At 44.3% G+C, this 115,370-nt stretch overlaps 1 protein-coding gene across 4 annotated transcripts; it reads right to left on the bottom strand.

Annotated features, from left to right (window-relative positions):
* Positions 1–7,480: 7,480 nt before the first annotated feature.
* On the bottom strand, positions 7,481–104,607 carry KLHL5 (kelch like family member 5). 4 transcript variants are annotated; one of them, XM_077279890.1, is made up of 11 exons: positions 103,769–104,104; positions 46,379–46,561; positions 41,931–42,067; positions 26,415–26,611; positions 23,719–23,931; positions 18,007–18,193; positions 15,074–15,298; positions 14,740–14,902; positions 14,233–14,445; positions 12,842–13,013; positions 7,481–9,245 (listed from the first exon to the last, which is right to left on the bottom strand). In XM_077279890.1, the coding sequence occupies exons 2-11, from the start codon at positions 46,519–46,521 to the stop codon at positions 9,189–9,191; spliced, it is 1,707 nt and encodes a 568-aa protein (XP_077136005.1). In that variant the 5' UTR covers positions 46,522–46,561; positions 103,769–104,104; the 3' UTR covers positions 7,481–9,188. The 4 variants fall into 4 exon arrangements, with proteins under 4 accessions (XP_077136005.1, XP_077136004.1, XP_077136003.1 ...); XM_077279889.1 differs by having other exon boundaries at positions 7,973–9,245; positions 103,765–104,065; XM_077279888.1 differs by lacking the exon at positions 103,769–104,104 and adding an exon at positions 104,477–104,607 and having other exon boundaries at positions 8,515–9,245.
* Positions 104,608–115,370: the final 10,763 nt, after the last annotated feature.

Raw genomic sequence — 115,370 nt, 5'->3', positions numbered from 1 at the left:
ACTTTTTTTGCAATTTCACCGCACTTGGAATTTTTTTCCCATTTTCTAGTACACAACAAGGTAAAACCAATGATGTCGTTCAAAAGTACAACTCGTCCCGCAAAAAATAAGTCCTCACATGGCCAAATTGACAGAAAAATAAAAAAGTTATGGCTCTGGGAAGGAGGGGAGTGAAAAACGAACACGGAAAAACGAAAAATCCTAAGGTCATGAAGGGGTTAAAGGGAACCTGTCACCTGAATTTGGCAGGACCAGTTTTGGGTCATATGGGCGGGGTTTTCGGGTGTTTGATTCACCCTTTCCTTACCCGCTGGCTGCATGCTGGCCGCAATATTGGATTGAAGTTCATTCTCTGTCCTCCGTAGTACACGCCTGCGGCACACATATGGACTAGCGGTGGACTCCGCGTCTATCTCCGGACACATGTAAGCTCTAAGCTGATTTCAGGAGCAGGGCACTGGCGTAGAAGTGACTCCAATAGGATTGTTCTTTCAAAAAGACCTATCTCTACATACCTATGATATCCCTTCGTAACTTGTAACTGAGGAAGGTCAGACTTGGACCGAAACGTTTTTGTTGGTACTACAAAATAAATTTTCCAGCTATCCACATTGAAGTTGAGTGCCGGGTTTAGTTATACTTATAGTTCCTTGGATAATATTGTTATAGTGAGAGCTACAACGTTGTTCCAAAAGACATACTGATAGGGAATTTAGATTGTGAGCCCCATAGGGGACAGCGATGATAATGTGTACAAACTGTAAAGCGCTGCGTAATATGTTAGCGCTATATAAAAATAAAGATTATTATTTATTATTTATTATTGTTTCAAATTCCTTCTTCCTTGTGAAGTATATGGTTGTACCGTCCATTTTTTTTTATTTCTTCTTTTTTTCCTTTCCCGTTTCTGATTGCGGATGATTATTATTGTAAAAATAATTTTTATTAACTTTCGTTGTGAAGTAGAGGTCTCATTCAGTTGAAGAGAAATTGACTTTTCGTTGTTTATCTTCCCCTTGTCTTTTAACCCCTTCACCCCCGGGCCATTTTCCGTTTGTCTTTTGCTCCCCTTCTTCCCAGAGCCATAACTTTTTTTATTTTTCCTTCGATATAGCCATGTGAGGATTTTTTTTTTTTGAGGGACAAGTTGTACTTATGAACGACATAATTGGTTTTACCATATAGTATACTGGAAAACGGGAAAAAAATTCCAAGTATGTTGAAATTGCAAAGATAGTGCAATTCCACAATTATTGTTTTGGTTTTAATTATTATTTCTACTATGTTCACCAAATGCTAAAACTGGCCTGTCGTTTGGGATCTGCAGACTCGTAGTGACTTGGAGAATCAAAACATGTATAGTTTTTTTTTTATTTAAGTGGTTAAAGTAAATACAAAGCTTGTTTAAAAAAAATAAAAAAAAGTCTCTCCCCCCCCCCCCGCCGAGACTCGTTGTGGCGACCAAACAAACATAATTCTGGTATTGTGCTTTTTATTTCTCTTCTTACGCTCTTTACCAATCGGATTAATTATTTGATTGGGAGATTCTGAACGCGGAGATACCAAATAAGTGTATTTTTAATCTTTTTTTTTTGTGAATGGGGCGAATGAGGGGCGATTGAAACTTTTATATATTTTTTATATTTTAAACTTTTTTTTTTACTTTACACTTGCTTCAACAGTCTACATGGGAAACTAGAAGCTGCGATTATCTGAGCGCTTGTGCTACAGAGCAGCGCTATCTGGCAATAATCACAGGGGTCTCCTGCAGACCCAGGGTTGTCATGCCAACCCATCGGCAACCTGCGGTCATGTGACATGGGCACCGATGGGCGGGATTAGTGACACTTCTGGAGCGATCATGTTAAATGCTGTGGTCAGAGATTGACAGCGGCATTTAACAGGTTAACAGCTGCGGTTGGATCACGATTCCACCCACGGCTGTTAGGGGTGAATATTGTTTTTGCAATATTCGGCGAACACAGCCAAATGTCATTGGAGTTAATGGGAGTAGAAATTACCGAATATGTTAGGAACCAATCATCAAAAATTTAGTATGAATATGGCACGAATATGGCAAATTTAGATTCGGCGACCTATTCCGAACATATTCGCTCAACTCTAATTTTGAGCAACTTGAGAAGTGCAGTTTTTAGAATGGTGTCACTTTTGGGTACTTTCGGTCATATAGACAAAGTCACTTCAAATGTGATGTGGTCCATAAAGAATGGTTTTATAATTTTTGTTTGATTGACTGCTATTAAACAAGCTTCAAATAGACATGCTTGTCTTTTGAAACCTAATTCCATATTGTCGCTGACTGTTTAGTGAGCTCTCTGACGTAGCTTTCAGAAGCATTTTTCAGGCATACGTAATTCCTCGATTCTGGTATAGGTCTTAGGTCTAGCATCAATATATGGATCCTTTGACATTTACTGGTCAGGTCTTGGTTTATTCTTATGAGGAGTTGGGTTTGGAGATGAATCCCTTGATCATAGAATCGAAGAATATTACAGTTGGAAGGGGCCTCAAGGGTCATCGTGTCCAACCCCCTGCTCAATGCAGAATTCATTAACCATCTCAGACAGATGTCTGTCCAGCCTCTGTTTGAAGGCTTCCATTGAGGGAGAACTCACCACCTCTCATGGCAGACTGTTCCACTCATTGATCACCCTGTCAAAAAGTTTTTTTCTAATATCTCATCGGTATCTTCTCTCTTTCAGTTTCATTCAATTGCTTCTGGCTTTTTCATATGCAAGTGAGAATAAGGGTGATCCCTCTACACTGTGACAGCCCTTCAGATATAGGTGCTTCTCATAAAATTAGAATATCATCGAAAAGTTAATTTATTTCAGTTCTTCAATACAAAAAGTGAAACTCGTATATTATATAGAGTAATTACAAACAGAGCGATCTATTTCAAGTGTTTATTTCTGTTAATGTTGATGATTATGGCTTACAGCCAATGAAAACCCAAAAGTCAGTATCTCAATTATCTCAGTAAATTAGAATACTTTATAACACCAGCTTGAAAAATGATTTTAAAATCCAAAATGTTGGCCTACTGAAACATATGTTTAGTAAATACACTCAATACTTGGTCTGGGTTCCTTTTGCATCAGTTACTGCAAAAGGAGCCCTGGAGCCGGGCATGGAGGCGATCAGCCTGTGGCACTGCTGAGGTGTTATGGAAGCCCAGGTTGCTTTGATAGCAGCCTTCAGCTCGTCTGCATTGTTGGGTCTGGTGTCTCTCATCTTCCTCTTGACAATACCCCATAGATTCTACATGGGGTTAAGGTCAGGCAAGTTTGCTGGCCAACAAAGCACAGTGATACTGTTTTTAAACCAGGTATTGGTACTTTTCGCTTAAACCAAGTAGTGAACTATACTCTATGCTTCTCTTAATACATCCTAGAACTGCGTGTGCCTTTTTTGCTGCTGCATCCCACTGTTGGCTCATGTGCAGTCTGTGATCTATTAGTATACCCAAGTCTTTTTCAACACAAGTCTGTTGCCTAGTTCTATTCATCCCATTTTAGTTTTTCTTGCCTAGATTACAGAACATAATTTTAACCCACTTATTTTTTGGGTAATCAACTCTTTATCATGTACTAATTATACCTGTATTTATACATTCAATAGGCCCCAATTCATCCAACACTGACCAAAAGAGTGTGCTTATGAATAGAAAAGAGCAGTCTGCTGTGGCCATTTCATTCAGATGTAGTGAAAAAAAAAAATGTCAACCCGCTTTTGTTCTTTTTGGCATCCATCAAGCACATGTCAAAAAAACCTTTTGACACCTATCAGTGGCAATATTACTTGCATATGGTTTTGCACTTCATGTTTTTCACTGAGTTTGGTAAATTTCAAACCTCTATTTAAAATGTAAAAAATTACATTCAGGTGCTCAAGGGTTAAGGAAACACCGTAACTAACAACGGAATATCAAATTATTTATAAAGAACAGAAAAATCAAAGTGCATAAAAGGTTTTATTTCCATATATCATTTCCTAATACAAATGTGTGAAAATGCACAGTTTTATAAAAAGAAGTAGCACAGAACATCAGAGGATATTGCACATAAGGAAAAAAAAAAGCGTGAAACATAACACTGTCAAAAATGCAAAAAGAACCAGTGCACAAATTAAACAAAAGGAATAGTATTTAGGATGTTGTATTGAATTTGCAAGAGAAAGTCATTATAATAAGGCCAAAGCTGTGTGTAATGACAGAGGAAGGCACACAGTGGAATACAAGATTACCATACAAAAGCGCTGATAAAGTACTATAAAATGCACATCTTTTACCCACTCCAAAAAGTTTCATGTTGAACAGTTGCGTAATAACAAAAAAAAAAAATACAATAGAAGAGAAATGTGAAAATGCTGGAGGGATAGTGACCAAAATGTAATTTAAGCAATACCACAATAAAAAAAAAAAAAAACTATAAATATATTTTAATAGAAGTGGGGTGAAGATGGTAGCTTTTCTATAGAAAGTTATCTTTTCGAAGGCACCCTCATTTACCATGTTCCATTCGCAAACCCGTGACCTTTTTATGTGGCATTTGCAGGCACAAGGCTACTTAGCACCCCCTTTAAGCTATGCCCTATTCTGCTCCGGCAGAGGAGCCGCAACAGAAGCAAGGAGGACGACGTCATCGCATGAAGATGGGAGGCGCCGGACCCGGACCTGCGAAGCCCATCGGACCCGGACCGCACCGGGACCGCCCCGGGTGAGTATAATCTAACTTGTTTTTCTCATCTTTCAGGTTACATCGGGGGCTTAGCTACAGCATTACAGAATGCTGTAGATAAGCCCCTGATGCCGGTGGCCGCAGTTTATGGGGCCAAAATGAGGTGACAGATTCCCTTTAAAGAGTAGAGTTTGCAATACACAAGAAATTGCTGTTCTCTGAGCAGAGAGCTAAATCTCCCGAATGCCCCATACACATGAGTGCATGTCATGGCCAAGCGCTCAGGTGTTTTGAATTGGGAGAGAAGAGAAAGTGGCTACCTTTAACCAAGACCTCTGTTAGCGGCTTATCTCCACTGAAAACAAAAGGATTAGTCAATGAAATTCCAATTGTCCATTTCTATAACCTGACATTATATGTAAGGGGAAGAGTAGAGAGGCCCCCGGGCCCCATTCCAATCAAAAGGTCAACAGATTCCACTGACTTTCATCCTATGTGTACAGGGGAGGTCTTCAGTGCATATAGACAGGAGTTTTGAAAGGTGGAGGTCCAGGTGCTGAGATCCCAACACATTGCTAAAATAAAGGAGCATAGCCCTCTTATCCTCCAAGACTAAAGACCGACAGATTATTAAGACAGTCTTTAGTCTCGGAGAAAGGGTATTCTCAGCTGAGCTCTTCGGCGTCTTCATTTCGATGATTGATGGGCCTCTCATCAGCCAGACTTCCACAGATACGTCTGGCATTTCTCAATTGAATGGCAGACATTTTCAAAAAGTGCAGAGAACGACATTTCCACATACCATATTTTTTGGATAATAAGACGCACTTTTTTTCCCCAAAATTTTTTGGGGAAAATGGGGGTGCGTCTTATAGTCGGAATATACTTACAAGTAGTGTAGCGGCAACAGGAGTCGGGCGATTCTACGGCGGTCCAGCGCTGCAGTGCGACGATCATACTCCCTTCCCAGGCTGGTGCGGCAGGTTCGGCGGTGCTCTGTGAAAGCCCGGAGCCCCCCGCACATCCATTACTGCGATGCGGTGGCCTCCGGGAAAATGGCCGTCAGGGGCGACAAATGCTCAGATTGAGATCTCGGAAACAAGATCTCCTCCTAAGATCTCGGGAGACGAGATCTCTGCACCTGAGATCTCGTTGCTGAGATCTCAATCTGAGCATGCACCGCCCAGAGCGGCCATTTTCCCGGAGGCCACCACATCGCAGTAATGGATGTGCAGGGGGCTTTCACAAAATGCCGGCGGAGCCCCTGCACCACAGAGCACTGCCGAACCTGCCGCACCAGCCTGGGATGGGATTTCCCAGAGACCACCGCATCACAGCAATGGATGTCCGGGGGGCTCCGGGCTTTCAGAAAATTTCAGTGGAACCCCAGCACCACCGAACCTGCCACACAACCAGTCTGGGATGGGAGTCACACCCCCTGTGACCACACTCCACCATTGCTGCCGATTCCCCCCCCCCCCCACACCCAGTAAGCTGAATTTGTACTGTAAGATGGACCCCCATTTGACAATTTTTTTCCCCTATTTTCCTTATGAAAATTTGGGATGCGTCTTATGGTCCGATGCATCTTCTAGTCCGAAAAATGAGGTATATTGCAAGACTTTGTGTCAGATATATTTATTTTGTTGGCCACTATTTTGCATTAACAATGGAGAGGCTAGGGAAGAGAAATTAAAGGAAAATTCTATAAGTGCTATACAAAACAGAGAAGGAGGAAGGTGGTTTTATAGAGATCCAGTAAAGAAAGCTCATCTGACGTCATAGGCCAGTGGATGGAACCGCTTACAAGAGGTGCGCTGAAGGTTGAGATCACCCAGCGTACGTTATCTGCCATACGTTGGAATTGGGCCTTATACAACTTGGTGCTTCTACTTCCATTAATCTTCTTCATACAGATACATGAGGACTCATCTAATCTTATTAAATATTAGACATCACGTTCCGCTGTAGCAATTCCCAATCATTACATGATAAACCTTCTGCTCTATCCCATGCTACCTAATCTTTACCCATGCATACTATATATCTTAAACATGAAAATTGCCCCATAATTATCTGCATTTTATTTCTCAATTAAAGTGCCATGAGTAAGCCACTTCATGATCTCTAAAGGATCACGGACATAATGTGAAAACTGTAAAATCCTCATGCTTTTCCTACTTACGATTAGCCGGACAAAATCAACAATGTCTTTCCACATACATAGTAACTATATCGGAATATTCCCTGAAAAATATTACGTTTAGCAAATTTTAGAACAACTTTGGTATTTAATTTTGGAATGTGTAGAGCTAGGCAAATACCCAATATTAAAGAGAATCCATCACCAGGTTTTTGCTACCCTATCTGAGAGCAGCAGCATGTATGGCTAGAGCCTCATTCTAGCGATGTGTCACTTACTGTAGTGCTGCAGTTTTGATGAAAACAAAAAACAAAACTGTTTAGCCGCTACAGATCTAGTAGTTCTCTAAATGCGGAGAGCTGTATAACTCCGCCCACATCCCTGATTGGCAGCTTTCTGCCTATGCACAGTGTATGCAGAAAGCAGCCAATCAGTGGGGAAGGCGTAGTTTGACTACTTGGCGGCAATTTTAATAGTCCTCTAGTGATAATCTCCTGCAGATAAAACAGTAATTATATAAAAACTATAACAAGCAACCCAGTAAGTGATACATTGCTGAAATCAGGGGGTCTGCCCCTGCATTATGCTGATCTCCAATTAGGTAGCAAAATCCTGGTGACAGATTTTTTTTTTTGTTCAACATTAAAGGAGTTCTACTAAATCAACAAGAAATCCCTTCTCATCAGCCACTTGTCTGGAATTTTTGGATAGAGGAAGGGGAGTATTAGTGGGTGCGCTACTATTCAATAGTATAACTGTTTTAGAGTATCATACTGGCATGCTTACCTTTTCACACACTATACATACACAAAATATATCCTTAAATATCCCCATATACAGAAATGTGATCTGTGAGACTATATCATATTTGTACATTGATATCTGTCTTTAGAAATATCCACTATAGTGCATGATCCAAAGGTTTAATCCACGAGACCTAGTCAGGAGCTCAGCCTATTTTACAGAAGATCCTAACCCTTTGGTGTCGGATCTTCATCTTTATTTGGCTTATTGGGGTTATATTAGATTGAATAGACTTGGCATACCAACCATACTTTACCAACATTTTGCTGGCTTCATTCACCATATGGTGGGTTTCATTCACACATATATTACACTTTTTTTTTTTAATGAACTCACTACACCCACTGGCTGTCTTGACTAGGAATAACTTCACTGCCCTAGACCCAAAAACAAAGGCCACAACTAACCAGTACTCTAAGGGGCTTGAACCCTTTCTGCAGATGGGCGTCTCTTTTTTTTAAGGATATTGGTTTGGTTTATATTCTTAGTCATATTTCAATGGTCGTGAAAGAGTCAGACAGTGACTATAGGCAGATAATTGTTGGCTGAATAATCGCTATCTCTCCAGACTCTCCTATATGGAACGCGAGGCTCGGCCAACCACTCGTGTGTTCTCTAAGAGAGCGCGGCTGTCGGAGGTGTCTGACTTCCAGGGAGAACAAAAAGATCGGCCATTGAAATTCAACAGACCAGATCCTTCTCTCCTGAACATCATATGTCTGGAAAAAGACAGGAAGCCCCCCAATACATATTATGACTTGAACCCACTGATATCGCAGGATCACCCAACATTAGTCTAATGTTTATGGGGGCCCCTATAGAGTAACTGACGTCAATAGGTGGCACATTAAAGACATTATTTTTTTTCTCTTCTGGAGGAGAGTTGATTTACATACCATATATCTTATAAAACACTGTTCTGAAAAAATCACATATTAAGAATGTAAAAAAACAAAACAAACTTTGGTCAAATAAAGGCGAACAAACATTTATCATCACCAGGCCACAAGTCTGGACACAAATAACAAAGAAAACTTTTTGCTTCAGTTTTCATTCTTCACTCTTCATCTTTTTGTCTCTTTTAAAAATGGACTCCATATAACATCCGGTTTTGTGACCCTTAATAAGGGCCCCAAGAAACCTCCAGGAGCCCTGATTGCACTTGCTTTGATTCGGCAATAAGCGATGGCTTCGCATGTGATTGTATAGATAAGAGACAACATAATCCTTCAATGTCCTACGTCTGATGGACGAATACCTGACCGGTTACAGAGTTTGCCCTGCAAATGCACCCGTAACATTAGTAAATAAACGTATTTCTGCTTCTTACATATTGGTCCAATATAATGAGTTAAATACCCTCTCATAGATAAATGATCAACATCTATCAGGTTTGCAGGTGGAGCGATATAGCACGTGATAAATAATAGTAGTAGCCTTTAACCCTTCACAATAAAGCCGAGTGTCCTTCACATAAGTCATGGCTGTGTTACTCTTTGGGAATGTGAACGTCTGTGCAGATGACATAGAAAGCTTGTAGGCTATAGTCTCACTGTGACGACACAAGCCCCGGCTCTGCCAAGACACAAAGGGGCAACCTGAAAGAGCAAAGAGAAATTCATGTTAATCTGCCGATTAGGAGACAAAACTACTCGTAAAATAAGGCACGAGTCGCCCTCTGCATAAAAAGAAAAGTAGTGGACAACCCCTTTAATTGGTCTCTGTATGATGGGTAAATAAACCACTGTTACTATTTTTAATAATCTTTTCTCCAATTCGCATTAAGGGTATGTGCACACGTTGCAGATTTGCTGCGGATCCGCAGCGTTTTTTCCGCGCAGATTCGCTGCAGATCTGCAAGTGATTTACAGTACAATGTAAATCAATGGGAAAAACAAAATGCTGTTCCTATGGTGTGGAATTTTCCGCATGGAATCCGCAGCGGATTATTTTAAGTACCATGTCAATTCTTTCTGCAGATCTGCGTTTCTGCACCCATTCCATTATAGAAATAAGTAGGGTTAAAAATGGATGAAATCTACACAGAATCTGCAAAAAAAAAAAAAAAAACATGCAGATTTTGACCTGCAGATTCTGCCAAGAGATGCAGATTCCGGGCAGAAAATTCTGCAGGCAAATCTGCAACGTGTGCACATACCATTACTACTAATCATGTTTAGGGGTATCTATAACATTGCACAATTTAACTTAAAAATTAACCCTTTGGCAATGACCATCGTACATGTAGGCCGAGCACACTCCACACAACACAGTTGCCAGCTGGCTTACAGCGGCTTTTGAAAGTATTCGCCCCCTTGGCTTTTTACCTATTTTGTTACATCACAACCTGTGTTTAAATATTTTTGTAATCCGATTTGTGTGTGATGCATCAGCACTAAATAGTCTAAGTTGGTGAAGTGAAGTGAGAAAAATATAGACATGAAATTAATTTATGGGATCAAATAACTAAAAATTGCCATGTGCATATGTATTCACCGCTTTTGCTATAAAAACCCTAAGCATTTCTGGTGCAAGCAATTACCTTTATAAGTCACATGCTTACTGAGAGGATGTCCCCCTGTGTGGAATCTAAAGTATCTGTATATATATAAAACCAAAAACCCTGAAGACCAAGTAGATCTCCAAACAAGTCACAAAGTCGTTGTGAACAAGTCAGGGATTGGGTTATAAAAAAATATCCCAATCTCTTTTTATCCCCTGGAGCAGCATCAAATCCAATTATCATCAAATGTATACAACATAGTACCACAACAAACCTGCCAAGAGAGGGCCGCCCACCAAAACTTAGCCCGGGCAAGGAGGGCATTAATCAGAGAGGCACCGCAGAGACCAAAGGTAACCCTGAAGGAGCTGCAGAATTCCCAAGCACAGACTGGAGTGTCTGTCCATACGACCACAATAAGCTGTACACTTCATAGTGGTGGCCTTTATGGAAGAGTGGCAAGAAAAAGGCCTTTACTTACACACAAAAATTGTAAGGCTCATTTTGAGTTTGCCAAAAGACAAGTCGGAGACTCTGCAAATGTATGAAGGAAGGTGCTGTGGTCAGCTGAGACCAAAATTTAACTTTTTGGCCGTCAAACGTAAATGTTATGACTAGCGCCAAACCAACACAGCTCATCATCCAAACAACACCATCCCCAAAGTGATACATGGTGGTGGCAGCATCATGTCGTGAGGATGTTTTTCGGCTGCAGGGACAGGGAAAAATGTCGAGAGAAAGACGGCTGGTGCGAATTACAGGGATATTCTTGAGAAAAACCTGTTTCAGTCTGTCAGTGATTTGAGACTGTGACGGAGGTTCACCTTCCAACAAGAATCTGTGGTCAGACTTAAAGACTGCTGCTCACCAGAGGAAACAATCTAACTTGAAGGAGCTGGAGCAGTTGTCTTGAGGAATGGCCAAAAATCCCAGTGGCAAGGTGTGGAAAGCTCATAGAGACTTATCCAAAGCGCCTTGCAGCTGTAATTGCTGCAAAGGGAGGCTCTACAAAGTACTGACTTTCGGGGGGTGACTAGTTATGCACACAGAAGTTTTCTGATATTTTGTCATATCTGTTTGCTTAACAAAAGAAAGAAAACAAAATGTTCACAGTTGTAGGCATGTGTTGTTTTTTGTTGTTGTTTTTTTAACATGAACTGATGCAAATACTCAAAAAAAAATCACCAGTGAAATTCCAGGTTTTAAAGATCGCAAAACATGAAAAATGCTAAGGGTGATGAATACTTTCGCAAATCACTGTATACAGATGACACATAAAAGTCACTGCTGCTGTCACAGTCAGCCCTGATTGCAACAGATCAGCCTTATAGATGCTAAAAGGCTCAAGTCCCCTATGAGGACTAATAAAAATAAAAAATATATATATAAAAAAAGTTTTAATTGCCTCCCTTTTCCTGTAATACAAAAATCAAATCTAAATAATAAAAAATATATTTGGCATTGTCATGTGTGTAAAAGTCTGAACTAATAAAATATACAAACCTATACAGTGAGCACTAAAGGAGTGATGAAGATTAAAAATGGCAGAATCGCTGTTTTGGCTACATCACCTCTCAAATAAAAGACTAAAAAAAATGATGGATCAAAAACATGAAGCCAAGAATAAATACATCCTGCGCCACAAAAAAAAAAAAAAAATTCTTCCTTTCAGAATATGGAGGCTTAAGTCAATTTTTTTTTTTATAAAAAGGTGGTAAAAAAACAATTCAGAACACTGTCCATACAAAGAAAGTACAGGCTGGAGAAAGGAAAGTACATACATTTAATGTCATCTACAACAGTCTCAATTCATGACACCGATGCTTGAGAAACTTGGCTTTACTGGTTATAGAAAAAAGCTAAAAAAAAAAATCAGATCAGTTCACATAAATTAAGTCCTCATAAATACTCCAGTTTCAGCACCATGCCTCACAATAGCTCAATAGAACAAACAGGCCCAGTGCGAACATATAGTGAAAGATTCCATGAACATTGGGGCAATCAGGCTTAGAGCTCCTTCTCACAGAGTTCGGCCATTTCTTTGAACCTGTAGAAGCGTTACATGGGATGCGAAACGTCCGTAGTGCCGACTCTGAGCTCCAAGTGCGATTGCCCCAATGTTTATGGAATCTTTCCATATGGAATAAAAGCAATATGAAAATTATCTGGTGAATCGCCTATAAAATTTCTGTACATAAATATAATAAATTAAAAGTGAACCTGACAGCTGATCCATGCTGCCCGATCCACAGGAAGCATGTATCTGACAGTGGCTACACCATTCCAGCCAGGTATGTTTAACTCTGAAACCTCGACGTTTCAGAGAAAAACATAGTTTAATAGCAGCCGATGACCGTGCCGCACAGGAGACCTGTCGGTCAGGTGGTTCCCTGGAAGCTTCTCCCCTCCTGCTGCCCTGGAGTGACAGGTTTCCGCCTACGTGTGTATAAAGAAAGACCTGTCGCTCAAGGGCAGTGGATGGGGAGAAGCTGCCGGGGTCTGACTAGTCTACAGACTGGCTCGGCAGCTATTAAAATAGTTTTTCCATGAAAATACTGCAGCGTTTCAGAAATAAACATATATGGCTTGAATCATGCACGCACTGTCTGATACAAGCTGTCCATCGATTGGGCAGCATGTATCAGCTGTCAGGTTCCCTTTTAAGTACTTACTAAAAGTAGTTTTACTGACCTGTGTCCATTCATTTGTTTGAGGGTCATAAGCCTCCACATTATTAAGATAACTCTGTCCATCATATCCACCAACAGCATACAGCCTGTCGCCCAACAGACAGACACCCACTGCATCCCGGCTAATACTCATGGAGGCTACTGAAGTCCACATGTCTGTCTTGGGATCATACCTATAATAGAAGCATATGTAGTTAACATGTCTATACTCAGAGCCATAACTGAAACGTACGGTCCAGGTCTACAGCCCTCAGTATACAGTAAGATGAGGTCTTTTATAGACACATCCTTGAGAGCCATCGTTCTGGTGGCACTAGTCTTCAATAGTCCATGGTTATCTTATAGGAGTTGTTTCATGAGGACAACCACACTATATATCTGTACACACTTCTTTGAAACGCTGAGGTGTAAAGATATTTGAGAAGCTGGCTGAGGATCATGTGTCTACTCTGACTAGTCCGATGTGGTAACTGGCCTGCTTCTCCCCACCCTGCTCCACCTGACTGACAGGACTCTCCCCATGTGTCTCCATAGAAGGCATCTACGCCGAAACGTACGTAGGGACTCCAGGCGCCACGGTATACTTCTGGTAAACATCTACCTAATACTATTTACCCCTTTCATTTGTTTATCTCTGTTCTGTGACACACCACATGGTTCATGGTCACGGTACCTTATTTTGCACTTTGCATCACTGTTTATTATTTAACATTCCTTTTTTCTGTGTCACCCTTCATGTGCGGGTTTCAGTTATAATTTATTGCATTTATTTACTATGCCTGTAATATTACTGGTGGCACCATCTTTTGGCTATCATGGATTTTACTTACGCTAATTACACCGTCTTTGAGTTGTTAGTAAAAATTACTTTTTTAGTTTACTACTTTTTGTATTTTGGTTATTCACACCTTTTCTCTATATGATTTCTATCTTGTGCTGTAGAACCATAACTTTTTGTCTTATGTTTTTCACAATTGTTTAGTTTTGCATTTCACATGATGCAATCCAGTCATCTCAAGGAGATACACATAGTCCTGGGCTGGTTTCTCATATATGTGTTTACACCGCAGGGTTTCCATGAAAGACGTTCCTGCCTGTAATCAAACCGACAGTGTCCAATTCACACTATCCATCGTTTGGGCAGCGGGAAGGTAATGACAGTTCCCTTTAAAGTATTAAAGAGAATAGCTAATATGTAATGCTACATTTACCTTTGCACTGGCCACAAATGTATGGCCTGATGCTAAATTCCCTGGAGAACAGGTGATCATCTGGAATTAGAGAAGATGGACCTGAGGCGATGAGTTGCCTTCTTTTTAACAAGTGAGTGCCTCGCTAAGAGAGGACACGAGCAGATATGTGGAGAGTAGATCTACGAATGGAGATAGTTACCTTTCCACACAGTCTGAAAGCCGAGAAGCTAAATTCGTAGCTGGTGTATCATGTCCCCCAATGGCATAGAGGAAACCATTCCATGTGGCTACCCCAACTCCCCCTCTTCTTTTAGACATCTGGGAGCATAAAGTCCACTTATTGGTGTGAGGATCAAAGCATTCTACAGACTTGAGGCAAGAACTTCCATCCCGACCACCCACTGCATAAAGTCTGGAAAACAAGGAAACCAAGATGTGATATTTCTTGAAAGAATCACAAATGTTCTAAAAATAAAAATAAAAACCCCTCATTTAAATAAACATGAAATATGCTTTTAAACTTTCATTACAAGAATAACGTAACTGGTTGCTCAAAGATTTTTTACTTCTATTTTATTCAGGTATTTGGCGTAAATTAAATGATGAATTCCCCCTTTATATTTGTGATCAGACACAAATTACATAAACCAGGCAGATTTTGACTTGAGATTTTGAAATCTTACATTGAACCTGATGATTTACTCACTTTCCGCCCAGGACCGCTACCCCAACGGTGCTCCGTGGATTTGATATACTTGCAACAAAGTTCCATTGCCTAGCCTGAGGATCCCACCGCTCTACTGTATTAAGGTAGCTCCAACCGTCATGGCCTCCAACAGCATACATAGGACCTTCTAAAACTGCAACACCTAATAAAACAGACATAAGCAGGTGCCTATTTATTAAATGAATATATTATACAGATATATACAGATCTTGAACCTGGACTGTAACCCATGAGGACAAGGCATCATAAAAGGCAGAGTCCACTATTCAACACCAAATTTTGGTCAGTATAATATCTGGATATCTGTGCTTACCAAGACCGTGCCGATGTGTAGACATTGGTGGCATGACACTCCATGTTTTGGTTTTAGGATTATAACACTCAACACTATTCAATGTCTTCAGTCCGTCCCTTCCACCAACAACATACAGTTTGTCATCTAACACTGCAACTCCGAACTGCAGCCTGCGTCCATTCATGGTTGCTACTGGTGTCCACAAGTTGGTCCGCAGATCATACTTTTCAATACTAGTAGCTCCTAGATATCAAAAGTTATATTTGTTATGACAATGCATGTGTCTTTATCATATACTATACTACTAAGCGAGTAAGACCGTAAACAGAAGTATTAAAGACTGTGAAAAGCCGAGAAAAAGAAGGGTATTGGGGAGACATGTACTCTGGGTGCTGTGTGCCGAGAATCCAAAGTACTTGTATACATGGTTAAGGTACAGGTAGTGAAGGATGGCATGAGTACAGTGCCAATGCCAGCATCAGACATGGCAGTCAGGTAAAAATGTCAACATTTGAGAAGAGAGTTCCAAAAAATATTATTATTAAAATGGTGAAATTATATGTTAAAAACTTAAATAGCACTATAGAGTCTGTACAAGATTAGAAAAACAAGGCGACTTCCTTCCAGAAACAGCACTAGTTTTGTCCATGGGTCTTGAATGATATTGAAGCTCAGCTCCATCACTGTAAATGGAATTGGCCTAAAATACTATATCCACCAAAGAAAAAAAGCCTCTAGATCGGCACCACTCATTCAGTCCATATACAATGTTAACGTGTACATGCAATCACCAGAATATTGTAAAGTGCTGTTCTGCTTGGTAAATAGCCGACTTGGCGAGTCTGGCTATTATCTCTATACTTCAACATTAACATACACAACATGTGAATAGCAGTGGTGGGTATCGTTTTTGGCATAAAACAGTAGTGGTGGAATTTTGTCTTTATTTGCAATCTTGAATACCACATTAAAAGCAAACTGGAGGAAGGAATAAAAGGAAAAAAGGAGGGAGAAAAGAAAGGAAGGATGGAAAAGAGGAAGAAGCAAAAGTGAAGAAGGAAGGATGTCAAGAAAAGATGCATGGGAGGAAGAAAGGATGAAAACAAGGAAGAAAGGAAAAGATGAAAGGAAGGAAGAAAAGGATGGAAGGGAAGAAGAAATATGGATGGGATAGAGTAACAAGGGAAAAGATGGAGAGGAGGACAACAAGGATGGAAGGGAAGAAGAAATATGAATGGGATAGAGTAACAAGGGAAAAGATGGAGATGAGGACGAAAAGGATGGAAGGGAAGAAGAAATATGAATGGGATAGAGTAACAAGGGAAAAGATTGAGGGGAGGACAACAAGGATGGAAGGGAAGAAGAAATATGAATGGGATAGAGTAACAAGGAAAAATATGGAGATGAGGACGAAAAGGATGGAAGGGAAGAAGAAATATGAATGGGATAGAGTAACAAGGGAAAAGATTGAGGGGAGGACAACAAGGATGGAAGGGAAGAAGAAATATGAATGGGATAGAGTAACAAGGAAAAAGATGGAGATGAGGACGAAAAGGATAGAAGGGAAGAAGAAATATGGATGGGATAGAGTAACAAGGGAAAAGATTGAGGGGAGGAAGGATGGGAGGGAGAAGAAAGGAAAGATCAAAGGAAGGGAAAAGAAAACAAAGATCAAAAGGAGGTATGGAATAAGGGAGGGGATGGAAGGAAAACATAGATGGGAGAAAGTAAGAAATAAAGGAGCAAGGAATAAACAATGGAAGGAATACACAGGAAGGAAGGGTGGGAACAGATATAATGCATTCCTACCAAATGTGCAATGTAGTTGGAACTGGTTTTGCAGCATCACTTGATCACATTAACAGATACAGTACAGACCAAAAGTTTGGACACACCTTCTCATTTAAAGATTTTTCTGTATTTTCATGACTATGAAAATTGTACATTCAGACTGAAGGCATCAAAACTATGAATTAACACATGTGGAATTATATACTTAACAAAAAAGTGTGAAACAACTGAAATTATGTCTTATATTCTAGGTTCTTCAAAGTCGCTACCTTTTGCTTTGATGACTGCTTTGCACACACTTGGCATTCTCTTGGTCTGTACTGTATATACAGAGTCAGTCGATTGTAGCCTGTTCAGTCACAAAATCAGTTTGCGTTTGGGGAATAAAATGTACACCCTACTTCTTATTGGTAAGATCCAAAAAATAATTCATGGGTACTCATATGGTTCTCTTGTAGATTGTAAGCTTGCGAGCAGGGAGCTCACTCCTAATGTCACTGTTTAAATGGTCTTAACTTGTATTGAATTTATTGTCTGTACATGTCCCCGCTAATTGTAAAGTGCTGCGGAATATGTTGGCGCTATATAAATAAAAATTATTATTATTATTATTCCCACTACTCTCTGCTTCCTGGACCCTTCCACTAAACACTGAAATATCCAAAAATGCCTAATCAGCCCATCACTAGATGTATTAGTGACCCGCCTCAGTCGGACATTGGCTGTGAGGGCATTTCAATCCATTTCTGGTGTGTTGAGGATTGAACCAGATATTAGGGACTAGTTTGGGCCAGGTGTCCAGAGAAAAGGGACCTGTGGGGGATCAAGGAATATAATCGCTTTTATTATTCTACATCAGTCTGAACCCTTTTACTGATCCTTTTTATGAAAAGAAAACACACCTATCTACTTTGAGCCATTTTGCCTTTTTCCACAATTACAGAATAATCTTCAGCATGACGTGCAGTGAAGATTTCCTTTCCTTCCAGGACTACACTTGGCATTCATTTCTGAAACATTAGAATGATTGTCAATTGCCAGCTGTCCTACGATTCTGTGCCAACAGTCATAAACTAATGCAGGCTTTCCATTTATGATATATTTCTGGAAATTAAACATTCTACCTCGCAATTACTTCGCTTCTGGAATAAGCATCTTACCTTTTGTGGCATCCATCCCACCTACAGCAAACAGCATCCCCACCGTAGACTTCCTAGGTTTAGTGCGAGGGCTCTGGAGCATGGGTCTCCTCTCCGGCAATAGATGGTATTTCATGGCTTCCATAATTAGTTTCTGGCACTCAATATCATCCCTAAATAGTGCATTATTCTCCATGTCTGCAAGAAACTAACAGCAACATAGACATAGAATTGTAATATTACAAATCCTGTGGACAGTAGATCAATGTTTCTCATAATGGGTTATGCATTAAATAAAAGGGGTTGTCCACCTTTGGGAACCATTTTATTTTCAACCTAAGCGTATGTAAGTGGGGCTAAGTATGCGTTGAGCCCGCATTATTTCAGGCACATAACAGCTGTAGGTGGAATCAGCCGCGGCTGTTAACATGTTAAATGCCACTGTCAATCTCTGACAGCAGCAGTTAACATGCACGGACTGGAAGTGTGTCATAAACCGCGCCCGTCAAATGACCACTATGGGTTGACACGACATCCGGGGGTCTGCAGAAGACCCCCGTGCTCGTCATTGCAGATCTGCTATGAGCGCCACCCAGTGGCCGGCGTTCATAGCAGATGATCATTTCTGCTACAAGCGATCAAAAGATCGTAGCTTCAAGTCTCTTAAGGAGACTATTGAAGCCAGTAAAAAAGGGGAAAAAATGGTTTTAAAAATATAAAAAAAAAAAAAAATTATAAAAAGCTCAAATCACCCCCTTCAACCACATTCAAAATAAAACAAAAATACACATTTGGTATCACTGCGTTTAGAAGCTTGATCAAAATCTAAAAATAATTTTAAAATAAATAATCCCATTTGGTAAATGGCGTAACGAGAAAAAAAATTGATGACGCCAGAATTATGTTTTTTTGGTTGCTGCAACATTGCAAAAAAGGCGATCAAATCATCACATCTACCTTAAAACAGTATCAATAAAAACATCAGCTGGGAGCACAAAAAATAAGCCCTCACCAAGCCCCAGATCCCGAAAAATGGAGACACTACGGGTCTCGGAAAATGGCGCATTTTTTTTGTTTGTTTTTTTATTAACTTTGGATTTTTTTTCCACTGCTTAAATAAAAAAAGAACCTGTACATGTTTGGTGTCTGCAACCTCATACTGACCTGGAGAATCATGATGGCAGGTCAGTTTGACCATATAATGAACATGGTAAGGAAAAAAAAAAAAAAAAAACAACAACAATTGTGGAATTGCATTTTTTTTTTTTTTTTTTTGCAAATTCACCACACTTGGAATTTCTTTTCTGTTTTCCGGTGCACGATATGAAAAAAAAAAATCAATGGTGTTGTTCAAAAGTACAGCTCGTCCTGCAAAAAACAAGCTCTCTGGGAAAAAGGGCAAAAAATAAAAACGTGAAAATGGAAAATCCCAAAGCCGTGAAGGGGTCAAAAATTTAGCATAGTTTGTCTTCTAGAGCCTCTGTTACATTGTTTATTGCTCCCTGCAGAATACTGACAATCCATCAGTCAGCCCACTATAATGATCTGACAGGGAGACTCTGAAACACTTATTTGTCTTTCTGAGCTCCTCTCAGGTGATTTATGACCACAGACCACATCAAAGTGCAGGAAAAAAAAATCCTGTAAAAGTCAAACTGTGCATACATTTTTAAGAAACCCATGATTTTTATCCACAAATATATGCTTTTAATAGAGTAGTGGACAACCTTGAGCCCCTGACCATCTAATGTGTAGGACCCTCCTGTCTCTAGCTTGACTGTTAAGATCTGTTGAATTTGTGTTATGAATCTGATAAAAGAATGCTGTGGTGCTCTTCTTTCATGAACCTTTGCTTATATTTTAATGAACTATATTAATATTGAATTAAATACATATTAGCTTAATTGTTTATTCATCTAATATATAAAGCTGAATGTGTGTGTGTGTATGTCCAGGATTGGCTTCTGAATCGTCGCAGCTACAGCCACAAAATTTTGCACAGTCACACATCTGGACCCCGAGAGCGTCATAGGCTATGTTGTGAGGTGAAATTTTAACCCCGCGCTTTCCAATTCACCAAACAATTTTGCCCCTATCTACATAATGGGGAAAAAATGAAAGGAAAAGTGTTGGAGGCAAATTAACAGCTGCCAGATGTGAACAATGGGGACTTAAAGAATGAGAGCGATGGCGCCAAAGAGTATATACTGTACAGTTGCTAAGGTGGGGCCCCGACATGGGATAATCACCACACCACCACGGGGATATGAACACACACACAAAATGCGCCACACACTACCACGTGCTCGAACACATATACCACCCTCAGCGCACATTTCACCACACATACACCAACCTCGCCACATAAAAGTCGAAACACAAAAGTCGCCGCTCAAAACTCGCCACGCGCAAAACTCTCCACATGCAAAACTCGCCACACATGCAAAACTCACCTCATGGAAAACTCGCCACACGCAAAACTTGCACACGCGGAAAAATTGCCACATGCACAAAAGTTGCAACACATGCAAAAGTTGCCTCACACAAAACTTGCACATACTCAAAACACACCACACATAAAACTCGCCACGCGCAAAACTCGCCATGCGCAAAACTTGCTGCACACAACTTGCTACACTAACCTGTTACATGCAACTCGACACACAAAAAGTTGCTACACGCATGTCGCCACACAAAACTCATCTCACAAAAGTCGCTACATGCATGTCGCCACACGCAACTCAACACACACAACTTGACACACGAAACTCGCCCTAAAACACACACAAGTCTGGTATTATCCTTCAAAAATAAAAATCTGATTAATAAGCAGACAAACTACAAGAGCAACAAATGTACCATATAGGAATCCGGCAGCTGTCAGTCACCTGACCAGTCTATTATGTGTATGTGTGAGCTAATATATACTGCCAGGGGGGAGGGCTTACTGTTGGCTGGGGATTTATCAGGCTACCAATTTAGCTTACAAATACTGAGGTAAAAATACTGAGCAAATAACGTGTGAACGAGGGCTAATACAGGAGGAGATGACATACAGATATATACTATATACAGGAGGAGATGACACACAGGTATATACTATATACAGGAGAAGATGACACAGGTATATAATATATACAGGAGGAGATGACATACAGGTATATACTATATACAGGAGCAGATTACCTACAGGTATATAGTATATACAGGAGGAGATGACATACAGGTATATGCTATGTATAGGAGGAGATGACATACAGGTATATACTATATATACGAGGAGATGACATACAGGTATATACTATATACAGGGGAGATGACACAGCAGGTATATACTATATACAGGGGAGATGACATACAGGTATATACTATATACAGGAGATGACATACAGGTGTATAGTATATATAAGGGAGATGACAAACATGTATATACTGAGGTGAAAATGAGAGGTGTGAGGTGAAAATGAAAAGGTGTGAGTGCAAAATGAGAGGAGTGAGGGAAAATAGTGGAGTGATCGGAAAATGACAGATGTGAGGTCGAAATGACAAGTGTTAGGGGGGAATGAGAGGAGTGAGGGGGAAAATAAGAGGAGTGAGGGGGAAAATGAGAGATGTGAGGGGGAAAATGAAAGATGTGATGGGGAAAATGAGAGGCGTGATGGGAAAATAAGAGAAGTGAGGTGCTATAACTAACCACAGATATTTACTATGCCCAGGCAACGCCGTGCTCTTCAGCTAGTCTCTTATAAATGACTTCTTAGACATTTTTTATTCAGACTCACAGGGTTTGAACGTTCATTTATTTCACTGAGAAGTGGAGTGATAATAGCTAGTTGTCAATGCATAAGTAGATGGAATAAAGAGGAAAAGCACAATGCAAATCTCTAAAAATATAAGTGCAGCGGATATAAAAAGTCTACACACATCTGTTAAAATGTCAGGTTTTCATTATGTAAAAAAAAACAAAGCATAACCAGAAGAATTAATTCTGAACGTCTCCACCTTTAATGCCACCAATAATTTGTACAAATCCAATAAGAAACAAACTGTAATTGTTTTGAGAGGGGAAAATAAAAACAAATCTAAAAGAATGTGGTTGCATAAGTGTGAACAACCTCTTATAATCAGGATGTGGTTATGCTCAGAATTAGCCAATCACATTTTATCCCCATGTTAAATAGTAGTCAGTACACAGGTGTTATCATTTACAGTGATTCTGATTAACTCCATATAAAGTTTAGCTGTTCCAGTGAGATTTTCCTGACATTTCTGTGAAGAAAGTTTCAAGAAGTAGCTTATATTTGACATAACAATGACAACGTCCTGTCCCTGCAGCTGAAAAACACCCTCATAGCATGATGCTGCCACCACCATGTTTCACTGTTGGGATTGTATTGGGCAGGTGATGAGCAGTGCCTGGTTTTCTCCACACATACCGCTTAGAATTATCACCAAAAAGGTCTATCTTCGTCTCATCAGACCAGAGAATCTTATTTCTCAGTCTGGGAGTCCTTCATGTGTTTTTTAGCAAACTCTATGTGAGCTTTCATATGTCTTGTACTGAGGAGAGGCTTCCGTCAGGCCACTCAGCCATAAAGGCCCGACTGGTGGAGGGCTGCAGTGATAGTTGACTTTGTGGAACTTTCTCCCATCTCCCTACTGCATCTCTGGAGCTCGGTCACAGTGATCTTGCGGTTCTTCTTTACCTCTCTCACCAAGGTTCTTCTCCCACGATTGCTCAGTTTGACTGGACGGCCAGGTCTAGGAAGACTTCTGGTGGTCCCCAACTTATTCCATTTAAGGATTATGGAGGCCACTGTGCTCTTAGGAACCTTGAGTACTGCAGCAATTCTGTTGTAACTTTGGCCAGATCTGTGCCTTGCCACAATTCTGTCTCTGAGCTCCTTGGCCAGTTTCTTTGACCTCATGATTCTCATTTGGTCTGACATGCACTGTGAGCTGTGAGGTCTTATACAAACAGGTGTGTGCCTTTCCAAATCAAGTCCTATCAGTTTAGCTAAACACAGCTGGACTCCAATGAAGGAGTAGAAACATCTCAAGGAGGATCACAAGGAAATGGACAGCATGTGACTTAAATATGAGTGTCTGAGCAAAAGGGTCTGAATACTTATGACCATGTGATATTTTAGCCTCCACCAGTGAAGTATGGTGGAGGCTGCAGTTTGCTTTGAGGCTGTTTTTCGAGAGCTGGAACTGGAGCTTTAGTTGAAATTGCCTAACAGAGCAGACCTGAATCCAATTGAAAATCTGTGGGTACCTGAAAAAGGGGCTGTATGCAGGAGAAGCCCTCACAATCTGACAGATTTTTGAGAGCTACTGCATGTAAAAGTGGGCAAAGCTTGCCAATTCTACATGCGCCGTACTGATAGACTCCTACCCAAAGACTGAATGCTGTCATAAATTCAAAGGGTGCTTCAACAATGTATTAGTTTAAGTCTGTTCATATTTATGCATTGTTGGCATGATTTCTTTTATAAGACAAAAACCTGGAATTTTAACTGGGGTGTGTAGACTTTTTATATCCACTGCATATACTAAAACATAGATACTTGGAGAAGAGACAGATTCAGAAATTAGATTCTGCTTGTTAATTGATCAGTGATTCAATAATCATCATTAGATAAAAGTTTTCTTATTCTATTGGTCACAAGTTTATATCAGTAAGGTTGTTGATCACTATATTTATTTAGCATGTTATCATCAAATTTTTACCTGTGGTGCCAGCAGGGGCAAGCGGATATACGCCAGCAGTCTACTAAGTTCTTTTCTCCTTTCTTCCACATCATGCCGGACCCAGGTAAGCAAAGCATTCAGAATGGTTTCTTCATTAGGAATATTCATATCATCACTTGCTAGTAGTTTAGAAATTTCTGCCCCTGGCAACAGTAGAAACTCCTGATTTCTTATTACTTCCATGAAATGTTCCTGTAAATAAAAGTAAAGGTGAAAACATCATATATATCTAACAGATGCACAGTTCACAGAATGAGCAGTTAAAATTATGCTATCGTTGAAGGGAATGTGTTACCAACAAATAGCCGACTAATTTTGTGTGTTTAACCTCTTAACGACCAATGACGGATCTATCCCATCCCTTCGGCGATGAGCCTGCACCTTTTCCGGCACATGACAGCTGATCTGATCAGCTGACATGTGCCGCTAACAGCAGCAGGAGGAATCGCAATCCTCCCGCGGCTGTTAACCCGTTAAATGCCGCTGTCAAACCCCACTTGCCACCGCTACAGAGCAAGTGGCAAGAGCGAGGCTAAGCACCAGATTTGACTCATCTTATAGATGCGTCTTTTCTGGGGCGCTGAGAACTGATTCTTTTAGTTTGGGAGGGGCCAATATCCATGGCCCCTTCCTAGGATATTAATATCAGCCCACAGCTGTCTGCCTAGCCTTTGCTGGTTATATTTTATAGGGGAACTCTATGTCAATTTTTTATGGGGTCCCCCTGTAAACTAGCCAGTAAAGGCTAAGCAAACAACTGTGAGCTGATATTAATAGCCTGGGAACATTTATGGCTATTGGCTCCTTCCCAGAATATTAACATCAGCCCTCAGCCGTCGGCTTTTCCTCTTGTTTATTAAAATTACGCAGGATACCACGCATTTTTTTTTCTTTAAAATTAACAGATGCTCTCTGGTTACAGCCTATGTATGTTCGTTCTGTTAGCGCTCCTACATAGGCTGGTGACAATGTGTGTGTTTGTGTGTGTGTATTTGTGTGTGTGTGTGTGTGTTTGTGTTTACTTATTGGCTTAGTGATGAGGGTGTCAGGCTGAGATAGAATGAGAGGTAGAGGTATACGCCAGGAGCGCTGTGTTCTATAGGGACATGCCAGTTATATATTTCCATGCCGATTTCCGGAACAATTTGCCATTTCCGAAGTTCTGGCTCTAGAGCATTTAATTCATATTGTTCAGTCAGAGCTGTCAGAAGCCTGAACTGGCTGTACCAGCTGTAATTACAACTAAGCAGGTGGCCGATCATTGCATACATGAATATCAGCCATTATTCTATCCTTCTGTCATTAAAATAATCAAAAACACAGCAGAACGAGGACTGAGCTGATATACAAATCTAAGAACAAGGCACCAATGAAAAGTAATACGAAATTAGAATATTTTATCAACATTTCTTAACCGCTTTACATATTACACAACTGCTCCAGAAATAGGTAGGATTCTATAACTTTCTCTTGTACTGTACGGTTTCTATAGAAACACGAGATGCAATGCAGAAAATATATTTTAAATGGAATCTGTCACCAGCTTTCACAATAAACATTCTTTATATTATTAAATTGATTTCTTAATCCTGATCAGGCTGGTGCACTTATTTTGGAAATCCTTGTCAGACTGGTAAGGCAAGAATTGGGTCTCCTAACCCTATAATAATGCCCCTGAGTGCCCCTTTAAAAAGTATTAATGCTTGCTTATTGAACCCTTACAAGTAATCATGCCTTCTGAGTGCCCCTTCTAAAAGTAATAATGCTGCCTTTGTGAGGCATTGTGAGGGGGCTCTGTATACAGGGGGCTGAAAATCATTGAAAATCTGTGGCTAGACCTCAAAATAGGAGTGCATGCAAGATGACCCAGGAATCTCACAGAAATGGAAAATGTTATAAGGAAGAATGGATGAAAATCCTTTGCTCTTTTCAAAATTATTTCATCTTCAACTTGTTTATCGGCTCACAATAACAGTAATTTTGACCAGGGGTGCCCAAACTTTTACATGCCACTGTACAGAGGTTGTTATGAATTGAGCGGTGTTTGACAACTAATGCTGAGAGATCAGTGGTGTGAAACTGCAAATGCTGCTCTACTGATGCATACAGGAGAAGATAATCCTCTGCCATACACATTAATCGAGCGGCATTTGCAGTTTCATAAAACTGTTTAGTCAGATGCCTCAACATAAAGCTCTGGACTTCCATTATGAAGAAGTGCAGAATAGTTGAGCTCTGCTACATATCAGCTAATGATGTAAAACCACACTTTGCTATACCGATGTAGATGGCAGAAGATAAAATCAGGCGAGGGTACTAAACAGGAGCAGAGTGCACAGAAGAATAAGGTGAACTCTATACTTAGGTTGGATGAAAAGTCAGAGGTAAGGATAGGCAGGAGGAAACTGGATGTATCAAAGGGCAAATAAAGATGAAAAAAACAACACAAAGGTACAAGAAAAAAAAAACTATGTTTATGTTTCTGTATGCTAACAGTAAGAATGCATTTACTAGGAATAACTCAAAGTTTCAGGCAAGAAAACCACATGCAGACAGAAGTCTCAGTTATCTGACCACAAATAATGCTACAAGCTCTCAGCTAAATTCTAGGATGCTTTGTATGTTTTGGCTCGTGATCTATTTTTTTTTTTTTCATTTTTGTACCGGACACTCACCATTGTATAATTATGAGCCACTTTATGTAAATCAGCACATCCTTGAGCGTCAGCAAAAGAACGAATACCCAGACAGTTGGACGGGTGAAGCTGTTTCATCAAGAACTTACAGCAAGCCTCCACGACCTGAGACAGCTGCAGAAGACAGGCCGTGGACAGGAGGCTCTCAATGTTGTCTTCTTTTAGTTCCAGGCGACCTGCAGGGAGGAGATCACCAGTATAAAGAACTCAATACATTGAAAACTTCTGTAAGAAAAAATATTTGGGCCCCATTATAAGTTAATAAGATCTGTCAGGTGAGGGTGGTTTCCATTTTAGGTTTCTGTTATTAATTTGAAAAAAATTGTGGAGCATTTTTTCTGTTTCTGAAAAGTGCCGTTCCATCTTTATTCCTCCTGAAAATGTATACAACTTAAACAGATGTCGGCTAAGCATTTCCGCTAAATTTCATGATAATCTGTCCGTCTGAACAGGCTGTCCATCACCCGATGAATGACTGAAACACACATTTCTCAGATAAAATGCCCTTTTGATTTGCCCAAAAGATCACTGTTCTCGGCATAGCATCCTGTGTAAACAGGACCTCGACTGCAGCACATCATCCTCTGTAAACAGGACCTCGACTGCAGCGCATTGTCCCATGTAAACAGGACCTGGACTGCAGCGCATTGTCCCATGTAAACAGGACCTGGACTGCAGCGCATCGTCCCGTGTAAACAGGACCTCGACTGCAGCACATCATTTTGAGTAAACAGGACCTGGACCGCAGCGCATCATCCTGTGTAAACAGGACCAGGACTGCAGCGCATCATCCTGTGTAAACAGGACCTCGAGTGCTGAGAACAATGGCAGTCAATGCGCACTGAACACTATTACTGATACTGGCCATGCGTGCACACATAGTGGGTGGGTGCATTCTACCTGGCTCTCGGCATGTGTCGTCAGCTACACTTTCTGGTTCACAAGCTGCATCAGCGAAGAAGAACCAGGCAGTATCAGCGCACATGTGCACACACGCTGCATTTGCTCTAAGAGCGAGTGCTATCCACTACAAGCTAAGTAGTCCATGAGCCAAGAACCAAATTTGACGATATCGGTACCAAGCGGAGTGACTAATTCTCTTTGGTATTTTTAGGTAGATGCATGTCTGTAGTTTATTTTTTGATATGATAGCCCTTACATATACGTAGCTTATTAACCCCTTCAGCCCTAGGCCTATTTGTACCCAAGTGCCTAAGCCAATCTGACCTGTGCCACTTCATGGGCTAATAACTTTGGAACGCTTTCACCTATCCAAGCCATTCTGAGATTGTTTTCTCGTGACATATTGTACTTCACGTCAGTGCTAAATGGGAGTCAATATATTTTACCTTTCTATATAAAAAAATGCTAAATATTCGGAAATTTTGGAAAAATCGGCAATTTTTTAACTTTGAAATTCTCTGCTTTTTACAAAAATACTGATACCCCCCATAATAGTTATTAATTTACACTCCCCACATGTTTACTTCATATTGGCATCATTTTGAAAATGAAACCTTATTGTTTTACGACGTAATAGGGCTTATAGTTTTATGCGCAATTTTTCACATTTACAGCAAAACCCACTTTTCAAAGGACCAAGTCACTTCTGAAGTCACTTTAAGGGGCTTACATAACAGAAACCACCCATAAATTACCCCATTTTGCAAACTACACCCCTCAAGCTGTTCAAAACTCATTTTTAAAAACTGTTAACCCTTTAGGTGTTCCACAGGAATTTTAGCATGAGCCAAGAACCAAATATGACGATATCGGTACCACCCGGAGTGACTAGATGTAGTATTTGTAACAAAATTTAATCCAAGTTATGTAAATACACACTGAACATGTCATGTGCATATATATATATATATATATATATATATATATATGTTACTCCATAATATCTTCAACATCGGACTCTGAATCTGACTGTTGTTCTACTGGCTCGTCTTCAGTACCCTTGTTCTGGCATGTCTGTAATCTGCACATGTCTGTGCACTTCAGGCCATTGCTGAGGCAAGTACACTGAGGAAGTTCACATGACCGCACACACTTGCAGGACAGTAGCTGTATAATAGCTTCTGGTGCTGGTGCCCCTTGCATCCACTTGACAACAAGCTTTCCGTCGTTATCTATCATCCAACCGCAGTCTGTTGGGTTTGCAACCCATGGCTGGCTCTGCAGACTTCTCCTCCAGATCGCAGCCTGGTAGTTTGCACGCAGTGCATGCATGAAAAGGCAGTCCTGGCAAGGAGGGAGTTGACTTGACTCTACCACTCCACGTCTGGCACAGAACAGCTGATAACGGAGCCTGTTTACCTCAGTTGTTTGGGTAGTTGGCAGGTACATGTGGCAGGTGATTTCCTGTAACTTCTCAAAAAGTTCGGTAGACACTTCCCATGAACGACCAACTTCCTGAAAGGCATCCTGGTATGTCTTGTTCATCTTCAACTGCTTGAGTGTCGTCATCTTCCCACGGCCAGCGAATGCACTGACGGTGTCACAGCCTGTAAATGCATGCATACCAATCAATGAATCACATACGCTGCCTCCCAATGTTCGGCTCAGAGTGGTGATATCCAGGAATCTTGTCCGGTTCTGTGTACCGCATTTCTGGAACAGGTGGGATGGGATTTTGTGGCACATGCCCAGACACAGGACCATGACATCAGTATCCTCCGAAGTGATGATGACCGACTTGTAACCAGATTCTGCTGCATGAAGAGCATGGAGAAGGAGGCGTGTGTCTGCTTCTTCTTGATTTGACTTAAGGTCAGCAGCCTCTTCCCACTGTTCTTTGGTGATCTTAAAGCAGAGCTGCTCACATGTGACATACAGCTCCTTCTCCTCAAGCTTCTCCCTGTGGTGTTTCGCCTTCCATTCTTCTACCAGAAACTTTATGAGACTTGCCTTGTTGGAGGAACTACTTAGAAGCTTTTTCCACTGCTGGATGTTGTGCCCATGTTGAATGTTCTTGAAATGGATCCCTGTGCCTTCATATCTGTTGACTCTTTCTGTATCTTTGATGGATGTCTCCTTGTAGACGTCAAAGACAATATCAATGCGCTTGCTCTTAGCACCCTCATGGATAGCGCGACTCATTGCTGTGCCTGCTAGCTGGCCAAATGTTGCATTGTTTCCCTTCAGTTTCTGAACCAGGCTCATCCCATCAATGATGGTTGCAGAGGGCTCGGGGATCACTTCTGCAGGACGAGCATTCCTCTCCAACTCCCTTGCGAGGGCAGCCTTGTTGGTCTTGCGGATAGACCCATCACCATTGGCAAGTGCCCATGGCAATGGACCCAGGGGATGAGTCAAGACATCACTCATTTGTAGCTTTCTGTTCTCAGCTACAAGTATCATCTGGCCAAATAGGTTTCTGTCAGCCTTCAAAATTACCTCCTTGCCAAGACCTTGTCTGCGTGTCTTCATTTGGATGTTAGAGAACGTTTTAAGTTTGTTCTTCGTCATCTTGTCATGAAACAATGTAGTTGGCTTATCGGTACCCAAACGCTCATCCTTGAATGTTTGATATGCATCCTCTCCTATACTGTATGCCCCTTGAAGGTCTTTGGCTACATCTGGTGGTGCTACAGTCGCTGTTGACAAACTGATAAGTTCACCATTATGCTCTTTGTTGAAGGGGTTCACCCAACCTGTCTCCAGCAGTTGAACGAAAGATTGGACATCGGCTTCATCTCTTCTAATCCTAGACACCTGTAGGTCTGAATGGCTGAAGTCAGTATATTGTTGGCCTACCAGGGCCCTCAGCTGCCTCAAGTACATACTGCGGTACTCTGATGTCAGGTAGAACCTGGAAACAGCTCCAACTTTGAGGCTGAAGCCTTTTGTGCCCCCTGGTGTCTGGGTGTCTTTGTTGATTGTCTCTTCAATGGTCTGGTCCACAGGAATTCGTCCAAAAGGATTCTTGCTACCGATCTGGACCGAAAAGCCACCTTGCATGAAGTATTCATGGACCTCTGGGTGTTCTATGGGCAGCCGAGACATTGTGGCATAGTAATAGGTTAGGTATCGGGCATAGTTGACCTTGTCATAGGCAAAACACCATGGTATCATCTGTCGGATTGCTCCTAGGTGAAGCATCCAGTTGCCTTCTCTTGAAGCTCGAACCAGGGCCAGCATGGTCTCGACCATGTCCAAGTATGACATCCAGAATGCTGAGAGTTGTTCATTTCTGAGGGTCTCAAGATAAACTTGAAAGAGCTTCAGGGTAAGTGTGCAAGATTCATTATCCAAGAGCTTTTCGAAGGATCCCTGCGACACACTGATGCGAAAGTTTGTGATGTTCTTCAGTGTTTCATCCAGATGGTGAAGGTCCCTTGCATGGTTTTCTTCTAGCCATGGAAGGAAGTTTTTCCATGCAAGCAGAGGGAGATAGGAGCTCTGCAGAGAAGACCGGAGAGTCCTGTTCAGCACAGAACGTGTATGTGTCAGTGTGTGTGCGTGTGTTGGGGCACCTCAGGGTGTCTTCAAATGTGACATAGCCCCCTAGATTTCTTCCAGTAAAATTTGCACTCCAAAAGTCATTTGGCGCTCCTTCCCTTCCGAGGCCTGCCGTTCCCCAATACTGCAGTGTACGACAACATATCGGGTGTTGTTGTGTTCGGGAGAGATTGGTGAACAAATAGTGGGGTGCATTTTTTGCTGGTACACCTCTTAAAAATAAAAAAATGAGCCTAAAATGACACCTTCATGTAAAAAATGCACTTTTTCCATTTTCTCAACCAAGTGTTTCCAACTACTGTGAAACACTGGTTGGGTCAAAGTGGTCACTATACCCCCTAAAAGATTCCTTGGGGGTGTAGTTTCCAAAATAGGGTCACTTTTTGGGGTTTCCACTGTGGGTGTACCTCAGGCAGCCTTCAAATGTGACATGGCCCCCTAGATTTCTTCCAGTGAATCCGCCACCCAAAAACCACATAGCGCTCCTTCCGTGTTGAGCTGTGCTGTGTGCCCATACTTTAGTTTACGAGTACATGTGGGGTGTTTCTATAAACTGCAGAATTAGGGTAACCAAGTTTGGGTTTGCCGTTAACCCTTGCTAGGTTGCAGGTAAAATTGGATTACAATGTAATATCTGGAAAAAAAATGAAATTTTGAAATTTCGCCTTCATTCTGCTAAAATTCCTGTGGAACACCTAAAGGGTTAACAGTTTTTAAAAATGAGTTTTGAACAGCTTGAGGGGTGTAGTTTGCAAAATGGGGTAATTTATGGGTGGTTTCTGTTATGTAAGCCCCTTAAAGTGACTTCAGAAGTGACTTGGTCCTTTGAAAAGTGGGTTTTGCTGTAAATGTGAAAAATTGCGCATAAAACTATAAGCCCTATTACGTCGTAAAACAATAAGGTTTCATTTTCAAAATGATGCCAATATGAAGTAAACATGTGGGGAGTGTAAATTAATAACTATTATGGGGGGTATCAGTATTTTTGTAAAAAGCAGAGAATTTCAAAGTTAAAAAATTGCCGATTTTTCCAAAATTTCCGAATATTTAGCATTTTTTTATATAGAAAGGTAAAATATATTGACTCCCATTTAGCACTGACGTGAAGTACAATATGTCACGAGAAAACAATCTCAGAATGGCTTGGATAGGTGAAAGCGTTCCAAAGTTATTAGCCCATGAAGTGGCACAGGTCAGATTGGCTTAGGCACTTGGGTACAAATAGGCCTAGGGCTGAAGGGGTTAATAAGCTACGTATATGTAAGGGCTATCATATCAAAAAATAAACTACAGACATGCATCTACCTAAAAATACCAAAGAAAATTAGTCACTCCGGGTGGTACCGATATCTGGCCCGGCTCATGGACTAAAGGCAGTTCCCAAGACACAGACTGAAGGGGCGTAACAGTGCACCCTACTCGCAGCCAAGCCATGGGTGCACTGCAGCCCTCTTATTTGCATATGGATTAAAAATTATTTTCACTAGCACTGTACCAGTAACAGCACTGTGCGAATAGGATTTCCATAGGGATGAAGTCCCCTATATCACTGTATAGTTAGTCTAAAAGGCATTTTAGGGGTTACAGACTACCATTAGCTTCATCTCATCCATATGCCACTTTTGTTGCACAATACATGCAGACATTTTTCGGTAGCTGTTTATTTCAATCCGCAGCATTTTGGTTCTTTGTGCAATATCTGCTCAGATTTCACCTTTTGAAATGGAAAGGGCTGAATCTGCAGCAAAAAAAAACCCAGCAAAATCTGCACCAAAAATGCAACCTGTGAACCTAGCCTTATACTGGAAGGGACGTCTGCCTGACTAATAGGAGTCTTGCCGTAATGTTGGATAACTATGAACAGTGCTCCTTGAGGTTTCTTTGATCTTGTATTTTACATATATTCTCATCCAATAAAAATTCTGCTGGACTAAAAAATAAATAAAAAAAAAAAAATTTTGCGTCTCGGACACATTTACTTATTTATTTATTTTAAAGCAGTTGTTCAGAATTTGAGTAAATAAAAAAAAAAGGATCTACTTTATCTGTTGTAAGAAAAACAGAGCACCAAGTATCCATGGAACAGGACGATTTTATTAAGGGGAAATTAAAAATATATTTTTTTTTTCTTAGCTAGCTGATTTTTCTTTTTTTTTTTAAAGCACAAGATCTGACAATATTCGATGCCTGATTTACATTCGTTGAATATTATTCAGATTTATGCATCAAAGCACAGGAGAATAAATTAGCTGGATCGCTGCGCAGCAACTCCAGCTCTGATTTAATGGACATGGATTAAAAGCAGGAGGGTGTAAAGCAGGTCACACCAGGAAAAGATGGAGTGACAGGTGCGCTAAAATAACAAAGACAATAATAACGACAAATCATTTACCTTAATAAAGCAAGAAAATATCAGGAAAAGATACACACAGCAATAATGTGCAAGTGGCACACAATGCATCCCGCAGGGGAAATCAGGTGCGTTCAAAGCCAAGGTTTGTGCTATGCGAGGCTGCGTGACCTATTTTTGTCTTTGAGTCTGATCCGGGTGTTTTGTACGCTCCACCGTGGGCAATGACTCTTTCTAGCTTGAAACCATTCTTACAGGGGCGGACACAGACAGCTTAGGGCCCCTGTGCAAGAAATGTATCTGGGCCCCCCTCCTTTCATCGCGACCAAGCTACAGATATACATATTTTTTTTACAGTCTCCTCTCATATATATTGCAACCCTTATTACACAGTGCTCTTTCTTTATGTATAACACCGTCCCGTATCATATAGTTCCCTCTTGTTATGTACAGCACTGTCCCTTACATATCAGATTCTCATTATTTTTGTTATTTATACCTCCCTGTTCTTTATTACATATCATCCACTCCTGTTAGATATAAACTGAAATGATGGCTGATGGAGCATGGGAAAGCTTCTTTTGTGATGGATGCGGCTGATGGACTGGTCTTCTGGTCAGATGCTGCTCCCTCAGCAGTCATTTTACATTTTACAGGAGAGGACACCATGCAATAAAGAGAAGACGCTGTGAAGAACAAAAATAATGAGAATACTCAATGTAAGGGACGGTGCTGTAGATGGCAAGAGATGATACTGGGTAATAATGGACGGCGCTCCACATTACAGGACGCTGTTAGTGATGAGCTAATATACTCGTTACTTGAGATTTCTCGAGCATGCTTGGAGGTCCTCCAAGTATTTTTTAGTGCTCGGAGATTTACTTTTTCTTGCCGCAGCTGAATGATTTACATCTGTTAGCCAGCATAAGTACATGTGGAGATTCCCTAGCAACCAGGCAACACCGCTGTGATCTGCTTTCACTTTACGGCCGGGAGTCAGTCAGTGCGTGAAGCAGACGGCAAGGGACCTGACGGACACCGGAATGTGAGTATGTACTGGTTTTTTTTTTTTTACATTTACGACGGTAACCAGGGTAAACATCGGGTTACTAAGCGCGGCCCTGCGCTTAGTAACCCGATGTTTACCCTGGTTACCCGGGGACCTCGGCATCGTTGGTCGCTGGAGAGCTGTCTGTGTGACAGCTCCCCAGCGATCACACAACGACTTACCAACGATCACGGCCAGGTCGTATTGCTGGTCGTGATCGTTGGTAAATCGTTTTGTGAGATGGTACCCTTACAGCGGCCAAAACTGCTGACATGTTCCCTTTAAGAGAAATTTACCTTTACACTTACTACCTACTGTGTCTCAGATACTAATATATATATATATATATATATTGTACATACATGCATAGATAACCAAAGTACACATCGATACATGAAAACACTTTTGGCCATGACTGTGTGTATGTGTGTGCATTATATGTAGCATATACAGTATACTGTATATATATATAATTATAGACACACAGATACCGTATTTTTCGGACTACAAGACGCACTTTTTCCCCCCAAAAAAGGGGGGGAAAATGGGGGGTGCGTCTAATAGTCGCAATGCAGGCTTACCGTGGTGGCAGAGGTGCGGTGGCAGAGGTGTGGCGGCAGACGTGCGGGGATGAGGAGGCGCAGTGAGCGGGGTCCCTTTCCCCGGTGAGGTGATGCAGCAGCCCGGTAAGCAGCAGAGCCGGGTGAATCCTGTTGTGAGCGGTGGTGGCGGACATCTTCCGGAGGCCGCACGCGCAGATGGAGCGCTCTGCTTCCCGGGGCTTCAGGAAAATGGCCTCGGGAAGATGGCCGCCACCACCGCTAACAACAGGATTCACCCGGCTCTGCTGCTTACCGGGCTGCTGCATCACCTCACCGGGGAAAGGGACCCCTCTGACGCCATACCGCTCACTGCGCCTCCTCATCCCAGCACCTCCTCATCCCAGCACTTTCTCATCCCAGCACCTCCTCATTCCAGCACCTCCTCATCCCAGCACCTCTGCCGGTAACCACTGCTGCAACCCTACCATGGACACCAGGCCGTGGCGTCGCCCACCTAAGCAGGAAGGGACCCTGCTCAGGTGCATGCCATACCGCATCACCCCACCTCTGCCGACACCATGCCTCCTGTGACCCTGCTCTGCCACCGCCAGCCCTCAGGTAAGATACTGTAAATTCGGACAATAAGACGGACCCCCATCTTATAAAAAATCTTTTTTTTCTGCAATTTTCACCCCAAATTTGGGGTGCGCCTTATGGTCCGGTGCGTCTTATAGTCCGAAAAATACGGTAACTACTGTACACTCAGGTTCTAATACACACACATACATATACAGTATATATATACATATATATATAGTGTACTGTGATTATATTTGTGTCCCACAGATACATATGAGCACTGTGCATAGGTACATATACATACACTAGATGATGGCCCGATTCTAACGCATCGGGTATTCTAGAATATGCATGTAGTGCGACGTAGTATATAACACAGGCCACGTAGTATATTGCCCAGCGACGTAGTATATTGCCCAGCCACGTAGTATATTGCCCAGCCACGTAGTATATTGCCCAGCCACGTAGTATATTGCACAGCCACGTAGTATATTGCCCAGCCACGTAGTATACAGCACAGAGCCACGTAGTATATTGCCCAGCCACGTAGTATATTGCCCAGCCACGTAGTATATTGCCCAGTGACGTAGTATATTGCCCAGCCACGTAGTACACAGCACAGAGCCACGTAGTATATTGCACAGCGACGTAGTATAAAGCACGGAGCCACGTAGTCTATTGCCCAGCCACGTAGTATATTGCCCAGTCACGTAGTATATTGCCCAGTGACGTAGTATATTGCCCAGCCACGTAGTACACAGCACAGAGCCACGTAGTATATTGCACAGCGACGTAGTATAAAGCACGGAGCCACGTAGTCTATTGCCCAGCCACGTAGTATATTGCCCAGCCACGTAGTATATTGCCCAGTGACGTAGTATATTGCCCAGCCACGTAGTACACAGCACAGAGCCACGTAGTATATTGCACAGCGACGTAGTATAAAGCACGGAGCCACGTAGTCTATTGCCCAGCCACGTAGTATATTGCCCAGTCACGTAGTATATTGCACAGCCCTGTAGTATATTGCCCAGCCACGTAGTATATTGGCCAGCCACGTAGTATATTGCCCAGTGACGTAGTATATTGCCCAGCCACGTAGTATACAGCACAGAGCCACGTAGTATATTGCACAGCGACGTAGTATAAAGCACGGAGCCACGTAGTATATTGCCCAGCTACATAGTATATTGCCCAGCCACGTATGTCACAGGTTAAAAAATAAAAAATAAACATACTCACCTTCGGATCTGAGGGCCCCTTGTAGTTCTAACATACTCACCATTCACGTCGCTGCTCCTCAGCCTCCCGTCTCTCCGCCTCCTGGGATCCAACGGCGCTGTGCCAATGGGTGCGAAATCTTCCGTTCCTAGCAAGACCGCTAGGTCTTCTGGGTAATTTCGCAAAGCATCGCTGGGAAAGGAAGATGGCGGCAGGAGCGAGCGGACAACGGAGGGTGAGTATAGCAGGGTTTTTTTTGTTTTAACATTACTTTTTTTACTATTGATGCCGCATAGGCAGCATCAATAGTAAAAGGTTGGGGACACACAGGGTTAATAGCGGCGGTAACGGAGTGCGTTACCCGCGGCATAACGTGGTCCGCTACCGCCGGCATTAACCCTGTGTTAGCGTTGACCGGAGGGGAGTATGGAGCGGGCGCCGGGGACAGTGACTGCGGGAAGCATGGAGCGGGCGCCGGGGTCAGTGACTGCGGGAAGCATGGAGCGGAGCGCCGGGGACACTGCGGGGAGCATGGACCGGAGCGCCGGGGACACGGCGGGGAATATGGAGCGGAGCGCCGTGGACACTGACTGCGGGGAGCGGAGATAATGGAGCGGATCGCCGGGGACACTGCGGGGAGTAAGGAGCGGCCATTTTCTTCCAGACTGTGCCTGTAGCTGATTGGTCGCGGCAGCCATGACAGGCAGCTGGCGAGACCAATCAGCAAATGAATAACCGTGACAGAAGGACAGACAGACAGAAGTGACCCTTAGACAATTATATATACATATATATAGATACTTATATATAGACTTTTACAAACAGGTGCACTGAAGTATGGTAATACACATAGGTGATAGTAAGTCTGTACACATTTTGTTACTTACACGTGCCGTCCCTCTGGCAGGTGCATTCTTCCATCTCCAGCAGCTCCATCCTGGGGGTCTTCAGTCCTCCATCAGCACTTACTGGCCAGATCTCCAGCTCTCGCCAGTCCTCCTGCCTCTTCACTACCTCTGATAGCTGCAGAGTGTTCTCCCTGTTGTCAGTGGATCTGAGACTTCTTCCTCCTGAGAATTTCTGTCAGGTGCCTGACCCATGTGAACATCGGCCATCACATCAACCTCCCCTCCCCCCGTAGCCACTTACCAACCCTGTACTGAGGGGTCTTTACTGGGCTGCACTGGCCACTCTTCAGCATTCACACTGCAGCTCCTGCATCTGAATGGGCCAGTGCAGCGGTTTTCCAATAAAGCCCCCTCGGTATAGGAGGTGGAGGTAGCTACAGGGGGATTGATGTGATCTCTCATGTGAACATTGATCAGGCAGTTCAGTTGTCAGAACTGCTCAGGAGGCAGCAGAGGTGTCAGATGTACTGACTGCTCAGAGGCTGTTCCCAGCAGCAGTCAGAGGCAGTGAGGAGGAGGCAGGAGACAGGACTGGCTGAGATCAGCCATACTTACCAGGCCTGTTCCTGCCTGCCCTGCACGCACCAGGAAGAGAAACTGGGGGCGTGTCCAAGGATTCTGTGGGGGCGTGTCCAGTGATCCCGGGCTCCTTCATCATATCAAAGAGCCAGCGGCAGCATCAACTCAGAGGAGAGGAAGAGGCCCCTCTCTGACAGCAGAATACTCGGTACGGCCCCTTCCTCTCCTCTTAGTGTAGATGCAGCCGCTGGGTCTATGAGAGAGTAAGATATTTGAGCAGCTGATCGGGCCCCCTGTCCTCCTGGGCCCCTGTGCAGCTGCACAGGCTGAACATGCGGTGTGTCCGCCCATGCATTCTTACATGATTATTTAGAGCCGACGACTGTATTATTAGGACGAGTGCTGTCCGTTGTTATTCTACAGGGCCATGCACATGTCAGATTTTTCCTCGGGCAAAGCCGGTCAGAGGAAAAAAAAATAAAATTCTGCATGCTCGAGTTTGATCCAATGTTCATATCACACTTGGCCATACATGTCTATGAGACCGTGGAAACTATTGGACTGCAGCTGGATGACATCGGAGTGCAGTCCCATTTCCACGGACTGACAGAATGGGGAAGATGGAGAATCTTATTTTTCCATCTTAACCTCATCCAAGAGAATCGGATCACACTGTGATGAAACTTTCAAACTCTTATCAGACTTTGATCAGGGTGTGATTTGCGTAACCAACCCCATTCTCTTGGATGAGAGAATACTCAGTCATCTGCACCTGACCCTAGGCTTATGAAAAATTGTTTTTTTGGGTGGTGGTGGTAAGGTGCGTGTGGATCTATGGTTGATCACATCCCTTGCACTTCCAAGGAACTATACAATAGGTCATGATCATGATCTTGATATCTCTTTAAAACTACAGCTTTAAAGGGGTTGTCCTGTGAAAATAAGTTAAACCTATCCACAAGTTAAATCTATGCTGGGACCTAGAATGGGGTGGCAGTGCGCGTGCATGAGCACTTTATTCCCCAAGAGGCTGCAGATTGCTGTGCTCAGCTTTATCCACCAGCCCCACAGAGAATGGAGCGGTGTTTGGGCATTTGCTACTCCATATTGTAACAGGGATGAAAGTGACTCACTCTGCAGGTCAGCACGGGTGCTTACGGACGGACACCCACCAATCAGCAAGATACCACCTATTTACTGGTCACTGAACAACCTCTAAGTCCCAAATTCACATTAAAAATAACATGAGCCAAACTGGCCAATATAGTAGACATCAGTTGACAGTCTGATGTGGATGGGGGCTTCCCGACTCTGCCCCGACAGATAATGTCATGGGGAAAGAAAGGTTCCAACATCCAATTCCAAACTACCAGAGGAGTCTGGCAGCGACTATCATAACAAAAAAAAAAAATCTGTGTACAGGGGGAGTCTGGAAAGAAAGCTTTTCAGAAGAATGATTATTCAGCCAATGTGTCTATCTAGGGTCTATGAGGGCATTAGCTTAGCTTTAAAGCTATAGGTGCAATATTCAGGGCAAAGTTCTCATTTCATGTCAGGGAGCATAAAGAAAACGTAACGCTTGGTTCTGTATCTGTGTAGCGCCAGGGGTACCTGTAAGCTGCTGAGAGAACTTAATAGCATAAAGGCCATTACTTCTGGGATTCCCCTCTGGGCCTAATTAGGCTATTGCTTGCCTTTTTGTCACTCCATGTCTGGGGATAATGTGATCACTTGTGCATGAAGACATGTGCAGGTTCCATGTCTGAACTGTGCAGATCTTCAATGATTATTTTTTAAAGTGTCACCTACCTAAAGAATAAGCGATAATTTGTTGATTGTTGGGGGCGCGCCCACTGATCCCAAGAATAAGGATCTACAGAGCCCCGTGTGAATGAGCAGTGGCCGTCATGCCCTCATCACTCCATTTAGTCTTCTATGAGACCACCAGAAAAAGCCACATACAGTCCTCCGCTTTTTTTTTATGGCAGCTCCACCCCACAGAGAAAGAATAGAGAGGTGATGCGCATGCCCGGCATTCCTTTAAAGGGAACCTGTCACCCCCAAAATCGAAGGTGAGCTAAGCCCACCGGCATCAGGGGCTTATCTACAGCATTCTGGAATGTTGTAGATAAGCCCTTGATGTATCCTGAAAGATGAGAAAAAGGAGGTTAGATTATACTCACCTGGGCGGGCGGTCCGAACCCATGGGCATCACGGTCCGGGGCCTCCCATCTTCTTACGATGACGTCCTCTTCTTGTCTTCTCGCTGAGGCTCCGGACCGGACCGGACCGCGACGCCCATCGGATCGGACTGCCTGCCCAGGTGAGTATAATCTGATGTCTTTTTCTCATCTTTCAGGATACATCGGGGGCTTATCTACAGCATTCCAGAATGCTGTGGATAAGCCCCTGATGCTGGTGGGCTTAGCTCACCTTCGATTTTGGGGGTGACAGGTTCCCTTTAAGGCCCCCATGAACATGGTAACACAAAACCCATAAATTTAAACATATAAAAACACAGACACCAAATATGGATAAATAATGGCCGTGGTGTTTTATTCAGGGTAACCATAAAATTCTTTGCAATAAATAAATAATTCCAATAACCGTTTACCAATAAATTGACCATACCAAACCAATCCACCCAATTAAATTGGGCGATTTTCCCTCGAATATAACACACAACATAAAATTAAGGGGGGGGGCTCGATCTTCTTTCTTCAAAAGTGACTGAGGTAAACTGGGCAACCTTAAGCTATTTATAGAAATAATTTTCCCGGTCATTTTATGAATAGACCAATCAGGTGAAGCCAAAAAAGCGCCATAAAAACTGGTAATAACCAGTCAAAACCAGCTCGTGTCCTCACAGCTTTACTCAAAAGTATAATAAGACCATATATGGTCAAGATAGGAAATAAAAATAAACTAAAGGCAAATAGGACCAAAACAATAAGAGCAAGATTAATTACCATAAAATCAGGGTCTGTGTTCCCATGAGACCCCCCCACATTAGATTCGGGGGGGGGGGGCTACCATTAGACTGAAGTCTGCCTTATCTACAGATATCGTCAGCCGAACAAGCGTTACTCGTCTCTGCTACCGCCTGGGCCACAGTTCCTGAGCAGACATAGATCTGTAAGCATTTCTCCTAGAAAACCTTATGAGGTTATGCGAAATTTACAGGAAGATGCCGTGATTGTAAGTTGCTGAGTGGCAATTTCTATAGACCAAAGCAAAAACAGTCCTAAAAATTCGCTTTTATTATTTACCACTACAAAGCTCAAAAATATAAAAACACACACATTGGTGAGTGGATCAGACAGAGGTATTAAATATTCATAAACCAGGTTAAAATTATTAATTTGAGAAAAAAGTCTAGAGGAACAGGTAGCGGATACTCCGTTTCAGCTGTGTATATGAGGGGTCTATTAAAACTCCTAACATATGTTTAATCATTTGGTCTATATACTGCATACCTCAATGTATTCTTCATTTGTTTGTTTTTTTGCCTGGGTGGCATTTTCACAATGCACAAGGTATCGGAAATGTAATTTGTGGTTTAAGGAACTTGATCGGTCCACTTTTAACATCCATAAAGCAGGGCACTCGCTATTTGTAATAATAAATGGCTCATCATTTACCTGCATAGTTTTCTAAAACGAATAGATGTGATTTTGCTGGCATTCGTAGAAATCTCACACCGCCCAGGATTATATACCGTGATCAGCATTGTCCGTTGGGCTCGGCAGCAGTTTTCAGTCTGGAGCCCAAATATTCCCTCATCTAATCACTTGGGATTCCCTTGTGTAAATGTGATTCATTTGCACTGCAATACATTTGTAAGATGTGAGAAAGTATTACCTGTGTAAGAATACTGAACGAGGGCCCAAAGAGCGTTGGGTTCGACACCTTCCATTTTAATTTCCTCCTGCTTGGCTTCTCTGACATCACTGGTGAACATGGCTGCAAAGTAATCCGACACGGAGGACAGTACCAGCCTGAGAGGATATCATAAGGATTAATAAAATATACATACATACATACACATACATATACATACACACACACACACACACACACTTATACATATACACACACATTGTCATAATCCCACTGTAGAGAAGAGTAATATTGCCATAATCTCATTACTGCTCAATTAGTGCCTGTAGCAAAGCCAGGTAGCCTAGGGTTAAAGCCTAGCTCTCCAGGTTCAGAGTAGATCACTTGGCTAGCTCTGCTTATAACCAGGCTACCTGCTGTTCTTAGTCATTCAGCTCAGGGAAGCTGACCAGAGTGGATGTGTCTTGGCTTAAGAGAGCGACAGGCCAGAAACCCTCTCTGAGAGGAGACTGTACAGGCCATGTACAGAGAACCGCAAGAATCAGCAGCTTTTTTGACCGACCCAGGGCTAGCTGGGACTACCTCAGAGGTGTATGAGTAGCCAGGGTCTGTGCTGTTTAGTTAGCACCTGGACAAGGCCGGGGATTTATGTTTATGAGCTTGTTTTGGTGCTGTGTGGAAAGCAATAAAAGCTGCACGCGTTTGGAGCAAAACTGCATTGCCAGTGTGAACGCTACCAGAGAGCAAATACCTACATGGCTTACATAAGAAACACAAAAGATAATGGCAGTTAACCACGTCATGACCTATAATGTATATGGAATGCCCACCAAGGCCGTGGGGTACTCGGTACCGGGTCGGGTACTTGGTACCGGGTCTGGTACTTAAAGGGATGTGTCACAGGGGTGGCGACTCGGTCCGTGGCCCTGGGCGCCCATGTAAAAGGGATGGTCTTTAAAGGGGTTTGAAATAAAAAGTTTGTGTTCGTGACGCCACCTGTAGTATTCTACCTGCTAAAAGGGGTCAGCTGGGGTGATGGTATGAGAGCCAAGATGGTATAAATTCCCACAGGTGAAGTTGGGTCCCCAGGGTTCCCGGGTTTGCAGTCTCTTTACCAGGTTTACTGAAAACCTCAGGCAGCCACAGTCCAGGGCATCAGATCACAGGTACAGGCAGGGTCCGGCCGGCTTGGAAGCGAGTTCAGAGTCCCCTTTACCAGGTGGAGTTAAAAGCCTTCCTACTAGCGTGGTGGTGTAGTCCCTTGCTGCCTTTGGCTTCTGTCAAGGTCCTCACAGTTCTCTCTGTCCTCATTAAAGGGTAGGACAGTAACCTGTATGACAGGTGGCTCGAACCTTTTTAAAGGGTCTCTATCACGAACCGGTGTCTGCGCTCTGCAGGGAGGTAGCTCAGTAGTAGCTATTCTCCCAAGTTCTTAGGCCACGTTCACACGCTGCGGGTTCCTCTGCGGGTTAATCCCGCAGCAGAATTGAAAATCTGCAGGGCAAAACCGCTGCGGTTATCCCTGCAGATTTATCGCGGTTTGTTCCGCGGTTTCCGCTGTGGGATTACTGCTGTACTATTGATGCTGTATATGCAGCAATATGCAGCATCAATAGTAATGTAAAAAATAATAAAAATTGGCTATACTCACCCTCTGACGTCGCGATCTCCCCGGCGCTGCAAGCGGCTGTGCCGACAAGGACCTTCGTGACGTCACGGTCATGTGACCGCGGCGTCATCACGGTCATGTGACCGCGACGTCACCACAGGTCCTGTTCGGCACAGCAACTGAGACCGGACGCCGCGGGCAGCGCAGAGAGGTGAGTATAGCATTATTTTTTATTTTAATTCTTTTTTTTACACCCAAATATGGTTCCCAGGGCCTGGAGGAGAGTCTCCTCTCCTGCACCCCGGGTACCATCGGCACATTATCCGCTTAACTTCCTGCAACGTGGGCACAGCCCCATGCGGGAAGTTAGCGGTTCAATGCATTTCTATGGGTGCAGAATCGCTGCGATTCTGCACCAAGAAGTGACATGGTCCTTCTTTTTTTCTGCAGAAAATCCGCGCGGATTTTCCACAGAAAAAAAGGATCATCGGCACAGCGGGTTTTGTTTTCCATTAGGTTACATTGTACTGTAACCTACATGGAAAAAGGATGCAAAACCCGCAGCGTGTGAACATAGCCTTACTCTCCTGTGCTCCGCTCTCCTGCACGCTCTCTACAATGTGTTCTTCTTCTGTATTATCTCTGTCCAGGAGCAGCAGCACACTCTTGGCTGCACGGCCCCTTTAGTCCTTCCGACTCTCTCTCTCTCCTCTCTATCTCTGTGACAGGAACTGACCGACTTTCCCTCCAGAAGATCAGAGCTCCCCCTTCTGGCTGGAGAGTGAACATGTTGTATGTTTGTGATTACCTGATAGAGAAGATCTTCCATCGCTTCCAAAGCTGACATCAATCTCACCGTGAGGAAAGCAACGTCACTGACAACCAGGACCCTGCGGTGTCACATATAGGTACGTCATAAATCATGTATCCCCCTTTGATGCTGTCTCCGGCACATCTTTTCCAGCATGTGACCGCTGATTTGATCAGTCGGTCATGTGTCTGTAAACTATGGCCCAGGGTGGGCTCCCCAGGATACAGCGAGGCCGTGGACATGGAAAGCAGTAAACACTAAACTTGTCAAATTAACTTTTACTGTTAAACTCAGATGCTTCCACAAACCAACAAAATTTAACAGGTTAATTCACACACACCCAGTCAGAACTGACTGGGACCACTGTGATGCGTCACCCAGTAGGCACGGAAATGTCGACTACGTTACTATAATTTGCCGAGTTGTGCAGCCGCCCAGTGCGGTTACCGAGCATTTACCTGGAAAACTGGAACAATCAAATGAATGCCAGGAATGGACTATTGGTGATGCAGCACAGCAGCTTACAAACTTAACAAGATGACTAAACCCCCTAAGTAGATCCCAGTTATTGAATTATACACCGTCGTGTTCACTTTAAGGACCATGTAAGTGCAATGAGTCGCTCCTCGGATCACCTCTGTATACTTCGGTAGATCCCCTTTAATGGTGTAGTTTCTGTAATAGACTGCAGGAGACCCTCGTACTTTGCAGATCTACTCTGAGCGCCGCCCTGTGGCCGGCCTTCATAGCAGATGATGATTTTTGTTACACATAAAAGGGCCAAAGCCCTGCTATGTGTAACACAAGCGATCAGAATATCGCAGTTTCAAGTCTCCTAAGGCTATTGAAGCAAGTAAAAAAAAAAAAATGTATGAATGTATGTATGTATGTATGTATGTATGTATGTATGAATGAATGAATGAATGAATGAATGAATGAATGTATGTATGTATGTATGTATGTATGTATGTGTATAAATATATTTATTATAGTATATATACTAGATGGTGGCCCGATTCTAACGCATCGGGTATTCTAGAATATGTATGTAGTTTATTTATGAAGATTTCCACGTAGTATGTCGCACAGCCACGTAGTATATAGCACAGCCCACGCAGTATATAACACAGCCCACGCAGTATATAACACAGCCCACGCAGTGTATAACACAGCCCACGCAGTATATAACACAGCCCACGCAGTATATAACACAGCCCACGCAGTATATAACACAGCCCACGCAGTATATAACACAGCCCACGCAGTATATAACACAGCCCACGCAGTATATAACACAGCCCACGCAGTATATAACACAGCCCACGCAGTATATAACACAGCCCACGCAGTATATAACACAGCCCACGCAGTATATAACACAGCCCACGCAGTATATAACACAGCCCACGCAGTATATAACACAGCCCACGCAGTATATAACACAGCCCACGCAGTATATAACACAGCCCACGCAGTATATAACACAGCCCACGCAGTATATAACACAGCCCACGCAGTATATAACACAGCCCACGCAGTATATAACACAGCCCACGCAGTATATAACACAGCCCACGCAGTATATAACACAGCCCACGCAGTATATAACACAGCCCACGCAGTATATAACACAGCCCACGCAGTATATAACACAGCCCACGCAGTATATAACACAGCCCACGCAGTATATAAACAGGCCCACGCAGTATATAAACAGGCCCACGCAGTATATAACACAGCCCACGCAGTATATAACACAGCCCACGCAGTATATAGCAATGTGGGCACCATATCCCTGTTAAAAAAAACATTAAAATAAAAGATGGTGATATACTCACCTTCCGTCGGCCCCTGGATCCAGCCCAGGCGTTTAGCGATGCTCCTGGCGACGCTCCGTTTCCAGTAATGCTTTGCGGCAATAACAAGTGATGATGTAGCGGTCTCGGTCTACGTCATCTCCGGTCATTGCTGCAATGCATTCTTGGGACCAGAACGTTGCGAGGAGTGGGACAGGTGGGACATTAATTTTCCCCCAGTATTGGCACTTACCTGTGTGCGGGAATTCTCCGATCGCCTGCGATCAGGACAACATCACAAAGTTGCTTGTGCTGCAAGTAGTTTTCCATCCTCTTAATCGTCTGCTCAGCATGGTTGAGAGACTGGAAGAACTCATCTGGGGCACAGGACTCCATCGTGTGGACGGAAGATAACGTCTGGCTGCTGTTTGAGGTCCTGTTGGCAGCAAAAGGAAGATCATTACTGGACTGGCAATACAGCTATATTTAGTAGGATGGTTGTTTAACGAAAATTCACAATAAAAAAAGATGAAAAGTCAGATTTTATGCATTATTGTGGAATTTGTACTGATCTTCGCTGGCAAGAAAAGATAGATAAGGATCTGCATGGAAGATAAATCTGGGAGAATGGGGCTAAAGCTGGAATACATACATTAGATAAATGTCTATAGCACTGAGCAGATCAGTGGTTAGCACTATGACCTTGCAGTGCTGGGGTCCTGGGATCAAATCCCACCAAGGACAACACGTACAAGGAGTTAGTATGTTCTCCCCGTGTTTGTGTGGGTTTCCCCCGGGTTCTCCGGTTTCCTCCCCTGTTCCAAAGACATACTGACAGGGAATGTAGAATGCGAGCCCCAATGGGGACAGTGAGGATGATGTCTGTAAAGTGCTGTGCAATTTAATGCTGCTATATAAGTGAGAGCAATAAATGTCACCAAAGTATCTACATAGCCATCAGTGAATATGCATGGGGCAGCCTGAAGTCCTTTGCAAAGAAAAACATGTAAAACTCGGCAAGATTGTGGCTCAGTGGCGGGAACCTGGTCTTGTATCCCATTCAGCATAACATGGGAATTGCATGTTCTTCCTGTGTTTGTGTGGGTGTTCTACACTTTCCTCCCATACGCCAAAGACATACTGAAATGTTTATCGACTTCCCATGAAAATGGTCCTTGAGTGTTAAGAGATACAGAATTTAGACAGATTCCTAATGGCGACTGAGAGTGATGTCAATTTCTGTAGAACGCTGTTGGATATGTTGATGCTCTCCAAGAAATACTAATATTGAAACGGTTGTCCTATCTGGACCATCACTGCAGATGACAGTAGTTATAAAAAATCGATATTCACTTGGATGACATCCGATTTACAAGGATAGACAGAAAGAAAAAGATGGAGTTTTTTTTCCTTCACCACATCAGAAAATCAGATCGATTTTTTTTGGGATGAGAGAAAAAGGGTCCTTACACACGAGATCATGTGAGCTCACAGCGAGGAGGATCACAACTTTGTGTTATCTTGTTCTACATGCTGGGGTCCAACAGCCCGAAAGTTTGGATTGGACTTTTGCTAGAATGTTGGACCCTTTATGGGGGGAGATTAGGGACACTTCTGGCCATTTTTGATAAATCATCAGGCAGCCCGCTTTAATGGCGACTCCATATAGATAAGCGCAAAGGGAACCGATCTGCATATGACTTGCCTGTGCCCCCTCCTCCCCATGCTATCTACACTACATTACAACCATGTAAGGGGGCTGACAGAGAAGCATTGATAGCCGCAGAAGCCTCCCTCCAATGCTGCGGGAACATGTTTGGACTTTTTTGCGCTGTTGAGCACACACATTTCCCTTCTCGGCGACACATGCGGCTGTCTACAGAAGGTGAGTTTAGAAGATGTGCAGCTTAGAGGGAACGCCAGTTGGCTAGAAGTTCTAGGGGCCCAAAGGAAATGTTTCAACCATGACCCACCATTACCAGCATATGGCTCAGGTGAACATCCGCTAGTGACAACGCTAGGGAGTACAACAATGATCTGTTCTCCATCTTAAAATATTTATATAAATGACAATATAGCTATAAAATTAATTTTGTGTTTATACCATATCTCTAAATACCACAGAAACCAAATAATACGATTATGTAAGGATCATAAAAGTACCACCATATTGTTAATTAACAGATCCTGGCATACCAGAACCAAAAGTTTCCACCATATGAGGACCAAATAATACTGGCAATGGCCACATATTACTGAATAATAATACAAATATTACTAATAACACCACGATATAAGGGACAAATAATGCAAGACCATTTCCACATATAACGACCACATAGTAAGAAAATAATACCAGCACTGACCATTAACAAAAACCACTGTACCAAGATCAATATTACCACCATTCAGTGCCCACAAACCTACAGCGGCATACATGGCAAATTCATAAAACAATTCTGAAGTTTATTAAATACACCAATAATTGATCCATAAAATACGAAGAGATCGTGTCTCATGGTCACGAGAGAGTAGTAGATGATGGAGTCTAAACCAGACTCAAAAGCACAGTACAGGAACCATTAGCCCTAAAAAATAATAAATTATACCAATGGTGAATATCATGTACCTGAATAGTAACCAGATATAATAGTCTAAACATCAATGTGAACAGTAATCTATGACATAACAGATACATTGCAACAGAATAAGCACATAGGGGTGTAATGGACCCCCAATATATTTACTGCACACACACAATTATAGCACTATGGATCCAAGATATAAATCAAAAGAACATGTATATGAAAGCATAGCAATCTTCAGTATTTCCTAAGTAGGGGCATTAACACACCGTCATAGATAAAGTATACATATGTAAATACATGGCTAGCACGTATTCCTATTAATAGCAATTACCTGTGACGGATGTATGAATGGGCGACAGGCAGAGGTTAAGATCGGGCCGGTGAGGATGAGGGTCTCGACGACGCCAGCACAAACTTCAACTGGATGTACGTCCTCAGCCGCACATTCAGCTGAAATGTATTGCAGGACAGAGATACGTCAGGTCCGTGAGCTTCAGAAGAGGATGCTGCGTGGTGTGGGAGTGAAGGGAAGGGGAGTAGAATCATTTTTTTTCTATACATTAAAGAACAGCGCTAAAATGGGAGACATACTGTATACCCCAGTATGGGGAACATACAAACCAGGATAAGGGCCATATATAACAGGATGGGGCCCAGAATAAGGGCCATATATAGCAGGATGGGGCCTAGGATAAGGGACATATATTATATACTAGCTATTGAACCCGTTCTACGCCCGGGTGGCGAGCATTTATATTGGTATATGGTCTCCATCCTGGTATGTGCTGCTCCCATCTTGCTCTCCCATCCTGTCATGTGCTGCTCCATCCTGCGCCCCCATCCTGTCATGTGCTGCTCCATCCTGCGTCCCCATCCTGTCATGTGCTGTTCCATCCTGCGCCCCCATCCTATCATGTGCTGCTCCATCCTGCGTCCCCATCCTGTCATGCGCTCCCATCCTGTGCCCCCATTCTGTTGTAATGTGCTGCACCCATTCTGCCTGTTCCTGTTTCCATTCTGCCATATGTTGCTCCCATCTTTCTCTCTCCGTCTCTACTGCCCGAGGGCGGCTGTGCCGAGTGCGGGCGGCTGTGCCGAGTGCGGGCGGCTGTGCCGAGTGCGGGCGGCTGTGCCGAGTGCGGGCGGCTGTGAGTGGCTGTGCTGAGTGCGGGCGGCTGTGAGTGGCTGTGCTGAGTGCGGGCGGCTGTGCGTGGCTGTGCTGAGTGCGGGCGGCTGTGCTGAGTGCGGGCGGCTGTGCTGAGTGCGGGCGGCTGTGCTGAGTGCGGGCGGCTGTGCTGAGTGCGGGCGGCTGTGCTGAGTGCGGGCGGCTGTGCTGAGTGCGGGCGGCTGTGCTGAGTGCGGGCGGCTGTGAGTGGCTGTGCTGAGTGCGGGCGGCTGTGCTGAGTGCGGGCGGCTGTGCTGAGTGCGGGCGGCTGTGAGGAGTGCGGGCGGCTGTGAGGAGTGCGGGCGGCTGTGAGGAGTGCGGGCGGCTGTGAGGAGTGCGGGCGGCTGTGAGGAGTGCGGGCGGCTGTGAGGAGTGCGGGCGGCTGTGAGGAGTGCGGGCGGCTGTGAGGAGTGCGGGCGGCTGTGAGGAGTGCGGGCGGCTGTGAGGAGTGCGGGCGGCTGTGAGGAGTGCGGGCGGCTGTGAGGAGTGCGGGCGGCTGTGAGGAGTGCGGGCGGCTGTGAGGAGTGCGGGCGGCTGTGAGGAGTGCGGGCGGCTGTGAGTGGCTGTGCCGAGTGCGGGCGGCTGTGAGTGGCTGTGCCGAGTGCGGGCGGCTGTGAGTGGCTGTGCCGAGTGCGGGCGGCTGTGAGTGGCTGTGCCGAGTGCGGGCGGCTGTGAGTGGCTGTGCCGAGTGCGGGCGGCTGTGAGTGGCTGTGCCGAGTGCGGGCGGCTGTGAGTGGCTGTGCCGAGTGCGGGCGGCTGTGAGTGGCTGTGCCGAGTGCGGGCGGCTGTGAGTGGCTGTGCCGAGTGCGGGCGGCTGTGAGTGGCTGTGCCGAGTGCGGGCGGCTGTGAGTGGCTGTGCCGAGTGCGGGCGGCTGTGAGTGGCTGTGCCGAGTGCGGGCGGCTGTGAGTGGCTGTGCCGAGTGCGGGCGGCTGTGAGTGGCTGTGCCGAGTGCGGGCGGCTGTGAGTGGCTGTGCCGAGTGCGGGCGGCTGTGAGTGGCTGTGCCGAGTGCGGGCGGCTGTGAGTGGCTGTGCCGAGTGCGGGCGGCTGTGAGTGGCTGTGCCGAGTGCGGGCGGCTGTGAGTGGCTGTGCCGAGTGCGGGCGGCTGTGAGTGGCTGTGCCGAGTGCGGGCGGCTGTGAGTGGCTGTGCCGAGTGCGGGCGGCTGTGCCGAGTGCGGGCGGCTGTGCCGAGTGCGGGCGGCTGTGCCGAGTGCGGGCGGCTGTGCCGAGTGCGGGCGGCTGTGCCGAGTGCGGGCGGCTGTGCCGAGTGCGGGCGGCTGTGCCGAGTGCGGGCGGCTGTGCCGAGTGCGGGCGGCTGTGCCGAGTGCGGGCGGCTGTGCCGAGTGCGGGCGGCTGTGCCGAGTGCGGGCGGCTGTGCCGAGTGCGGGCGGCTGTGCCGAGTGCGGGCGGCTGTGCGGGAGGCTGTGCCGAGTGCGGGCGGCTGTGCCGAGTGCGGGCGGCTGTGCCGAGTGCGGGCGGCTGTGCCGAGTGCGGGCGGCTGTGAGTGGCTGTGCCGAGTGCGGGCGGCTGTGAGTGGCTGTGCCGAGTGCGGGCGGCTGTGCCAAGTGCGGGCGGCTGTGCCGAGTGCGGGCGGCTGTGAGTGGCTGTGCCGAGTGCGGGCGGCTGTGAGTGGCTGTGCCGAGTGCGGGCGGCTGTGCTGAGTGCGGGCGGCTGTGCCGAGTGCGGGCGGCTGTGCCGAGTGCGGGCGGCTGTGCCGAGTGCGGGCGGCTGTGCTGAGTGCGGGCGGCTGTGCCGAGTGCGGGCGGCTGTGCCGAGTGCGGGAGGCTGTGCCGAGTGCGGGCAGCTGTGCCGAGTGCGGGCGGCTGTACCGAGTGCGGGCGGCTGTGAGTGGCTGTGCCGAGTGCGGGCGGCTGTGCTGAGTGCGGGCGGCTGTGCTGAGTGCGGGCGGCTGTGCTGAGTGCGGGCGGCTGTGCTGAGTGCGGGCGGCTGTGCTGAGTGCGGGCGGCTGTGAGTGGCTGTGCCGAGTGCGGGCGGCTGTGAGTGGCTGTGCCGAGTGCGGGCGGCTGTGAGTGGCTGTGCCGAGTGCGGGCGGCTGTGAGTGGCTGTGCCGAGTGCGGGCGGCTGTGAGTGGCTGTGCCGAGTGCGGGCGGCTGTGAGTGGCTGTGCCGAGTGCGGGCGGCTGTGAGTGGCTGTGCCGAGTGCGGGCGGCTGTGAGTGGCTGTGCTGAGTGCGGGCGGCTGTGCGTGGCTGTGCTGAGTGCGGGCGGCTGTGCGTGGCTGTGCTGAGTGCGGGCGGCTGTGCGTGGCTGTGCTGAGTGCGGGCGGCTGTGCGTGGCTGTGCTGAGTGCGGGCGGCTGTGAGTGGCTGTGCTGAGTGCGGGCGGCTGTGCGTGGCTGTGCTGAGTGCGGGCGGCTGTGAGTGGCTGTGCTGAGTGCGGGCGGCTGTGCGTGGCTGTGCTGAGTGCGGGCGGCTGTGCGTGGCTGTGCTGAGTGCGGGCGGCTGTGCGTGGCTGTGCTGAGTGCGGGCGGCTGTGAGTGGCTGTGCTGAGTGCGGGCGGCTGTGAGTGGCTGTGCTGAGTGCGGGCGGCTGTGCGTGGCTGTGCTGAGTGCGGGCGGCTGTGCGTGGCTGTGCTGAGTGCGGGCGGCTGTGCGTGGCTGTGCTGAGTGCGGGCTGCTGTGCTGAGTGCGGGCGGCTGTGCTGAGTGCGGGCGGCTGTGCTGAATGCGGGCGGCTGTGCTGAATGCGGGCGGCTGTGCTGAATGCGGGCGGCTGTGCTGAGTGCGGGCGGCTGTGCTGAGTGCGGGCAGCTGTGCGTGGCTGTGCTGAGTGCGGGCGGCTGTGCGTGGCTGTGCTGAGTGCGGGCGGCTGTGCGTGGCTGTGCTGCGTGCGGGCGGCTGTGCGTGGCTGTGCTGAGTGCGGGCGGCTGTGCGTGGCTGTGCTGAGTGCGGGCGGCTGTGCTGAGTGCGGGCGGCTGTGCTGAGTGCGGGCGGCTGTGCTGAGTGCGGGCGGCTGTGCTGAGTGCGGGCGGCTGTGCTGAGTGCGGGCGGCTGTGGGTGGCTGTGCTGGGGGCCTCAGCAGGCGGGGACACCGGCGCGCTGTGGGTGTCAGGTGCCGGAGTCGCCGATAGCTCAGGCCCCCGGCACTTGCTATAGTCACCTGTCCCCCGTTCCACCGATGCGCGCCACTCCGTCTTCCGGGTCCTCTGGCTGTGACTGTTCAGTCAGAGGGCGGCGCGCATTAAGCGCGTCATCGCGCCCTCTGAACTGAGCGTCACAGGCAGAGGATGTGGAGGACGGAGCAGCGGGCATCGGTGGAACGGGACAGGTAAATATTGCATACTCACCCTCCTGGCACGTCCCTGCTTCTCCGTTGGAGATCGCGGTGTGCGTTCAGTGCTTACGCATACCGCGATCTCCTGGGAGCGTCACACTGTGGGGTCCAGACTGCGCCGGCGCTTGCGCAGTCTATAAAGGCTTCGGACAGAGTGACGCTCCCAGCGTTATATTATAGATATTATACACACACACACCCCTGGATGGAGAACTTATACGGTGGGGAAAATAAGTATTTGATACACTGCTGATTTTGCACCTACTAAAAAACGGAGAAGTCTGTAATTTCTATCACAGGTAAACTTCAACTGTGAGAGACAAAATCTTAAAAAACAAACAAAACAAACAGTCACTTTGTATGATTTTTAAATAATAAATTGCATTTTATTGCACGAAATAAGTATTTGATCACCTCCCAACCAGCAAGAATTCTGGCTCTCACAGACCTGTTAGTTTATCTTTAAGAAGCCTCCTACTCTGCTCTCATTACCTGTATTAATTGGACCTGTTTGAACTTATTACCTGTATAAATGACACCTGTCCACACATTCAATCACACGCCAACCTCTCCACCATGGCCAAGACCAAAGAGCTGTCTAAGGACAGCAGCGACAAAATTGTAGACCTGCACAAGGCTTGGGTGGGCTACAAGAAAATAGGCAAGCAGCTTGGTGAGTAGGCAACAACAGTTGGCACAATTATTAGTGAATGGACGAAACACAAGATGACTGTCAATCTTCCTCGGTCTGGGGCTCCATGTAAGCTCTCGCCTTGTGGGCTAAGGATGATTTTGAGAAAGGTCAGGAATCGTCCCAGATCTATACAGGAGGACCGGGTCAATGACCTGAAGAGAACTGAGACCAGTCACAAACATTACTGTTAGTAACACACTACGCTGTCATGGATTAAAATCCTGCAGGGCACACAAGGTCCCCCTGCTCACACCAGCACATGACCAGGCCCATTTGAAGTTCGCCAGTGACCATCTGGATGAGCCAGAGGAGACAGGGGAGAAGGTCATGTGGTCAGAAGAGACCAAAATACAACTTTTTGGTATTAACTCCACTCGCCGTGTTTGTAGGAAGAAAAAGGATGAGTACAACCCCAAGAACACTATCTCAACCGTGAAGCATCATACTTTGGGGGTGATTTTCTGCAAAGGGGACAGGACGACTGCACAGTATTGAAGGGAGCATACATGGGTCATGTTTCGCAAGATTTTAGCCAACAACCGCCTTCCCTCAGTAAGAGCATTGACAATGGGTCATGGCTGGATGTTAGCTGTGATTGTTGAAAGGAAGCATCAGCCTACTGTGAGGCTCAGTTGGAGGAGTGAAAACTTGATGATTTCAGGATTTTATTGCACAGACAAGGCTTTTATTAAACGTTTGACTTGTCATAAAATAAGACATTTTAAATTAGAGGCATCCGGGTGCCGAGACCTCCGCATAACGCTGAAGCCCTCATCCAAGAATCAAGAAATATTCTATACACTTTCTATTGGGCATTTCTTCAGCCTCTCAAGAAAGCAGAACTTGGTTAGGCACTTCTTTTTAGCTTTCAATGGAGGTCTTAACACCCACCCAGACCTCCATGGTTCAGAACTTCTGAAATGTCAAGGGCAGCATGGTGGCTCAGTGGTTAGCACTGCAGCCTTGCAGTGCTGGCGTCCTGGGTTCAAATCCAACCAAGGACATCATCTGTAAGGAGTTTGTATGTTCTCCCCGTGTTTGGGTGGGTTTCCTCCGGGTTCTCCGGTTTCCTTCCACACTCCAAAGACATACTGATAGCAAATTTAGATTGTGAGCCCCATCAATAAGTTAGCGCTATATAAAAATAAAGATTATTATTATTATTACTACAGCATAGACACCCAAGAAAAGCATGAAATCAATGACCGCATTGTGCAAACTATCAAATATCAAACTGATCCCATCCAAAACACAATACAATAGATTTATAAATAGATGTCCTCAAATCACAGACAAACCAAATTTGGCAATATCCAAAAATACCTCCGCAAACAAGGAACACGTCCCACTGTGCTTTTATGGAGTCATTGTTAGTAAAAACAGAACTATTATAAGTTTTCTGCAGTTCAGGTTTTATACTCGGAATGCCAGTATCATAAAATGGGGACTGGCTATTTTTTTTTTGCACTACTTTCTGGGGTAAAAAATTGGCCATGTCCACAGCCCCATAGAATAACATGGGTACGAGTGCTATCTGTCAAAACAATGGATAGCACTTGTTCGATTTAAAAGGTGGAGTGCACGAGCCCTGAGAGACAAACTCACGTTAAAATCCACTTTGTTTAACCCCTTCATGACCTTGGGATTTTCCGTTTTTCCATGTTCGTTTTTCGCTCCCCTCCTTCCCAGAGCCATAACTTTTTTATTATTTATCAATTTGGCCATGTGAGGGCTTATTTTTTGCGGGGCGAGTTGTACTTTTGAACGACATCATTGGTTTTACCATGTCGTGTACTAGAAAACTGGAAAAAAATTCCAAGTGCGGTGAAATTGCAAAAAAAAGTGCAATCCCACACTTGTTTTTTGCTATGTTCTCTAAATGCTAAAACTGACCTGCCATTATGATTCTTCAGGTCAGTACGAGTTCATAGACACCTAACATGACTAGGTTATTTTTTTATCTAAGTGGTGAAAAAAAATTCCAAACTTTGCAAAAAAAAAAAAAAAACACATTGCGCCATTTTACAATACTTGTAGCGTCTCCATTTTTCATGATCTGGGGTCGGTTGAGGGCTTATTTTTTGCGTGCTGAGCTGGAGTTTTTAATGATAGCATTTTGGTGCAGATACGTTCTTTTGATCGCCCGTTATTGCATTTTAATGCAATGTCGTGGCGACCAAAAAAAACGTAATTCTGGCGTTTCAAATTTTTTTCCCGCTACGCCGTTTAGCGATCAGGTTAATGTTTTTTTTTTATTGATAGATCGGGCGATTCTGAACGCGGCGATACCAAATATGTGTAGGTTTTATTTTATTTTTTTTTATTTTGATTGGGGCGAAAGGGGGGTGATTTAAACTTTTATATTTTTTTTATTTTTTTCACATTTTTTTTTACTTTTGCCATGCTTCAATAGCCTCCATAGGAGGCTAGAAGCAGGCACCACTCGATCGGCTCTGCTACATAGCAGTGATCTGATGTTCGCTGCTATGTAGCAGAATTGCAGGTGTGCTGTGAGCGCCGACCACAGGGTGGCGCTCACAGCTGCCGGGGATCAGTAACCATAGAGGTCTCAAGGACCTCTATGGTTACTATTCTGAAGCATCGCCGACCTCCGATCATGTGACGGGGGTCGGCGATGCGATCATTTCCGGCCGCCCGGCCGGAAGCCGTAGTTAAATGCCGCTGTCTGCGTCTGACAGCGGCATTTAACTAGTTAATAGGCACGGGCAAAACAGCTGACATGTCCCGGCTTTGATGCGGGCTCACCGCCGGAGCCCGCATCAAAGCGGGGCTTCTGACCTCGGACGTCGGACGTACTATCCGAGGTCAGAAAGGGGTTAATGAGGTTTTTAGCTTTGGCATTTTTTTGTTTTTCTCTAGTTTTGTAAAGCTTTTTTTCACATTTTTCCTTGCAGCTTCTTAAGTGACAAGTTTGTTGCTGATCCTACAAGGAATCCACATAAAAGAAGTGACTTTTTTTTCTGTATTGAGGTTTTCAAAACCTTGTCACAAAACAAGACTTGCTTTATGAACAGCAAGATAACACATTTAAAAACTAAGTAGTAGATCCACTTTGCTGTGTGAACATACCCTAATTATTTTGTGAGTCTGCAAAAGAAATAGACATGCTGCGGTCAGGAAAGACAAGCCGCATATCCATCTCCGTGGGTGAGCCACATACGTCTCGATGCACAGTGGACAGGGGATTTCTAGAAATAGCATCCACTTTGCTGTAACATCTGGATGCTGCAGGTTTGACGCTGCATAAGTACGCAACGTCAAACCCGCAGAAACTCTGGATCGAGGGTACATACCCTCAAGAATTGAAATGTGTATATTTCAATGCTTAAAAAAAAAAAAAACCACAACAGGACTTTGTACACAAAAGGCATGTTTAGATTTTTTTCATAATTCAAAGAAGTGGTTTTTTTATGTTGATTTTGGGAGCCGACTCCGTGTCACATTCCATTAAAAAAAAAAAAATCTACTTTGTGTGAACAAAAGAATATACCTACGTGACTTTTAAATTAAATTTCTGTGACAAATCTGTTTCATTCATGTGAAGGAGGTTCCAGTAAGTACAGTGGTGTGAAAAAATATTTGCCCCCTTCCTGATTTCCTATTCTTTTGCATGGTTGTCACATTTAATGGTTTCAGATCACCAAACAAATTTAAATATGCACATTTTAAATGAAGTTCTTTATTGTTAAGGGAAAAAGAAATTCAAACCTACTTTAAAAAAACAAACACATTCTTGGGGTACCTTAAAAGACTGTCATGTACCTGCTGTGATGGGTTACAGTGGTTACACTAAACAACTTACCAACGATCACGACCAGCGATACGACCTGGCCGTGATCGTTGGTAAGTCGTTGTGTGGTCGCTGGGCAGCTGTCACACAGACCGCTCTCTCCAGCGACCAACGATCAGGGGAACGACTTCGGCATCGTTGAAACTGTCTTCAACGATGCCGAAGTCCCTCTGCAGCACCCGGGTAACCAGGGTAAACATCGGGTTACTAAGTGCAGGGCCGCGCTTAGTAACCCGATATTTACCCTGGTTACCATTGTAAAAGTAAAAAAAAAAAAAAACACTACATACTCACATTCTGATGTCTGTCACGTCCCCCGCCGGCGTCCACAGGGTTAAAACTGCTTTCGGCAGGAGCGCTGCTGTAATGCACGCGCTGCTGCCGAGAGCTTCCCTGCACTGAATGTGTCAGCGCCGGCAGTAACAGCGGTGACGTCACCGCTGTGCTCTGCTTTACGGCCGGCGCTGACACAGTCAGTGCAGGGAAGCTCTCGGCCGGAGCGCGTGCAATAGCAGCGCTCCTGCCGAAAGCAGTTTTAACCCTGTGGACGCCGGGGGACGTGACAGACATCAGAATGTGAGTATGTACTGGGTTTTTTTTTTAACTTTTACAATGGTAATCAGGGTAAATATCGGGTTACTAAGCGCGGCCCTGCGCTTAGTAACCCGATATCTACCCTGGTTACAAGTGAACACATCGCTGGATCGGCGTCACACACGCCGATCCAGCGATGACAGCGGGTGATCAGCGACCAAAAAAAGGTCCTGATCATTCCCTACGACCAACGATCTCCCAGCAGGGGCCTGATCGTTGGTCGCTGTCACACATAACGAGATCGTTAGTGGGATTGTTGCTACGTCACCAAAAGCGTGACGTTGCAACGATATTGTTAACGATATCGTTATGTGTGACTCAGCCTTAACACTTAGGCAAGTCACCTGCTGGTTTATTATAAGACAGCATAAACCATGGTAGGGTTTAACCTGGCCTATGCTCTATGTGGTAGCTGAAATCTTGAAGGGCTAAAAACCACCTAGTCACCAGGGTATTCTTTCCGTTCTTTTCCCTTAACCATCTCAAAGGGGCATGGTCTGACACTAGTTTGAACTTTCGGCCTAGTAGGTAACATTTCAGTGTATCCACGGTCCATTTTAAGGCTGAGCACTCCTTCTCAACAATGGCATAATTTTTCTCACAAGCAAGAGAGTTTCCAGCTCAGATACAGGATGGGATGCTCCTTCTCATTTATTTCCTGAGACAGCACGGCTCCCAACCTGACTTCTGAAGCATCTGTCTGGACCACAAATTCTTTGATAAAGTCCAGAGCAACCACAACCAGATGTTTACACAACGCCTGCTTCAGCTCTTGAAGTGTCATCTCTGTCAGCAGTCCATTTAACCATCGTTGACTTAGTGCCCTTAAGGAGCTCAGTTATTGTCACAGCAATTATGGCGAAACTTGGGATAAACCATCGGTAATATCCCACAATTCCAAGAAATATCCTCACTTGCTTCTTGGAAAGCAGTTGTGGCCACATCTGAATCGCATTGATCTTGTTTAACTGTTGCTTGATTTCACCTGTCGCGACAAGGTAGCCCAAGTACTTGGCCTCTTCCTTCCCTATGGCACTTTTTCGGATTTACGGTGAACTCAGCTTTTCTCAACGCATCTAGGACCCCCTGCACCTTTGGTAGATGACTACTCTAGTCAGGGCTGAAGATCAAATGGTCATCAAGGTAGGCTGTGGCATAATTTTTATGTGAAGCCAAGATCCGATCCATAGACCTCTGGAAGGTAGCTGGGGCCCCCTATAGTCCGAAGGGTGTATTGGAAACACCCATCACGCATCGAGAAGGCAGTCTTCTCCTTGGCACTCTGGGACATGGGGATCTGCCAGCAGCCCTTTGTCAGGTCGATGGTTGTAATGTACCTCGCAGGTCCAAGTCTCTCAATGAGTTTGTCCATGCGGGGCATTGGATACACATCATAACTGGACATCTCATTCAGCCTGCGGTAGTCATTACAAAACCGCCACTCACCATCGGGCTTCAGCACAAGGACGACAGGACTTGACCATCCACTGTTTGTTTCCTCTATCAGACCAAGGTCTAAAATTCTCTTTACCTCAATTGATATCACCTCCCAGCATGATTCTATAGGGCTTGAGGTTCACCCTTGCATGCGGCTCTGTCAACATGTCATGTTCCACCACCTGTGTATGCCCTGGCAACTCCAAGAATAGGTCACGGTTCCGCTGCAGCAGTTTCCAACACTGTTGCTTCTGGGCCGGCGATAGAATCTCTGCAATTGTGACCTCCGCCACTTTGGCTTCAGGACGGGTTCCCAGGCAAGGAGCTTCCAGTGATTCCCACTCTCACCATGGCTCGAGCAAGTTCACATGAGACACTTGATGCCGCGTCCTTCAACTGGGCTGGTGTACCTTGTAATTTACCTCACCCAGTTTTCTCACCTCGTACGGGCCTTGCCACTTGGCTAGGAACTCGCTCTCTACTATGATATCCCTATCAGGATAGGGATGAGGGGGCCATGTGGATATAGCGTTATCCGAGCATGCTTGGGTGTTATCTGAGTATTGATTGCGAGGGCTCAAGTAATATGTTCCAGTCCCTGGGGCTGCTAGAAAGCTGCAACACATGCAGGGATTGCCTGTTTGTTAGGCGATCTACACGTGTTGTGGCTGTCTGACAGCCGCAGGGACATGTTTACAAGCTGTGATACCTTCAAAAGGGGGTGCTACTTGGTACTAACCATGCAGGGTGCCGAACATTTTGCATAGGCCCATTCTCCTTTTTGTAATTTTTAAAATATAAAAGATGAGAATTACAGACCAATAGCCCTCCTGAATTCAGACATTAAAATATTTACCAAACTACTTGCAGTACGTATGAACCTTTATCTACCTTCCCTGATTCATAAGGATCAAGTAGGATTTATTCCATTTAGGCAAGGAGGCGACAACTCCAATTGATCTGATAGACATTCAAAGGATTCAAGGAACCTACCCTCCTTTTAAAGTTTAGACGCTGAAAAGGCGTTTGACCACATGAGCTGGCCATTTATGCTTAAATCTCTTGAGGCTTATGTTATAAAAGGCCTCGTCCTAAAGGCTATTGAAGGTTTGTATTCCAAACCCTCAGCAACAATTAGACTTCCCCATAGCTCCCCGAAACCATTCCCAATAAAGAACTGTAGAATAGAGGGCTGCCCATTACCTCCACTACTCTTCGCCCTAAATATTGAGCCATAAAACTATTTTTATTTTTTCCATCAATATGACCGTGTGAGGGCTTGTTGTTTTCAGGACGAATTGTACTTTTCAATGACACCATTGATTTTACCATATAGTGTACAGGAAAATGTGAAAAAAAATTCCAAGTGCAGTGAAACTGCAATAAAAGTGCAATTCCACAACTGTTTATTTTTTTACCATGTTCATTAAATTCTAAAACCAATCTGCCATTATGATTTTACTAGTCATTATGAGTTAGCAGATACCAAACATGTATAGGTTCTTTTTTATTTACCGTAAGTGGTGAAAAAAACCTAAAGTTTATAAAAATAAAAATTTGGTGACATTTTCCGAGATCCATGGTGTCTCAATTTGTCGGGATATGGGGATGGATGAAGGTTTATTTTTTGCACGCCAAGCTGTTGTATTCATCTATACCATTTTGGTGTTGATATGATCTTTTAAATCGCCTGTTATTGCATTTTATTGCAATGTTGCGGTGACAAAAAAAAAAAAAGGAATTCTGGAGTTTCGACTTTTTCTCGTCCTGATTAATTCTTTTCATATTTTGATAAATTGGGCATTTCTGACAGAGGCGATAACAAATGTGTATTTTTTTATTATTATTTTATTTGAATGGGGCAAAAGGGAGGTGAATTCAAATTTATATTTTTTTATTTTTTCACTATTTAATTGTTTCTATAGTCTTTTTAGGAGGCTTGAAGTTGCAATCTTTTGATTGCATGTGGTACACATAGCAGAATTGCTCATCTGCTATGAACGCCGGCCACAGGGCTGCGCTCGTAGCAGATCAGCAATGACAACCACGGGCGCGCCGTGATCCTGTGACACAGGTGTTGATGGGTGCAGCTAGTGACACACTTCCGGTGCGATCATGTTAAATGCCGCTAACAGAGATTGGAGTGGCATTTAACGTATTAACAGCCATGGGCGGATCGTGATTCCATCCGCAGCAGTTAGGGTACATGATCAAATCAGCTCTCATGTGCCGGAAAAGATGCAGGCTCAGAGCCAGAGCCCGCCTTAAAGGAGGAGACACAGTATCTATATATGTCATATGTCGTGAAGGGGTTAAATATCCCACACTCAAATACTTAGGAATTAATATTGCATCTTAATCTTCAACCCTCTATGAGAATAATTTTCCATCATTATAAAAAGAAATTCGGTCCCTTTTGATGAGATGGATGTCTTAACCCCTATCCCTATTTGGTTGTACCTCTGCAATAAAAAAGACTATTCTGACAATTATTATACTTTTTTGAAACAATACCCATACATATTCCACTGAGAGATTTAAGGTCACTAAGGTCACTACAGGCCGCCACTTAAAAATGCATACGGGCAGGAAAATGCCACAAAATCTCAAGGTCCATCCTGCTAAAGGGAAAAATTAGCCCCTCATTTTATCCATTATTACTGAGCTACTCACTTTCACAGAATCCAAGCATGGTCATCTAAACCTGCTTAAACAAAATGGATGGAAATTGAGAGACTTTGGTTGCCCCAGCCCACCCCAATTCTCCAATATGGAATGGGTTTTACAATCCTTCTTCAAACAAGCTTCTGGGTATAATGAATCTCACTAGAGACATCTGGAGGACATGCTCCCAAAAAATTAAGTTATAATCCACAAACGCCCCTTTTTCTTCCTTCCTATTCCAAATTTCCCTGAAAGCGTGACTCCCTCAATAACGGGAACGTGGGATCACACTAGATTGTTTAATTTGGCGGAACCAATTACCAATTATAAAACAAGGACTTGCAGTTTTTAAATGAAGGTCTTTATTATTAAGGGAAAAAGAAATTCACACCTACAGGGCCCCGTGTGAAACAGTGATTGCCCCCTAAACCGAATTACAGGTTGGGCTACCCTTAGCAACAACTGCAATCAAGCGTTTGCGATGACTGGCAATGAGTATTTTAAAACACTGTTGAGAAATTTTGGCCCACTCATCTTTGCAGAATTGTTGTAATTTAGCCACATTGGAGGCTTTCCGAGCATGAACTTTTTTTTTTGTAAATTAGTTTTTATTGAAAATATTAGAACACAACATTAGCACAAATGTGCAACACAGGTCAAAGTAACATAAATGTGTAATTATACAGCCATTGCAGTGTAAACAAAGAGCTCCGGTCTCAACCCTCTCCTCCCCAGTGCTATGAACCGCCTTTTTATGGTCATGCCATAGCATCTCAATTGGACTAATGTCAGGACTTTGACTAGGCCACTTCAAAGTCTTAATTTTGTTGTGCTTCCTAAGCCATTCAAAGGTGGACTTGCTGATGTGCTTTGGATCTTGTCCTGATGTATAACCCAAGTGCACTTCAGCTTAAGGTCATGAACAGATGGCCGGACATTCTCCTTCAAGAATTTTTGGTAGACAGCAGAATTCATGAGTTCATTTACCACAGCAAATCTTCCAGGTCCTGAAGCAGCAAAACTGCCCCAGACCATCACACTAACATCACCATATTTTATTGTTGGTATGATATTCCTTTTCTAAAATGCGGTGTTACTTCTACACCAGATGCAATGGGACATACACCTTCCACAAATTTCAACTTTTGACTTGTCAGTCCAAAGAGTATTCACCCAAAAGTCTTGAGGATCATAAAGATCTTTTCTGGCAAAACTGACACAAGCCTTTATGTTCTTATCGCTCAGCAGTGGTTTTCATCTTAGAACTCTGCCATGCAGGTAATTTTTGCCCAGTCTCTTCCTTATGGTGGAGTCATGAACAGTGACCTTAACTGAGGCAAGTGAAGCCTGAAGTTCATAGGCGGTTGTTCTGTAGTCCTTTGTGACATCTTGGATGAGTAGACTCTGCGTTCTTGGGGTAATTTTGGTCAACCAGCCACTCCTTGGAAAATTCAGCACTGTTTCATCTTTTTGCCATTTGTGGATATTGGAATTCACTTTGGTTCGCTGGAGTCCCAAAGCTTGATAATGGCATTATAACCTTTTGCAGACTGATAGATCTCAATTACTGTGTTTCTCATTTGTTCCAGAATTTCTTTGGATCACGGCATGATGTCTAGCTTTTGAAGGACTTTTGGTCTACTTCACTTTGTCAGGCAGGTCCTATTTAATTGATTTCTTGATTGAAAACAGGTGCAGCAGTAAACAGGCCTGCGTGTGGCTAGGGAATTTGAACTCAGCTTCCCAAAGATGTCATAAACTACGGTTAATTTATGTTTTAAAGGGGAGAGGGGCAATCATATTTTCACACAGGGCACTGTAGGTTTGGATTTCTTTTTCCCTTAACAGTAAAGACCTTCATTTAAAAACTGCATTTTGTGTTTACTTGTGTTATCTTTGGTTGGTGATCTGAAATATTAAAATGTGAAAAACATACAAAAGAATAGGAAATCTGGAAGGGTGCAAGCACTTTTTCACACAACTGTATCTGCTCCTTGGCTTGGAGATGTGCCTTGTTGAAAGGATCTATATTCCATCTATTCTGAGACTTCTCCCTGATAAGATCATTCTGGACAAATGTACAAACTTTGATTAAACAGGTCTTAGATCTATACCTATCATTAGATCCTCAAAGCTTTTTACTTAATATTTTCCAGCATATATCTAAAAAAATAAAAATAAAAAGTTAGACTTCTCCTACACAAATTGACGGCTGCAAGATGTTTTATAGCTTCGCGCTGGAAGCAAACCCAACCCCCTTCTATATAGGACCAGGACCAAAGATATCAGAAATTTTTAATATCGCACTGCTCTGAAGGATGAAACAGTTGAGAAATTCAACCTCATTTGGTCCCCATGGGACACCTTCTGGGTACTTTTGAATATTTAGGAACCTTATTCTTTAGGACATATTTACTTCCACCCCTAACTCCTTTATTCATCCCCTTCCCCTTCTGTCTATTTGTATGTCTTGCATGTATCCGTTTTGATTTTTTTCAGTCTGTCTTAATAATAAATATGCCGGCGGCCATTTTCCCGGAGGCCTGCAGCTCCAGCCTCGGGATGGGATTTCCAGTAGACCATCGCATCGCAGCAATGGATGTGCAGGGGCTCCGGGCTTTCACACAATATCAGTGGAGCCCTGGCACCACCGAACCAGTCTGGGTCATATCATTGCCGGACCACCAAACACCCCCTGTGACTCCGCTCCACCAGCGCTACTGAACCCCCCCCCCCGGGTAAGCTGAACTCAGGACAGCAAGACGGACCCCAATTTGACAAATTATTTTTCCCCCCCATTTTCCTGCTGAAAATGTGGGAATGCGTCTTATGGTATCATGCGTCTTGTAGCCCGAAAAATAAGGTGCTTTGTTTTCATTGTAATCTGCTCATCTTTTTTCCTTTTTCCAAGTCTGTTCTTTGTTGAGTATGAAAATCTTTCAATAAAAATTACAATTATTAAAAAATATAAAAGATTAATTTTTTTTTTGCCTTAAATACAAAGGAAATGTGTATCACTATAGGATAAAAACAAAAGGGTTTATAGGTTATTTGGTGTTGCTATTTCTTTCATGTTATTGTTTTTGTTTTGTTTTTAATGCATATCAAATAAAATGTACATTTTAAGGTTTTTATGAACTACTATTACTTCCTAAACTCACATGGTTCTTCCTCAGTTAGTTCCTCTGCCTTCATTACGACCCAGCATAGGGGCTTCCCTTGTCCCCAATAACGGAACTACAGATCAGTGAAGGAAAGTCCTAATTCTCAACACGAGGTTCCACGTCCTTTTCGCCCTTATTGGAGCTACTTTTGCCACTATGGCTTGTACTTAGCTTCTCTGCTTGCCGATGGCTTGGAACTACCACATGGGGCACTCTCTTCGTCTCGCATTCAATGCTCCGATTCAACCCGTTATCTCTTTGGTTTGCAAACTCAGGATTGTCCCACCAGGCCTTCTGTCCCAGATCCCGTCTTCAGGAATCACTCTTTTCGTAGCCACTACTCTGGATCACGCTATCTGTTGCATCGGTTTCATCTCACTTTGGGGTACACCAACTTCATGCGTCTCTGCTTGCTGGAAAGACCATTGGTCTGATTCTACTGCACTCTGGGCCCTATCTGACTTCTTCACAGGAAACACCCTCTGTCCCTTCACTTTTGGTCATCCCACTCTGGGCTAGTCCTAACTGTCTACAAATATCTGATGGGCTGTCACACTGTAGAGGGATGATCTTCATTCTCATTTGCACATGGAAACACGAGAAGCAACGGAATGAAACTGAAGAGGAGAAGATATAGATTAGAAAAAAACATTTTGACAGTGAAAGTGATCAATGAGTGGAACAGGCTGCCACAAGAGGTGGTGAGTTCTCCTTCAATGGAAGTCTTCAAACAGAGGCTGGACAGACATCTGTCTGAGATGTTTAGTGAATCCTGCATTGAGCAAAGGGTTGGACACAATGACCCTGGAGGTCCCTTCCACCTTTAACATTCTATGATTCTAATAACCCTAACTGTTCCTCTTAACTCCCTGCTGCTGGGGCAGAACACATTCTATCACTAATAACGTACATTGCTTAACACATTACACATCAAAATACACATGTCTTCAAGGGAAAATGTGGGCAGAACTTCCATCTTCTTACAGTGAATATACATATTTCATATCAAGCATTGGAGAATTCTGGTACCAAAGGACATTGTATATAGATATCAGTTTTATTGCAAGTCTAACACTGCACATAACAGAATTTATATTTGCAAGCTTGAGTCAATGAGAATGTGGAGGAAAAAGATAGTCATTTTCCTGTTACACCTGCCAAATCAGTTATAGCCATCCATGATGTCATAACACAATGGAGCGTTATTACAGGACAATGACTGCAGACATCATACAATTATAATCAGCTTGAAAAATCTTAGGGCAGAAAAAAAAAAGATTAATAGAGGAAAACAAGGTCTTGCGGCCCCTATACATTACAACAAGATAAAACTGTTTTCATTGCACATCGGTCTACTAAAATCTAGAAACTGTCCACTCTTTCTCCATCAGTATCCTAACAGCACTAGAGGTACTGAAACTGTCATTCACTCACTTTGAAGCTAACAATGCACATGCTCTGGCCCAATGGCTTGTCTGCTCTGAACTAAAAGCCCATTTCACTTCTCTGTAAAGTTTGTATGAAGTTAGACAGTCAGAAGAGCAGGAGCTCACAATTTCCATAAAACAAAAAAAAACAAAAAAAAATGAAAAGGACTTACTTACACCAGCACTGACCTCTGACACGCGTACTGGTCTCCTTAATACCGGAATTATCTTGGCTAGAAATGGCCTACATTTAAAGGGAATCTGTCAGCAAGTTTTTGCTATGTAATCTGACAGCAGCATGCTGTAGGGAGAGAGACCCTGATTCCAGAGATGTATCACTTAGGCTACGTTCACATTAGCGTTGTGCGGCACAGCGTCGGGCTCAGCCGCGGCGACGCATGCGTCATGCGCCCCTATATTTAGCATGGGGGACGCATGGACATGCGTTGTCTTGCGTTTTGTGACGCATGCGTCATTTTGGCGCAACTGTCAGGGCGCAGAGGACGCTGCATGATGCAGTTTTTTCTGCGCCAAAAATCATGCAAAAAATGAACGCATGTGTCACAAAACGCTGCGTTGTGCATGCGTTTTGCATGCGTTGTGTCGCCGACGCTGCGCCGCACAACGCAAATGTGAACGTAGCCTTAGTTAATCAAGTGAAGCATTTGCTATAAAAAAAACAACTAAGTTTGCTCCAATCCACTCCACAAGAGCACCACTGGAGGTTGCCTCCCCATCCTAATTAGAATACACAAAGAGGTTAAATAGCCCTCTCACCTTCTATCCTCAGTGTTTTTCCTGTCCCAAGGGATGAAGATGTTATGTGTGGGGTGCGGTGACCAGCGAGCACTCGCCTCGGAAGTTTATCTGGGATCAAGCATGTCTGCAGAGGTCGATCTCGTTGCCTTCCTCCTCACCTTCAGGAGCTGGACCTCACCATTGTCCTGAGCCTTTAGGTAATGCTGAGTGGTGTCGGGGCTGGGGTCCTCCTGTAGCTCCCCAGCTGCAGTCTTCTTCTATGTTGGCGTGTAACGCACATGCAGGAAACGCCGGAAATTCCCAGGATCCTTTGCGAATGATGTCACTTCCGGGTGTGTTTCAGTGTAAAAAACACGGCATCGCGAGGGGGAAATTTGAAAATAGACGGCTGGAACTAGAAACCAAGGATCCCTGGGTTGATTTCTCTTACTAAGATGGAGGAATCTTGATTCCCATTGGATGATGGGGCGCTGAATCACGGTCTCTGCCCTATAAGAAGACCCTAATTGGAAGACACCTTAAGGTAGGACAAAGTCTTTGATAATGGAAGGTGTTGACTCCCTAACATTTGCATCTGCAGAGCCCAGTGTGAATTCAGACCCAGTATGTATTGCCGGTATGGGTAAGTTCCCACTCTTTGGGGCACGATCTATATTTAGGTTATCTCCCCTCTTTTATTATAGAGAGACAAAAGATCTTGCAGAGAGATTGAGGGAGAAAACTATGACCTGCAAATGCGCCATCTGTAGCAAAAAGCTGAATTCTGCCCATAAAAAAGTCCCCTGATGGAGAATGAAATTTCCAAAAAGCTTGTCGGCAGAGGGAAGCATGAAGTGCTCAAATTTCCTGGTAGACAACTGTGCTGACTTTGGTCTTGATGAAACACAGTGGACCTACAATAGCAGATGACATGGCTCCCCAAACCATCACTGATTGTGGAAACTTCACACTAGACCTTGGAAATCAAGAACCCAGAGACCGGCGGAAGAGCGGAGAGACAGACAGCCCAAGCCGCTTGAGGTCTAGTGGGAAGTTTCATTCTCCAGCAGGACTTGGCACCTGTCAACACTGCCAAAAGTTCCAATACCTGGTTTAAACACCAAAAGTATCACTGTGCTTCATTGACCAGCAAACTCGCCTGACCTTAACCCCAGAGAAAATCTATGGGGTATTGTAAAGAGGAAGATGAGAGACACCAGACCCAACAATGCAGACGAGCTGAAGGTTGCTATCAAAGCAACCTGGGCTTCCATAACATCTCAGCAGCACCACAGGCTGATTGCCTCCATGCCACGCCGCATTGATGCAGTAATTAATGCTAAAGGAGCCCCGACCAAGTATTGAGTGCATTTACTGAACATACATTTCAGTAGGACAACATTTCGGATTTTAAAATCATTTTTTCAAGCTGGTGTTATAAAGTATTCTAATTTACTGATAATAACTTTAGGGTTTTCTTTGGCTGTAAGCCATAATCATCAACATTAACAGAAATAAACATTTGAAATAGATCACTCTGTGTGTAATGACTCTATATAAAAAAAAGTTTCACTTTTTGGATTGAAGAACTGAAATCAATTAACTTTTTGTTGATATTCTAATTTTGTGAGATGCACCTCTAGGTCAAAAGTTTATTCAGACAACATTACTACAGTGGCCCACCTGAGACATCAGAGGAGCATGAGATATGAAAATCTGCAGACCACTGCAGAGAGAATAATTGCCTGGGCAGAACATCATCTCCTGTCTTTGTCAGCTCTCCACTTAAGTAAAACCATTCTTTTCCCTTGGTTCCAAGGACACTTTAGCGGGACAGATGCATTCGCCCACCTTGGAAAGTCAGGCTTTTTGCATTTCCTCCAATCCCATTGCTGCCAAGAACACTGCAGAAAATCAGAGCAGAAGGTGTCAAGACTATCCTCACAGAGCCAATATGGCCAAAAAGAAAAGGGCTCAGGAAGCTAAACAGCCTGAAGATAGAGGGTTCCCTGGTCCTTTCTGGGTCCACAACCTGCTGCATCAGGGTCCAAGCTTCTCGTGAGTGAGGTGATAGATATGTCTAGCTGCCTGGCGTCTGAAGCCTCAATCCTAAGAGCTAGAGGCCTCTCTGAGGGAGTGATCCATACCCTACAGAATAGCAGGAAGCAACTTACGAATTCCAACTATGCCAAGATTTGGAAAACCTTCAGTTTATGGTATAGGTCCTTTTCCTTGGATTCTTTCCATCTGGACCCTGCATTTCTAGTAGCCTTAATAACAGCTAGAAGGGCGAGTATAATCCAGGCCCTCTCTACCAGGGAACCCCATCTAAAGATCCTTGAGGATAGGATAGCTGTCCAGCTAGACCCTTCATTCTTACATAAAGTCACAATGGACTTTCATAGGTCTCAGCAGATAGTCCTGCCTTCCTTTTATCAGAGTTCAACAAATAGAAGGAGAATTTCATTGTTTGGATGCGAGGAGGACTATTCTCTACTACTCACAACAGAATGAGGCCTGAAGAAAGGATCGGAATCTCTTTGTACAATACTATCTCTCCAACAAAGGGAAGATCTCAAAAAAATGCGTTAGCAAACTGGATTAATAAGGTGATCTGTCAATCATATAAGGGCAAGAATTTATCTCCTTCCGAATCACTGAAAGCTCATTCCATCAGAACCATGTTTGACTCATGCTGCTAATAAAACCATGATACTATTGAAATGGCAAAAAATATAGTTCTTACCGATAACGGTATTTCTCTGAGCCCATGACGGCACCACGGAGAGAGGGGATCCGCCCACCAAGGACAGGAAACCTACAGATAAAAAGGCGGTACCACTCTCCCGCATCAGTTGTTTACTAGAGAACGATGGGAGACTATGGAACAGCTTATTAGTTTCAACATTACTTTATATTAACTTAATTGAGATACCACGTGGCCTATCAAAAAATAAACTATGGCACTATATTAACGTGCACACCCATAAGTGAAGGGAGGGAATGTACGGGTGCCGTCATGGGCTCAGAGAAATACCGTTATCGGTAAGAACTATATTTTTCTCTGTCGCCCATGACGGCACCACGGAGAGATTTCATAGATTGTACATTCAGGGAGGGACCACCGCTTCCAGAACCCTTTTACCGAAAGTAAGGTCCGAAGAGGAAATAAGGTCCAATCTATAGTGTCTATAGAATGTGGAAGGTGATGACCAAGTAGCGGCTCTACATATCTGATCGATAGAGGTTCCGGCCTTCTCCGCCCAAGAAGCCGCCACTGCCCTCGTTGAGTGAGCCTTGACTTCCCCTGGAACAGACACTCCACTTGACGAATATGACAAGCTGATAGCGTCCGTGACCCATCTTGCCAAAGTGGATTTGGAGGCTTTTTTCCCCTTTCGGGGACCCTGAAAGCATACAAAAAGAGAGGCATCCTCCCTACTCTCTCTAGTGGCTTCTAAATATTGTATGAGACATCTCCTTACATCTAGCGTATGTAATGCTTCCTCCTCTTTATTTTTAGGGTTAGGACAGAAGGAGGGAAGAGAGATCTCTTGAGTTCTATGGAACCGGGAAGCCACTTTCGGGAGGTATGCAGGATCTATCTTGAGAATAACTCTATCCTCTAAAACCTGAGTGTATGGAGGGTTAGCAGATAAAGCTTGTATGTCGCTAATCCTACGAGCGGATGTGAGGGCAACCAGCAGGGAAGTCTTGAGGGATAGGATTTTTAACGGGACCTCCTCCAAGGGTTCGAAGGGAGGTTTAGTCAGGGCTCTAAGGACCAAATTTAAATCCCATTGAGGGGAGGTTTTAATTGGAATTGGCCTTGATCTGCTTGCTGCCCTGATAAACCTTGAAACCCACCGATTCCCTGCCAGATCGTAATTAAACAGAGCTCCCAATGCTGCCACATGGACTTTCAGGGTACTCGTGGCTAAACCGATCTCCAACCCCTTTTGTAAAAATTCTAATACAGTTTTAAGGGGAACCTTTTCTCCTACTTTGGAACCTGATGATGATAGGAATTTCTTCCATATCTTCCCGTATTGTTTTGTCGTGACCGGTTTCCTACTTTGTAAGAGAGTGGATACTAATGCTGGTGAAAATCCTCTATCCTCTAGTAGCTTCCTCTCAAATGCCAGGCCGTCAAGTGTAAGTTCATAACTTGTGGATGGTTGATCGGCCCTTGGGAGAGCAAGTCTGGGAGGTCTGGGAGTACCCACGGGTCGGATATCGACATTCTCCTCATCCAAGAGAACCAAGGTCTCTTCGGCCAGAACGGGGCTATCAAGATTACATGAGCCCCGTCCTCCCGAATCTTCCTCAGCACTGCCGGAATCAGGGCGAATGGGGGAAATGCGTAAGCTAGATGATGCCGCCATGGAATCAGAAACGCATCCAGGGCTACCGGGTTCCCTTGAGGATTTATGGAGCAAAAGGAGGTTACTTTTTTGTTTGTGTTGTTGGCAAAGAGATCTATGTTGGGAACCCCCCATTTTCTTGTAATCTGGGTAAATACCGTCTGATTTAGCTCCCATTCTCCTTGCTTTAAACTGGAGCGGCTTAGAAAGTCCGCTTTGAAGTTGTCCACCCCCCTTATGTGTAGACTTGTCAGGGATAAAAGGTTGCTCTCGGCTATCTGAAAAATTTTGTTGGTTACCTCCATCAGTTTTTTGGAGCGAGTCCCCCCCTGGTGATTCAGGTATGCTACTACCACCCTGTTGTCCGACATGACTCTGACGTGGTGGGAGTGAAGGGCCCCCAAGAATTCCTGGAGGGAGAACTTGACCGCAAGGAGCTCTTTCATATTGGAGGATTCCTCCCGCAGGGATGTTGGCCAGGTGTTTTGAGCTACTAGGTCGCCTAAATGAGCCCCCCAGCCACTGGGGCTTGCATCTGTCGTCAGTATCTTTGAGATTGGGATTACCCATGGGACTCCCTGGGAAAGATTCCTTAGTGATGCCCACCAGGTTAGTGACTGAGTTGTTTTTGGAGATAATCTCAACCGACTTTCTAAATGCCCTCCCAGAGAGATCTCTTCTGATAAAATCTGCCATTGAAGGTGTCTCGAATGGAGCTGCGCCCATTGGACCGCCGGTATGCACGAAGTCATGGATCCTAAGAGGGACATAGCCTGGCGTAGTGTTATAGAAGGGAGGGCTTGTATTTTGGCCACTCGTCTTATCATGCTTTGTATTTTTTCCTCTGGAAGACGGCACTCTTCCTTTATAGAGTCCAGTATTAGACCCAGATATTCTTGGACCTGGGAAGGTACCAGTCTGGACTTTTTCAAGTTTATCAGCCAACCCAGATCCTGTAGGGATCTTGTCACTGTATCCAGCTGATTGCTGCAGTGTTGGGGGGAGGAGCCTATTATCAAAAAATCGTCCAGGTATGGTACAATCAAGGTGTCTTGCTCTCTGAGATGAGCCATTACCTCCGAAATTATTTTTGTGAATATTCTCGGGGCTATTGCCAGTCCGAACGGTAGGGCTGAGAATTGAAAGTGGCGTAATGTCCCCCTGACATGAACTGCTATCCTGAGAAACCTCTGGTGATCTATGTGGATGGGGACGTGATAATAGGCATCCTTCAGGTCCAGGACTACCATAAAACACCGAGGAAAAAGCATTTTTATAGAGGATTTTATCGTCTCCATCTTGAATGGTTGAATCTCTAGGTATTTGTTTAGGCTCTTCAGGTTTATGATAGTCCTGTAAGACCCATCTGGTTTTTTTCTCAGGAATAGAGGGGAATAATAACCTTGTTCTCTTTCTTGTGGAGGGACTTCTAGAAGAACCCCCTTGTCCACTAGTCCTAGGACCTCGTTCTCTAATGCCCATTGTTCTTCCGCTGAAGACTTTGGAGAGGTTATTGAAAAGAAGGGACGAGGAGTTCTCAGAAATGTTAGCTTTAGACCTGATTTTATTATGCCCAGGATCCATTGGCTGCATGTAATCTTTTCCCAGGCCGGGAGAAAGAGTGACAATCTCCCCCCCACCCGGGGCCAACCTTCATTGAGAGGGTTTCTTGTTGTCGCCGGGGTTTTTATTAAACAGGTACCCTTTATTTCTGTTTTTCTTATCCTCCCATTTTCCCTGGTTTCTCCCTTGCTTTTTACGGAAAAACCTCTTGCTCCGAAAGGGCCGTTTGTAAGCGGGGAAACCCAGGGCAGGAAAAGATTTCTTTTTATCTCCTGCCTTCTCCAGGATGTCGTCCAGGGTGGGGCCAAACAGAAATTCCCCTTCACAAGGAATAGTGCATAATTTAGACTTCGTCTGTAAGTCCCCTGGCCAGCACTTAAGCCAGAGGGCGCGCCTTGCCGCGTTAGAGAAGACCGCTGACCTGGCAGCCAATCTAATAGAATCAGCAGAAGCATCTGCTAAAAATGCGGCCGCCCCTCTTAGTACCGGCAAGGTGTTCAGTATGGAGTCACGGGACGCCTTCCCCTTTAGCTGGCCCTCCAGTTGGTCTAACCAAATCATTAATGAACGGGACGTGCATGCGGCTGCGACTGCTGGCTTTAGACCTCCTCCAGATGCTTCCCAGGCACTTTTGAGAAAAGCATCCGCTTTTTTGTCCATAGGGTCTTTTAAGACCCCCATGTCTTCAAAAGGAAGGGCAAATTTTTTAGACGCTTTAGCAATAGCTACGTCTAGCTTGGGGGCTTTTTCCCAGAAGGAGCAAGATTCGTCTTCAAAGGGGTACTTCCTTTTTGGCGTCAATAACGCCTTTCTCAAGGGTTTCTTCCACTCCTTTTTGATTAGTGCGGAAATAGTTTCATTGAGTGGAAAAGCCCTCTTTTTCTTTTGCTCAAGACCTCCGAACATGATGTCCTGAACCGACCTTTTGGGGTGAGAGTCTACTAACCCCATAGTGCTCCTCACTGCTTTAATGAGGCCATCGGTGTCTTCTAAGGGGAAACAGCTGTGACCCCCAGAGGAAGAAGACGATGACGAAGAAGAGGAGGAGGTGGTGGAGGAGTCAGATGAATCTGAGTCCGCACTATCCTTGTCTGTATTAGACACCGGGGACGGAGACCTGTGTTTAGTCTTCCTCCGTTTTTTTCCCCTTTTCAGAGACTTAAAGGTGTCTTCTACCTGATTCTTAATCAGGGTTTTGAGGTCAGCTGCAAACCCGGGAAGCCCCTCGGATACTGTTTGCTGTATACATATACTACAAAGTCTTTTCTCCCAGCTATTTGGAAGATCTTCTTTACACAGGGCACAAATCCTATGCTTGGTTTTCCCTAAGCTCTTCTTTCCCTAGAGAAAAAGAGACAAATAATACCCTTACTGTCTCTACTTTCACGAAGATCACTTACCACCTCCAGGACCCATAAATACCGGTTGAGGATGCTCCATGTCCGTCTTTTTCCCCGACGCCGTACTGGACTCCTTGCTATGTTGGGACCTTTGGCGTTCTTTACCGGTGGTGTCCTGGTGTCCTTTTTGCTGTCGCCGTTTTTGCTGCTGCTGCTGCTGCGGCGATGCTGATGGTGGTGGTGGTGACTCAGGTAAGGGTGATGCCATGTCACTCATTCTGATTGCAGGTATGGCCTCACGTAGGCTGCTGTCAATCGACTGATGATGCGGCTGACCGCCGCTCTGCTCTGGCCGCTGATGCTGTGCTCTGCGCCGGTGCCGTGCTCTGCACTAGTGCTGCGCTCTGCGCTGGTGTTGAGGCTCGTGCCGCTGCTTGCGCTGCGGTCTTTCGCCTCCTGATGACTGGAGCCAGGTCCATTTTATATCGCCGCGCTTCCCATGGCGCGCTTGCGCAATAGCTGCGGCCTCGTTCCCGGCGCCTGCGCAGAAGCGCCCATCCGGCGCCTGCGCAGAAGCGCCTATCCGGCGCCTGCGCAGAAGCGCCCATCCGGCGCCTGCGCAGAAGCGCCCGCAGAAGCGCCCATCCGGCGCCTGCGCAGAAGCGCTCAGAAGCGAACGCCGCCGGCGGCTGCGCAGAAGCGCCCACCCGGCACCTGCGCAGAAGCGCCCATCCGGTGACTGCGCAGAAGCGCTCGCAGAACGCCGGCGCCCACGCCATTCGGCGCCGCAGGAGCTCCCGCACACGCGCGGGCGGCCCAAGATGGCGCTGCCCATGGCGCACATGAAACGCTGCCTCTCCGGAGCTCCCGGTTTGCTTGCAGCCTGCATGCGCGGTCCCTGCACGCCTCCTGGCCATGCAGTGTGCAGACTGACGCTTGAAGGGGGGAGAGCCGCGCTACCTCTCCCGCAACCACAGAGGGACCCCCCTGGATGTTGCCGCTGCTGCATCTTACCTAGGGAGGTGACCGCGAACTCCATGTCACCTCCCCCGCACACCCTAGAGGCCCACTAGCCCCAGCGGTGGCGCTTCGGGTCACCACACCAGCCGAGGCAGAGGGACCCCAGCTGCCTGAGTCGGACTGATTGGCCCCGGAATCCCACGATGATCTTCTTCTGGTGAGTCTGTAGGTCTCCCATCAAGGACAGGAAACCAACTGATGCGGGAGAGTGGTACCGCCTTTTTATCTGTAGGTTTCCTGTCCTTGGTGGGCGGATCCCCTCTCTCCGTGGTGCCGTCATGGGCGACAGAGAAATACAGCCTAGTAAGTGACACATTGCTCAAATGAAGGTCTCTGCGACTGCATCATGCTGCTCTCAGATTACATAGCAAAAAACCTGCTGACAGATTCCCTTCGAGAGATAGATTATATATATATATATATATATATAATATATATATTAAGTAGATGGTGGCCCGATTCTAATGCATCGGGTATGCTAGAATATGTATGTAGTTTATTTATGAAAATTTCAGAATAATGCAATGAATACACAGGATTCGGACAGCCGGGCGCGACCAATTAGCTAAGCGTGGTTCAAATCCCACGCCAATTCGCGGCCGGACTGCGCCTGTCGCTGATTGGTCGCAGACGGCTGGCCGCGAACAATCGGTGAAGCCAGGGACAGCTGCAGGTTTTTGAGGGCCCCGGGCGAAAGAGTCTCACAGCCCAAGTAGCATATAACAGCCCACGCAGTATATAACACAGCCCCCGCAGTATATAGCAATGTGGGCACCATATCCCTGTTAAAAAAAAATAATTAAAATAAAAAATAGTTATATACTCACCTTCCGGCGGCCCCTGGATCCAACCCAGGCCTTTAGCGATGCTCCTCACGATGCTCCATTCCCAGTGATGCCTTGCGGCAATAACCCGTGATGATGTGCGGGAAAGGCCGGCGCGGACGACGGAAGGTGAGAATATAATGATTTTTTTTATTATTATTATTATTTTTAACATTATATGTTTTTACTATTGTTGCTGCATAGGCAGCATGAATAGTAAAAAGTTGGTCACACAGGGTTAATTGCAGCATTAACGGACTGTGTTACATCGTGTTATGCCGCGGTGTAACGCAGTCCGTTTAACGGACTGCTAACACGCTATGTGGGCGCTGACTGGAGGGGAGTATGGAGGGGCCAATTCGCGGCTAGACTGTGCCTGTTGCTGATTGGTCGCGGCCGGCTGGGCGCGACCAATCAACGACGCGGGATTTCCGTGACAGACAGACAAAAGTGGACCTTAGACGATTATATAGATTTTTTTTTTTTTTTAAATGATGTAATATGACAAATATTGCCAACATTTAAAAAAAAAAAAAAAAAAAAAAAAGATACATGTAACAAATACCTGATTTAAACAAATTGATAATTTTCTGATGATAAACTCTCTTTAAAGGAGTATTATGCTAGAAGAAAAAGTGTCTCATAGCTTTGTATTGAGAGGGGCTCTAACATACACCCTGCCTACATTCTAATTTTATGCCTCAAAGCTTCCTGAAAAGTATGACAGCTACACAATAGCATATTTTGGAAATCTCGTCCAGTAACTGTATATAATAAATGTGTCATGACTCCAGCAAGGAGGAGAAAACTTCGAGGACCCATTTTCATACTGCAAACCAGTTTCCCCTTACAATCCTCAATGCACCATAAGAAATGCCTTTGGACATCACTTTATAAGCTAGGATCTCAAAGCCGTTTTCCAGTTTCAGAAAAACAAAAAAACCAAAACAACACATTCCTTCCCCCTCTGTGGGTCTAGCGTTGAGTTTCGGCTGTGGTTCCTGCAGCGTTGATATATATATATATATATATATATAATCTATACTCTACGGTCCGCTGCCCAATATGACCCCATAGTCTGCTCACCACTGCAGAAACCAGATAATAACGACCCCAAATACTGAAATACCCCATAAATATTAAGAATAACAATGTTCTGTTCCAAAACGTGCCCCACAGATATTCACATCACAAATTATAGCGAGAAAACCTTTACTGACCCACAGATGGAACACTAAATATTTTATGAAGGCAGATTGTGCACACCTGAAAGACACATATATGGGATCTTTTCAAGACTTAAAGGGAACCCGACAGCTGATACATGCTGCCCAAAACACGGGCATCATGCATCAGATCCTGGCTCTATCATGTGTGTTATTCTGCCAGGTATGTATTACTTACAGGTATGTAAAATGTATAAACCTTTCATGCAGTGGGAGCAGGAGAGGAAGAAGCCGCGGAGGACCGGCCTCCTGGACTAGTCACCTGAGCTGCATGGTCCCTGGCAGGCTTATAAATGAACAGCCACCCACCTGCTAGGATTCCTTGCACCTCATCTGATTTTTAGGCCCCATGTTACATCATTGCAGCTGAGTGATGCCCACATTACAGCACCCAGACCTAGTAATCAGAAGAGGCGCTGGAGATTCTGGCGGCTAGGAGGCGGTTTGTTTAACTCCAGTGTAGTGGCTAGAGACAACTGACCTTGCAGCTGGACCAGAGTAAAGCAAATTAATTTAATTTTCTCATCTCCATTAGCCTAGGGTCACAACAGCATATATTTTCTCAGAATCGGGATGATTATGCAAATCGCACACTGACCAGAGTGTGGCCAGATTGTGCACCAATTCTCTCAGATGAGGAGAAGGTGGAAGAAATTTTTTTTAATCAATCTTCTCCATTGTGTCAGTGATCGGAAATCGGACTGCACTCAGATGTCATCTAAGTGCAGTCCGATGTTTTTTCATGCACTCACTGACTTGCATGGAAGAGTGCAATCCGAATATCAGATCAAACTCAAGCATGCTACAATTTTTCCTTGGAAAAAGATCAGACATGTGCATGGCCCCATAGAATAACATTGGTCAGAGTGCAATCCAATGTTTCATCAATTGAACTCGGACCGAAAATATGGTCATCTGTACGAGCCCTTAGAATCACATTATATAGAATTTAGAAGATGCAACACAAATATACATTTTTGAAATAGAAACAATAGCAGCCCACAGCAAAATATGCATTCCGAGATAATGTTAAGATTTAGGAAAAACCAGAATCACAAATAACAGAAAGCAGCAAAACCCATAGCATTTAATTAATTACTGTATATTAAAAAAAAAAAAAAAAAAAAACCATGAGAAATAGATCTGTCTAAAATGCAGTATGTGAAGACCTGGCTCTCGGAACGTACATTTGTCCTTTTCATGATATTTCTTTATATATATATATATATATATATATATATATATATATATATATAAAAAAGTGTTCAAATATTCCAAAGCTCACCCTCCTGTGAAGATACATTACATATATCCATAACGTTATTCTGACCTGCATGAACTGCTCTCGGAGTCAATGTCTTCCTCGCTGCCTCCATCCTCGGTTTCTGGCTTGTTGGGCGAATGTCCCGCTTCAGATGCGCCTGCGGTGAGTTCGGCTGAGGAGCCATTATGCTCAGGGGCAGATGCCATGGTGCATGGAAGCAAATTTTGGAAGCCCTGATTGCAGGTTCTCCTGGATTCCACTGACTGCAAGGGCAAGGGGAGGTTGCTCGATTGTAAAAACTTTCTGTCCTCGGTCACCGAGCTTTGATCACCACTCAAATAGTCTCCCTGTTGGATGGCACTGACAGGTGCTGTCGGGTGACCAAACCACCTCCATCTGATTTTTAGTATCTGCTTTACATCAAAGTCCTTGCGGGAGCCAGACATTCTCTTAGAGAGCAAATGATTGTCTAGGCAACTAAGGGAAGAAGAAAAAACCCACACCGTACAGCCAAGATCTACACATCCAACCTGATAGAACGAAAGGACCAGGCAAACACAGGGTGGAGGACAATGAGAAGATGACCCTTCCTTGGATGCCAGATATTACTCATTACCACGAGAAGTGATGTAGATGTCCTGCAAGAAGCCGCAGCCTATGTTCCTCCAAGATGAGAAGCGGAAAAGCGCAGCACTTTCCGCTGAATGTCTCCCAGAGTCTGTGACTATTTGCTTTTCAAAGACACTGACAGGGTTCATTAAAGTCTTCCCGATGCTCAACACCTCCCCCTTCTCCATACCCACAGATGACGGCTCCATTCTCATGCTTCATCTTCTGAGGCCACAAGAGCTCATATGCACCAACAATTATGTGATCTCAGCATCATTATTCCTGGCCGACCGGTAAACCCCCCCACACTATAGGAAGTGAAAAGGATGAACCAGGACAAGCGTACGGTCCTCGGAGTCTGCCAGACTTGTTTACATCTAATGGACGGTTAATTAATATTTCAGCATAATGGACCTGATCAATATGTTCCTCATCTCTACAATCGTGAGATGTGCGGAGACTTCAGCTGAGCGAAGGCCATATGCCACCGACATTGTGCAAAATAGTAGCCGGGAAGAGGAGGTAAAAGCCCTCACAAATTTACAGTCTGGACCCAAGACAAAAAAAATAAGTGCCATTCAGTATACACCGCGAAAGCCAAAAACACAAAAGACATTAGATACAACCTTCCCCCCCAAGAAATCATCATTTATAATAGCTATTGATCCAGGGAGGCATTATATATTCTGAGCCAGGAATGTATGCGCCAAAGAGAGGAGAAGGGGCTACCGGGTCATATACTGTGAGCGATGGTGGTAAGAAGGCATTGACAGAAAGGGTTAACGCACCAAATTAAGCCTTTGCCCTGGATGAAAGCCTAGCGACATCTTCATGGTCTCCTGGAACAGATACCCCGACACCCTACTGTAGGCCCGTGCTTCTTGGAGACATTGAAACTGCAGAGACGCAGTACAACATTGGATGTGATGATTTCCTATGAGGTCGCAATGCCACCTGCAACATACTGCAACAGAGTCAAACGTGGTTCCAAAGGGGGCTGGATTTTCTGTTGCGGGTTGTTAGTCGCATGCGGCACACTCCCATAGACTTCAATGGGAGTCACCCACGACATGCAACTTACATGTCGCAGCAGCAAGAGGGATATAGTCACCCATATTATTATTATTATTTATATAGCACCATTAATTCCATGGTGCTGTACATAAGAAGGGGTTACATACAGGGTTATAGATATCATTTACAATAAACAAATTTACAAAGACAGACTGGAACATATTTATCAAAAGATTAAGTTCAACCAAATATTTAGTGGCCTGAACTCTGACACTCCATATTTAGCCAAATTCACACCTTAATATGAACCCCTTAATGACCAAGCCAATTTTGATCCTTATGATCAGGACAAATTTTACAATTCTGACAAGTGATGAGCGAATATACTCATTACTCGAGATTTCTCGAGCACGCTCAGGGGTCCTCCAAGAATTTTTTAGTGCTCGGAGATTTAGTTTTCCTCACCTCAGCTGAATGATTTACATCTCTTATCCAGCTTGATTATGTATTGGGATTCCCTAGCGAACAGGCAACCCCCACATGTACTTATGCTGGCTAACAGATGTAAATCATTCAGCTGCAGCGCTGAAAACTAAATCTCCGAGCACTAAAAAATACTCGGAGGACACCAGAGCGTGCTCGACAAATCTCGAGTAACGAGTATATTCGCTCATCACTAATTCTGACCACTGTCACTTTATGAGGTAATAACTCAACGTATCCCACTGATCCTGAGACTGTTTTTTTTATTTTTTTTTTTAGTGACATATTGTACTTCATTACAGTGGTAACATTTCTTTGATATGACTTCCATTTATTTGTGAAATAAAATTGTGCAGGGGGCTCAGTCGCTGCCCTCCACGTGTAATGTGGGGTCAGTCACTGCCCTCCACGCAGGGCCGCCATCAGGGCATTACAGCCGTGACTGGCGTATGGGGCCCGGTGGGCAGAGGGGGCCCGTATCGGGCCCCGTGTCATCTGCTCACCGGGCCCCTACCAGCAGCCGCAGGCTAAACCGGGCCCTTAGCAGCGCTGCAGCTGTTTAACGCTATTGACGTGCGGGCCCGCGCCCGCACGTCAATAGTTAACAGCCGCCAGCCAATCTGAGGCTGGCAGCTGACGTCAGTCGCAGCGTGCATGTCGCCGGCGTCTGACGTCACTGTCAGTCGCCGGCGAGTGCGCACTTCAGCTGCGTGGAGAGAGCAGGAGCGCGGCAGGTAAGCAGAACTTGTTGTTTTTGTTTTTTTTATTGAGAGCGGCGATCTGGGGGTCCCAGGGCAGAACGCTGGACACGGGGGCAGAACGCTGGACACGGGGGCAGAACGCTGGACACGGGGGCAGAACGCTGGACACGGGGGCAGAACGCTGGACACGGGGGCAGAACGCTGGACACGGGGGCAGAACGGAGAAACGGGGCATGATTGGAGACACAGGGGGCAGGATGACAGACATGGCGGCATGACTGGAGACACTGGGGCATGACTGGAGACACTGGGGCATGACTGGAGACAGATGGGGCAGGATTGGAAACAGATGGGGCAGAATGGAGACATGGGGGCATGATTGGAGACGGGGCAGAATGGTGATACGGGCATGATTGGAGACTGGAGACAGGATTGGAGACAGATCGGGCAGGGTTGGAGACAGATCGTGCAGGATCATGGGGCAGGATGGATACGATGGAGACAGATGGGGCAGGATGGATACTCATTAGGGCAGGATGGGAGAACATATGGCTGACGCCAGGAATGAGACACACGGGGGCTAGGATGGCGAATATTATTATCATAGGGGCTAATTAAGGGATATTATTACTGCAGTGATGTATTTATTTTATTTTTTGAGTATACTGTTTTAAATGGGGGGGCGGTCCTGTTACTGTGTAGAGTGACACTATATCGCCTTTTTTTCTTCATGTGGTTTAATGTAGAAGTTGGGAAAATTAAGTAATGTGTTCTGCAAGTGGAACTCGAGATAACGGTGTTATTTCCTGCAGAGAGGAGCCCTGGCTGGATGAAGTGATGGCGGTCTGTGCTGGATGAAAGATGAAGGACTTCACCTAGATACGTCACTGGTGAGTCAGTGTGTTACCTATACACTGACACTATACACTGTATACTATATACACCGGTCCTGTGTATAATGTCACCAGTGATCACTGTATTACCTATACACTATATACAGAGCTCCTGTGTATAATGTCACCAGCGATCGCTGTATCACCTGTACACAGACACTGCATACTAAGTACAGATCTCCTGTGTATAATGGCACTGATGGTGATAGTATTGTGTTTTGTTTTTTTTTATTATTGATCAGTATTGTAGTATTCAGTCACTATGTGGTGGTAATATGTGGTCTGGTCATGGTGCGGTGGTATTTGTTCCTTGTATTTGATATTATTCAATCACTGTAGTGGTAATATGTCATCTGGTCATGGTGCTGTGGTATTTGTTCCTTGTATGTGGTATTATAGGTCATTTTAAAAATTGAAAAATAAATAAAAATATACCTATATTGTATTGCATATTTTAACAAATATTTAATAGGTTACAGTAGAGTAGGGCCTGGCCAAAAGTCTCTACCTTGTCATTTTGGTGGCTTAAAAAAATCTTTTGGCCAAAACAAAAGCTGCCGGCTATATGTGTGATCTGGTGATGGGAACTGTCAATGTGTGATAGGTGAGAAGTGGAGATTTTCCAAGAGACAGCGGTGGGACTATGGACAGTTTGAGGGGTGGAGCGTGGAGGCAGGGCTGGGGTGGAGCCTGGGCGGAGTCTCAAGGGGGCTCCGAAAATTTTGCCAGTATGGGGCCCCGAAATTTCTAGTGGCAGCCCTGCCTCCACGTGTAATGTGGGGTCAGTCAGTGCCCTCCACGTGTAATGTGGGGTCAGTCAGTGCCCTCCACGTGTAATGTGGGGTCAGTCAGTGCCCTCCACGTGTAATGTGGGGTCAGTCAGTGCCCTCCACGTGTAATGTGGGGTCAGTCAGTGCCCTCCACGTGTAATGTGGGGTCAGTCAGTGCCCTCCACGTGTAATGTGGGGTCAGTCACTGCCCTCCACGTGTAATGTGGGGTCAGTCACTGCCCTCCACGTGTAATGTGGGGTCAGTCACTGCCCTCCACGTGTAATGTGGGGTCAGTCACTGCCCTCCACGTGTAATGTGGGGTCAGTCACTGCCCTCCACGTGTAATGTGGGGTCAGTCACTGCCCTCCACGTGTAATGTGGGGTCAGTCACTGCCCTCCACGTGTAATGTGGGGTTCATCCCTGCCCTTCATGTGTAATGTGGGGTCCATCACTGCCCTCCACATGTAATGTGGGGTCCATCACTGCCCTCCATGTGTAGTGTGGGGTCAGTCACTGCCCTTCCAGGTAGCAAACTGCAAATAAAGGTCTGCGGCAATGAAGGTTCCTCCCTGCACTGTTCCACTTATTTTTTTCAATTATTTTACCTCTGTGACCCCCAAACACAGGAAAATAACTATCTTATAGGCTGACAGTGTGAGGAAGGTGAAATACAGAAAGATACTGGTAAAACAATTTTGTTTTTATAGCAAAGTAGGAAGTTACAACAGGTCATAAAATGTCATCATACTAAAATATAAGAACAACTGAATGACAAAATATTATAAACATATGCAAGTCTCAAGATGGGGTGAGCACAAAGTATAGAAAATAACTGGATCGTTTTGGAAAAATGGAACATGATTTTGGAGCAATTTTGTATATCAATATCCAGATCAGGGGTAGTTACATCTATAAATCCTAAGAAGATGTCAAACAAAGCATTTAGAGATACAAATCTGCATGATCATCACATATGGGAAATGTCAGGCTCCCCTAAATGTTAATCATTTTAATGGCTTTCTATGGCATTATTGAGGTCAGAAGTTTCAGTTAGAATCAATATTTCTTCTAAGGGTTATGTCATACTGGCCATTTCTCAGGAAAAGAGCAAAGACTCTTCATGAAATATTTAGGCGAGAATCTGTGGAAGATGAAAATGAGGATTCATATACAGATATTAAAGCATCAACAAAAAGTCTAATTTTCTATAAGGAAAACGATGGATGAAAAATGTGGCAAACAAGAAATAGATATAACATAAGAAGTGCAATATATACAGAATGCACAGAAGTGCAGTAAAGGAATACACAGTAATAATGCTGCTAGATTTACCCTGCAAAAAAAACAAATGAGAAAAAAAATGAGCTCTATGAATCTCCTTGCCCATATATTTTATGGTTTCACACAAGCTTTAAAAATGTGGCTATTATGTTCGGTATGAAGAATAAAAAACTGAATTCATGCCAGAGACGGATCCATCACATATTGCACACCCTCACCATTACACGTATTTATTTATTTTACTCACTTACATAATGCCATTAATTCCACAGCAATCTAAACTCCCCATCAATATGTATCTACATTAACTCCATCAGGTTTTGGCTATGATGCTTGTCATTCTACCAAAGAAAACAAAGCATCCAGAACGGGGGGGGTGGAGGTTTGGATGGGTGTTGTCTTTTGTTGTATGTTGAAAAATTCAATAAAAAAATTATCTGATTTAAAAAAAAAAAAAAAAAAAGCCAGCATGACTGAATCAGCAATGGAGCCTAGAAACGTGGACTCCAATGCGAATGCGAGCCTTATGATGCATTTAGACTTGCCAATTTTGCCCAATCAACGCTACATTAATAAGTGATTAACTGCAGTGGCTTGTGAAAGTATTCACCCCCCTTGACTTTTTACTTATTTTCTTACATTACAACCTGTTTAAATATTTTTGCAGTCCAATTTGTGTGCGGTGGATCAGCAGTAAACAGTCTAAGTTGGTTGAGTGAGAAAAATACAGGCATAACTTAAATTTATGAGATCAAATAACTAAAAATTGGTATATGTATTCACCCCTTTTGCGGCGAAGCCCCTAAAAATGTCTGGTGCAAGTAATTACCTTCATAAGTCCCATGCTTAGTAAGAGGAAGTCCACCTGTCTGCAATCTAAGTGTCACCTGGTCTGTCATTATATACACTTTACCTTTTCTGAAAGGCCACAGAGGCTGCAACACCACTAACAAGCGGCACCACTAACCAAACAACACCATGAAGATCAAGGAGATCTCCCAACAAGTCAGGGACAGAGTTGATGAGAAGTACAAGGTCATCGTTCGGTTATATTAAAAAAAAAAAAAAAAAATCCCAATCTCTGATGATCCCCCAGAGCACCATCAAATCAATTATCATCAAATGGAAAGAATAAAGTACCACAACAAACCTGCCAAGAGAGGAAAGCCCACCAAAACTCTCAGCCCAGGCAAAAAGTTCATTAATCAGAGAGGCAGACAAAAGGTAACCCTGAAGGAGCTGCAGAGCACCCAAGTAGAGACTGGAGTATCTGGCCAGAAAAATGCTTTTACTTAAGGTACCGTCACACTCAGCGACGCTGCAGCGATATAGACAACGAGCCGATCGCTGCAGCGTCGCTGTTTAGGTCGCTGGGGAGCTGTCACACAGACAGCTCTCTCCAGCGACCAACGATCAGGGGAACGACTTCGGCATTGTTGAAACGGTCTTCAACGATGCCGAAGTCCCCCTGCAGCACCCGGGTAACCAGGGTAATCATCGGGTTACTAAGTGCAGGGCCGCGCTTAGTAACCCGATATTTACCCTGGTTACCCCTGTAAAAGTTAAAAAAAAAAAAAAAAACACTACATACTCACCTTCTGATGTCTGTCACGTCCCCCGCCGGCGGCTTCCCTGCACTGAATGTGTCAGCGCGGCCGGAAAGCAGAGCACAGCGGTGACGTCACCGCTGTGCTCTGCTTTACGGCCGGCGCTGACACATTCAGTGCAGGGAAGCCGCCGGCGGGGGACGTGACAGACATCAGAAGGTGAGTATGTAGTGGTTTTTTTTTTACTTTTACAATGGTAACCAGGGTAAATATCGGGTTACTAAGCGCGGCCCTGCACTTAGTAACCCGATGTTTACCCTGGTTACAAGTGAACACATCGCTGTATCGGCGTCACATACGCCGATACAGCGATGACAGCGGGTGATCAAGCGACGAAATAAAGTTCTGGACTTCTAGCTCCGACCAGTGATATCACAGCGGGATCCAGATCGCTGCTGCGTGTCAAACACAACGAGATCGCTATCCAGGACGCTGCAACGTCACGGATCGTCGTCGTTCTCGCTGCAAAGTCGCTTAGTGTGAAGGTACCTTTACACACAAAAATTGTAAGGGTTGTTTTGAGTTTGCCAAAAGACATGTGGGAGACTCCGCAAATGTACCGAGGAAGGTGCTGTGGTCAGAGGAGACCAAAATTGAACTTTTTGGCCATCAAAGTAAATGCTATGTCTGTTGCCAAACCAACACAGCTCATCACCCAAAGAACATCATCTAGCAGCAGGATAGAGAATATGGTCCCAGTCGAGGGGAGGATGGATGATACGAAATACCGGGGGGAAAAAACAAAATTTGTAAAGCTCTTTTTGAGTTTGCCAAAAGACCTGTGAGAGATTTCCCAAATGTATGTAGGAAGATGCTGTGGTCAGATGAGATTGCTGATCACAAGAGGAAACCACCTAACTTGAAGGAGCTGGAGAAGATTTGCCTTGAGGAATAGGTAAAAATGAAAATGAAAAAAAAAAAAAAAAGCAATGGTAAAACAGACAGCTGTGGCCTGATATATTCAGGCAGGGAAGGTCCCTGGTTATTGAGCCCTTCCCAACATAAAAATACCATCCCGCAGCCACCACAGAAGTGGCTCATCACATTAGATGAGCCAATTCTGGTGCTTTGCCCGGCTCTTTACAATTGCCATGTTGCGGTGGCATTCGGGCTAATGGTGGTTGGGGTTGATGTCAGTTGTGAATGTGGCATCCCAGGGTCCTGGTCGTCACAGTAGCATTGCTTTCCTCACAGGGAGAGTGATGTTACGCTTGAAGTCAAGAAGGGATAACTGTAACCAGGTACCACAAACATGCAACATATTCACACTCCAGGCCACCAGGGGGAGCTTTTGATCCTACTTGCTAGGTGACTCCCCATATATATATATAACTGGTAGTCTGTAGGGGGAGTTAGTTCCAGGCAGGACCAGTCAGGAGACGGACTGGCCCAGTCTGAGGAGAGAAGAAGGTTTTACGGAGCTGTGCTGCCGCAGTGCAGCAGCTCCTGGAAAGAGACATTGAGAAAGCTGAATACATTGCAGAGAGCGTGCAGGAGAGCAAAGCACAGGAGAGAATACCAGAGGGAGACCAGCCCCGAGCAGGCTGCCTCCTTCTGAGGAGCAGAGACCAGTAGCCGGAACACCGAGGTTGTAAGGACCTCTATGACTTACATCAGAGACCGGCAGGACAGCTGAACTCTACGTTACCTGTCCGACCTTACACCCAGGAGGCACGGTGGCACTCCCCAGAGGCTGGGGCGTGCTAGAGTCCCTATAAACAGCCTCAAGCCACCAGTCATCCGGGTTATGTCCTATCCTACCCGGGGGACAGAGAGAGAGAGATAACAACTGTGAGGACCTTATGTGGAGCTTTAAGCCGTAAGGAACTACAACACCACGGCGCCAGAGGAAGGCTTTTGATTTCCACCTGGGTAAGGGGACTCCTAACTTGCCTTCAAGCCGGCCAGACCCTGCGTGCCCTGTGACCTGGTGCTCTGGACTGCGGATGCTGAAGTCTTCAGTAAACCAAGGTAAAGAGACTGCAACCTTGTGTCCTCATTCTTTACTGCACTCCTCACCCTTTTCCATCTACACACCGGGAGCTCTGGGGACATACTTCACCTGTGGGAAGGTATACCATCTAGCTGCCATAACATCACCCCAGAGGACCCCTTAAAGCAGCGTCGGTCCCCACTGACCGAATACCACAAGTGGCGTCACGAACACAAACTTTATTCCCTTTAAAGACCTTTCCCTTTTACATGAGCACCCAGGGCCACGGACCGGGTCGCAGCCACCGTGACATACCCCTGTGAACGCAGGACCCGTTTCCGAGTACCCCACGGTCCTGGCGGGGCGACTCATGAATTGTCAAAAATCACATCTGCCATCAAGCCCTAGGGTTAGTAAAGCAAAGGTGTATATTAGACACCCTCATTACTAACCCAGTAATGCACAACTTCTGGGGCGGCTGTGGGCTGACATTTTTAGGCTTGGAAGAGCTCAATAACCAGGGACCTTCCCAGCCTGATAATATCAGGCCACAGCTCTGCGCTTTACCTTGTCTGCTTTACCTTGGCTGGTTATGAAAATAGGGGATAGGGGGGACCCCACGTCATTTTTAATTAATTTATTTATTATGCTAAACAAAACTAAACACCCTTTAGTGCCACATGAAAGGCACTAAGAGGGTGCCACTTTATTATATGTAGGGGGGCTTCTGAAATTACATATGTACAGGACATCTATCTAGTCTGAGGGTTTCAGGCTGTGAATTTACCATACTTGGTTGATGAAATTTTGTGGTTCCTTTGACATCAGTGCATTAAAAATATGACTGACACATTTACTAACATTGGTCACAGTGCAATGCTATGTTTTCTCACCTTGCACTCATCCGATTTATACGCTCGTGTGAGCGAGTCCTAAAAGTATCAGTAACCAAAAAGTTAAAGGTCAAATTTTCCATTCTGCAAATGTAGAAAGTATTACCTGCAGTCCTATGTAACACCGAAAATAACACTCACTAAAATAACTTTGTGAGTACAGATAAAGTAGTAGACATTGCTTGTAGTCCTATGCAATGTCATATCTCCCTGTGTGGTGGTTGCGTCAGGCACAGCAAAAAAGGCTTAGGAGACACCACAGAATCAAGGTGTGGGACTTCCTACTATAGCTGAGGATTCTCAATTCTAAATATTTTTCTACTATAGTTGGTAACATTCTGTGCGGCAGCAAAGCAGCCTGAGCAATGGCGCCAAGTCACCCGCAGAGCTGCTGATAGTGCTGTGATATGTAGGATGACAGTGGTGACAAGATGAGGCGCCAGAGCACCAGTCCATCACTTCTGTCTGATGGTGCGCTGTGTAGGCAGCGATTGTGGGCTTGGGAAAGAACCGGATCAAGTATGATAAAATCTGATAAGGTGGCTTGGAAATTCTAAGGTATTTAACAAGGAACTTGCCAGATAAAATATTGATAAGGTGGTGTGCTTTGGAAAATTCCACTTTATACGAAAAGTTTACAAAAATAATCCCGTGGAAGTTTGTTCCACTACTGGAACCCCAGTGATTAACTGTAATCTGCGGAGATATCTGGCAACAACGGTGGTCACCTGCAGTGCCGCAAGAGGAAAAATGAAGAATTACACATGCTCTTGAATGTATGTCATACAGATATTATTGGTCAAAGAAAGAGAAGAAAAGGAAAGACATGGATAGACGGAGAGCGGCAAATACAGATGGGCTGATTTGCTACAATCCTACTCTAATCATTCCATAATTCCAGGACTCCGTATCAGGATGGGTTTGGACAGCTGAATTGCACGGTCTGTATGACCACCGATCTCCTGACCCAAACGAGTAGCCTCATGGGCATAAACATGGCCTATTAGTTTGGGTCGGGAAACCTCCGGCCAGACTGGGCATTGTGGTAAGTACACTGACCGTGAAATACGGCCACCTGAACCCAGCCTGAGCCTAATTCAGGTCTCTAGTTTTCTGCTAATCCAAGCATAAAATGGCTCATGGTTCTTCTGCCTTATGTTTATAGTCTTCATCTGGAATATTACAGCTGTTCGATAAATGTTTTTGTAAGGGGAAAGACGCATAAAAATGGATATTTGACACTTTAGGAAAATATACTACATAAATGGCCGACGACCGAATTTTCCATTTTAGGACTCATAAATCTTCCAAGACACCACAATAGAAATCAATATTACATATTGCCATGTGCTTTGCAAAAACATAAAACATTAATAAATCAATGATTGAGTATTTTAATATTCTGCTTTACTATACGTATTCCAAAAATTGTAATATATAGAGTGTCACACAAAGGCACTGCACTGTGCCGGATAAATAATTGGTACAGCGCGGTTACGGAAAATTGGCTTTGCGGCTGCATGGATTATGCACACGGCAAACATATAAATGATTTATGTTATTCTGCCCTACTTTCCGTCACCCTGCAATGGGGAGTTCAAGGCAAGAGTTTCTTCTTCAACAAAATACAAGTGTATTAAAGCGGATTGTATTTATGGAGATGCAGAACATTAGCTAGAGTTATGCACAGGGTCCTTATGGCTAGTCATCTCCTTAAAGGGAATCTGTCAGCAGGTTTTTACTATGTAATCTAAAGACAGCATGAAGTAGGGGTTAACCCCTTCATGACCTTGGGATTTTCTGTTTTTCCGTGTTCGTTTTTCGCTCCCCTTCTTCCCAGAGACATAATTTTTTTAATTTTTCCATCAATATGGCCCTGTGAGGGCTTATTTTTTGCGGGACGAGTTGTACTTTTGAACGACATCATTGGTTTTACCATGTTGTGTACTAGAAAATGGGAAAAAAATTCCAAGTGCTGTGAAATTGCAAAAAAAGTGCAATACATGCGTGTTTTTTGTTTGGCTTTTTTGCTAGGTTCACTAAATGCTAAAACTGACCTGCCATTATGATTCTCCAGGTCATTACAAGTTCATAGACACCAAACATGTCTAGGTTATTTTTTACTTAAGTGGTGAAAAAAAATACTAAACTTTAAAAATAAATAAATAAATAAATTGCGCCATTTTCTGATACCCGTAGCGTCTCCATTTTTCGTTATCTGGGGTCAGGTGAGGGCTTATTTTTTGTGTGCCAAGCTGACGTTTTTAGTGATACCATCTTGGTGCAGTTATGTTCTTTTGATTGCCCGTTATTACATTTTAATGCAATGTCGCGGTGACCAAAAAAATGTAATTCAGGCATTTAGAATTTTTTTCTCGCTACACCATTTAGCGATCAAGTTAATCTTTTTTTATTGATAGATCGGGCGATTCTGAACGCAGCGATACCAAATATGTGTATATTTGATTTTATTTTTATTGTTTTATTTTGAATGGGGCAAAAGGGGTGTGATTTAAACTTTTATATTTTTTTTTTATGTATTTCAGATTTTTTTAAACATTTTTTTTTACTTTTGCCATGCTTCAAAAGCCTCCATGGGAGGCTAGAAGCTGCCACAACTGGATCGGCTCTGCTACATAGAGGCAAAGCATAGATCGCCTCTATGTAGTAGAATTACAGGCTTGCTATGAACGCCAACCACAGGGTGGCGCTCACAGCAAGCCGGCATCAACAACCATAGAGGTCTCAAGGAGACCTCTGGTTGTTATTGCGACGCATCGCTGACCCCCGATCATGTGACGGGGGTCGGTGATGAGCGCATTTCCAGCCGCACGGAAAAAAGCGGTAGTTTAATGCCGCTGTCAGCGTTTGACAGCGGCATTTAACTAGTTAATAGCGGTGGGTGGATCGCGATTCCACTCTCCGCTATTGCACGCACATGTCAGCTGTTCAAAACAGCTGACATGTCGCGGCTTTGATGTGGGCTGAGAGCCGGAGCCCACATCAAACCAGGTGGTCAGAAAGGGGTTAAACACAGATTTCAGGGATGTCTCGCTTATCAAGCTCTGTGTCTTTGTTTGCTCACAGTGACTGTTTTAGCACCAGGAGCTTATCATTGCTGGGACTGTGTGTGCATGCTAGTTGAACACGCCCCCTCCTGTGATAGGCAGCTCACTGTCTATGGACACACTATATACAAAGCCTGGTGTGCAGCGAAATCTACAATCAAAACGGCTGCACCCAGTAAAGTAAGTGATACATCATTGGATTCAGCTTCTAATTTACCTACATCAGGCTGCTCTCAGATGAGGTAGCAAAAACCTGCTGACAAATTAAGATAAAATGGACTGTCAGCACAGAATGAATGTTCAAAACAAGTACAGGCACTCTGTGCACCACGTCATTGACAAAACATTTAGTGCACACCTACTTGTTTTTACTTTATCGCCCTCCCCCCACATCTTTGATTGGCTCTGTAAACCCAGAGCTGTCAAAGAATGGCAGAGATGGAAAACCAGATGCACTTACAGTAACTGTTTGGCCACGCCATGATGAACATAGTGACTGTACTGGGTATGATCAGTCATTCTGGGATGACATCCCTTTAAGGGATTTATAGGTCCTACTCAATATCACAACCCCCCTAAATAGAGTATAATAATATCCCATAGCCCCCATACATTGACTACAAAGCTCCACAGCCCCCCTACATACAGTATAAAGGCCGAGCAGTCCCCCCTACATACAGTATAATGGCCGCGGCAGTCTTGCCTCTAGATGCAGTATAACTTTCTCGGCAACTCCCCCTTACATACAGGATAACGGCCTCGGCAAGTCCTATACACAGTATGGTACCCCCCACAGCTCCCTCTATACAGTATGTTGGCCACCCACAGCTCTCTTTTTACAGTATGTTGGCCCCCCAGAGCTCCTTCGATACAGTATGTTGAGCCCCTCATACTTCCCTCTATACAGTATGTTGGCCCCCAGAGCTCCTTCTATACAGTATGTTGAGCCCCTCATACCTCCCTCTATACAGTATGCTAGCCCCCAGAGTTCCTTCTGTACAGTAAGATGGCCATCCACAGCTCCCTCTATACAGTATGATGGTCACACAGTCCCCTACATAAAGTATGATGCCCCCATAACGCTTACCTACCCCCTTCCGGCTTGTTTCATGTGTACCCCTGGAAATAGATGATTTTGGCCAGAGGCAGCCACAGGCATACTGCACAGCATCATTATGCTATTTTGTGATGCAGACCAGATGACACTCGGCACAACAAAAAACAGTGCTGGACGATTATAGTCCCTCTGTCACCCATCCCAATCATTGTGCTTGAGAGCCCTGAGCTCCGAACATGAGAAAGATATTTCCACTTTGCCCTAGAAAACAGGCCTGTAGTTTTGAGTTGGTTTTACATTGTGCTAATTTTTTATTTTTTTTTATGCAATATGGATTTTGTGACATTTTGTATTCCAAAAACTAAAAAATATGTTACAGTAAATGGCAATAACAGATACCACACAGGATGTAAGCTGTGTACCACTCATCTGCAGGGGACTTCTGAGAATGACCAAATGACAACCTGATCTCACTGCAGAGGGATTACAAGTAACCATGAACACAGCACACAACAAGAGCTTACTCAAACCTTTAAGCTCCCATTTCTTGACAGGCAGTGGGTGTGTGGGTCTATAAGATAAGGAGAGCTGATAGAAGGGTTGGTAATGCGACACAGTTAAACTCAGCTGTGCTACACCCTCCCACAACCCTGACTGCTTGGGACCTTATCTAAAGGGCATTAGTAATCTGTCATTACTCCTAGCGCTTTCTAATCATGCACAAGTTTAAAACCAGGAGGTCAGAGCAGTGCGTCATTACATCTCACACAGGAGTAGCCTGTTCTGTGCTATTGTGGGGGGTGTTCTTTTTCTCCTGTGTTGCTGTCTGCTAAAGATTGGACAACTTCATAGAAGGGGAAAAGTATAAACCATTGAAAATCATAATGCCCACTTGGACTTAACATAGATTACTAATATGTCCACAATGGAGAGGTCAAGAGAAAAAAAAAGTGCCCAGTTCAACATAAAATATTTGATAAAAATCCATCCCCCCCCACTTCTTCCAAAACCCAGAACTTTTATATTTTTCCATTTGAAGAGTTGTTTTAGAGCTGGATGTTTGCAGGACGAGTTGAAGTTTTGAATGACACCATTAATATAATGCAATGTACTGAAATACTGGGAAACTCCAAATAGGATGAAATAGTAAATATAATTTTGCCAAGATTTTTTGGATTTTGTTTTTATGGTGTTTGTTGTGCAATAAAAATGGCCAGGTAATATGATTCTCAGTGTGAGACCTGCAGCAGTTATATTTTTCTGCCGATTGAGCTGTGGGAGGGCTTGAGGTTTTTAGTTTTTTTTTGCATGCATTTTTCAATGCATTTTTTTAAAGGAAGAAATGGCGACCGAAAAGCTGTAAATCTGTTATTTCAATTATTTTTTTTTTTTTACTTGTCGTGGCTTTTACCGTATAGGTTAATTAATTTTATATTTTGATAGATCAGGCTTTTATGGACGCAGTGATAACAAATATGTATATATTGTTAATTTAATAAGGGAAAAAGTGGGCGATTTGAATCTTTAGATTTAGAAATTGTATTTTTATTTTTTAGTCTCCTTAGGAAGTTGAACCTTTGATAGCTTATACTATATACTGCAAATCCAGTTTTACATTGTGAAAATCTTCCATGAAGCTCAAGATGGCAATGAAGGGGCCGTCAGCGGTCCCCCAATGGGCACAATAACCTACTAGAGTCCCATGGTTGCATCCAGGGGCGTAACTACCGCGGTCGCAGCGGTCGCAGCTGCGACGGGGCCCAGACTACTTAGGGGCCCCATGGACAGGAGTGAAGGAGAATGAAATGACCCATGATTGATGATGATCCACCATTTGTGAGTGACCCGCAGCAGGGAGCCGTCACCGCTCTCTAATTATACTTACCTACTCCCGGCACGGTCCCTGGACGTCCCTGCTTCTTCCAGCGCTGCAGATTCTTCCTGCACTGAGCGGTCACATGGTCCCGTTCATTACAGAAATGAATATGCGGCTCCACCTCCCATAGGGGTGGAGCCGTATATTCATTTCTGTATTGAACGGTAACTGTGACCGCTCAATACAGGAAGAATCTGCAGCGCTGGAAGAAGCAGAGACGTCCAGGGACCGTGCCGGGAGTAGGTGAGTATACAGCGCTGCACAGCGCTGCGCGATATTTACCGCTCCTCGTTCCGGTGCGACTCTGTCATCAGCGTCCTCTGGCAGTGACGCTCAGGTCAGAGGGCGCGGTGACGTAGTCGGTGCGCGCCCTCTGCTGAACGTCAGTGCCGAAGACAGAGCCGCACGAGGAGCAGCCAGGTAAATATTGAAAGTGCCGGGGCCGGGGGTCCTGAGCGAAGAGAGAGGTGAGGGGAGTATGTGATTTATTTTTTTTATGGCAGCAAAAGCATAAGGGGCAAGTGACTGTACGGAGGATTTTATGGGGCCATAACGCTTGTGCAGCGCCAGCACTATAAGGGGCAAGTGTCTGTGCGGAGCATCTTATGGGGCCATAACAATTGTGCAGCACTATAAGGGGCATTGACTGTGCGGAGCATCTTATGGGGCCATAACACTTGTGCAGCACTATAAGGGGCAGTGACTGTGCGGAGCATCTTACGGGGCCATAACACTTGTGCAGCACTATAAGGGGCAGTGACTGTGCGGAGCATCTTACGGGGCCATAACACTTGTGCAGCACTATAAGGGGCAAGTGGCTGTGCGGAGCATCTTATGGGGCCATAATGACCGGTGCAGAGCATAATACATGGCAGAGCTTTCTATGGAGCATCTATGGGGCAATAATGAACAGTGCAGAGCATTATATATGGCACAGCTTTCTATGGAGCATCTATGGGGCCATAATGAACGGTGCAGAGCATTATATATGGCACAGCTTTCTATGGAGCATCTATGGGGCCATAATGAACGGTGCAGAGCATTGTATATGGCACAGCTTTCTATGGAGTATCTATGGGGCCATAATGACCGGTGCAGAGCATAATACATGGCACAGCTTTCTATGGAGCATCTATGGGGCAATAATGAACAGTGCAGAGCCCCGGTGGGGCCCTGTGCAGTAACGGGCCCCCAGCTCCACTATATGGGCAGTACTTGGCTTAATTCAGTTGATTTACTGTACAGAAAAAAGCAGCATCTCATAATTCATTAACCAAACTACCTAGTTTATTATTACATAGAGATATAGGTAAATTTGTGAATGAGGGTAGTGTAAAATTTGTATGCATATGAAAAGTGGGCCACCAAGGTCATTGTTATTGGTGGGCCCTTGGCACCCCAGTCCGACACTGGATGGGAGCCAGTGTGCCAGAGCGTTTAAATGCCGCGGTCAGAGATTATAGCGGTATTTACATGGTTAACAGCTGAGATCGGAGCCCAGCTCTGGCTGCTGCTGTCAGATAAAGATGGCGGGTATGTAATATAGCCGACATCTACCACGTATGGAGAGACTTCAGATGCTATCCGTGTGTCTGCCTTTATGTACATGTGATCTCCATTTCTATAGATAAACGTTTTAAAATATACAAGATCGAGTACAGTTTCCTAGGTTTAAAATGGAAATGCATCCATACAAATGAGGTGCAATATGGAATTTCCTTATTTTATTTTGCGCAAACTTCTCATCCAATACTCGGAAAGGGCTAGTGCGTGCGGCATTCACTTGGTCCGTGTGAAAAAAAGGTCATGTGAACAGCCCTAATGAATTACATTGGTCTGCTCTGATTATTGCATGTTTGTTGTGGGGGTTTTTTGTTATTACATGTTTTCCCTTTTGATGCAGCTTTGCTAATTATGATTTTTAGTAGAGAAACGTTGTGAATCTGTGTGTTTTATATGCATTTTATCAGCGTCTCCATAGAAGCCTAAGCAAAAAAAAAGGAATTACAAAAACGCATAGTTCCACAACGTCTTTAAGCACACACAAAAAAAAAATCTGTGTTTATGCTAAATGGGAACATGGCCTAACAGCGGATCTCCGGCGTCAGAGAAACCAGACCAACAACAATCTGATCAACATGCTGGCTTACACAGACAACTCCTGTAACCTCTGTCTTGGGTTTATGTTTGGCGTTTGGTCTTTTTCTGGTTCTCAGGTCATCCAGATTTTACTGACAACCCACATAATCTGTGTTTCGGTGTCACCCCACCAAGGACAACATCTACAAAGAGTTTGTATGTTCTCTCCGTGTTTGCGTGGGTTTCCTCCAGGTTCTCCAGTTTCCTCCCACATTCCAAAGACATACTGATAGGGAATTAGATTATGAGCCCCATTGGGGACAGCGAAGATAATGTGTGCAACCTGTAAAGCGCTGCGGACTATGTTAGCGCTATATAAAAATAAAGATTATTTATTTATTATTTATAAGAAGCTTGGCTGCAATGCTGTATTTTTTTTTCCCATTTTGACTATGTCAATCACTGGTCCCTTTACACAAATCTTGGCCAAATGCAGACATCAATAAACCATTGTTACTTGCTGTAACTTGTACATAAATATTAGTAGAGACACATTGTAACCTGATAAAATGAGCAGGAAAACTGACATTTATATTAAACAATGCTCATCTACAACGCCCATGGAAATCAGCCTGCAGACCCCATTGTTTTGGAAATATTTGCAGAGCAAACTAGCCATCAATGTACAAATTTCCCACTCACAGATCCTTGCGCAGTCACAATTAAAGGGAACCTGTCACCTTATGGGAATAGAGGTTTTACACAGGTGAAATTAGTCATACCTGTATGTCTCCTCTATGAGGCCTTGTTAAGTAAAAATCAATGTAGCATAAGTGATCAGACGACCGCAGCTTCAAATCTCTCCTACTGAAGCCAGTAAAAAGTTAAAAAAATAAATATATAGGTTTTAAAAATATTTAAAAACTTTAAAAAATAGAAACAGTTCACATCACCGCCCTATTGCCCCATTCAAAATAATAATAAAAAAAAACCAAAAAAACACACATTTAGTATCGCTGCATTCAGAAACGTCCAATCGATCAAGATATAAAAAGAATTAATCTGATCAGTAAAACGTCGTAAAAAAAAAAAAAAAAGTCAAAATGCCAGAATTACCTTTGTGGTCGCAGCAGCATTCCAATAAAATGCAATAGCAGGCGATCAAAAGATCATATCTCCACCAAAATGGTATCAATAAAATAGTTAGCTCAGCAGCCAAAAAATAAGCCCTCACCCAACCTTAGATCCCGAAAAATGGAGGTGCAAAGAGTCTCACAAAATGGCACTTTTTTTTTTTTTTTTTTTTTTTTTTTAACACTATAAACTTTGCATTTTTTTTCACTACATAAATAAAGAAGAACCTGTACATGTTTGGTATCTGTGAACTCATAATGACTTGGAGAATCATAACTTAATTTTTGTGCCCTTAAATCAGAGAGTCATATCACACAAAATACTTAATAAATAACATTTCCCACATGTCTACTTTCCAAAATTGTGATGATGTAAACATACTTTTTTTTTTGTTAGGATGTTATTAGGGTTACAAGTTGACCAGCGATTTCTCATTTTTCCAACAAAATTTACAAAAACCTTTATTTTTATTTTAGGGACCACCTCACACTGGAAGTAAGTTTGGGGGGGTCAATATGACAGAAAATACCCAAAAGTGACACCATTCTGAAAACTGCTCCCCTCAAGGTGCTCAAAACCACATTCAAGTAATTTATTAACCCTTCAGGTGCTTCACGAGAACTAAAGCAATGTGGAAGGAAAAAATGAATATTTTACTTTTTCACAAAAAATGTACTTTAGACCCAAACTTTTTTATTTTCACAATGGTAACAAGTGAAAATGGACCACAAAATTTGTTATGCAATTTCTCCCAAGTACGTCGATACCCCGGATGTGGGGAAACCCACTGTTTGGGCACATGGCAGGGCTCAGAGGGGAGGGAGCACCGTTTGACTTTTTGAACCCAAAATTGGCTGGAATCAATGGCGGGCACCATGTCGCATTTGAAGACCCCCTGATGTACATAAACAGTGGAAAAACCCCAAATTCTAACACAGCCCTAACCTCAACTCTAAACCTAACGGAAAAATTGAAATAAATAAAAAAAAATTATTTTATTATTTTTCCCTAACTAAGGGAGTGATAAAAGGGGGTTTGAGCTACTATTTTTATTTTTATTTTGACCCTATCACAGTGATCAAAATGAACGAACAGGAAAAATCTCTTATTGTTGCCGTGTGCCAGTCGGCCGATCTTGGCGGATGCACTGTGCATGAGCCCGCCATTTTCTCCCGGAAGAAGACGCCGAGTGCCGGGGTCAGAGAAGGAGAGACTGGGGACACTAGAGGTACCGAGGAGAGCTTGGGGGACCCCATTTCTATGTCCTCTGGTATGCTAGATCATATCAGAGGAGAGAGAAATAAATGGGAAATCAGACTTTCTTTTTTTGCCGTCGCCGTTATTCGGTGAATATCTGCAATCACAACACTGGGGACGGTAAACATCGACCCGAATCGACACTGGGGGGCGCTATACAATTATTTCTCAGCACAGTTAAAAAGAGGCGCTGAGGAATAAGTACCATTATCTGCCGACATTTAAAAGGCGTATTGGTGGTGGTTAAGTGGCACTTTACAGACCTCATCATCGCTGTCCCCATTGGGGCTCAATCTACAATCCCTTAAAGTATGTCTTTGGCGTGTGGGAGGAAGCCCACACAAACACGGGGAGAACATACAGTGGTGTTCAAAAGTCCTGCATAGGCATGAAGAAAACTATATGTTTCATACTTCTGCATCTCTGCAGTGAAACTGGTGGAACATATGGAACATATATGTTTTTGTAATCCCTCATTGTATGCCATACTCATTTTTGAATGTCCCAAGTGTATAAATTGTTATGGTATGCGCATTTTTGATAATTTTTTTTACAGCATAACCATACCTACACCAGTACAGTGTGTAGAATGGTGAACAGGTTTCTAAGTTCATTAACTTCCAATGCAAGTTCACACAGACTTAAATTTTACTTTTTAAGATTTATTATTTTTTATTTCAGAGTCCTGAAAAGGGCCTTTTGAGTGCATCTTTAGCTTCTAATACTTTATTGGCCAGCCATTGCTCTTGAGCACCAGCTTGCATTTCTGTGGCTTTGAGTGAACAAGCTTCTGCAGATGTTCACGAGTGATGATGTGGTTCCAGGCCTGTATCAGAGCCTCAATCACCTCACTCACACAGCTCAAACACTCTGGCTTGTACTCTTCATGTGGGAACCTTCTCACATAAGACTTGCCATCATTTCCTAAAATGCAAAAAGTGCTTTCATCACTAAATAGCACTTTTTCCCACTCCTCCTTCCTCCATTTTAAATATTTCAATGCCCACAGTTTTCTCCTTTGTCTTTGTATGGCTGTCATCAATGGCTTCTTTCGGGCCTTGCGCCCTCTCAATCCTGCTTCCAAACATCTCTTCCTAACAGTTGATGTTGCTACCTCAATATTGCACTTTTCTTGCCATTCTCGCAGAAGCTGAGGAGAGGTGAGCTTTCGATTGGCAAGGGATGTTCTTATCAGTACTCTATCCTCCCTTTTAGTTGACTTTCTGGGCCGACCAGATCTGGGCCTGTCCTGGGTAATTCCAAGCTGCTTATGTTTCTGCAAAATTCTTACGACTGTACTCTGATTACAGCCGACCTTCCTTGCGGTCTGGGGGCCAGTATAACCCTCTTCATGTAGCACCACAACTCGCACACGATCCTCCGCTGACAATAATCTGAAGGCTCCCATCATAAAACTCTACAGTATGATTCACTAGATAGACCAACAGATAAAACAAACAAACAAAGCAGCAGATGTGATGCAATGTGATTGGCTGCCATATCCAGGTTATGATTGGTCACAAGAACCTCATCTGTGATTGGCTAATTTTGGATCTGAAGCTGTACAATATTTAGTTGTGCTTTCAATTCCCATATTGTTGCAATAATTTCAGGCAAAACTGCTTCAAAAGCTAAAAATATTACAGGGAGAGAATGCAAAATTGTATTCTGAACAAAACCATATATAATATGTCATATTAGCATTGAAGATATTCAACAGAAAACGTTTAAAACATGAAAAATCTATTTATCCTATACCTATGCAGGACTTTTGAACACCACTGTACATACTCCTTGGAGATGTTGCACTTGGTGGGATTTGAACGCAGTACCCCAGTGGTGCAAATCAACAGTGCTAACCACTGAGCCACCATACGGTACTAACCACTCAGCCACCCTGTTCCATTCTTTTAATTGCATCCTGAAAATAGGGCCACTGACCGTCACAAATTGTGTCTCTGTGCGCTCATATGCATCGTGGATATGGGCTGATGCTGCCTTTCATAAAGGGCATATATTCTAGTCCATAAAACAGACCAGAGTAGGTCCGTGTAGAAAATAGGCCATGTTCACCATCACGCTGGCTATAAGGGGTCCATGGGCTCTCCCTGTGCAGTCTCAGGTGCCCATGGACCGATTATAAGCTTGTCTGAACAAGCGCTTAGGCTATGTGCGCACGTTGCGGAATTTGCTGCGGATTCGCAGCAGTTTTCCATGAGTTTACAGCACCATGTAAACCTATGGAAAACAAAATCCGCTGTGCACATGCTGCGGAAAAAACTGCGCGGAAACGCAGCGGTGTTTATTCCGCAGCATGTCAATTCTTTGTGCGGATTCTGCAGCGGTTTATACCTGCTCTGTAATAGGAATCTGCAGGTGTAAAACCGCAGGTGGCATCCGCACTAAATCCGCAAAAAAATTGCGGTAATTCCGCAGGAAATACGCAGTGCGGTTTATCTGCGGATTTACCAAAATCAGTCTGGAAAAATTTGCAGAGTGTGCATACCCTGGGCTCCGGTCACACCATCAGTGTTTGGTCAGTATTTCACATCAATATTTGGTTGATAGGCGTCACCACTTCTGCATTCGTCACCCACTCCTGGTTTTGGCTGACCAAATACTGATTATGTGACCGTAGCCTTATACAGAGGCTTCAGGTATAGAAATAGCAGTGCCAGGGTTTCAGGAACAGCCAGAGGCTGACAACACGAATACTTACAATGGCGCCGTAACAAAACGGATCCACCTGGATAGAATGACGTTATTTATCATCATAAACATCTAACTGAAACACTAAGGTACCTTCACACTCAGCAACTTTACAACGAGAACGACAATGATCTGTGACATTGCAGCGTCCTGGATAGCGATCTCGTTGTGTTTGACACGCAGCAGCGATCTGGATCCCGCTGTGATATCGCTGGTCGGAGCTAGAAGTCCAGAACTTTATTTGGTCGTCAGATCGGCGTGTATCGTCGTGTTTGACAGCAAAAGCAACAATGCCAGCAATGTTTTACATGGAGCTAACGACCTGTGAGAACGATAAGTGAGTCGCCCTTACGTCACAGGATCGCTCCTGCATCGTTGTGGAGCTGCTGTGTTTGACATCTCTACAGCGACCTAAACAGCGACGCTGCAGCGATCGGCTCGTTGTCTATATCGCTGCAGCGTCGCTGAGTGTGACGGTACCTTTAGGTTATTTTCCGAAATAATATTCCAAGTTTTTCTGTAAAAATAACAAAATGGAATAAAAGTTGAGAAATCCAACAATGTGAACTAAGCCTTAGAAAACCATCAGTCTTTCTACACCAGTGCCCACGCTGCCCGTCCGAATTACAACTGTGCCCAAATGACTATGGAACAACTCCAACCACTGACATGTACGGTTATAGACTTCTTCTGGGTCCGCTCCTCCTGCATTATTCAACAGTGACCCCCTCCTGGCTGCCATGGAACTACAAGTACCAGCATACATATGGTACAGAACTGCAAAGACACAAGTTGTCACACTGATGAGTAAGGACAGTGCCAGTGGGAGGATGTGCAGGAGGAGGAGGATGAGCGGTCAGTGACTGTCTGCAGCTGTGGGGCTACAAGTAGTGTGCCTGTATTGTAGCCCGCCTGCATCTGTAGGACTACAAGTGCCAGCACACCTTGGGCTTCCACAAGTGCCAAAGACACACAATACAGTAATAATGTATAAACCACCAAGACCAGGACTGGCTGAGAACCAGCAGCAGCAGCAGCAGCTCCCAGGGTGGCAGGAGGGCTGCCTGCAGATGTAAACATCTCCCTCCCCACTGCCCGGTACCTGCCCAGCTGTGTGCCCAGCACAGGACGCGGGCGGAGAGGGGCAGAGGCTTCACGACTCGCTGTGATGGGGGAGATGCCGTCCCTCCAGGCTCCATGCCTCCCCGGTGCAGCCGCCGGTGTGCTCTGTGCTGGGGAACTCCATGCAGGGATCTCCCAGCGGCAGAGGAGGGCGGCAGTGACGTCACGGAGCAGGAAGCACGGACACAACGTAGCACAACGGCAGCGTCACGGCACACGCCCGCCTCCGAGTGCACACTGACAGCACACAGCCGCCTCCCCGCACACTGACAGCACGCAGCACACGCCCGCCTCCGAGTGCACCCTGACAGCACACACTCCCGCCTCCCTGCACACTGGTGACAACACACAGCACACTCCCGCCTCCGAGTGCACACTGACAGCACACACTCCCGCCTCCCTGCACACTGGTGACAGCACACAGCACACTCCCGCCTCCGAGTGCACACTGACAGCACACACTCCCGCCTCCCTGCACACTGGTGACAGCACACAGCACACTCCCGCCTCCGAGTGCACACTGACAGCACACACTCCCGCCTCCCTGCACACTGACAGCACACAGGCAGCGTCACAGCACAACACTGCCGCCTCCCTGCACGCACCCTGGGACCTGGTAGGGTCCTGAAACACACACACACTTGTGAGAATCATCCTGCCATGATGACAATGCACAGAACCTCAAACTTCACCTCTTTCTAAATCTTTTTAAGAACCTTTCAGGCTCCATTGCTGCCGTTGCAGTCTTAGGTGGTGGAAACAAATGTTCCCTGTCAGTTCTCCGGCATTTCTATATCCATTATCCTGTGTTTCTGCACAGCCCAAGACTACAACTCCCAGAATGCAATGTAAGGAGGATCCTGCCAGCCATACACAGGGCTGGATCCATTAACCCTCTAGGGGGTGGAAGGTTTTATGCAGTAATGTGAAGGCGGCTTTCACTCAGGATCGTTATTTTGTGTCTCATCAGCGTGAAGACTTTGTAGCTCTCAACTAGAGCAGGAAGGAAACCGTCCACTAGTGTCGTACGACGCACGTCGCAGTGCGTCGCTATGTAGAAAAAACGCATCCTGCAAAGTTGCCCACAGGATGCATTTTTTCTCCATAGACTTATACATAGCGACACATTGCGACGGAGTGCCAGACGTCGCATCTGTCGTGCGATGGTTGCGTCGTGTTTTGGCGGACCGTCGGCTCAAAAAAAGTAACATGTAACGCTTTTTTGTGCGTCGTGTCCGCCATTTCCGACCGCGCATGCGCGGCCGAAACTCCGCCCCCTCCTCCCCGGACATCACAATGGGGCAGCGGATGCGTTGAAAAATTGCATCCGCTGCCCCCGTTGTGCATAATTAACACACTGTCCGTCGGCCGACGGTTTGCGACGGCCCGTACCGACGGACTAGTGTGAAAGTAGCCTAAGGCTGTGTGCACACCAAGTCCTTTTGCTGCGTTCTCTGAGCAAGAACAAGTTTTTTTGAGTTTTGGAGAGTCTCCATTCAGTTTATGCGCAAAAAAAATCCTCAAAAAGCATTGTTTTTGACTTGTTAGTATGTTGCATTTTGCTACATTTTTTAGATATAGTTATATAGGTTGGAAAAAGATTCAGATCTATCGTTCACCCTTCCTCCACCAGTCATACATTCTCTATCCCTAGCTCATCTATAACCCACAATGAAATCATCCTGTTATAAAAGCTGTTATAGTGTCGGCCATTACTACCTCTTGTGGTCGGCATCCCACAGTCTGACTGCTCTAACTGTAAGGGTATGTGCACACGCTGCGGATTTTGCTGCGGATCCGCAGCGTTTCCGCAGCTGCGGGTCCGCAGCAGTTTCCCATGAGTTTACATTACAAAGTAAACCTATGGGAAACAGAAAACGCTGTGCACATGCTGCAGAAAAAAACGTGCGGAAACGCAGCGGTTTACATTCCGCAGCATGTCAATTCTTTCTGCGGATTCCGCAGCGGCTTTACACCTGCTCCAACAGGAAACCGCAGGTGTAAAACCACAGTGAAATCAGCAGAAAAACCACGATAAATCTGCAGCAAAAACGCAGCGTTTTTGCCCTGCAGATTTATCAATTCTGCTGCGAAAAAATCCTGAGCTCTCAAAAACGTAACCGGCATACAGGTAGGACATACGGTCACGCTATAATTTCCTTATGAAATTCCCATCTTACCGAAGTTCTAAAGCAGTTACATATCGCGAGGCAGGGAGTCATCCTGTCATGATGCCAAGCTGCTGAGGGTGTAAGTTTTCCTTTGAAGGTCTTAAAGCTGTACTACCTGCTGAGCCAGGTATCCTGTTTCAGCTTCTCATGCTGAAGAAGGATTGTAATGTCAGAACGGATATGACATAGTTGATTGGCATGACATTAAATCCCCCCCATATTCTTCACAATAACATTCAGGTATGTTGGCACTTCATTATTGTTCTGCAAACACATAGAAGATCTCACAGACTCCATTCCCTGACGAAGCAACTCTGCGAAAAATGCATCAGGAGAGTTTTCCCCTTACAGCCGACTGTGTTTTGGTAGCTATCCTAGAGGACCTTTCAACAAAATTTTCATGTCGAACTGGATTCCTAATGTCATAGTGGCTGAGAGCGGACTTAAATATTGGGTGCGTGTACTTCTCCATAAATGAAAGTTAAATTATTTGGTGCAAAAACTTCTGATTGCTAATATATTCGCAATGGAGAGGCGAAATTAAAAAAATAAGTTTTATTTCGCTCTGCAGCCACTATTACATCATGAAGAATTTGGTGAAAGACCCTTGTCCAGGTTTGGGAAGCAATTCTGAAGTCGCTTGATGTGACTGCAGATTTGTGAATCCATCCAGCTCGTGCTGTCGGGATATTCCAGTGCCAGCGACATGAGTGGGCGTTCATGTGACTGCAAGCATGCAATATGCCTACTCTCGGGCAAATTTCAGAATAGATGTTCTCTTTGAGGATGATTAGATCTCATTATATATCCATTGCAATGTTCTTAGGCAAAATTGTGAGTGAGCCCCCTCCAAGGTTGAAAAGTCCCCACACATGACTGGTCTCAGCATGCTTTACTGTTGGCACGACACAGGACTCATAGTAGGGTTCTTCTTCTCACCATCATTTAAGCAGCAAACTTTGTGAAAACCAAAATTTGTGTCAGCGTCAAAACATATGGACGACTGTACAAGATGAAGCACTCCCTATGTAAAGTTTTTCGCAATCTACATGGAGTAATTACCAGTTCAAGGTGAATAATTACAAGTGTTAATAATCAGTCTGAGTAATGATTGGAATAATTATATATACCTATATATCTATAAATGCATGACATATTGGGATTGCCAGAGCGGGATAGCAAAGGGTGGATAGAACACAATGGAGTGGGCCTCTGTCCTAGATAAGTCATGTTCCCCACTGCAGAGACATGTTGTACATTAGTAAATGAGAATGCTGATAAATAACCCTACACAAGAATAAATAAAAAACCTATACAAGGACCATGATCAATATTACTGCAATATACTGACCATATAGCTGTGGATACCAGTTCTGCAGACCGCATAAGGGCTTATAGTACAAGTTTATCCAGAGACTTGCAATGTCTTTTCCAACTTACTCAGACCACCTTGATGACTTCCTCCATACACAACTTGTTGCCATCGATTTCGTAACATACAAACATGACTTTTGCACTGAGACTCTTGCATTTCCAGCGCAACCCCCAAAGATTGCAAACCTTTACAAATTACTTTTTTGCTGCTACCCCCATTTATTTACCTGTCAGTGCCCTATTTGCCTCTATTAGAGCACCCGCTGAGTGTGATGAGTTCACAGTGCCTTAAAAAAATAATGTCAAACAGTGCTCCATATTGTGCCCCAAATATTAATACTGCATAACACAGAAAATATGCCATGTTCTGTGCCGCACAGAATAAGGCGAGGTTCAGGCAGCCATATTAAAACCTGCAAATTGCGGATGTGACTGTCTCTCTCTGCAGGTTTGTCTGCTTCTCTGTGCTGTGGACAAGTGCTGGAACTGTCTTTCTTATGCACTATTCCGGTTCATAAGAAGGACCAAAGTAGTGCATACTTCAATTGTCCAAATGGTGCAATCAGTTGTTGGGGAAAAATCGCACATATACATTGACACACAGAATATACAGTTGTGTTAAAAAGTGTTTGCCCTCTTCCTGATTTCCTATCCTTTTGCATATTTGTCACACTGAAATATTTCAGATTACCAAATTTAAATATTAGGAAAAGATAACACAAGTAATCACAAAATGTATTTTTTTAAATGAAGGTCTTTATTATTAAGGAAAACAGAAATCCAAACCTACAGGGCACTGTGTGAAAAAGTGATTGCCCCCTAAACCTAATAACTGGTTGGGCCACCCTTAGCAGCAACAACTGCAATCAAATGTTTGCGATAACCGGCAATGAGTCTCTTACAATGCTCTGGAGGAATTTTAGCCCACTCATCTTTGCAGAATTGTTGTAATTCAGCCACATTGGAGGGTTTACAAGCATGAAATGCCTTCTTAAGGTTATGCCACAGCATCTCATTTGGATTAAGGTCAGGACTTTGACTAGGCCACTCCAAAGTCTTAATTTTGTTTATCTTAAGCCATTCAGAGGTGAATTTGGTGGTGTGTTTTGGATCATTGTCCTGCTGCATAACCCAAGTGCGCTTCAGCTTGACGTGACGAACAGATGGCTGGACATTCTCCTTCAGGACTTTTTGGTAGACAGCAGAATTAATGGTTTAATTTACCACAGCAAGTCTTCCAGGTTCTGAAGCAGAAAAACAGCCCCAGATCATCACACTACCACCACCATATTTTATTGCTGATGTGATGTTCCTTTTCTGAAATGCTGTGTTACGTCTACGCCAAATGTAGTGGGACATTCACCTTCCAAAAATTTAATCTTCTGACTCATCAGTTCAGAGTATTCTCCCAAAAGTCTTGGGGATCATCAGGATGCTTTCTGGCAAAACTGAGACAAGCCTTTATGTTCTTATTGCTCGGCAGTGGTTTTTGTCTTGGAATTCTGCCATGCAGGCCATTTTTGCACAGTCTTTCTTATGGTAGAGTCATGAACACTGACCTTAACTAAGGCAAGTGAGGCTTGCAGTTCTTTGGATGTTGTTGTGGGGTCTTTTGTGACCTCTTGCATGAGTCATCGCTACGCTCTTGGGCAGGGCCGGACTGGCCATCTGGCAATTCTGTCAAATGCCAGAAAGGACCTGTCTGGTTGTGGGTTGCCTTGTCTGCTATGTTCTTAACAGAATCAGTGTCCTCAAGACACCCATTCTGTTAACAGTTGTGGTGGAGCAGAAAGTTGTTTCTCCTTCACTAGCTTGAGTGTTCCTCCAGCACTAAGCAAGGAATGTCGGCGGTGCAATGATGTCATTGCATTGTGCCACCAGCATCCACTGTGGAAATGGATAGAAGAGGAGACAGATGCTGCAGAGGATGAGGAATCTCGATTATGTGAGTATAGGGATTTTTTTCTTTTTGGGGGCTCTAGGGTACCATCACACTATATAGGGCAAGGTGAGTTGCACCATCATAGTATATAAGGGGCTGCAGGGTGGACCACCATACTATATGGTGTACTGATGGGGGGCATCATACTACATAGGGAGCTGTTGGGGGGATCATCATACTATATGGGGGACTGTGAGGTGGACCATCATACTATTTAGGGGGCCATGATGTGAACTATAATTCTATATGGGGGGCTGTTAGGGGTACCATCATACTATTTAATGGCTGTGAGGTGTACCATCATAATATATAATGAACTGTGGGGTGGACCATCATGCTAGATGGGGGTTTGGGGGGACCATTGTACTATATAGGGGTCTGTTGGAAGGATCATCATACTATATGGGGGGCTGTAAGGTTGACCATCATAATATATAGGGGGCTCTGGGGGCCATCATACAGTATTTGGGCTATGGGGGATCTTCATAGTGTATAGGGGATCTATCATACTGTGTGGGATGGCTGTGGGAACATCTTACTGTGTAGGATGGTTGTGGTGGACATCATACTGTGTGGGGTGGCTGCAGTGGACATAATACTGTATGGAGGATTATGGGGTACATTATACTATGTTGGTGGCTGTGGTGACCATCATTGTTTATGGGATGGTTATAGAGGACATCATACTGTGGGCCTTGGTGGACATTACACTTTATATAGGGGACTGTGGTGGACATTATGCTGTGTAGGGGTCTGTGGTGCTTATCATACTGTGTATTGGGGGCTGTCGTGGATATCATACTATATTGGCGGCTGTGGGGATAATCTTACTGTGTGGGAAGCAGTGGGGCATCATACTTTGTGTTAATTTTGTGGGGAAATCATACTGTGTGGGATCATCATATTTTGTGGGGTCACCGGAGAATCCTCACAGTGTGCGCTATGAGAATTCAGAAGTCTAAAGTTGTGTAGACTTTAACCTCAACTTCTTTAATTATCAGTATGGTGGTATTATCAATATTGTATATGCTGGTAATATTTGGTTATGGTCTGTTGGTGTTTGTCTGTAATATTACAATATTATTATTTTGATATAATTACACAGGCCAACAAAAAACAACTTTTTTTATGTTTCTTTGATGAAAATAGGCAAATATTACTAATTTTGGGTCGAGAAACTCAAATATACCCACAGAATTGTTTAATTAGCTCTCGTTTTTTAGATACACGCCATGGAAGTATGTGCTGTAGGTAGCGAGAAGAATTCATTACAAGAGTATAAATTGCACAGTACAGTACACATATTTAGTATCGCCGCGTCCGTAACGACCCAACCTATAAAACTGTCCCACTAGTTAACCCCTTCAGTAAACACCGTAAGAAAAAAAAAAAAAAAACGAGGCAAAAAACAACGCTTTATTACCATACCGCCGAACAAAAAGTGGAATAACACGCGATCAAAAAGATGGATATAAATAACCATGGTACCGCTGAAAACGTCATCTTGTCCCGCAAAAAACAAGCCGCCATACAGCATCATCAGCAAAAAAATAAAAAAGTTATAGTCCTCAGAATAAAGCGATGCCAAAATAATTATTTTTTCTATAAAATAGTTTTTATCGTATAAAAGCGCCAAAACATTAAAAAATGATATAAATGAGGTATCGCTGTAATCGTACTGACCCGACGAATAAAACTGCTTTATCAATTTTACCAAACGCAGAACGGTATAAAGAAATTCATGAATAGCTGGTTTTTGGTTATTCTGCCTCACAAAAAACGGAATAAAAAGTGATAAAAAATGGTCACGTGTCCGAAAATGTTACCAATAAAAACGTCAACTCGTCCCGCAAAAAACAAGACCTCACATGACTCTGTGGACCAAAATGTGGAAAAATTATAGGTCTCAAAATGCCACGTATATAAGTGCCACGTATTTAAGTGCCACGTATAAGTGCCACGTATTTAAGTGCCACGTATAAGCAAAGTAATGATGGTAAGCAGTCTTCACAAGTGGAGTAATTGGTCTTCTTTGGTTGGCAAATGTCACATAACCACACACGTAACAAAAATTGTTAACAATATTTGCACATTTACGAGGCATTTTCAAAGTGTAAATTCTCTCCACAAAATTACTGCAACAAGAGAAAGAGACTTCAATTAGTACAAACTATGCAGACACAATTTATAAAATGGCTGACATTGGTTCAACAGGTCTGTAATCAGGTTTACCAATACACATTTGTTGAAAATTCAAAATTTCCCTATTTTCCTGCATAATAATCTTAAATGACCTGTATCTCAGCAACAAGAGCTAATAATGATTTTTAAGTAACATATTCGTTTTTAGGATGCTAAAATTATTACAAACCAGCTATTTTCATTTCAGAAACATTTTCACTGTTGGCCAGTGTTATTTAATCTTATATAGCAGTATTATTGGTATCATTAGAAATATAGTTTTTTTAGAAAGTCTTGATTTCCTCCAGGCAGGGAAATATTAGTGATCTATCCCCATCTGAAGCTCGGGGATCAGGGACAGCATGGGCCTGTGTGATTTCAAATGCCAGGGCTGAATTTCAGTTCCAGTCCGTTCCTGCTCTTGGGGTATTTTTGGTAGGCCAGCCACTCCTGAGAAGATTCATCACTGCTGCATGTTTTCAGCCTTTGTGAATAATGGCTCTCACTGTGGTTTGCTCAATTCCCAAAGTTTGAGAAATGGCTTCTAGAGTTGAGTGAATTTGTTCGGATTTGGTCGCTGACTATGAATTTGCCATATTCGAGCCATATTGCTACCCAGGGCCGGACTTAGCCCAAAAGGCGCCCTGTGCGAGACTGCAGGACGGCGCCCCCCCCCCCTCCAAACTTTGAAAGAAAACAATAACTCTTTAATATTCACAACAACACGTTTACTTGGAAAACTTGTGTTTCCCTGCAAAACACTTGAAGAAACACTAATATTGCAATAACGGGAATTATAAAGTGCTTTAAAGCGGACCAAAAGGAAAAAATGACGCTTGGTCCAAAGCCATATGGGCTGACAGCCAATCAGAGTGCAGAGCGGCGGCCTGCAAGGCCAAACACCGCCCTGCACTCTGATTGGCTGTCAGCCCAACGCTGACAGCCAATCGGAGTGCAGAGATGATGGCCAGCATGGAGAAGAGTTCCGGACGGGTGGCAGCAGGTCGGGTGCCGTGCGGACCAAGAGTCATTCTATGACTTTTGATCCACCTTAATACTAAATAAAATATCTTAAAATATCAAATATAAATAATATAATAAATATGCAACATACATGAGAAAAACTGTCATTAAATATGTGCACAATTTTCAACCTTCAAGACAAAAAAATAAAAATAAAGTGCACTATACTGTAATCCAGCAACAACAAGAACATAATAACGTGCTACATAAACTGATTTAAAAAGCAACTTTCCGTGCTTTTACTTTGGCAAACTCATCAATAGTTTCATTTAAGTCTAGAGATGCCAACACATCATTTTCAATTGACAAGACTGCAAGTGAGGATAACCTGCTCTCTGTCATAGTGGACCTTAAATATGTCTTAATGAGCTTAAGTTTTGAAAAACTGCGCTCTCCTGAGGCCACAGAAATCGGGATGGTGCACAGAATCTGAAGTGCAGTCCAGGTTTGTGGAAAGTGCTCTGTAAACTCATTTTTGGTGAGGAAACCAAGTATCTGCAGCGGAGTCTCAACATCATCAGGGAGCACATTCCGAATGTGCCAGAGTTCATCAGAAAGTTCAGCACCATTTATGTCAGACTTATTGCCATAAGTCAGAGACTTCTGCAGTTCTACACTATGTGCCAACAAGTCTTCCCGTGATTCATGGCTCTTTATATCGTACAAAAAGCCCCATTTTTTATTATGAATACTGAGTTGCTGGAAACGCTCCTCCATTGAATTTAAAGCAGTATCCACCAACACATTGAAGAACTCAACCTTAAATTTCTGCTTTGCATCCACAATTGGTTCATCCCGTCCTTCATAGCTAAAAGTGGGTTTTTTAATTCTAACACGTGAGGTACTCTTAAATATGGGGTCCACACCATTTTCCTCTGCTATATTCTTTGCTCTTTGGAAAGAGCCTTCAAAACCATTCTCCCTGAATTTCTTAAGAAAATCATGGGTTTTTTCAATCATGTCTGCTGCTGTGATGAGGTTGGCGGTCTGGTTTTGCAAAGCTTTGCTCACAATATTGATTTGAAATAATATGTCATACCACACAATTAAGGACACCATGAATTTAAAATTAAGGATATGTTGGGACAACTCTAGAGCATCATGTTTTGTTTTTGGCTCTGTACTGCTGTCTTCAGAAAGGGCAAATAATGCCTCCTGTATACCTGCTAGATTTTGGATCAGTGGTTTGAGGCAGTTTATCCGGCATTCCCATCTTGTGGTACATAGAGGTTTTACAGTAAGACCTGATACATGGTCTGTCAAAACCTTCCATCTCTTGGCTGACCCAGCAAAAATAGTATATACACGCTGAATAATTCCAAACAGGGTTATAGAATCTATGTTAGATTCTGCTGCATCTCCAACCACTAAATTGAGGCTGTGGCATCCACATGGTACAAAAAACGCCCTTGGATTTTTTTTTAGTATGTTGGCTTGAACACCATTATTTTTGCCTGCCATATTGGCACCATTGTCATAGCCCTGGCCACGACAGTCATCAATATCTAGCTCTTTGCTAATTAGGAAATTAAGAATAATATCTGATAATCCTCTACCAGTTGTGTCTGTTACAGCAACATATCCAAGAAAATGTTCCCTGATCTGGCATAACCCAAGTTTAACATCAATAAAACGGATGGTAAAAGACATCTGCTCTTGATGGGCTAGATCAGTTGTACAATCAAGAATTAAGGAATAATACTTTGCCTTTTTGCATCTTTCAAGAATTTCACTAATAACCTTTTTGGCCATCAAATTAATTATTTCATTTTGAATAGTTTTACTACAGTAGTGGTCAGATGTCTCCTTTGACTTGACTCGTCGCAGATGTTCTGCCATTACAAAGTCATAATTTCCTAATAACTGTACTATAGCAAGAAAATTTCCATTATTTGCGGTGTATAGACGATCAGAAGATCCTCGAAATGCCAAGTTCCGTTCAGCCAACAACTGAGTAATACGCATGAGTCTTTCCAGTACGTTTCTCCAGTGCTGCTGCTCTTTCTGTATTCTGCTCTGTAACTGATGGTCAATTGTTTTTTTGTTTTTCATGCGAAGCTGAACTTCTATCCACTTTGTTTCTGCTGAGTAATGGTTAATGGAAGTTTCATGGGCCTTTAACATCTGACTCATATGGCTCCAATCCTGTGATCCATCCAATGCAAGTGCCGTACGGGATCTTCTATCAAACAGTTTGCAACAAAAGCAAAATACTTTGTTCAAACTTTTGGAGTACACCAACCACTTTCTTGCTCGTTTCACGCCATTGTCCAAAATTCTAGAGTAAAAGTCCTCTGAAAAATGTCGATTCCTCTCATCTCTCTTAAATTCTATATTTTTAAGTTGCACAGGGCCTGCTTCTACGATTAGATCAATTGATGAAGAATTTAATGTAGGCCAAAGTGCAGGATCTGAGTCAATGATTGCAGAAATTTCACTGCTTTCAGCCTCATCAATGCCCTCCACATGCTGGCATGTGTTATCCCCTTCTGATGTGAGGGCTGGTGTGGTAGACTGATCTTGTTCTACTGCAACCTCATAAACGTCTGCTATGGTAGACTCTTGGTCAACTTCGCTGATCCTAATTTTCAATGACGTTGATGGTTCCCCTGGCTCCAATGGGATTGTATCCATACCACTCCTTATTTCACATTCTTGCTGTGGAATATCTGATGTTGATTCCTCAGCAGTGCTCGGTACATTGGTGCCACCATGTTCAGAAGATTTTTCGAACAGTCTTTTTAAAGACCCTGCTTGCTTTTGATTTGCCTGTTCTGCTAAGGCCTTTCGCTTTCTGTTCTGTGCACCAGATGCTTTCTTAGGGCTCATCTTGCCTGACAAATGTTATTCTTCCCTGAAAAGGTTAGGTGTGGACCAAAAGTCTTATTAGTGCAG

This window comes from Ranitomeya variabilis, chromosome 1, assembly GCF_051348905.1.
Source record: "Ranitomeya variabilis isolate aRanVar5 chromosome 1, aRanVar5.hap1, whole genome shotgun sequence".
Taxonomy (NCBI): domain Eukaryota; kingdom Metazoa; phylum Chordata; class Amphibia; order Anura; family Dendrobatidae; genus Ranitomeya; species Ranitomeya variabilis.
This window is presented reverse-complemented; position numbering and strand designations above follow the sequence as displayed.

Bases quoted from the DNA above. Each gene is read 5' to 3' on its own strand.
- KLHL5 (XM_077279887.1), bottom strand. From the start codon at position 79,742: ATGTCTGGCTCCCGCAAGGACTTTGATGTAAAGCAGATACTAAAAATC. The intron at 46,562-79,362 runs GTCAGAATAACG...TGCTGCCAACAG, and splicing joins TCCGAGAGCAGTTCATGCAG to GACCTCAAACAGCAGCCAGA. The intron at 42,068-46,378 runs GTAAGTGCCAAT...ATATCCTCTCAG, and splicing joins CGGAGAATTCCCGCACACAG to GCTGGTACTGTCCTCCGTGT.